Source organism: Oncorhynchus tshawytscha, linkage group LG26 (assembly GCF_018296145.1).
Source record: "Oncorhynchus tshawytscha isolate Ot180627B linkage group LG26, Otsh_v2.0, whole genome shotgun sequence".
Lineage (NCBI taxonomy): Eukaryota > Metazoa > Chordata > Actinopteri > Salmoniformes > Salmonidae > Oncorhynchus > Oncorhynchus tshawytscha.
Window position 1 is genome coordinate 25,942,273 of NC_056454.1, and position 144,179 is coordinate 26,086,451.

The window sequence follows — 144,179 nt, forward strand, 5'->3', positions numbered from 1 at the left end:
CTGAGCAAGAGGTCAGTGTCTAGTTTGAGAAACAGACGCCTCACAAGTCCTCAACTGGCAGCTTCATTAAATAGTACGCGCAAAACACCAGTCTCAACGTCAACAGTGAAGAGGCGACTGGAATGCTGGCCTTCTAGGCAGTTGCAAAGAAAAAACATATCTCAGATTGGCCAATAAAAAGAAAAGATTAAGCTGGGCAAAATAACACAGACACTGGACAGAGGAACTCTCTCTCAAAAGTTGGGTGAAAAAAATACTAAATGCCCTTAAATTGAGGAGTTTTTGTAAATCCAATCCATTTTCCACATTGAGTCATTGCATAGATTGTTTTCCCAGTGGCTGTTGTGGTTGTTATCAGGAGGTCTGGAAACTATTGCTAGCCTAGGGCTGATCCCAGCTATCAGAGGGAGCATCGGGCCTATTCAAACTGATAGTATGTGTGTGCGTGTGTGTGTGAACCCGGCTCTCACTGGTGGACTTACCATTAGGCAGAAGAGGAAATTGCTCTACGAGTGTCACGGGACTCGTCTGAAGGTACCAGTCCGAAAAAAGGTATACAGGTCATTAATTCCACTGAAAAAAAACATGATACTTTTTTCCTGAGCTTTCTTATATCTCTCAGATATAGGACAGACACTTCAAAACATACTTCCATTTGATTACATTTGAGTTTTTCCATGTATGAATCTGTTATTCAATCAGTTTTTATGGGGTAATAGAAGTAAGACCAAATTAAATGTTTTTTTTTTATATACAGTACCAGTCAAAAGTTGACACACCTACTCCTTCCAGGGTTTTCTTAATTTTTTTTGGTACTATTTTCTACATTGTAGAACTATCAAAACTATGAAATAACACATATGGTATCATGTAGTAACCAAAAAAGTGTTAAACAAATCTAACTATATTTTATATTTTTGATTCTTGAAAGTAGGCACCCTTTGCCTTGATGACAGCTTTGCACACTCTTGGCATTCTCTCAACCAGCTTCATGAGGAATGCTTTTCAAACAGTCTTGAAGGAGTTCCCACATATGCTGAGCACTTGTTGGCTGCTTTTCCTTCACTCTGCAGACCAAATCATCTCAAACCATCTCAATTTGGTTTGAGGTCAGGTGATTGTGGAAGCCAGGTCATCTGAAGCAGCACCATCAGTCTCATTCCTGGAGGTGTGTTCTGGGTCATTGTCCTGTTGAAAAACAAATGATAGTCCCACTAACCAGGTGGGATGGTGTTTTGCTATAGAATGCTGTGGTAGCCATGCTGGTTAATGGTGCCTTGAATTCTAAATATATCACTGACAGTGTCACCAGCAAAGCATCTCCACACCATCATACCTCCTCCATGCTTCACAGTGGGAACCACACATGCGGAGATCATCAGTTCACCTACTCTGAGTCTCACAAAGACACGGCGGTTGGAACCAAAAATCTCACATTTGGCCTCATCAGACCAAAGGCCAGAGTCTGGCAAGAAAGATTTTGGCCAGACAGCATCAGATACATGGGCTACGTATCGTAAGATAGAGGGGAGCTATATTGCTAGCTTGAATGCTTTCTCTGGTGAGACAGTTTCAGCCACTTGCGAATTGAAGGAAAGTTGACGGGTGCACAGTGTACTTTTTGTATTCTGGAATTATTTTGGATGAACGTGCGTGCGAAGGTAACCTACTTTTTCAAGTGATTTGTTTGAAAACATAATGACTGGTTGTTGTCATGGCACATTAGAAGGTAATACATTTTTACAGTTAAATTGCATCTTTACTATAAAAGCCTCTGTATGGGGCCTACAAATCACAAAGTCTGTCCCTGCCAGCTCTAAGAGGAGGTGGTACCGGTGACATCTGGTCAGAACATCCTGTGTTCCTATCATCCTGTGTCTCTCCACTGAAGGGACAGCAGGTGGCGCTGTTCCCTGACATCAATGACTACTTACTGCCACCTCAGTTTTCAGGGAAATGTCTTTATACTGTACATGCTGACCTAGCCATCGATCATATGACATGGCACTCTTAAGGGGTCTACACAGTCTACACAAACGGAGCTGACTAAGGTCCCTATGTGTCGCGTTTCAAAATTTCAGCCGCACAAAAGTACGTATAACTAAGTAGAGAGAGCGACGTTCCTCCATCGGCTCCATTTCCATAGACCGTTTAGACCCCTTTAATGCCAGTGGACCAGTACTGTCTCAGAGTAACACCGCTAATGATGGACGGTCATATGGTTGCAGGTTATGATGCACTTAACACACAATCTGCAATATGATCTCAACAACTCACTGCATTACTGTAATGCATTACCAAGTTATCCAACATATTTCTAAAGGTGGACAATTCCTCATTTGGAAACAAAATGATGAAATGTGGACATGCGGTAGACGAATCCTAGCACAAACAGAACGTCTTGACCTCAGATCAACTGTCACAACGTTAGTCCCTACTGAAGCTCTAAAGCCATGGAATTGTAGTCTCGGTTTCAGTCACTGTGTGGAGATCACTTACGGATTCCCCCAAGATCAGGTTCAAAGTGGGTTGGCCATAAAAACAGGCGGATGGCGCAAACTTGGGTTACCAGGAGCTTAAATATTTGATCGAGAAATAACAGCGGAGCATTTGGAACAGCTTGAGTTAAGGAGGAGAGGGTGTATGGGAGTGGGTAGGAGGGAGGGGAGGAGAGGGGAGATGGGAGTGGGTAGGGGGAGGATGAGAGGGACGCATATTCCTCAGGATAAGGTTGGAGATATGAAATTTTACGAAATACATCATGAAAAAAAACAGCTAACTGTTATGTCTAACGGGCACCATCATTGTTCAAGACACTTTGTTCACCCTGTGCTTGGGCTGTCTCTGTAACTAACAAAGGCACAATAACTTCTTACAGTGAATGTAAACCAGCAGTGAAGTTCTGTATATGAGTGGAACAAAGACCAAAAAAGTTACAAATAAATTGCCTCTTGGTTAAATCTTTTGTTTTTGTGATTTGAATGCCTGAGGCCCATTTCCTGCCATAGCTGAAACCATTTCCTGTGCTGCAAATCCAGCTCTGGAACACTGAAACCCTTCCATGATTTCCCAGGGTCCTGGATTACCGGTACTATATTTTTATTTGATGCTGCAACCGAATTGTCTCTACTAAAGGGGCAATTGAGGTCTCCCTCGCCTTGTGCTGCTGGCCACATGAGGAAAGGGGTTTAACAGTCAAACAGAATCTGAGACAGATCTAGTAATCACAGGTGATGGCAGAAAAGTTATGAGAAATGAGGACAGCAAGTTTGAGAGGTAATGGAATAGATGTTAGAAGATATAAAAGATGGGTGAGAGGAGTAGAACAAGAAGTTTGCAGGCAGAAGCAACACAAGAGAAAGAGCTGAGGATAATGTAGCAAAGAGAAGTAAGATGAAAGGGGTTGAGGATAGAGAGGGGTGTGATCAGAGTTTTTGTTCTATGATTTGTTCTTCACCATGGTGATCTAACATGGTTACATAAGTGGACAATCATGCCCCTCCCCTCTTGTTCCCTCCGTGCCTCCATCACCACCCCCCTTCCCCCAGAGAAACCATATAAGCGGCAGTAAGGAGGCCGATTAGCAGTCCCCCCTCCCCTAATCCCAGGACAAGGTCCGATTGTCAGGGTCCGGAGTGTGTGACTCTCGTGTGTTGAACGATGCGTGTGTGTGAGTATGTGCGGAGTTCATCATGTGTGAGGTCTGGAATGTACATCAGTGGAGGCACACGCAGCCAAGTAGAAGTGTTGAGGGGAGCTGATTTGAATTAATGGTCCAGTGAAGGTGATAAGAGGCTTATAGTATCAAAATCCCCCATTTCAAACAACTCTGTTCTTTTAGCAACTGATCCCCTATACTGTGCATTGTACTCTATACTATGATCTATAGGGCATCGCAAAAACCTAATGCCAGACATGAATCAGATGGAATTAGCCTGCATACATACACCACACACACACACTATAGTCTTTACCAATAGCAGGCAGTTCTGTTGGCCTTGGGTCAGTATCCTTGGGTCGTTATCTTCCATTCACTGCTGACAGTCAAGAAGTTAGTTCTTAGTTATGTTCCGAATTCTTGAGTACAAGATTTTGACTTCCTGTTCTATATTCCAAATGTCTGAGTTGTGATCTGTGAGTGTGAACTCCTGAGCTGTGTTGACTGGTGACAGAGGGCTCCTCTCCTCAACTGTCTGTTTAATTCACTCTGGCTCAGTTTCATCATGGCCGCTTCAGTGTGCGTCTCGGTCTCGGGTTGCAGCACGCACACACACACACACCTGGCTTATGTAACAGAGTAGGGGGCTCAAGACACCTGCTGTTGGGAGAAGGAATCATCATGGCAGTGGAAAATATCAATAAACATTCAACTCAAATACATATCATACTACTATACAGAAGATAGTGAGAGCACAACCCTGTAAGCATATCAGCTTCTCACAGTGATGAGTTTGTATGTGTGTGTCAAAGAGAAAGATGGAAGAGGGGGGAAAAAAGGCCAGTGAGGTGTCTGACGTAAGCCACCCCAGGCCTGAATGACGAGGGCTGGACAGAGCCTGTCTGTTAGTGAGCCAGACAGACAGAGACAGAACTTTGAGCTCTCTTAAGAGACTGTTTAAAATGTGGGCAAACAGATGACACAAAACATCTGTCCCTCAAAGCCATCAAAGAACCAGTCAGCCTGCTCAGAGGAGAGAAAGATAATGAAAGAGGAGAGGCTGAGAGAGTAGGAGATGTTTACATCACTAGGTCTTGGCAGGGTAAATAAAGGGATCTGTTGATTGAGGAGGCAGAATGGCATTCCCCTGGCATCTCTTAGTGCTTGGTTAAAGAAGAGGTCCCTCTGCATTTGCCTCAGTAATGCAATCACGTTCATATGCAAATGAAACAGACCGGTCCTGAACGCAACTCATTCAAGCTACCAATGACTCAAAACAAAACAGTCAGTCACGCTCATGCACAAGCACACTCACAGACGGCCTAGCAATCTAGCATAGTTCCAACTGTCAACTGTTTGGCAGTTAAGTCCTGGAGAAAGATACAGTGGAAATGCATTGTAGTCATTTTCACAACAGGCAGGCAAACAAATGGACAGTGTTTGGTGACAGGCCCACTGATTCTTCCTCATAGAACAGTCTACATAGCAAACAATGATGACAGAAGCTAAGAAGTCATCATAGCTTCAGCAGATATGAGATGTGGACTATGAACTCAGAGCTAACTAGACAGATAGGAAATGGTAGTGCAGTCAGCTAATGTTGCACGATCGTAGAAAACAAGTTTCACAGATATCCCACACACATTTTTTAGACACTCAAATTAAACTTTATTAGGGATGTTATTATATACTATGTACAGTCTATATTATAGGGGAAAAGTGCACATACTTTAGTACAGATCGTCGACCTGTATGAGTACTATATTATATTCAGTAAGTCATATTCAATGAAAGCACTGTATTAGTGTGTGAACCATTGAGTGTCATTGACAGTAGAACGTTGGATTTGTATAAAAGCAGTACGTTACACAAATTGAACAATTGCTTCAATTTCACAACATTGTGGTTAAGATCATGGGTAACACTACGACGCCTAAAGTCATAACAATGTCATAATAGCTGACATAACACTGTCATGACCCATATATTTACACCTATTGTGACATATATTGCGTTATTTTATGGCTGGTTATGACACCTACATAAGCTCAAAACCCTAATTTTTTCAAATGTTTATTTTTCCTGCCAAGTTTGATTTCGTTGGAAAGTTAAGAAACTAAATGATTTGTTAAAATTGATTCTAAAAGATTCATGTTTCCCCCCTATCATAAAAAAACATGTAGAAAATACACTTTATGACTGTCAAGAAGCATTATGACCATCCTATGTCACTTTACTTGGACTAAGAAAATACACTTCGACACTGTCAAGAAGCACTATGACCATCCTATGTCACTTTACTTGGACTAAGAAAATACACTTCGACACTGTCAAGAAGCATTATGACCATCCTATGTCACTTTACTTGGACTAAGAAAATACACTTCGATACTGTCAAGAAGCATTATGACCATCCTATGTCACTTTACTTGGACTAAGAAAATACACTTCGACACTGTCAAGAAGCACTATGACCATCCTATGTCACTTTACTTGGACTAAGAAAATACACTTCGACACTGTCAAGAAGCACTATGACCATCCTATGCCACTTTACTTGGACTAAGAAAATACACTTCGACACTGTCAAGAAGCATTATGACCATCAGTATCATATATGCCAGATAAGGGCATGTACATGATAGGCCTATGTTAGTCATCAGCCCTGCTCCTGAAATCTGATCCCAGTCAGCTGTGGTAGCTGCATGTCTGACATCAATGTGTGCACAATTACAATGATAATTTAATAGGGTACATTTCAGAAAATGTTATATAAACATAAAAATACAGTTGATGTAGGTTATGGTGTAATGGATGTTTTGCCTTTTGTGGTAGGTTTTATGTAGGGGTCATAACCAGCAATAAAATAACGCAATATGTCACAAGAGATCTAAATATGTGTCATGACAGTGTTACGACAGGTTATGTCAGCTGTTATGAATGTTTCATAACATGTTATGACACTAGGTGTCAAGTAAAGTTTTAATGGATCATAAATAGAAAATGTAAAAAAGTGAATTGTTACATATTTCAGGGTACAAGAAAAATGTTTGTTTTGTTCTTTTCTCACTTTGTTTTCTTTCTAGAATTCCTTCTCTCTTCAATAAAGCATATACACATACAGTATCATGTAGAAGTGCTTTTGAATGTAACAATAGACCAGCATTATTGAAAGGCCAGCTACTGTATTATTCTTCCGGTAACCTTAAACATGTACCTTCTGGAGAAGTTGTCTAAATGTTCCCACATACAAAGTGTTAATACATATATCTATATCTGTCAAATTTAGAGAAAACCAAGAGCTGGAAATACAAACATTCATTGCATCTTGTCAGATACGTTTGATTTTCTCCTTTCAGGAGTCCATTCACACTCTGCCTGGCCTAGATCGACTTCCTGTGTGTGAGAGAAAAACAAAGCTTTTACAAAGAACCGGGGCACACACTTCCTGTTTTCAGGCAATTAGAAATCTTAAATTGTTCATAACCTGACTCTAAGGAATGGTGTGATAGTGTTCTAAAATCATTAAAAACCTTTCAATAGCTCACATAGCGAGTTGGCAAAGTTATGGTTTCTACTGCCCTCCTATGTTTACCCATGAAACCATCAGGAATGGAGTGAAATGCTTCATCTGTTAAAAGGCACTGCTCAAAGTGTGAAGGCATCAGTGATCTGTAGTGTTACTGAGAAATAGAGGTAAGATCCCTCCCATCATTTGTCCCCCAGTTTTAGATGGTCTAAAGTGACAGAGTCAATGGGTTCCAGGGACATACCCACCTAAAGACATTTGTCCTGGTTTAGGTCCACATTGACAACCGGATATCTCTCACATGTGAGTGTGTTTGTGTGTGAGGGTATGTCTTTGTGCATCTAGCGTCTTGCATCAAACACACACGAGACCAGAGGGGTCAGATTTCATCCCTACAGTACCGTCCAGTCACAGAGAGAAAGACGGGTTCTGAGGCTATTGATATGGTTAGGACTGGAGGCCCTTCCACTTCCTGCTATCCCAGCAGCACCCTCTGCAGGCGGTAGGCGGGCACGCTGATCTCATCCTCTGACTCTGCGTCGCTCTGGGGGTTGGAGCTGCAGGGTGAAGTGCACTCTGGGGAGCACAGGTAGTGCATGAGGGGCAGCCGGTACTTCCCACAGAAGTCCACAAACTTGATGTGACGCACGCACGAGTCAAAGTACACGCCTGGTGAGAGAGCGGAGAAACAGACAGAACAAGCCCACTTAAATAAATCGACACATATACATAATCAACTGTATACAGACAAGCAAAAAAAGAAATACAGACACACAGTCCAATGAGAAATGAATGTGTAGTAGACATACCGGCACACTTAGGATTGGGACACTTGCTGGCCAGGTCTAGGTAGTGCAACAGGTGAGAGGGCATGTCGCAGGACGAGTATGGAACGTTCCGGCTCTTGATGGTACGACCCGCCAGCTCCAGCAGTGATGGGGGGTCGTAGGTCATCTCCTTGACAAAGCGCACCACTAGGGGGTTGCCACGGAGACTGAGCTCCTGCAGGCGCACCAGGCTGAGGATCTCCCGGGGCAGGTAGGTCAGCAGGTTGTTATGGAGACTCAGGGAGCGCAGGGAGTGGAGCCTGAGGGGGGAGAGAGAGAGATTGACACGGTCATGGTTATCGTTTTGACTATTATGAACAGAAATCTAGACCGTGGTTAGGTTATGATTAAGTTGTAGTAGTCCACTATGGATGTATTGTAGTAACCAGTTGAGCTGTGGTGCTGGTGGGTTATGACCGTCTTAGCAGTATTATTATTATTGAGTTGTAGTTGTATTAGTATGTAAGGGATATGCAAGGTATACATTGCCTAATGAAATGCTTACTTGCAGTTTCATGTGGTTATATTATGGGTGTGTAGGTGCTTACCTGGTGAGCTGTGGCAGTATGCTCTAGATGGGGTTGAGGCTGTGTTATGGTTGTGTTGTGGATACCTCGTGAGCTGTGGCAGTATGCTCTAGATGGGGTTGAGGCTGTGTTATTATTGTGTTGTGGTTACCTGGTGAGCTGCGGGGGTACACCTTGTATGCGGTTGTCACACAGGACCAGATAGCTGAGGTAGGGCAGGTTGGCTAGCTCAGGAGGAATAGAGGTGATCAGGTTACCACCCAAATACAGCATCTCCAGACTGACAGAGAGAGAGGTGTAATATGTTTAGCATCATATTGAGTGGTAATTAACATTACGGTAACAAGTAAAGCATGCCTGAAGGGGTTTAGGACTTTAAAAACACCATACTATATACTTGACAGTTCCAAGTGGACACATGACTAGCCATGTCGACACATCAGTACCACAATGGGGTTCCCACTTGTTGATATTGATAATGTATGTGACAGCAATGCATTACCAGAGTGAGCGCAAGGCATCAAAGATTGAGCAGCCGGGTCCATAGTAAAAAGGAGTATAACAGGTGTGTGTAGATGTGACTATGAGGAATGGGCTGGAGCAGTGGAAATGCTAAACAAACTGTTTCAAAGAGGAGACACACTATGGACAAAGAGGTGCTGGAATTTCGATAGCTTTTTAGCCTACCTGCCTGCGTGTGTGTGCGTGTTTACTCTGACTTTGGGACAGCAGAGGTAGAGAGGCATTGCTAGAGAGTCCCAATTCTTTTTTATTCAGAAAGACGTTTAGATCTAGTGAAGACTGGCATTTAGGTTTGGAGAAATCAAATGCAGTGTAGGCTAAATACACAGTTCTAAGCAGCATAGTCATATACACTGTTGGGGCGTGGATCAGAAAACCAGTCAGTATCTGGAGTGACCACCATTTTCCACATGAAGCACGGCACATATCCTTGACCAGGCTGTTGATTGTGGCCCGTGGAATGTGGTCTCGCAGGTGAAGGAGCCGGAGGTGAAGGTCCTCGGCTGGTGTGGTTACTCGTGATCTTTCATTTCAGATCATGAAACATTGGACCAACACTTTACATGTTGGGTTTATATTTTTGTTCAGTTTACAAAACCGATGACTGAGGCAAAGAGGAAAAGATTACTATTGTCCAATGCCCACAAATCACCAATGGAAATATACACATACACAAGCATTCTGCTTTATCCCATTCCCTCTGAACAGATGAAAAAGTGAAAAGACAGAGGAACACTGGGGAAATAGAGAGAAGAACAGAGTGAGCAGCAGGGACAGAGAGACAGGGAGTGAAAGGGAGATGTAATGGCCTGACACTAAAAGTGAGCAGTCAGCCCATCTGCCCCATGGTCTGGTCTGCCTGTGGAACTGATGACACAGCAGAGACTGGGAGAGACCATTATGTGTCCTTGGGGCCTGAGCCCTGAGCCAGGCCCTCTGTCCCCGAGGGTCTAAAGAAGCCATTCAGGGCCATCTCAACAACTCACTCTACAGTTACACCACTAACACACACAGAGGCCTAGTCCCATACAACCTCCATCATTCATGACTGTAGATCTGAGACAGTGTATATGTTCAGCTGCTCTGAAGTTGTCGGTGAGAGGCTCTCTTTACATGTAGTTTGTGTTGGTTAGTATGTTTACAAGACAGGGTTACTGTCAGTCACTCACTGTAACCCTATCTTTGAATTTTACTCTGGCTTTGCGCTATTGGGATGGTTGAGCTAACTTGTGCTAATGTGATTAGCATGACGTAAGTAACAGCAAACTTTCCAGGACATAAACATGCCTTATATGGGCAGAAATGTTAAATTATTGTTAATCTAACTGCACTATTGTTGCTAATCCCATATAAACTAGCTAGCTCATTGTTAACTGTCTAATTTACAGTAGCTATTACAATGAAAAAAATAACATGCTATTGTTTGAGGAGAATACACAACAAAAACATTTAAAATCACGGCAACTGGTTTGATACATTCACCTCTGAAAGTAAATAATGCACTAACATTCAGTAAACTTGCTCTGATTTGTCATCCTAAGGGTCCCAGAGATAAAATGTAGCAGTTGTGTTTGATAAAATAAACGTTTATATTCAAATGTGGGAACTGGGTTCTACAACCCCTGCGATCTCTGGCTCCACACCCACCTTGCCCGGCCATGTAGATGTGTGAAAGTTAGTGTATAAGCTAATGATCCATCATGCATTACATTCCTGGGAGTGTGTAAACTTAAATTTTGTATTACCATATACTTCTTGTATGTTCTCTATAGTTATGTACTTGAAAATGTATGAATTTGGCACATTTGGGCAGATTTGATACAAAATATTGTCCAGTACTGCAATGCTTCACTGGATCAGCTAGTGGCCAAAATATAAATTGCGCCTAAACTGCAAAATTATTTTACGGTCTTTCACTTGCATTTCAAAGATGATGGAACAAAAAAATTAATAAACACATTTTTATTTTACCAGATCTAAATGTGTTATATATAGTGATCCACCGATATGCCATTTTTGGCCGATACCGATATTTTCCTTGCCAAAAAACCCGATACCGATATTGAACATTTTTGCATTCTTAAGCATTCTAGTACAGTTAAATAGTTAACACACACACACACAGCGGTCTAAGGCACTACATCTCAGTGCAAGAGGCGTCACTACGGTTTCTGGTTTGAATCCAGGCTGTATCACATCCGGCCGTGATTGGGAGTCCCATAGGGCGGTGCACAATTGGCCCAGCGTCGTCCGGGTTTGGCCGGGGTTGGTCCGCCATTTTAAATTAGAATTTGTTCTTAACAGAATTGCCTAGTTAAATAAAAATCACACACACGCCTATTTCTTTCACTTACTTGCTGTTAAGTTGTTTATGTGTTCAGTCATTTCATTCTCAACCAGGATTTCTTTGGAACGCTGTTTAGGTCTCCGCGTGTCAACAAAGATATAAGTCTAATAACACTATTTGACGTGTCAAATAAGCTTGTTGACCAATCAGGACCTGAATATGACTGCACGTCACAATTTAACTCCCTCATTATTTATTTTTTACATAGTGTAATAACTATCACTCGAATTTCATATGCACAACGATTCATCGATACGTATGCTATGATGCCGGCAAATTTGTCTCGTGCACCAAAAGTTCTGGACTTAAAAAAAGCTAACTAGCTCATGGATGCAAACAAATGTTCTTCCCCAAAAACATAGCAAAACAATAATCTGTCTCAGTAGTGGTCGTTAGCTAGCGAGTCCCTTCTTCAAGACCCTGTCTTTCAAAAATAATTTGTAAAAATCCAAATAACTTCACAGATCTTCATTGTAAAGGGTTTAAACACTGTTTCCCATGCTTTATGGTTCATGAACCATAAACAATGAATGAACATGCACCTGTAGAACAGTCCTTAAGACACTAACAGATTACAGACGGTAGGCAACTAAGGTCACAGTTATGAAAACTTAGGACACGAAAGAGACCTTTCTACTGACTCTGAAAAACACACAACAAAAATATGCCCAGGGTCCCTGCGTAAACGTGCCTTAGGCATGCTGCAAGGAGGAATGAGGACTGCAGATGTGGCCAATAAATTGCAATGTCCGTACTGTGAGACGCCTAAGACAGCGCTACAGGGAGACGGGACGGACAGCTGATCATCCTCGCAGTGGCAGACCACGTGTAACACCTGTACAGGATCGGTACATTCAAACATCACACCTGCGGGACAGGTACAAGATGGCAAAAACAACTGCCCGAGTCATACCAGGAATGCACAATCCCTCCATCAGTGCTCAAACTGTCCGCAACAGTGGAGGGTCCGTCTGGGGAGGTGTGTCACAATCTTCGGACTGAGCTTGTTGTCATTGCAGGCAATCTCAACACTGTGCATAGAGGGAAGACATCCTCCTCCCTCATGTGGTACCCTTCCTGCAGGCTCATCCTGACATGACCCTCCAGCATGACAATACTGCTCATTCTGTGCGCGATTTCCTGCAAGACAGGAATGTCAGTGTTCTGCCATGGCCAGCGAAGAGCCCGGATCTCAATCCCATTGAGCATGTCTGGGACATTTTGGATCGGAGGGCGAGGGCTAGGGCTCTTCCCCCCCAGGAATGTCCGGGAACTTGCAGGTGCCTTGGTGGAAAAGTGGGGTAACAGGTTAAATGTTGTTCTGCCCCTGAACAAGGCAGTTAACCCACTGTTCCTAGGCCATCATTGAAATTAAGAATTTGTTCTTAACTGACTTGCCTAGTTAAATAAAGGTTAATGAATTTTTTTAAACAGCTCAGAGCAAGAACTGGCAAATCTGATGCAGTCCATGAGGAGGAGATGCACTGCAGTACTTAATGCAGCTGGTGGCCACACCAGTTATTTTAGATTTTGACCTCCCCTTTGTTCAGGGACACGTTATTCCATTTCTGTTAGTGGACTTTGCAGTTAGCCTTCAAAATAAAATGTCATTGACAGTGATGCAAATGAATACAAATAATATAATTATGCCATAATTGAATAGATACTGCTAAACGAGGTTGGAATGTTATATAGAGACAATTTGTTAATTCGACAAAAACATCTGTTGAAATCACACTGGATGTATTATACCTTAGAATTGCATTGGGGGCATAATTATTTTACTGTACAGCCTTACTTACGGATTGTGGCTCAATGACATGGGGTATCAGTCTACTCAGTGACACTCAGAGAACATTAGCATCGTAGCTCTTATTGTGAGACTCTGAAACAACTGAATTGAGACACATTTATCGTCAGCCTATATGTATTGAACACTATTCCCGAGGAAAAACAATACTGTGTGAATGTTTTGGAGTCTGATAACTGAGGAGAACAATAGGAAAAAAATATATTGGGTATTGAGTAGACTATTACCCTATTTCATTGATCCCCAATCCTTTAGGTAAAGCTGTACAGTACAATATGAATGTCAATAAACACAATAGGCTGACTGGGGAGGTGATTTCACACAGTCTGCGATGAGAGCTACAACGCTAATATTTGTGTAAACTCTTCAGTTGTGTTCTGTGGGTGTCACCGATTAGACTGATAGCCAACTTCATTGCTTCACATTCCACTCATTTAACATTATCTAGTCTAAATATGGCATGATTCCACCAATGGTAACCTTCTGCATCACTTTCAAAGAGATACTTTGTTACCAATTACCAACGCGATATTGTAAACACATCGTTAGTGGCTGGTGTTTGCTGACTTTTTGTACAGCTTTGACAGTGCTACTGATAGTAGTGGTGGTGCTTGGCTTGCACGTGCAAATTCAGAACACACAGTATTCTATAATAGAACTGTGTACTTTGACGGTCAAATAGTGTTATTTGATGTGCATCTTTTATGACACGCAAAGACTCAAACGGCGTTCCACAGTATGTTGTGACGCTAATAGCAGTGATGCTATTACTGTAACTCCGGCAGGGCAACATCTGAAGAATAGCGCACTTGGTAACGTTAGTGTGTACCGGTGCTCGACCATTTGCGAAAGCCAACATCACCCACGACAGAGAACGGTTGATGGTCAAAGGCAATGATTTCCATTATCTTGGCGTTAATGGATTTCACCTTCGAGTTGTCTCGCTGAAATGTTCTTACTCTTTCATATGACTGCTTGATCTACATAGCAGACTGTAGGTAGCCTAGTGGTTAGTGTGTTGGACTAGTAACCGAAAGGTTGCAAGATTGAATCCCCAAGCTGACGAGGTAAAAATGTGTTGTACTGCCCCTGAAAAAGGCAGATAAATCACTGTTCCGAGGCCGTCATTGAAAATAAGAATTTGTTCTTAACCGACTTGCCTAGTTAAATAAAAGGTAAAATATACAAATAAAATCAAAAAACATTGTGGGTTAGGAATGCCATGTTGCATGTTTAGTGTCATATAGGAATCCATGTCAGCTTTGACATAGTTTCTTCACATCGGCGTTAAACTAGACAAACATCAGGCCGATACCGATGTTGGGAGTTTTAGCTAATGTCAGCCGATTCCGATATCTATATCGTGCTTCCTTATAGAGATATATATATTTAAAAAACTATAGATATATACACATACATTCATTTCACATTTCCACACACTTCAAAGTGTTTCCTTTCAAATGGTATCAAGAATATACATATCCTTGCTTCAAGTCCTGAGCTACAGGCAGTTAGATTTACTTTTCATTTTAGGCGAAAATTGGGGGAAAAAAGGGTCCGATCCTTAAGAGGTTTTTAACAACATTGTAGTTACTCCACAATACTAACCTAATTGACAGAGGAAAAAGAAGCCCGTACAGAATACAAATATTCCAAATCATGCATCATGTTTGCAACAGGGCACTAAAGTAATACTGCAAAGAATGTAGCAAAGCAATTACCTTTTTGTCCTGAATACAAAGTGTTGTGTTGCATTGGATTTGCCCCAAACATTACTGAGTACCACTCTCCATATTTTCAAGAATAGGGGCATCATGTTATGGGTATGCTTGTAATAGTTTAAGACTGGGGAGTTTACGATTTAAAAAAAATAGATTGGGAGCTAAACACAGGCAAAAACCTAGAGGATCCCTAGTTATAATAATAATAATTCCTAGTCATTTTGTTGAAGAACAGTGCAGATGCAAATTTTGGTAACAGAATGTCAGAACAAACACAAACCATAGTTCTGTTACCATGCATTTCTATAAAATGTTTGTAATCATTGGTTTTTGTTTGAAATACATTTTAAAGTGAAAAACGTGGAATTTGCCAAAAGTAATTTCTGAAGAACATTTATTTTGTGAGAAAAACTAAAATATCTCACTTTAATATGGTTCAACTATGATTTAAAAAAATTTTTTTAAAGAAACATTGAACATTAATTGTCAAAAGCAGGTGAGCTGGTTCTACTTTTTTTTGCTGTTTTGTGGTGGAAAACGAGCATAACATCAACCCTGTTACCCATAGAAATGTTAACAATTACTAAAAAATAATAATTCAAATGAAGCTTGCATTAAAAATGTCCCCTGCTGTTGCACACAACAAGCTTCCCTGTCACAAGGGGTTTTATAGCTGATTGAAGATTAAATCATCAACCCCTGTTACTTAAATTTCGCATATGAGAGAATGTTAAAATGAGGTGAAATCAAACCCCCCCCCTCAAGTTACTCACCTCAAATGGCACAGAATGGGTGGAACAACAACTATTAAAGCCAATGTGGGTCTGTTCCAGATGAAGTCAAAAGTATTTACACATTTATCTTTGGTATATAAATGGGCTACTGTTTAACCGCATGACCCACATCTCGGTTGCACTCACTGATCTTTGTGACTTTATGAGTTCTCTCTTTTATGATAGTAACTATATAGTCAGATCAGTGGCGGTCGGTGCCGTTTAAGATGATGGAGCATGACATTAAGGTATTTCTATTACAGCATGCTGGCTGACTGTCATTCATATTCCATTTCACCCAGCTCAATGTAACATTGAATAGTTTAGGTTACGACACAACACTCAAATTTTCCCTGTACCCATCATGAGGTTGCTACAATTTAGCCTATGAATTAAAGTTTATAATGTAGGTGCACCAGTCAAGCAATTTTTTTGTAATCAAGGTGACAGACACTGATACATTCAATACTGCCTCGCATACACTTGCCTGCATCTAGCTGACCAAAAAAATATATATATAAAAATATAACCCTTATTTAACTAGGCAAGTCAGTTGAACAAATTCTTATTTAAAAATGACAGCCTACACCAGCCAATGCTGGGCCAAATGTGCGCAGCCCAATGGGACTCCCAATCACGGCCTGTTGTGATAAAGCCTGGATTCGAACCAGGGTGTCTGTAGTGATGCCTATAGCACTGAGACCAGTGCCTTAGACCACTGCGCCCTTCGGGAGCCTGCCTCTAGGGTTTAATCATTAGTGCAGTTGCAAATTAAGAGTTTCTACATACCAATTCAGGTATGTTAATCCCCGTTTCGTCCCATTTGTTTCCGTTTAAGGAACGTTTTTGAACACAGAGGAATGAATACACCCCTGACCGCACGCAAACACAGTTTGCTTTCATAGCAGCCACATAAAAACAGCATGATCACGTTAATTCCTTCTTGCAAATACAGTTGAAGTTGGAAGTTTACATACACTTAGGTTGGAGTCATTAAAACTCGTTTTTCAACCTCTCCACAAATTTCTTGTTAACAAACTATATTTTGGCAAGTGGGTTAGGACATCTACTTTGTGCATGACAAGTAATTTTTCCAACAATTGTTTGTTTACAGTATTTTACAGTATCACAATTCCAGTGGGTCAGAAGTTTAAATACACTAATTTGACATCCTTGGGAGCAATTTCCAGATGCCTGAAGGTACAACGTTCATCTGTACAAACAATAGTACGCAAGTAAACACCACGGGACCACGCAGCCGTCATACCGCTCAGGAAGGAGGCGTTCTGTCTCCTAGAGATGAACATACTTTGGTGCGAAAAGTGCAAATCAATCCCAGAACAGCAAAGGACCTTGTGAAAATGCTGGAGGAAACGGGTACAAAAGTATCTATATCCACAGTAAAAACGAGTCCTATATCGACATAACCTGAAAGGCCGCTCAGCAAGGAAGAAGCCACTGCTCCAAAACATCCATAAAAAAAGCCAGACTACGGTTTGCTACTGCACACTACTGCACATGGGGACAAAGATCGCCCTTTTTGGAGAAATGTCCTCTGGTCTGATGAAACAAAAATAGAACTGTTTGGCCAGTGACCATTGTTATGTTTGGAGAAAAAAGAGGGAGGCTTGCAAGCCAAAGAACACCATCACCATGGGTCTTCCAAATGGACAATGACCCCAAGCATACTTCCAAAGTGGTGAGTCAAAATGGCTTAAGGACAGCAAGGTCAAGGTATTGGAGTGGCCATCACAAAGCCCTGACCTCAATCCTATAGATTTCTTTTGGACAGAACTGAAAAAGCATGTGCGAGCAAGGAGGCCTACAAACCTGACTCAGTTACACCACCTCTGTCAGGAGGAATGGGCCAAAATTCACCCAACTTTTGACCCAAGTTAAACAATTTAAAGGCAATGCTACCAAATACTAATTGAGTGTATGTAAACTTCTGACCCACTGGGAATGTGATGAAAGAAATAAAAGCTGAAATAAATTATTCTCTCTACTATTATTCTGACATTTCACATTCCTAAAATAAAGTGGTGGTCCTAAACTGACCTAAGACAGGGATTTTTTACTATGATTAAATATCAAGAATTGTGAAAAACTGCGTTTAAATGGATTTGGCTAAGGTGTATGTAAGCGTCCGACTTCAACTGAATCTACACGCTCTCAGTCTCACACCTTTTCCCTTCTCTTGTGGACTTCGGTGCACAACACATCAGTGGTCTGTGACCAGGCAAACCTTCATTTCATGAACACTAACCGCTACACATGCCTACATCATTGTCACCCCATAGTCAATATAGCTATTAGAACTATTGTGTCAATAAAACCAAAGTCTTACCTTGACTTGGAAGAGTTCCAGTGTTGGATAGCCATAGCCAGCTAGCTAAAATGGCATTTTTTTCTGTTTGAGCCGGTTGTTTGAGTAGGCTAAACTAGCTAAGTGAAAGTAAAACCCCCCACCCCCCACCCCAAAAACATTTATTTGTTAAACTATTGTCTTTCTCTCCCTTTGAGTCAACTACTCACCACATGTTATGCAACGCATTGCCAGCTAGCTGTAGCTTATGCTTTCAGTACTAGATTCATTATCTGATCCTTGGATTGAGTGGACAATGTCAGTTCATGCTGAAAGAACTCAGGTTGGTGGACGTCCTCCGGAAGTTGTCATAATTAGAGGTCGACCAACTATGATTTTTCAACGCTGATACCTATACCGATTATTGGAGGACCAAAAAAGCCGATACCGATTAATCGGACGTTTTTTTTAGTTATTTAATGTATTTGTAAATAATGACAATTACAACAATACTGAATGAACACTTATTTTAACTTAATAGAATCCATCAATAAAATAAATTTAGCCTCAAGTAAATAATGAAACATGTTCAATTTGGTTTAAATAATGCAAAAACAAAGTGTTGGAGAAGAAAGTAAAAGTGCAATATGTTCCATGTAAAATATGTGCCATGTAAGAAAGCTAACGTTTCAGTTCCTTGCTCAGAAAATGAGAACATATGAAAGCTGGTGGTTCCTTTTAACATGAGTTTGTGCTGGCAAAACGCAAGAGAGTGCTGTTTGAATGAATGTTTACGCGCCTGCTTCTGCCTACCACCGCTCAGTCAGATACTTAGATACTTGTATGCTTAGTCAGATTATATGCAATGCAGGACACGCTAGATAATATCTAGTAATATCAACCATGTGTAGTTAACTAGTGATTATCATTGATTGTTTTTTATAAGATAAGTTTAATGCAAGCTAGCAACTTACCTTGGCTTACTGCATTTGCGTAACAGGCAGTCTCCTTGTGGAGTGCAACGAGAGAGAGGCAGGTCGTTATTGCGTTGGACTAGTTAACTGTAAGGTTGCAAGTTGGATCCCCCGAGCTGACAAGGTGAAAATCTGTCGTTCTGCCCCTGAACGAGGCAGTTAACCCACCGTTTCTAGGCCATCATTGAAAATAAGAATGTGTTCTTAACTGACTTGCCAAGAAGTTAAAGATTAAATAAAAGGGGAAATAAAAATAAATGTAAAAAAAATTTTTTTAAATCGGCGGCCAAAAATAGCGATTTCCGATTGTTATGAAAGCTTGAAATCGGCCCTAATTAATCGGCCATTCCAATTAATCGGTCGACCTATAGTCATAATTACTGTGTAAGTCTATTCAAGGGGGTGAGAACTATGAGCCTCCTAGATTGTCTTGAAGTCAATGTACCCAAAGGTGGAATATATTTAGTACAGTTTTATCTAAAAAGAATAACTTTGTTTCACTATTTTTGAAATTCACTGAGGAACCTCCCCTGAGGAGGATTCTAAACTGTTCTCGCTGATATTAACCTACCACTTACACAGTGTAAACATGATATAAGGAGAGTTGTAAACAATTATTCCAGATGACCTTGTTTTTTAGTACCATTGGAACACACTGCCCCTGCACTTTATACAAACTTGGCATCCTTCACATATTGACCACGAGGCTTGAATTTCTCTACGTGCTCGTGTGTGTGTGATGACTATGTACAAGTGTGTATGCGTACGTGTGTGTCTTGACCATGTGCAAGTGAGTGTTTGTGTGTGTCATTTATCAATAGTAGTTAGTCATCCCAAAAGGTTGTTTACATGTATACTGCGCAGTGTGTACCCCACCATATGAACCACACATTTCCTGCTCTGAATAACTTTGTGAGTGTGGCAATGGCAGTCTGTCATGCCCCTGCCCAAGAACATATACGATTCTTGGATATCTCACACACCAGTCAGGGTTGCTAAAGGCCTGATTAGCTGGATGTTGTAATGGTATAAATTTCCTGAAAAACATACAGGTTAGGTTTCGATATAAAGTCCACTTTAGTTTAGGCTCAGGGAGTGAGGATCTGTTGAAATCCATTTAACCATTATCCTGGCAATCAAATAAGTGCATTACGTTTGTAAAGGCAAGCTACCATGGTAGTGGGCTACAAGACAGCATAGTATCAAATAAATGTATTTATAAAGCCCATTTTACAATCAGCCGATGTCACAAAGTGCTATACAGAAACCCAGCCTAAAACCCCAAACAGCAAGCAATGCAGAAGTAGAAGCACGGTGGCTAGGAAAAACTCCCTAGAAAGGCAGGAACCTAGGAAGAAACCTAGAGAGGAACCAGGCTCTGAGCGGTGGCTGGTCCTCTTCAGGCTGTGCCGGCTGGAGATTAAAACAGAACATGGCCAAGATGTACAAACATTCATAGACGACCAACAGGGTCAAATAATAATAATAATCACAGTGGTTGTAGTTGTATAGCTTGCTCCCTCATCTCTGCCTCTGACAAGTCACTGATGTAAGGGCATCAGTTCAGCCTTTACAAGCCTAACCCCCAACAGCATTGGCAGTTGAACTATCCTGTACCCGCTGAACTGAGAAGGGTGCAATTGCGGCCTGCAAGTCGGGGCATTCCTGCATCTCTTTATGCTTCTATTGGTCAATTTAAGCTAGGACAGGCGGGATTCCAGTACAGTAGGTGTACTCCAGTACAATAGAAGGCATTAACGCACAATAACATTGGATGCCAGCCAGCGATAAAACCCACAGAAGAAGGGGCAGGTGTGACAATGGTAGCTAGCTAGTCTCACACCGGTAGACAGTGTCCCTCTTCCCTGCCTGTCAGGCACTGTTTTCCTGCAGTTCTGTTAACGATGGCGAGAGCAGGTGTTCGGCAGGCGGGAGCTAAGGACACAGTGTGCTAGCTTAGCCAGCTAGTCCGGTACACAGCAGGTTGGAGACGGGTGAAGAAATGTTTGCTAGCTAGCATCCTAACTCGCAAGCTAGCCAACACATGGCGTTTCCCCAGCATCCCGCCTGCTGTTCTAGCGGGAGGAGGGGGTGACCGGTAGACCCAGCTAGCACAGTGGATCTGGGCTGATTCCGGCTGAGAGTCGGGACACTCGACTGAAAGCCAGACTCGGCCAACGTCATGTGGCCGGAGTCTGGGCCGCCTTTAGCAGTATTACTTATGGCTAGGATGCGGGGATTGAGCTCGAGTTATCGGGCCCAAATGTATTACTTGGGGCTCGGGCCGATTGGGGCTACTCTCTGGCAGAAGATTACACTGGCTGCTTTATGGAATTAACATTTCATTATTTATTTGTACATATTTTCTCATTGTTTGAAATTCTTTAAAGAGTCCTGTGTAGTATTTTGATACGATTTAAAAGCATTATGGATGGCGCCTCCCAAGTGGCGCAGCGGTCTAAGACACTGCATCGCAGTGCAAACTGCAGTGCTACAGAAGCTGATTCAAGAGCCGTGCCGGGATGTCCTTGTCTAGTTGTAGCGAGGGGCATGCACGCTGACACGGTCAAAAACATTTTGTGTCGGATGAGTATAATTTGTATGTATACAATGTATAATAGTAATATTTAAAATGACTAAATTGGGTAATTTTGTATACATTTATTTCGATTTGCATCGGGCCACTTCTGGGGCCGATTCTGGTAAGATGCCGGCAAAGTAGGCTGAATTCCGGTAGACGGAAACGGCCTGATGTTTTATTATTTTATATATATAATTTTTTATTAACAACAAATCAATACATAAAGCACATGAGGGAACACAAGCATACATAGATTACAAACAATAGACAATCGAGCTAGGGGGTACAATATCACATTACACAAGGACCTTAAGGGACATGCATATATTTACAATTCTAACAGCTTTTTTTGTTAGTAGAGCATTTAACCGTCTTAAAACACAGTTCAATTTATTTTTGTAGGGTACAAAAATGTGGTTTTCTGTTTGCAAATTTACATTTGTGTATATGAAATTTGGCCAAAAGAATAATGAAATGAATGACATTAAAATGTTTCAGCTTATTTCCATTGCAAATAAATAATCCAAACAGTACATCTCTCCACAATAGTGTAAAATCTAAATAAATGTGTTCAATTATAAACCTACTGATGTCTTGCCAGTTTTCTTACATGCATACAATGCCAAAAAAGATGCAACACTGTTTCTGGGTGGTCATTACAAAAGGAGCAATTTGAGTTGATGTTTACCTTAAACTTCTTCATATAGTGGTTGGCAGGATAATATTTATGAATAATTTTAAAAGAAACTTCCTTAATTTTGTTAACAAGTAGGTATGTGTGTGGCAACATCCAAACTTTTTTCCAACAGATATTATCAATAAATCCATTCCAATAAGGCATGACATCCTGCTGAAACAAGGTTTGTATCGCTCTGTTGTTGAATGGACCAAAAGAGAAACAAATCTTTCCTATTGATGAGTCAACAGGGTCAATAGAAGGTAAGCTCTGAGGGTCAGGTCTTGACACGTTCCTGAATAACATAGCAACACCTGAGGGAATGGCATCTAAAACAATTGCAAAATCTTTAGGTGTTACAGGGACCTTGTAAAGTGATAAGAATTGTTTATAAATGAGTAAAAGACACTCTGCATTTACCAGTTGGCTCACCAATAGGATATTATTTCGGAACCAATATTCTAAAAACAAAGAGGTATTTTTATACAATATATCCCGATTATTCCATATATAATATCTGTGTGGAGAAAAATTGTGTTTATAAATTAAGGACCGTGACAAGAAAACCTGCCGATGAAAAGCAGAAAGTGCCACTGGAACTTTGTCAATATTATAATTGCAAAACAACATGAAGTTAAGGCCACCAAAAGTAGAGAAGACATGATGAGGAATACAATTCCAGATAGAAGTGGGTCTTCTTAGGAATTGTTTTATCCAATTGATCTTAAAAGTATTATTTAAAGTAGTAAAGTAGTAAAGATAATTCAGTCCGCCATTCTCATAAGTGTTCATTACAACAGTTTTCCTAATGTAATGGGTACAGTTTCTCCAAAGAAAGTTGAAAAGCATCTGGTCTATCTCCTTGCTTATTTTACTGTCATGATATAAAGATAGAGCACCATATGTTTGGGGCCTGATGTACTTGCGCCGATTCTGGGCAATCATTCATTTTGATTCCGGGGCGATTCAATCAGTTCCGGACCCCCGGAAAAAGGGCCACTTCCGGGCCGATTCCTCATTGCTAGCTGGGGAGTGTCCCTAGCCCCTGCCTGTCGGGCACGGTTTTCTCCGGTACAGGGGAGCGACATAGTGTGCAAGCTAACTAGCAAGCTAGCATGCAGTGTCACTAACAAGCTACGGTAGATAGTTAGCTAGTACATGGTGTCGTCCCAGCCTCCCGCCTGCTGTGCTAGCGGGAGGCGGGGACGACCGGTAGACAGCGTCCTTCGCCCCACCCGGCACTGTTTTTCCGCAATGACGGTGAAGGCAGGTGTTCGGCAAGCGGGAGTGAGGGACACCGTCTACCGGTGTTGCTCCCGCTAGTTAGCAAGAACGACTCCATGAGGCGGGGGCATAAAAAAAATCCTCATAATATTGATTTCCCTTTGACCAACATTGAAAAGTGTCACAAGCATTAAGATGTCATGTTCGAGGGGATGCGGCGCTCATGAAGGAACCAATGTAGGGGGATTATAAAGGAACCAATGGGATGGGATGGAGGGGACGTTCCAATTGGAATACCCACATGCTGGAACACCCAGGATTTCAGGCTGCAGTTAAACGCTATTGGCTGAACTCGCTGTTCGTACAGGAAACTGACTACAGTTCGCCTAAACTGGTCATTGTGACAGGCCGTTTGTTGCAAATTATATGAAAGTTTGATGTAATTACTGGTGACTGCAACAAGCTAATTACTGTGGTAGCAGCTGGTGAGGCCGCGGGCATCGTTATGTACTCTACATACCTGGTTAAATTCTCAATTTCTGCAGGAATACTTTGGAGTCTGTTTCCCCCCAGGGAAAGTGATTGTAGCCGCTGCAACTTTAGGAACTGCGCTGGCATCTCCTCAAACCTATTGCCACTTAGATTCAACACCTCCAACGGCAAAGACCCGAACTCCTTGGGAAGCGAGAATTCGTCCAGACGGTTGTTCTTGGCTATTAGTGTTCTGAGCTTCGTTAACCAAGTAATGCCTTCACAGATTACCGATAGTCCGTTGTTGCTAATGTCAAGAAATTCGAGGTTGGAGAACATGCAAACCGATCCGGGAAGCGAGGGCAGTCGGTTGAAGCTTAGATACAATTGCTTGGTGCCCATCTTTCGCTCCTCGCTGATCTCGACCAAGCTCAAAGTGTTCAAATTCAGACGCGACAAGTCTAAAACACCCTCACCATGTCCGTGTGCGGCTCCTTCATGCAAATCCATTTCGCAGCGTAGGCTACTCTTCAATATTGTGGACAAACTGGTGATTGCACTCTTTGTGGTTCTCCAAATAAAGAGAGGAGTCCAATGCCAATGGCCCGAGTTGCATGTGGGTGTCATGAACAACATTACCGTGAGCGACAGTAGTGGAATTGCCTTCAAAGTAAAAGTCCCCGTTGAAACTGATGCAAACGGAGGAAAAAAGTGGAATCACGCCACAATTGCACTAGATCATGTCAAACAAGGTTGTAATGTTATATAAAGACATGTGTTAGTTAATTTTACAAAAATACAAACTGTGGATGTATTAGACCTTATAATTGCATTGGGGATACTATATTGCACTCTACAGCCAAACCTATGGATTGTGCACCCTTGAACTGGCGTATCAGTCTACTTGGAGAGACCCATAGAACACTACTGTAGAGTTCATACAAATATTAGAGCTTATATCTGTTCGCATCAGTTTCAATTGAGACCTTTATTTTGAAGGGGAAACGTCGAGTCCACTATTGTTGCTCACTCACTCATGCTCATGTTGTTCATGCAACGTTGCAGTTGACAAAATGCTCTGAGACCAGGTTGCAACACGACACACTGTATTTTCAGGAAAATAATATGGGTCGGTCATTTACATTTGGCAAGATTATTGTGTGGAATAGAGAGAAAATTGCCAGAACCTGGCTGGTACAGACAAAGCAACTATTCAGCAGTGAGTATTTGTAGTACATGTTTCGGGGTTGGCTTGTTCCAGTAGCTCCGCCCTAACTGTTGAAGCCGTTCATTGGCCTACATGCATTTATATCAGTTGGATCTGATCTGATAGAGTATCATCACAACGTTTATTGTCTCCCGTTTGCTGTTAAAACAGGTTTGTCGTGCTTCAATCTCTAATGGGTCAATAATAAACTAAAACTGGGAGAAAGTTGAAGGTGCTGATGAACCCCTGGATATTATCCATTCATCCACTATGTAGCCTACATTATGTAAAACATCATGCGAGATTATATAATTATATACAACACGTGTATAACCTGATGTAGGTTTAAAAAGCAACATCAATTCACCTATATCCCACTTAAACCACAATTCCTCCTAGCAGAATTTTAAAAATGCACACTGTTTGCAATGTTAAGTGACTTTTAAAAAGGATTATCATATTACAGCCACAATATGGTCCAGATGGCATTGGAACACTGCCTCTTGGACCAATACAAATGGAATGTAGGCTAGATTTTCTGTAGAAAACCACACCAGCAACATTTCTCAGATAGACAGCTCTGATGCAAAAATGTGATTATTTTCTATTTTTTGTGTCTTAAGATTTATATTTATTACAGTTTGAACATAAAATATAAACACACAGGTTGAGACATTTGTAGTACTGTATGGGTTGTCTTTTATTGGCATATATATTCCTTATACACTCTGCATTCCTTTTAGAATAAAAAGTTATTAACCAAACTAGTTATGGAACTTTTACACAAACATTTAACAAGGACTAAACCACATAGCTCTAAGGTTACTATAAAAATTCTGCCAATTATAGTCTTGCCCATTGCAATTGTGGTTTAAAGCTTGCTGGACACAAGACCTCGACAGTGTGTGTCTGCAGGCCTATGTTTGGGTGTTAAAGGCACTGATTTAACCACAAATAATTCTCAGGATGAGTGGGATTTTGACAAATAAAACATAAAACAAATATGACACTCACCGCCACACACTAGTAGCTCACACTCTCTCAAAAAACACTCCCTCATCACACACACACATTATCGGACAGGTGCATTCCCTCTGAGTTAGAGATGCATCTAAGTTATGTTAGCTGACAGCAAGGCTAATCCTTATAACTGATCTTTGATAAGCACAGGTATAGTGTTGTTGCTGGGTCCAGAGTAATGCTTTACCTGGAGGGGTTCGTACATAATTTCATCATCATAGTCATCATCAGGCTTTGGTTTCAGTTCTCTCCCTGCTGTACTCAGTTCAGCTCTGTGCTTGGTGCTTTCATTCTATATTCTACTTGGGGTTTCACATCTAGATGACTATTGCTTTGATGTTTCTGAAACAAGCACCAGAGAGCGCTGATTGAATACAGCACAGGAGCCATTGTGACCACATGATCTCCAACTCAAGCATATAACAAATTGTACATAGGAGCAAGTGTATTTGTCAAAAAGCAGGGCATACTAACTAAACGGGATGATTCACTAAGGCCTGAAACTATGCTGCTAGTCACAGAGGGGGAAGTGCATTGGTCAAGTAGTATCATGGCAGTTCTGTAAGCAAATAAGCTTAAAGTCAAGTGTATGACATCCCACTACCTTCCCCTACAATAGGTCACTGTCATCATCTTGCTCTACACTTCTAACACATCTTGAAGTACCTTCAAGATTATTTTTTTTCCTTGATGAAGAAAGTTGTCCCAACAACTCACTCCTAACATCTCTCATCTTTCTCATTCCAAACAATTACTGCTTGCTATTTTACTAACAAGAGCCATACTGTATCTATATTGTATACATAGGAAGAAGAAGAAAACTGTAACAGTAAAAAATGGCCCCATTCCTAGTGCAGGGTGCAGTAATACAATCACAAATAAAGACAGTACTTAACACAAGGAACTCCTAAAATAATACTCTAGACTGCCCTTGCATCTAACAAACATCAACAAAAAGACAGTAAAAAAGCTATAATATTTAACATATGAGTAAATTCAGCAACAGCACAGGGCCTCAAGGTACATCAAGTATAGAGGAAGAGTGACTCTCTTGCACTCTCTCTCAAGCCCTTCTTCTTTGGGCCTCTTAGGCCTCCTTTGTGCTGACCTTCATCTTCTCCACTGTTTCCTGTGTTTAAAAGAGGGAGGGGGGGGTAGAGGGAGAGAGAGAGATGGTGTGAGAGGAGAATATTATACATTGTCATGAGAAGAGCAATATACTGTATGCCATGTAGCTCTGATTAGATAGTAACAGATTCAATACCCAAAATTCCTCTACCCAGTGTTGTAGATATTTGGTAGTAGAGTAGTGGCCTGAGGGCACACACTTAATGTGCGGTGAAATCGATTGTTAAATGTACTGTAATGTTTTTTAAATTATGTAACTGCCTTAATGTTGCTGGACCCCAGGAAAAGTAGTTGCTGCCTTGGCAGCCGATAATGGGTCGCATGATCTGTACAAGGTTAATCACCAATAAAGAACAACTCTGCCACTGTTTCTTTCTCAGGACAACTAAACATGCTGTATTGGCATGACAAAGCATATATCCCACTCCTGATGGTCTAGGTTAGGGTTCCAACCCTAATCTAGTGCACCTGATTCTAATAATTAACTGGTTGATAAGCTATATTAGATGAGTTACAACTGGAAATGGAGCAAAAACCTACTGGAGGGTAGCTCTCCAAGAACAGGTTTGGAGAGCCCTGGTCTAGGTACACTATTTGCATAGTCATGACTGTTCAAACCACCCTTAATGTTGTGAGATATGCAGAATAGTTACTCATGGGCTGTAGTGCACATCTTTCAAGGGGTGAAACAGGTGTGATAAACTCATTTGTTCTAAACTTTCAATAATATTGCAGCTAGTTGATAACTCTGTCTAGACAAATTCCAGAGCTACCCATCTGTCTGGGGAGATTGGAGAGCGGCCTGGTCTGTCCGTTGAACTTTGACCAACTGTTTCCTTTGGTGACAGGCTGACCTGGTGCTTGTTAAGCTCGGTCACACGGAGACTCCATTCCTCCTCAGTCATCTCCTGCCCCGCCTCCCCGGTCTCCTTGACAACCGCTGTCTTGTCTGAGAAAGAGATGCAAAGGATGAAAGAATTACAGGAACAATTGAGAGAGAGAAGAACAGGTGTTGAGTCCTTATCTGTTGTGCTATATGTGGTTCAGATGACTTGTAGAGGAGTCAGTGTGTCTATACAGGTGTGCTGGTGTGTCTTTCCTCACCAGTGCAGGTCATGGCAGTGCAGACCCAGTTGCCACAGGCACACACACAGCGGTTACACTCCACCTGTGTCTCGGCCCCATCTTCATAGGTCTCATCCTCCAGGGCACACTCTGCAGGGGGGCACATAGAATTCAGATTAAAAATAGATAAGAGTACAGCAGATATGGTGCCTCTCATACACCCCACATCTAACAAAGAGATATAAAATTCTGTGTTTTCAAGTTAAATCAATTTATTCTGTCTAAATAAGACCATGGCAATGCAGTTGAGTAGTGATGAGTTTATACATAGTCCACAGCAGAAAGAGAGCAACAGAGCCCTGATGCCCTCTGTTAAAAACACTGTACTGGGCCATTTGAAATAGCATACTGTCACGGTCGTGGTATGGAGGAGACCAAGGCGCAGCGTGGTAAGCATACATCCAGAAAGAACACTGAAACTATCAAAACGAACCGTGAAGCTAATATGCATAGTGCAGACAGGCAACTAAACATAGACCAAGAACCCACAAAATACCCAAGGAATATGGCTACCTAAATATGGTCCCCAATCAGAGACAACGATAAACAGCTGCCTCTGATTGAGAACCAATCTAGGCAACCATATACATAAACACCTAGACTTACAAAAAACCCTAGACATACAAAAAACCCTAGACAATACAAAAACTAACAAACCACCGTCGTCACACCCTGACCTAACCAAAAATAAAGAAAACAAAGATAATTAAAGGTCAGGGCATGACACATACAGTGGATTTGGAAAGTATTCAGACCCTTTAATTTTATCCACATTATGTTACGTTACAGCCTTATTCTAAAATGGATAAAATAGTTTTTCCCCCTCATCAATCTACTCACAATACCCCATAATGACAAAGCAAAAACAGTTTAGAAATTTTTGCAAATGTACTAAAGATAAAAACGGAAATATCAGATTTACATAAGTATTCAGACACCTTTTACTCAGTGTTGAAGCACATTTGGCAGCGATTACAGCCTCGAGTCTTCTTGAGTATGACGCTACAAGCGTGGCACAGCTGTATTTGGGGAGTTTCTTCCATTCTTCTCTGCAGATCCTCTCAAGCGGTCAGGTTGGATGGAGAGAGTCGCTGCACAGCTATTTTCAGGTCTCTCCAGAGAGGTTCGATCGGGTTCAAGTCTGGGCTCTGGCTGGGCCACAAGAACATTCAGAGACTTGTCCCGAAGCCACTCCTGCGTTGTCTTGTGTGCTCAGGGTCGTTGTCCTGTTGGAAGGTGAACCTTCGCCCCAGTCTGAGGTCCTGAGCGCTCTGGAGCAGGTTTCATCAAGGATCTCTGTACTTTGCTCCGTTCTTCTTTCCCTCGATCCTGACTAGTCTCCCAGTCCCTGCCGCTGAAAAACATCCCCAAGGTATGATGCTGCCACCACCATGCTTCACCGTAGGGATGGTGCCAGGTTTCCTCCAGACATAACACTTGGTATTCAGGCCAAAGAATTCAATCTTGGTTTCATCAGACCAGAGAATATTGTTTCTCATGGTCTGAGGGTCTTTAGGCGCCTTTTTCCAAGCGGACTGTTCCATGCAGACTGTTGTGTGCCTTTTACTGAAGAATGGCATGCGTCTGGCCACTCTACCATAAAGGCCTGATTGGTGGAGTACTGCAGAGATGGTTGTCCTTCTGGAAGGTTCTCCCATCTCCACAGAGGAACTCTGGAGCACTGTCAGAGTGACCGTCAAGTTCTTGGTCACCTCCCTGACCAAGGCCCTTCTGAATGCTCATTCCCCTGAATGCTCATTTTGGCCAGGCGGCCAGCTCTAGGAAGAGTCTTGGTGGTTCCAAACTTCTTCCATTTAAGAATGATGGAGGCCACTGTGTTGTTGGGGACCTTCAATGCTGCAGAAATGTTTTGGTACCCTTCCCCAGATCTGTGCCTTGACCGACGCCTGTCCCGGAGCTCTACGGACAATTCCTTCAACCTCATGGCTTGGTTTTTGCTCTGACATCCACTGTCAACTGTGGGACCTTACATAGACAGGTGTGTGCCTTTCCAAATCATGTCCAATCAATTTAATTTACCACATGTGGAGTCCAATCAAGTTCTAGAAACATCTCAAGGATGATGAATGGAAACAGGATGCACCTGAGCTCAATTTCAAGTCTTATAGCAAAGGCTCTGAATACTTACATAAATAAGGTATTCCTGTTATATAATTTTTATCAATTTGCCAAAATGTCATTAAGGGATATTGTGTGTAGATTGATGAGATTTTTTAAGTCTGTTACGTAACAACATGTGGAATAAGTCAAGGGGTCTGAATACTTTCCAAATGCACTGTACTTGTTAAATTAAATATACGTCTTTCAAACTTTCTTAGGTCCATCCTACACACAAAATAATGTACACTTATACGTAGAAAAAAGGAAATATATACAGTAATTGTAAGCCAAAATTAATGTTTCCTTCATAGACATCCAAATTAATTTCAAACCGAGCTATTCTTTCTCGTTCCTCAATAGACCGCCAAAGTGTCAGGGAGGCCCAACACCACCAAATATGTTCATGATTGGATGAATACTAAAAACATTTACATTACTTTTGGTGAACAGTGTGCAGGTCGCTATTATGGGTTATGCTAGCTTCCTTATTATGCTAGCTTCCTTTCTAGTAGCTATAGCTAGCTAGCTAAAATATTTATGAAAATTATGAAAAATAATATTTGATTGTCCTTGCGGGACAGGGTGTTATAACAGGTTGCACAGCCTCTGCTCAACTCAGTACAGTACAACAGACTGAGGAAAAATTATCTTGTCTGTAAATAAATCATATTTAGCTGTTTTTGCTTCAATGAATTTCAAGTATGTTAGGGTGAGTTACAGTAGATATGCTTGTGGTTGTGGTGAATAAGTTTGCTATTTTGATTAACATAATGTAAATCCCATGCACTTTAAATGCATACTGCAATTTACTGCATGTATTGGAGAGGTTGATATAGAGGTATTTGTGTAATGAACTGAGAAAAAAACATGTGATGTCAGCAGTAGTGTGCAATGTTGTCATCATAGAGTAATGGGGTCATAGGTCATGTGTCTATGAGCTCACTCTTCTCAGGTGGGTTGAAGCCGGGCTTCAGGCAGTTGAGGAACTCATCGAAGCTAAGCTTCCAGTCAGCGTTCTCATCTGACAGCTCGATCAGGGCGTCCACACACAGGCTTCTGGGAACCAGACAAAGAAACACACACACAAGTTTACATCCATTGCCTGTACTCATAGTTATATATAGCTGTTGAGATGGTTATTGGGCATAGCTCCTGACTGATAAAAAAGTTAGTGGTTGATTTTGCATAGAGAATCTTCCTACACTGTAAACAAATCTGTTGTTACAACTTATTATTATTAAGTAACTGGTTCCACAACTTTTTTTTTTGTTTACTCAAATGTTCAGTCCAAGTGTTACCTGAACCATCTCAAAAAGTTGCCTCAAATTTAGCTCCAATTTAAAAAAAAAAAATCTACTTAAGATGTGTCACACAGGCTTTTATTCTCTATTTTGGTTAGGCCAGGGTGTGACTAGGGTGGGCATTCTATGTTCTTTTTTCTATGTTTTTGTATTTCTTTGTTTTTGGCCATGTATGGTTCTCAATCAGGGACAGCTGTCTATCGTTGTCTCTGATTGGGAACCATACTTAGGTAGCTCTTGCCCACATGGGTTTTGTGGGTAGTTAGTTTCTGTTTTGTGTGTCTGCACCAGACAGAACTGTTTAGTTTGTGCCACTTTGTTCTTTTTTGTTTTAGTGTTCAGTTTTATTAAAAATCATGAACACATACCATGCTGCACCTCGGTCCTCTTCTTCAAACAGCCGTTACGAAATGATGTGTTTGCTCAGAAATGGTCTCATAATTTATGTTCATTCAAATAAAAATTATTATTTGGGCATCTTAACTAAAAAAGGCTGTGCAACTGGTCACACACACAATGCTTTTAACATACAATATTTGACACACATTAACATTGTGCATATTCTCTTATACAGTAATTATGATTCAACATGTCCTCACCTGAGATTTGAATTCACAACCTCTTGGTTTCATGGCATTCCAGTCTTCCTGGTAGGCCACCATGTCTGTGTCAAAGACTGATTTTACCTGTATTGCTACACTTTGCACTTCAAAGTAAATCTCAGCTTTGTTAAAAGTACACTCAATAAAAACTATTTTATTTATCGTAGTGATTCAGGACTAACATTAAAACAGAATAATATGCGCCAACAACAGACAACTACACAGAAAAAACTACAATTGCTGAAATAAGTAAATCAAATCAATGATGAGAGAATAATCAGATTAACTTATAAATGACCCAGACGTGTGGAGACATAGCAGGAAGATCAGAATGCCATGAACCAAGAGGTTGCGAATTCAAATCCCAGGTGAAGACATGTTGAATAATAATCACTGTATCAATGCACAATGTAATCACAAATGTCAAATATGTCAGTTAAAAGCATTGTTTGTGTGTGTAACCAGTTGCACAAACTTTTTTAGTTAGAAAAATAAGAATTTATAGTTGAATGAACATATGAGACAACTTGAAAAAACACATAATTTTAAATTGACTGGATTTTGCCTACGTTTTCTCAAGTTGGAGCTAAGTTTGGGCCAACAATTTATTTTTCTTCCAGGTAGCATTTGGACCAAAAAAGTTGAGTAAACTAAAAAGATGTGACACCAGTTACTTAACAATAATTAGTTGAAACAAATACATTTGTTTTTACAGTGTATCCATCTTTCATTTGCAAGGCCAAGAGTTTTCCCTAGTCAAGTCACATGCCCAGGAATTACTCAGGGGCCTACTCATGTGTGGGCAATATAAGCGGCTTATTTAATCAGTTTATTTTCTCCAAACCTGAAGAAGCATTGCAGCACTGCTCCAGTGAGCAGCGCAGTGGAAACCCAGGCTCTGATAATGCACAGAACAGATGTCTGTGAGGGTAATAGCCACAGGAGGCCCCCGGTGCAGTTTAGACTGGGTCACACAGGGTTTAAGGCTTAGAGAGAGGGAAAGTAGGGCTTAATATAGCACCAGCTCCTCAGAAGCCCTCTACTGTACAGCTGAGGATAAGATATAGATACTGTAGAGGTTTTCATAAACACTACACCAGAAATAGATAAGCTTTTTAAAGATGAAATAGCACACAAGCACACACTCACTCACACACGCACACTAACCTGAGCAGCCTGTTGCTCTCCTGGTCTGCGTATGACTGCATGTCCACGTTGGAGTCATTATGTTGGATGAACTTGAGGAGCTCTGAGGAGTCCAGCGTGGAGTCACCATTGTCGTAGTTCTGTGTACACACGCACACGCGCACGCACGCACACACACACACACACACACACACACACACACACACACACACACACACACACACACACACACACACACACACACACACACACACACACACAGAGTTAGTAGGAGGAGAGAAGAGTTTCTCTATCAATCACTCTCTAACAATATCTCCCTTTAACTGATAAAACACCTGCTTCTAGTCTGCTAATCCAGGGAGAGGGGGGACAAATGGAAATGGAACTCTATAACAGCTATAGAGTTCTATTCTATAAAGATTGACAGACAGACATGGTGAATAGGGAGAGGAAGTGAGACAGTCTCCAGAAAGAGAGGGGGGAGGGGTGCGATGGCCCTGCCAGATAAGGGGATTGAGGGGTTTGGATGCAGGGACATGTTGCCTTGGAAATAGATATGGTCTTTAATCCCTTTCCCCACGGGGGTCCCCCAGGTTGAACCTCTATATTGGGGTGGAGGGAAACTTAAAGTCTCCATTATATCTTTAGTGCGTAGATGTGGTGGTATGTGGGACTATACTAAAGCCTCCATTTTACGTGTGGCTGTGCGTTTTGTTGCCAACCTTACTTTGCTAACTTTGCCAACTTTACGGTTTTTACTTTTTAATTACTGTTTATATTTTTAGTTTTTCCCTCACTCAACTTTTTTCATTCAACTTTTTCACTCCGGACGCTTTATCTGGACGTGGTTCGTCAGGACCTCCAACTTCTAATTGCAGTCGCTGTACTCATAATATACAGGAGAATGATTGCCTTACGGCAGGGTAGCTGTGCTGCAAGCCCAGCTTCAGACGCAATCGTTAGGCAAGGGTAATTTCAGTGTAGGCAAGGATGAAACAGCGTCTGTGCCACCAGTAAGGACAGATAGTAAAGTTAGTATAAATCCCCTCGCACGGTCCCCGCGGCCGGACAACTTTCTCATGGCTTCTGGAGGGAAATGCTGTAGGAATGCTCAATCGGTGTCGCTCATTCAGCCGGCAGAAACTTTCAACCTGTTTTCCCCATTAAGCAGCGAGTCGGAGTCTGAGGCCGAGCCTTCTCTTGTCTCTACTCCTCCCGTTACGGGGTCTGAGACGCCGAAGCTTCCCACCATTAGCTCTGACAAATTGAAAACCCTAGTCATTGGTGACTCCATTACCCGCAGTATTAGACTTAAAACTAATCATCCAGCGATCATACACTGTTTACCAGGGGGCAGGGCTACCGACGTTAAGGCTAATCTGAAGATGGTGCTGGCTAAAGCTAAAACTGGCGAGTGTAGAGAGTATAGAGATATTGTTATCCACGTCGGCACCAACGATGTTAGGATGAAACAGTCAGAGGTCACCAAGCGCAACATATCTTCAGCGTGTAAATCAGCTAGAAAGATGTGTCGGCATCGAGTAATTGTCTCTGGCCCCCTCCCAGTTAGGGGGAGTGATGAGCTCTACAGCAGAGTTTCACAACTCAATCGCTGGTTGAAAACTGTTTTCTACCCCTCCCAAAAGATAGAATTTGTAGATAATTGGCCCTCTTTCTGGGACCAAGCCTGGCCTGCCGAGGAGTGACGGACTCCATCCTAGCTGGAGGGGTGCTCTCATCTTATCTACCAGGGCTCTAACTCCTCTAGCTCCACAATGAAATAGAGTGCAGGCCAGGCAGCAGGCTGTTAGCCAGCCTGTCAGCTTAGTGGAGTCTGCCACTAGCACAGTCAGTGTAGTCAGCTCAGCTATCCCCATTGAGACTGTGTCTGTGCCTCGACCTAGGTTGGGCAAAACTAAACATGGCGGTGTTCGCCTAAGCAATCCCACTAGGATAAAGACCTCCTCCATTCCTGCCATTATTGAAAGAGATTGTGATACCTCACATCTCAAAATAGGACTACTTAAAATTAGATCCCTCACTTCAAAGGCAGTTATAGTCAATGAACTAATCACTGATCATAATCTTGATGTGATTGGCCTGACTGAAACATGGTTTAAGCCTGATGGATTTACTGTGTTAAATGAGGCCTCACCTCCTGGTTACACTAGTGACCATATCCCCCGTGCATCCCGCAAAGGCGGAGGTGTTGCTAACATTTACAATAGCACATTTCAATTTACAAAAGAAATATGACGTTTTCGTCTTTTGAGCTTCTAGTCATGAAATCTATGCAGCCTACTCAATCACTTTTTATAGCTACTGTTTACAGGCCTCCTGGGCCATATACAGCGTTCCTCATTGAGTTCCCTGAATTCCTATCGGACCTTGTAGTCATAGCAGATAATATTATAATTTTTGGTGACTTTAATATTCACATGGAAAAGTCCACAGACCCACTCCAAAAGGCTTTCGGAGCCATCATCGACTAAGTGGGTTTTGTCCAAGATGTCTCTGGACCCACTCACTGTCACAGTCATACTCTGGACCGAGTTTTGTCCCATGGAATAAATGTTGCGGATCTTAATGTTTTTCCTCATAATCTTGGACTATCGGACCACCATTTTATTACGTTTGCAATTGCAACAAATAATCTGCTCAGACCCCAACCAAGGAACATCAAAAGTCGTGCTATAAATTCACAGACAACACAAAGATTCCTTGATGCCCTTCCAGACTCCCTCTGCCTACCCAAGGACGTCAGTGGACAAAAATCAGTTAACCACCTAACTGAGGAACTCAATTGAACCTTGCGCAATACCCTAGATGCAGTTGCACCCCTAAAAACTAAAAACATTTCTCATAAGAAACAAGCTCCCTGGTATACAGAAAATACCCAAGCTCTGAAGCAAGGTTCCAGAAAATTGGAACGGAAATGGAGCCACACCAAACTGGAAGTCTTCCGACTAGCTTGGAAAGACAGTACCGTGCAGTATTGAAGAGTCCTCACTGCTGCTCGATCATCCTATTTTTCCAATTTAATTGAGGAAAATAAGAACAATCCAAAATGTCTTTTTGATACTGTCGCAAAGCTAATTAAAAAGCAGCATTCCCCAAGTGAGGATGGCTTTCACTTCAGCAGTAATAAATTCATTAACTTCTTTGAGGAAAAGATCATGATTATTAGAAAGCAAATTACGGACTCCTCTTTAAATCTGCGTATTCCTTCAAAGCTCAAGAGAGACACTCAAGTGTTTTAGTACTATATCTCTTGACACAATGATGAAAATAATCATGGCCTCTAAACCTTCAAGCTGCATACTGGACCCTATTCCAACTAAACTACTGAAAGAGCTGCTTCCTGTGCTTGTTCCTCCTATGTGGAACATAATAAACGGCTCTCTATCCACTGAATGTGTACCAAACTCACTAAAAGTGGCATTAATAAAGCCTCTCTTGAAAAAGCCAAACCTTGACCCAGAAAATATAAAAAACTGTCGGCCTATATCGAATCTTCCATTCCTCTCAAATTTTTAGAGAAGGCTGTTGCGCAGCAACTCACTGCCTTCTTGAAGACAAACAATATATACGAAATGCTTCAGTCTGGTTTTAGACCCCATCATAGCACTGAGACTGCACTTGTGAAAGTGGTAAATTACTTTTTAATGGCATCAGACTGAGGCTCTGAATCTGTTCTCGTGCTCCTAGACCTTAGTGCTGCATTTGATACCATCGATCACCACATTCTTTTGGAGATATTGGAAACCCAAATTGGTTTACACGGACAAGTTCTGGCCTGGTTTAGATCTTATCTGTCGGAAAGATATCAGTTTGTCTCTATGAATGGTTTGTCCTCTGACAAATCAACTGTAAATTTCGGTGTTCCTCAAGATTCGTTTTAGGACCACTATTGTTTTCCCTATATATTTTACCTCTTGGGGATGTCATTCGAAAACATAATGTTAACTTTCACTGCTATGCAGATGACACACAGCTTTACATTTCAATGAAACATGGTGAAGCCCCAAAATTGCCCTCGATAGAAGTCTGTGTTTCAGACATAAGGCAGTGGATGGCTGCAAACGTTCTACTTTTAAATTCAGACAAAACCTAGATGCTTGTTCTAGGTCCCAAGAAACAAAGAGATCTTCTGTTGAATCTGACAATTAATCGTAATGTTTGTACAGTCGACTCAAATAAAACTGTGAAGGACCTTGGCGTTACTCTGGACCCTGATCTGTCTTTTGACGAACATATCAAGACTGTTTCAAGGACAGCTTTTTTCAATCTACGTAACATTGTAAAAATCAGAAACTTTCTGTCCAAAGATTATGCAGAAAAATGAATCCATGCTTTTGTTACTTCTAGGTTAGACTACTGCAATGCTCTACTTTCCGGCTACCTGGATAAAGCACTAAATAAACTTCAGTTAGTGCTAAATACGGCTGCTAGAGTCCTGACTAGAACCAAAACAATTGATCATACTACTCCAGTGCTAGCTTCCCTACACTGGCTTCCTGTTAAGGCAAGGGCTGATTTCAAGGTTTTACTGCTAACCTACAAAGCATTACATGGGCTTGCTCCTACCTATCTCTCTGATTTGGTCCTGCCGTACATACCTACTCTTACGCTACGGCCATAAGGCGCAGGCCTTCTAATTGTCCCTAGAATTTCTAAGCAAACAGCTGGAGGCAGGGCTTTCTCCTATTTTTCTCAATTTTTATGGAATGGTCTGCCTACCCATGTGAGAGACGCAGACTCGGTCTCAACCTTTAAGTCTTTACTGAAGACTCATCTCTTCAGTGGGTCATATGATTGAGTGTAGTCTGGCCCAGGAGCTTGAAGGTGAACGGAAAGGCTCTGGAGCAACGAACTGCCCTTGCTGTCTCTGCATGGCTGGTTCCCCTCTCTCCACTGGGATTCTCTGCCTCTAACCCTATTACAGGGGCTGAGTCACTGGCTTACTGGTCTTCTTCCATGCCGTCCCTGGGAGGGGTGTGTCACTTGAGTGGGTTGAGTCACTGATGTGATCTTCCTGTCCGGGTTGGCACCTCACCTTGGGTTGTGCCGTGGTGGAGATCTTTGTGGGCTATACTCGGACTTGTCTCAGGATGGTAAGTTAGTGGTTGAAGATATCCCTCTAGTGGTGTGGGGGCTGTGCTTTGGCAAAGTGGGTGGGGTTATATCCTGCCTGTTTGGCCCTGTCCGGGGGTATCATCGGATGGGGCCACAGTGTCTCCTGACCCCTCCTGTCTTAGCCTCCAGAATTTATGCTTCAGTAGTTTGTGTTGGGGGGCTAGGGTCAGTTTGTTATATCTGGAGTACTTCTCTTGTCTTATCCGGTGTCCTGTGTGAATTTAAGTATGCTCTCTCTAATTCTCTCTTTCTTTCTTTCTTTCTCTCTCTCGGAGGACCTGAGCCCTAGGACCATGCCTCAGGACTACCTGGCATGAGGACTCCTTGCTGTCCCCAGTCCACCTGACCGTGCTTCTGCTCCAGTTTCAACTGTTCTGCCTGCGGCTATGGTATCCTGACCTGTTCACCGGACGTGCTACCTGTCCCAGACGTGCTGTTTTCAACTCTCTAGAGACAGCAGGAGTGGTAGAGATACTCTTAACTTGTCATAGCCTGGTTCCTCTCTAGGTTTCTTCCTAGGTTTTGGCCTTCTAGGGAGTTTTTCCTAGCCACCGTGCTTCTACACCTGCATTGCTTGCTGTTTGGGGTTTTAGGCTGGGTTTCTGTACAGCACTTTGAGTTAATGAAACTCTCAGACACAAGGCACATAGAGGAGATTGGAAGAGACACGAGAATAATGGTCTTTTGATTTCAAATGAATCTCTCTCGTGTTTTCATGTGTGTGGAAGAAACTGTAACCAGTGGGGGAATAAATCACAGAGTTATATAGAGATCGCAACGTTGAATCTGTCCTATGATGGCGTCTGTGAGAGCACGGACAGCGCCATTGAGGCCATCTCCATATTCTTATTCTACTACTTCTGGTTGGTAAACAAACTGTAAGGGTGCATACTGCCACCTGGAGTGTGTTGTTTGAACAGGTATAAAGCCAAGGTTGGTGATTTACTGCCACGTAAAGTTATGGAATGTTTACTCATGAGTATAATTAATTGGCTAATTCCTCCTATGTGATCCTTCCTTAACCCATAGGAAGTCCCATCAAGTTGACTACTTAAAAAAAGTATTCAATGGCGTTGTCCATGCTAAAACAGACTTCTGGGCCCTAAAGTCCTCCAAACAACTCTCAGTCCATGTCGCTGAAAAAATCCCCACAGCATGATGCTGCCACCACCATGCTTAACCGTAGGGATGGTGCCAGGTTTCCTCCTGACGTGAAGCTTGGCATTCAGGCCAAAGGATTCAACCTTGGTTTCATCAGACCAGAGAATCTCGTTTCTCATGGTCTGAGAGTCCTTTAGGTGCCTTTTGGCAAACTCCAAGTGGGCTGTCATGTGCCTTTTACTGAGGAGTGGCTTCCGTCTGGTTACTGTACCATAAAGGCCTGATTGGTGGAGTGCTGCAGAGATGGTTGTCCTTCTGGAGGGTTCTCCCATCTCCACAGAGGAACTCTGGAGCTCTGTCAGAGTGACCATCGAGTTCTTGGTTACCTCCTTGACTAAGGCCCTACTCCCCCTATTGCTCAGTTTGGCCGGGCGGCCAGCTCTAGGAAGAGTCTCGGTTGTTCCAAACTTCTTCCATTTAAGAAGGATGGAGTAAACTGTGTTCTTGGGGACATTCAATGCAGCAGAAATGTTTTGGTACCCTTCCCCAGATCTGTGCCTTAACACAATCCTGTCTCAGCGCTCTATGGACAATTCCTTCGACCTCATGGCTTGGTTTTTGCTCTGACATGCACTGTCAAACTGTGGAACCTTATATAGACAGACGTGCCTTTCCAAATCATGTTCAATCAATTTCATTTACCACAGGTGGACTCCAATCAAGTTGTAGAAACATCTCAAGGATGATCAATGGAAACAGGACTCACCTGAGCTCATATTCGAGTCTCATAGCAAAGGGTCTGAATACTTATGTAAATTAGGTATTTCTGTTTTTTTTTTTACATTTATATATGGGGTATTGTGTGTAGATTGATGAGGAAATTGTTTTTTATTTAATCAATTTCTGAATGTAACGTAACAAAATGTGTGAAAAGTCAAGGGGTACTTTCTGAATGCACTGTATGTGAGAGGTAAAAACTGCTTACATTTTCTTTTTTACATGTGGTCCATAGTTTTGGACTTCATAGAACCAATATCACAACTGGAACACACACAAAGACACACACACAGACACACACACCTTGAAGTATTTGAGCAGGATGTCGGTAAAGTTGGAGCCCTTGACAAACCAGCCGTCTGGGACCACCTCAGTCTGCAGCCACTGGATCACACGATGCCTCAACTCATTACGGTCTGCTACATAACACACCACTGGAGAGAGGAATGACAGAGAGGGAGAGCGAGAGAGAGAATGTGACACAGTCAAAACCCACAATCTAGCAGGTAGTCTAGCCTTTCTGACACTCTCTAGGATGATCAAGAGAATCCACATAATCCCTGTTCTGCCCAGAGCACACCAGTACCTCCCTGCTCAGTATGAGGTCAAATGTACTGGCCTAACCCCTAACACCTGGCACTCCCTTTCAGTTAAGTCTAGTGATAGGGAGTGGATAAGGTTAGAACACCATTAAAGAAGTGTGCTTGTTACTAGAGCACTGAGAGATCAGTAGAGCACTGAAGGGGCACTACGAGAGGTGTACTCTGTCTGATAAAGCCCCATTAGGACTAGAGGAGATAAGAGCAGAGAGATACAGAGCTCTGATTGGCCCAAAGCCCACAGATTCACTGTGTCACAATCACTCACCTGGGCTGGCAGCTGCTTGCTCTGCTTTCTTCTCTGCAGATGACAAAGAGAGAGAGAGCAACTGTAATTCATTGTGCTTTACAGTATCTAGCGTTTCTCCCTATCTAGTGTTTTTCACCATGTCATTGTCACATTGCCACAATAACCATTAATGCCCAAGGACACTGTGACATGATGGCCTCTTTGTGACACTCATACAATAACAGAGGAGTAACCAATTTATCATCAACCTGATCAATGTCCAGGCCAACAGACAGACACGAAGAGGTCATTGGGTGTACAGGTTCAAAGTTCAACACTAGGAGATAATCAGTCAGGTAAATTAAAGATGAGTATGGGACCATATGTGTCGCCTGTCGGTTCGCACATAGACTGACTGTCATGCCAACCAGAGTATATAGGCATCAGATAGAAATAGAGGTCAGTCGTGTGCTATACACCAGACCTGGGATAACTATAGTTTTAAATACGCTTGTTGGAAAGTAACCAATAGCTACGTTTGAGGTGACTACAACTATTTGAATACAGATCTGAAAAGCAACTACTTAAAAAATGACATATATTTGAATACAGATCTCAGAAAGCGACTACATTAAAAACATATTTGAATACAGATCTTAAGAAGTGACTACAATTCAGAAACAATTGGATTTGCTGCCTTCAACTAATGGCAGGCCTGTATCTGGAACAGCATGTTGCAGATAGAAATGTGATGAATAAAGCACACATTATGTCCTATACTATTCCAATCTATCTGACAGTCACATTTGATCTACACAATACACTTCTATCTGAACATTCTGTAAATGTCCATTCTCCTGAACAGGTCCCAGGTGTAGATAATAAAGTCAAACCAATCAACCAATGATATTGTGTACAGATAAGTATAAATACGTTGTGACAATATACTGCACAGCAAATTCTCCAGTGTAATTTAAAAACAATTATTAACACTGACAGTGTTGAGTCTGTGGACCCAAAAAAACACTGGAATATTGTTACATTAACACACTGCTTAGTGTAAAGCCTTATTCCATTATTTTAGAGAGTGCTTTTCTAGTAAATTGTAGAGTTACCACCCATGACTGTATTTGTTAAGGACAGAGGCTGTTGCATTCATCCATTTTTGGTCCTATGGACTTCACCAAGTGAGATCCGAAGCAAATATTTTATCATTATTTTTTTAAATTATTAACAAAATACCATACATGCAGTATTTTATAAGGCCCATGAAATATTTGGCAGCCATCAAATAAATATATATTTTTTGTTTCAAATAACTTGCATATATTCAAATAGCTTCAAATATTATTTGTTTTTCTGAGAGGTATTCAAAATAAATTCAAATAGTATTAGTTTCTCTGAGACTTTAAAGGAAATACACTGAACAAAAATATAAACACAGTATGCAAGAATTTCAAAGTTTTCCTTAGTTACTGTTCATATAAGGAAATCAGTCAATTAAAATAAATGAATTAGGCCCTAATCTATGGATTTCACATGATTGGGAATATCACAATGGGGTGGCAGGGTAGCCTAGTGGTTAGAGCGTTGAACTAGTAACTGGAAGGTTGCAAGTTCAAACCCCCGAGCTGATAAGGTACAAATCTGTTGTTCTTCCCCTGAACAGGCAGTTGACCCACTGTACCTAGGTCATCACTGAAAATAAGAATTTGTTCTTAACTGACTTGCCTAGTTAAATAAAGGTAAAAAATACAGATATGAATCTGTTAGTAGCAGACACCTTTAAAAAAAGTTAGGGGAATGGATCAGAAAACCAGTCAGTATCTGGTATGACTACCATTTGCCTCATGCAGCCTGACATATCTCCTTTGCATAGAGTTGATCAGACTGTTGATTTTGGCCTGTGGAATGTTGTCCCACTCCTCTTCAATGGCTGTGCGAAGTTGCTGGGTATTGGCGGGAACTGGCACATGCCGTTGTACATGTTGATCCAGAGCATCCCAAACATGCTCAATGGGTGACATGTCTGGTGAGTATCCAGGCCATGGAAGAACTGGGACATTTTCAGCCTCCTGGAATTGTGTACAGATCCTTGCGACATGGAGCCGTGCATTATCATGCTGAAACATGAGGTGATGGAGGCGGATGAATGGCACGACAATCGGGCTCTGGATCTCATCACGGTATCTCTGTGCATTCAAATTGTCTGTAGCTTATGCCTTCCCATATCATAACCCCACTGCCATCATGGGGCACTTTGTTCACAACTTTGATATAAGCAAGGTGATAATTTGCCCGCTGAAGTGGGTTACAATGCCGAACTGCAGTCAGGTGTAGACCCTGGTGAGGACGACGAGCACGCAGATGAGCTTCCCTGAGACAGTTTCTAGCAGTTTGTGCAGAAATTATTCGGTTGTCAGCTGTCTGGGTGTATCGTATCAGACGAGGTGAAGAAGCCAGATGTGGAGGTCCTGGGCTGGCATGGTTACATGTGGTCTGCAGTTGTGAGGCTGGTTGGACGTACTGCCAAATTCTCTAAAACGACGTTGAGGCGGCTTATGGCAGAGAAATGAACATTCAATTATCTGGCAACAGCACTGGTGAACATTCCTGCAGTCAGTATACAAATTGCACGCTCCCTAAAAACTTGAGACATCTATGGCCTTGTATGACAAAACTTCACATTTTAGAGTGGCCTTTTATTGTCCTCAGCACAATGTGAACCTGTGTAATGATCATGCTGTTTAATCAACTTCTTCATATGCCACATCTGTCAGGTGGATGGATTATCTTGGCAAAGGTGAAATGCTCACTAACAGTGAACAGATTCGTTCACAACATTTGAGAAACAAGCTTTTTTGTGTGTATGGAAAATTCCTGGGATCTTTTATTTCAGCTCATGAAACATGGGTCCAACACTTTACATGTTGCTTTTATATTTTTGTTCAGTGTAGTCGCCAATAGTTTCCTTTACTGTATTCTCTATATTCGACTACCTTGAGTATTTGAAAAGTTGGTATTTTCAAATAAACAACAAAAGACAACTATTTTATGCCCAGGTCTGCTATACACACACAAAGTAAACAAGAAAGTGTGTGTGTGTGTGTGTGTTTTCCACACCCTGGCAGTGTCCATCATGAGCCACCTGGATCTTGAGGCCGGTGAGACAGGCATCTCGGTGGAGCTCACAGTGGTTGCGGTACGTCTTACTGTTACTGCCACACACTGAACGCTTGTGGGGCTTACAGCTCTGGAAAAGGAGAGGGAGAGATGTTATAGCTACATAAATATATCATTTTGACTCTCTTAAAGCAGCAATCAGCAATAGAAAGAATAACAAAGTACTTTCCCCACCCTTGTTCTGTAAAAAGCTGATTGTTGGGTCTGGAGATGTACTACTCTAAAATTCATAGACAGAGCTATGGATGCAAGGACTGAGCATCCATGATATAAAAATTATCGTTTTAACCATGTTTGAGGCTATATAGTGTTTGTTTACATTTACTTTGGTTACAAACATTGCAGTAAAACAAACTTATATTTTGGGTTTCGATTAGGTATGGCAATTGAAAAAAGCTTATGAGGCATAAGGTGTATTCTTCAAGAATCAATGGGTACATTTCATTCCCTTATAAGTCAAAAAAAGTATAAAGCAACTGCTGATTGCCCCTTTAACGGTCACACTAACCATGTTTCTATCCACAGTTTTTATGCAAGTAAAGTTATACCATATGAAAAAAATCATGACAGCTGTGATGAAAACAGGAAGTTAAGGAACAATTTTATCAATGCAGACAGATCATTTGTTGGTTCGACATGGTGGGATCTTTTTGTGTTTGTAAAATGTATTATGTGAGAAATGGCAATGGAAACGCCTTTATGTGTAAATATTTATATAATAACCATTATATCAAAGTAAACTTGGAATCCCACTACGACTCAGGAAACAATGCAGTTTAAATTAGGCTACAAAATAACGAAGTTATGATGAACTTCACAGGGTGGTGAAAGTGCAAGGTGATGATCTTGATGCTCCTTTCCAATAAATGTTGAGGGTCTTAATCTGGTGACATGATGATCGATGCTTGACTGCAGTTTTGACAAATAAAACATTCTCACTCTTATCCATAATCTCATCATGTAGACTAGCCTACCCGCACTGTCTCTGCGAGCAATTGGCTGGAGCGCTGATGCCAAAACAAGAGTGGGCACATTTGCTATTTAACGCAACAGTTTTTGTGACAAAACTATCAGTAGAGTTGAACATTAGATGGCAATAGATTGAACACTAGATTTGTATTCCGTATATGAAAATGTAAGCAAAAAAGTGGATCTTGTGTGCACTATCACTCAATGATTTTTATCTGCATCAAGTCCACTGATTGGGAAAATGCGCATATTTTCTTTATGCAGATTTTTGAATATTTGCATGAAAAGCTGTCATTTGAAATACACTGGGCTGATCTAGACTCCAATGTATTTTCAAAATACTGTAATTTGTATTATCAAAATACCTATACCATTGTTTACAGCAGTTCAAATTTTGTGGCTCCACTTTCACCCTGCATTGATATCAGAAGTCTGATAGCACTATGGTGTGGTAAGAGGGTCTGCTAAATGTACTAAATATAAATGTTTTTGTAAAAATGTTTATAAATACTTTGTTGAGGGAAAATGTACTTAATATGATTGTGATATGTTGTCTCACCTACCTATATTATTAAGATGAATGCAGTAATTATACGTCGCTCGGGATAAGAGCATCTGCTAAATGACTAAAATGTAAATGTAAAAATGAACAATTGCAAAGCATGCAGAGTATTATTCTAATAATCTATGCCCTGAAACAAGGCCAATAATAATATCCAGCGTGCGTTGCAGTTCATTTTGGTGTGTTCATTTTCACATATACATTTACATTTTGGTGATTTAGCAGACACTCTTATCCAGAGTGACTTGCTCAACATATCACAGTCATAGTATTTTGTAGTTTATTTCAATATATTGATTATTATGGTATTTTGCCCATCCCTGCCTATGGGGCTAGTTAGAAACCATCAATAAATTACACATTGTATAGTGGCTTGCAAAAGTATTCATCACCCTTGGCATTTTTCCTATTTTGTTGCCTTATAACCTGGAATTAAAATTAGATTTGGGGGGGTTGTATAATTTGATTTACACAACATGCCTACCACTTTGAAGATGCAAAATATTTTTAATTGTGAAACAAACAAAACATTTGAATAAACTTGGCACATCGAGCCACTTGGATTTTTGCCCATTCTTCAAGGCAAAACTGCCCCAGCTCCTTCAAGTTGGATGGGTTCCGCTGGTGTACAGCAATCTTTAAGTGTACAGTGTACAGCAATCTGTCACAGTCATGCTCTGGACCTAGTTTTGTCCCATGGAATACATTTTGTGGCTCTTAATGTTTTTCCTCATAATCCTGGACTATCCGACCACCAATTTATTACGTTTGCAATCACAACAAATAATCTACTCAGACCCCAACCAAGGAGCATCAAAAGTCGTGCTATAAATTCAAAAATCAGTTAACCATCTAACTGAGGAAATCCATTGAACCTTGTGCAATACCCTAGATGCAGTTGCACCCCTAAAAACTAAAAACATGTATCATAAGAAACTAGCTCCCTGGTATACAGAAAATACCCGAGCTCTGAAGCAAGCTTCCAGAAAATTGGAACGGAAATGGCGCCACACCAAACTGGAAGTCTTCTGACTAGCTTGGAAAGACAGTACTGTGCAGTATCGAAGAGACCTCACTGCTGCTCGATCATCCTATTTTTCCAACTTAATTGAGAAAAATAAGAACAATCCGAAATTTCTTTTTGATACTGTCGCAAAGCTAACTAAAAAGCAGCATTCCCCAAGAGAGGATGGCTTTCACTTCAGCAGTAATACATTCATGAACTTCTTTGAGGAAAAGATCATGATTATTAGAAATCAAATTACGGACTCCTCTTTAAGTCTGCGTATTCCTCCAAAGCTCAGTTGTCCTGAGTCTGCACAACTCTGCCAGGACCTAGGATCAAGAGAGACACTCAAGTGTTTTGGTACTATATCTTTTGACACAATGGTGAAAATAATCATGGCCTCTAAACCTTCAAGCTGCATACTGGACCCTATTCCAACTAAACTACTGAAAGAGCTGCTTCCTGTGCTTGTTCCTCCTATGTTGAACATAATAAACGGCTCTCTATCCCCCGGATGTGTACCAAACTCACTAAAAGTGGCAGTAATAAAAACCTCTCTTGAAAAAGCCAAACCTTGACCAAGAAAATATAAAAACTATCGGCCTAAATCGAATCTTCCATTCCTCTCAAAAATGTTAGAAAAAGCTGTCGCGCAGCAACTCACTGCCTCCCTGAAGACAAACAATGTATACGAAATACTTCAGTCTGGTTTTAGACCACATCATAGCACTGAGACTGCACTTGTGAAGGTGGTAAATGACCTTTTAATGGTGTCAGACCGAGGCTCTGCATCTGTCCTCGTGCTCCTAGACCTTAGTGCTGCTTTTGATACCATCAATCACCACATTCTTTTGGAGAGATTGGAAACCTAAATTGGTCTACACGGACAAGTTCTGGCCTGGTTTAGATCTTATCTGTCGGAAAGATATCAGTTTGTCTCGATGAATGGTTTGTCCTCTGACAAATCAACTGTAAATTTCGGTGTTCCTCAAGGTTCCGTTTTAGGACCACTATCGCATTCACTATATATTTTACCTCTTGGGGATGTCATTCGAAAATATAATGTTAAATTTCACTGCTATGCGGATGACACACAGCTGTACATTTCAATGAAACATGGTGAAGCCCCAAAATTGCCCTCGCTAGAAGCCTGTGTTTCAGACAGACATAAGGAAGTGGATGGCTGCAAACTTTCTAATTTTAAACTTGGACAAAACAGAGATGCTTGTTCTAGGTCCCAAGAAACAAAGAGATCTTCTGTTGAATCTGACAATTAACCTTGATGGTTGTACAGACATCTCAAATAAAACTGTGAAGGACCTCAGCGTTACTCTGAGTTTGAGTTTGAGTTTATTTTTATTTTTACAGGGACAGTGCACATTAATCAACGTTTCAGTGAAAGTGCCGGTTTTAGCCAGCCGGCTAATTTTCAACCGCAGTCCCTGGGCAGGTTATTAAAAACAATTACAATATAGACAATAGCAACATAGAACAAGCAAGACATAGCAACATAGGACAAGCAAGACATAGCATACAGACAGAGCAACATAGGACAAGCAAGACATAGCATACAGACAGAGCAACATAGGACAAGCAAGACATAGCATACAGACAGAGCAACATAGAACAAGCAAGACATAGCAACATAGGACAAGCAAGACATAGCATACAGACAGAGCAACATAGAACAAGCAAGACATAGCATACAGACAGAGCAACATAGGACAAGCAAGACATAGCATACAGACAGAGCAACATAGGACAAGCAAGACATAGCATACAGACAGAGCAACATAGGACAAGCAAGACATAGCATACAGACATAGCAACATAGGACAAGCAAGACATAGCATACAGACAGAGCAACATAGAACAAGCAAGACATAGCATACAGACATAGCAACATAGGATAAGCAAGACATAGCATACAGACAGAGCAACATAGGACAAGCAAGACATAGCATACAGACAGAGCAACATAGGACAAGCAAGACATAGCATACAGACAGAGCAACATAGGACAAGCAAGACATAGCATACAGACAGAGCAACATAGGACAAGCAAGACGTAGCATACAGACAGAACAACATAGAACAAAAAGCAGCAAGACAAAATTCATAAAAGCAACAGTGTTTCCACACCTCACAAGCTACAGACAACAGACAACATGGAGAGCGGCAACACACAGCTAGGGACCATGTTCACAAATCTGATTGACCTTTAGCCATGTCTTCAAGCATTTTGTGAAAGTGTGATATGTGGTGCAGTTATGTGTGTCTGATGGCAGTGTATTCCAGACATGGGAAGCTCTCACAGAGAATGCAGATTTACTAAAGGTGCTTTTCCTTAGGGGAACTATACAGTCACCTCTCATGGCAGACCTTGTGGATCTGCTGCCATATGTCTGGGTTTTCTGTTTAACAAAAATATTGAGTGGAGAGGGAGCCAGGCCATTAATGATCTTGAATACAAGACATGCGTCGGTGTATTGCACAAGATTTTCCCAACTCAAGAGCTCATGCTTTCTAAGGATGTGACAATGATGATGGCTATTGGGCTTCCTATCAAGCACTTTGAGAGCCTGTTTGTAGACAGACTGAATAGGTTTTAATGTTGTACAGCAAGCTTGGGCCCAACTAGTCAAGCAGTATGTTAAGTGGGGAGTATCATAGATTTGAAGTACAGTTTTGCTACCTCTGTAGTCAAACAATTTCGTATAAATCGGAAATTAGCTAGGTTGAATTTGGTTATTTGAATTACCTTTTTCACATGCTTTTTAAAAGAGAGGTTGGAATCAAGTATGATGCCAAGGTACTTAAAATCGGATACCACCTGGAGCTTCTCCCCTGACACATAGACATCTGGCTCAGTAGCATCTGTTGCCCTCTTTGTGAAGAACATGCAAACAGTTTTTTTCACATTGAGATGCAGACACGAGTCACTGAGCCACTTTGTAACCTGGACCATTACAGTAGTGAGTTCTTGTGCAGCTTGTTGTTTGCTCTTTGCATGCACATATATCACTGTATCATCTGCATACATTTGAACTTCAGACCCAGTACAGACAGAAGGCAGATCATTAATGTACAGGCTGAACAGGAGGGGCCCCAGTATTGACCCTTGGGGCACGCCCACATCATAGCTACGAGTGGGCGACAGCTCATTGCTCACTCTGACACACTGAGTTCTGCCTTCAAGGTATGATTTCATCCATCTCAAGGCATCAGGGGAAAAGTTGAACTTGGACAATTTTGTGATGAGAATCTCATGGTTAACAGTATCAAAAGCCTTCCTTAGGTCCAGAAACACAGCCCCAACAGCACCCCCTTTGTCCATCTTGGACTTCACATTTTCCAGAAGAAAGCAGTTGGCCGTTTCTGTGGAGTGTTTCGCTCTGAAGCCAAACTGCATGGAGTGTAATGTGAAGGGGCTGTTGTTGAGGTGGGCAATCAGTTGTTCTGCTACACACTTTTCAACAACCTTTGACACCACAGGTAGTATACTAATGGGCCTGTAGTTACTCACGTTAGCAGGGTCGCCTGATTTAAAGATGGCCGTTATTATGGCCAACTTCCATACCCTTGGAAACACACCGAGACCAATAGATGTGTTGGTGACCTTAGTAATGGGGCCAATGAGTGACTCTTTGTAGTTTTTAAGAAAGGTAGAGTCCATCCCAAACACATCTTTGGCTTTAGAGTTCTTTAGTGAGCTAATCACCTTGTTCACCTTTGACTCAGAAACCTCCCTTATGATGAAGACAGGTTGAGTGTCATTCACTAGCACTGAGCCCAAGAAACCAGTGGAGGGGTTCTGTGTCAGTACCCTGACAGAGTCAATAAAGTAGGAATTGAAGGCTATTGCTATTTCGACTGCATCCTGTGTTAGATTGTTATTCACCATGATTTCTAGTCTTTTGCAGTGTTACTATGGTCTTTCCCTGTTAACTTTTTTAGATTCTCCCATATCAATTTAGAATTTCCCTTTGCTTCACCAATTATGTTAATAAAAAGTTTGCCTTGGCCTGTCTGATTTCTTTCATCACCTTATTTCTCAACATGGTAAACCTACGTCTGTCATGCTCTAATTTAGATTTTAAGGCTATTTTTAGAGCATAATCTCGTTCTTTCATCAATTTCCAGATTTCTCCATTTAGCCAAGGAAGAGTGCTCTTTTGGCCAGGTTTGGATTTGATTTTCTTTAGGAAGCCATTTATTGTAGTCTGGATTGTGGATAGAAAAACCTGACTATCAGCTTCCATGTCTGTATAGGACAAGAGATCATTCCAGTTTATTCCCTTAATTGCTTTTTCAAAATAGTTTAATTCACTCTTAGGTATTCTGAGTTGATCCGGCTTTCTAACAGTAGAGAGGTTAAACCTGATCTTAGACAGCTTTCTGGCTATAAGTGTCAGATTATGATCAGACAGCCCAGTAACCATATTGAATGATTTAGTCACTCTCTCTGGTTTATTACTGAACACCAAATCAATCTGTGTTTTAGAGCAACAAGTCACCCTGGTTGGCCCTTTAACTAGCTGTGTAAGGTCAAAGGTATTAGTGATCCGTTTGAGGGTTTTCCTACAACACTTGTCTTCATAATTAATGTTAAAATCTCCCATTAAGATGACCTCTTTCCCAAAATCACATTCCCTAAGCATGGTATTAAACTGATCAAAAAACACACTTTTGGTGGAAGGTGGCCTATACATTCCAATGAGGGTAAAAGACATTTGGGGAGACAGTGTAACGTTCAGGCCGATACATTCTAGTTCATTATCACATGACCACTCAATTTTTTTACATCGGATATGTTCTTTAATGTAAATCACCACACCCCCTCCTCTCCCTTCAATCCTGTCTCTCCTGAAAACATTGTAGCCAGGCACAAACAAGGCAGCATATGGAGAGTGTTTATGGAGCCATGTCTCTGAGAGGCAGAGAAAGTCAAGGTTGGAGTCTGTGAGTAGATGTTGAATTTGATCACTTTTTGGAATGACACTACGAATGTTCAAGTGCCCCCCTAGTAGTCCCTTGGGCTTAGCTCGTGGGTCCCAGATGACTCGAGAGTGATTGACACACTCTGGACCTTGATCTCTCTTTTGACAAACATATCAAGACTGTTTCAAGGACAGCTTTTCCCATCTACATAACATTGCAAAAATCAGAAACTCTCTGTCCAAAAATGATGCAGAAAAATGAATCCATGCTTTTGTTACTTCTAAGTTAGACTACTGCAATGCTCTACTTTCCGGATACCCGGATAAAGCACTAAATAAACTTCAGTTAGTGCTAAATACGGCTGCTAGAACCCTGACTAGAACCCCAAAATTTGATCATATTACTCCAGTGCTAGCCTCCCTACACTGGCTTCATGTTAAGGCAAGGGCTGATTTCAAGGTTTTACTGCTAACCTACAAAGCATTACATGGGCTTGCTCCTACCTATCTTTCTGATTTGGTCCTGCCGTACATACCTACACGTACGCTACGGTCACAAGATGCAGGCCTCCTAATTGTCCTTAGAATTTCTAAGCAAACAGCTGGAGGCAGGGCTTTCTCCTATAGAGCTCCATTTTTATGGAATGGTCTGCCTACCCATGTGCGAGACGCAGACTCGGTCTCAACCTTTAAGTCTTTACTGAAGACTCATCTCTTCAGTGGGTCATATGATTGAGTGTAGTCTGGCCCAGGAGCTTGAAGGTGAACGGAAAGGCTCTGGAGCAACGACCCGCCCTTGCTGTCTCTGCATGGCCGGTTCCCCTCTCTCCCCTGGGATTCTCTGCCTCTAACCCTATTACAGGGGCTGAGTCACTGGCTTACTGGTGCTCTTCCATGCCGTCCCTAGGAGGGGTGTGTCACTTGAGTGGGTTGAGTCACTGACGTGAACTTCCTGTCTGGGTTGGTGCCCTCACCCCTCCTTGGGTTGTGCTGTGGCGGAGATCTTTGTGGGCTATACTTGGCCTTGTCTCAGGATGGTAAGTTGGTGGTTGAAGATATCCCTCTAGTGGTGTGGGGACTGTGCTTTGGCAAAGTGGGTGGTGTTATATCCTGCCTGTTTGGCCCTGTCCGGGGGTATCATCGGATGGGGCCACAGTGTCTCCTGACCCCTCCTGTCTCAGCCTCTAGTATTTATGCTGCAGTAGTTTATGTGTCGGGGGGCTAGGGTCAGTCTGTTATATCTGGAGTACCTCTCCTGTCTTATCCGGTGTCCCGTGTGAATTTAAGTATGCTCTCTCTAATTCTCTCTTTCTCTCTCTTGGAGGACCTGAGCTCTAGGACCATGCCTCAGGACTACCTGGCATGATGACTCCTTGCTGTCCCCAGCCCACCTGGCCGTGTTCCTGCTCCAGTTTCAACTGTTCTGCCTGCGGCTATGGAACCCTGCCTGTTAATCGGACGTGCTACCTGTCCCAGACCTGCTGTTTTCAACTCTCTAGAGACAGCAGGAGCGGTAGAGATACTCTTAATGATCGGCTATGAAAAGCCAACTGACATTTACTCCTGAGGTGCTGACTTGCTGCACCTTCGACAACTACTGTGATTATTATTATTTGACCATGCTGGTCATTTATGAACATTTGAACATCTTGGCCATGTTCTGTTATCATCTCCACCTGGCACAGCCAGAAGAGGACTGGCCACCCCTCATCGCCTGGTTCCTCTCTAGGTTTCTTCCTAGGTTTTGGCCTTTCTAGAGAGTTTTTCCTAGCCACGTGCTTCTACACCTGCATTGCTTGCTGTTTGGGGTTTCTGTACAGCACTTTGAGATATCAGCTGATGTAAGAAGGGCTATATAAATAATTTTGATTTGATTTAAGTCATACCACAGATTCTAAATTGGATTTAGGTCCGGCCTTTGACTAGGCCATTACAAGACATTTAACCCGTTAGGGAAAGGGGGCAGCATTTTCACTTTGGATGAATTTCGAATGAATACGAATTATTTCGTATTTCTGTTTACTCCAACATGGGGGAGAAATATTGTTACTTCTTAGCGCCGTTTTAGATTATTGCATGGTATGCTTTTTTCGTAACGTTTAAAAAAAATCTGACACAGCGTTTGCATTAAGAACCAGTCTACCTTTAATTATATGTAAAACATGTATCTTTCGTCAAAATTTATGATGAGTATTTATGTTATCTGGCGTAGCTCGCTGTAATTACTCTGGATATTTTGGAGGCATTTCTGAACATGGCGTCAATGTAATCCGAGATTTGTGGATATAAATATGCATATTATCGAACAAAACATAAATGTATTGTGTAACATGATGTCATATGAGTGTCATCGGATGAAGATTATCAAAGGTTAGTGATTCATTTTATCTCAAATTCTGCTTTTGTGACTATCTTAGGCTGGGAAAAATGGCTGTGTGTTCTTTTGGATTTGGTGGTGATCTAACATAAATATATGTTGTAAAACATTTTAAAAATCGGACACGATGTGTAGATTAACAAGATGTTTATCTTTCATTTGCTGTATTGGACTTGTCAATGTGTGAAAGTTAAATATTTCTAAAAAATATTTTTGAATATCCCGTGCTGCCTTTTCAGCAGAATGTTGGGGGGGGGGGTTACACTAGTGGAGTACATGCAGTATAGAGAGAGGGTTTCACAGTAGAACAAATTAACTTCTTTTACATCACAGAACTTGAAAGCTATCCATGTTTTGGAGAATGTGTAAACAGTCGGTGGAGTAGCCAGCTACGACCCGGTCCGTTTTGTTTCATTTTGTGACATCATGAAAGACAATACAGCCACATAACCATAACTAATAAGGTTTGAAATTATTGTATAAAATGAAGGAGTAAAGATGAAACTATTTGTGAAATTATGTAAGGTGATGTTGAACCATTAATGTGACAGAATTGTATTCCCTTCAAAGTGATGTTGAACAGACATGATTGAGACAATGAACAAAACCCCCACCTGAAACAGAATTGTATTAGAGACCACAAAACCCTATCAGGTTGTAAGTTTAACCAAAACTTAGTCACGGGAAATGGTTAAATGAGACTTCAGAATAAGAGCAAATCTTCGATACTAATTACTAGTCTGCAGCTAGGAATTATGTTGACCTGAAATGCGAAGACCAACAACTGCCGAAACAACTATTCTATAAGAACATTTCTGAATGGGACTCTGACGTATCCATTCTAACCACGAGAGACTTCTTGGAAGCAGATGGAGAGACGAGCCAATGAACTTTCCAACAGAAAGCCATTCTGCCACAACTTTGGAAGTATGCTTGGGGTCATTGTGCATTTGGAAGACCCATTTTGTAACTTCCTGATGTCTTGAGATGTTGCTTCAAAGCAGCAAAGCAGCTTTGTGGGGGTGCAGCAAAGCACCCCCACAACATGATGCTGCCACCCCCGTGCTTAACGGTTGGGGCGGTGTTCTTCAGCTTGCAAGCCTCACCCTTTTTCCTCCAAACATAATGATGGTCATTATGGCCAAACAGTTCTATTTTTGTTTCATCAGACCAGAGGACATTTCTCCAAAAAGTACAATATTTTCCCCATGTGCAGTTGTAAACTGTAGTCTTGCTTTTTTATGGCGATTTTAGAGCAGTGATTTTAGAGCAGTGGCTTCTTCCTTGCTTCTTCTCTAGAATACAGAATGTGTCTCCTTCTGGAGTGGTATGACAGATGCGTGGTCACATGGTGTTTATACTTGTATACTATTGTTTGTACAGATGAACATGGTACCTTCAGGCATTTGGAAGTTGCTCCCAAGGATTAACCAGATTTGTGGAGGTCTACAATTTATTTTCTGAGGTCTTGGCTGATTTCTTTTGATTTTCCCATGATGTCAAGCAAAGAGGCACTGAGTTTGAAGGTAGGCCTTGAAATACATCCACAGGTACACCTCCAATTGACTCAAATGATGTCAATTAGCCTAACAGAAGCTTCTAAAGCCATGACATAATTTTCTGGAATTTTCCAAGCTGTTTAAAGGCACAGCCAACTTAGTGTATGTAAACTTCTGACTAACTGGAATTGTGATACATTTATTTGTAAGTGAAATAATCTGTCTGTAGACAATTGTTGGAAAAATTACTTGTGTCATGCACAAAGTAGATGTCCTAACAAACTTGCCAAAATTATAGTTTGTTTACAAGAAATTTGTGGAGTGGTTGAAAAACAAGTTTTAATGACTCCCACCTAAGCGTATGTAAACTTCAACTGTATAAAAGGTTCCACAGTTGACAGTGAATGTCAGCGCAAAACCCAAGCCATGAGGTCGAAGAAATTGTCAGTGGAGCTCTGATACAGGATTGTGTCGAGGCACAGATCTGGGGAAGCGTACCAAAACATTTCTGCAGCGTTGATGGTCCCCAAAAACAGTTTGTAACCACCAAGACTTAGACAGGGCTCTAGTGTTCCTCTGTGAAGACAACAAAGGAGTGGCAGGTAGTTTGCCCCTGGTGATGCGTTGTGCAGCCCGCACCACCCTCTGCGGTTGTGGGTGGTGCAGTTGCCATACCAGGCAGTGATACATCCTGACAGGATGCTCCCAATTGTGCATCTGTAAAAGTTTGTGAGGGTTTTAGGTGACAAGTCACATTTCTTCAGCATTCTGAGGTTGAAGAGCGCTGTTGAGTTTTCTTCACCACGCTGTCTGAGTGGTTGGACCATTTCAGTTTGTCTGTGATGTGTACGCCAAGAAACTTAAAACTTTCCACATTCTCCACTGCGGTCCATCAATGTGGATAGGGGGGGTGCTCCCTCTGCTGTTTCCTGAAGTCCACAATCATTGTCTTAGTTTTGTTGACTTTGAGTGAGAAGTTATTTTCCTGCACCACACTCCCAGAGCCCTCACCTCCTACCTGTAAGCTGTCTCATCGTTGTTGGTAATGAAGCATACTACTGTTGTGTTGTCTGCAAACTTGATGATCGAGTTGGAGGCGTGCATGGCCACACAGTCATGGGTGAACAGGGAGTACAGGAGGCGGCTGAGCGCACACACTTTTGGCCCCCTGTGTTGAGATTCAGCAAAGGGGAGATGTTGTTTCCTACCTTCACCACCTGGGGGCGGCCCGTCAGGAAGTCCAGGACCCAATTGCACAGGGCGAGGTTGAGACCCAGGGCCTCAAGCTTAATGATGAGCTTGGAGGGTACTATGGTGTTAAATGCTGAGCTGTCGTCAATGAACAGCATTCTTACATAAGTATTTCTCTTGTCCAGATGGGATAGGGCAGTGTGCATTGTGAAGGCGATTGCATGATCTGTGGACCCATTGCGGTGGTATGCAAATTGAAGTGGGTTTAGGGTGACAGGTAAGGTGGAGATGATATGATGCTTGACTAGTCTCTCAAAGTACTTCACGATGACAGAAGTGAGTGCTACGTCACGATAGTCATTAAGTTCAGTTACCTTTGCCTTCTTGGGTACAGCAACAATGGTGGCCATCATGAAACATGTGGGGACAGCAGACTGAGATAGGGAGAGACTGAATATGTATGTAAACACACCAGACAGCTGGTCTGCGCATGCTCTGAGGACGCGGCTAGGGATGCCGTCTGGGCCGGCAGCCCTGCGAGGGTTAACACGTTTAAGCGTCTTACTCACGCCGGCCACGGAAAAGGAGAGCCCACAGTCGGTGGCACTGTATTATCCTCAAAGAGGGCAAAGAAGGTGTTTAGTTTGTCTGGAAGCAAGACGTCGGTGTCCGTGACATGGCTGGTTTTCTTTTTGTAGTCCGTGATGGTCTGTAGACTCTACCACATACGTCTTGTGTCTGAGCCGTTGAATTGCGACTCCACTTTGTCTCTATACTGACATTTTGCTTGTTTGATTGACTTGCAGGGGGGAATAACTACACTGTTTGTATTCGGTCATATTCCCAGTCACCTCTCCATGGTTAAATGCGGTGGTTCGCACTTTCAGTTTTGCTCGAATGCCACCATCTATCCACAGTTTCTGGTTAGGGTAGGTTTTAATAGTCACAGTGGGTACATCTCCTGTGCACTTCCTTATAAACTCACTCACCGAATCAGCATATAAATCAATATTATTCTCTGAGGCTACGCATAAACATGTCCCAGTCCGCGTGATCAAAACAATCTTGAAGCGTGGATTCCGATTGGTCAGACCAGCGTTGAATAGTCCTCATCACGGGTACATCCTGTTTGAGTTTCTGCCAATAGGAAGGGAGAAGCAAAATGGAGTCGTGGTCAGATTTGCTGAAAGGAGAGCAAGTGAGGGCCTTGTATGCATCGTGGAAGTAGCAGAGTAGCAGTGATCCAGTGTTTTGCCAGCGCGAGTACTCCAATCAATATGCTGATAGAATTTAAGTAGCCTTGTTCTCAAATTTGCTTTGTTAAAATCCCCAGCTACAATACATGCAGCCTCAGGATATATGGTTTCCATTTTGCATAAAGTCCATTGAAATACCTTGAGGGCCATCGTGGTATTGGCTTGAGGTGGGATATACACGGCTGTGACAATAACCAACGAGAATTCTCTTGGGAGATAATACAGTCGGCATTTGATTGTGAGGAATTCTAGGTAAGGTGAACAAAAAAACGTAGAATACCTTTTTTGTTGTTACAATTACACCATGAGTTGTTAATCATGAAACATACACCTCCGCCCTTCTTCTTCCCGGAGAGATGTTTATTTCTGTCGGCGAGACACACAAAAAAATCACAGGGTCTGTACTGACTCCGACAGCATATCCCGAGAGAGCCATGTTTACATGAAACAGAGTATGTTATAATCCCTGATGTCTCTCTGGAAAGCAACCCTTGCCCTAATTTCGTCTACCTTGTTATCTAGAGACTGGACATTAGCGAATAATATACTCCTAAGCAGTGGGTGGTGTGGCGCCTCCGAAGTCTGACCAGAAGGTCACTGTGCCTGTACATAGCTCATCTGTAAACAGCCCAACCAATCTACCTCATCCCCCATACTGTATTTATTTATTTATCTTGCTCCTTTGCACCCCAGTATCTCAACTTGCACATTCATCTTCTGCACATCCTACCATTCCAGTGTTTAATTGCTATATAGTAATTACTTTGCCACCATGGCCTAGTTATTGCCTTACCTCTCTTATCTCATTTGCACATGCTGTATATAGATTTTTCTACTGTATTATTGATTGTATGTTTGTTTATTCCATGTGTAACTCTGTGTTGTTGTATGTGTCGAACTGCTTTGCTTTATCTTGGCCAGGTCGCAGTTGCAAATGAGAACTTATTCTCAACTAGCCTACCTGGTTAAATAAAGGTGAAATAAAAAAATAAAAAAATAAAGAAGGCCACTCCATCCTCCTCTTCTGCGGCGACGTTCTTTTGGGTCAGCCTCTGGAATCAGTTCAAATGCCCTGGGTGGTTTGATCAAAGGATCCGCTTCGGGAAAGTCGTATTCCTGGTCGTAGTGCTGGTAAGTTGGCATCGCTTTGATATCCAATAGTTCTTCCCGGCTGTATGTAATAACACTTAAGATTTTATAGGCTAACAATGTAAGAAATAATTCATTAAAAAAACTCAATACTGCAAAGTTTCCTAAGGTTTAGAAGTGAGGAGGCCCTCTCTGTCGCCGCCATCTTGCCTTTTGTTTATTTTCAGTAATAAGGACTGAACTTATCCTCTGTAGCAGAGGTAACTCTGGGTCTTCCATTCCTGTGGCGGTCCTCATGAGAGCCAGTTTCATCATAGCGCTTTATGGTATTTGCCACTGCACTTGTAGAAACATTAAAAGTTCTTGAAATTTTCTGGATTGACTGACCTTCATGTCTTAAAGTAATGATGGACTGTCGTTTCTCTTTGCTTATTTGAGCTGTTCTTGCCATAATAGGGCTATCTTCTGTATTCCTTTCCTACCTTGTAACAACACAACTGATTGGCTCAAACACATTAAGAAAGAAAATAATTCCACAAACAAACTTTTAAGAAGGCAGGCACACCTGTAATTGAAATGCATTCCAGTTGAATACCACATGAAACTGGTTGAGAGAATGCCAAGAGTGTGCAAAGCTGTCAAGGCAAAAGGTGGCTACTTTGAAGAATCTCAAATATAAAATATATTTGGATTTATTTAACACTTTTTTGGTTACTACATGATTCCATATGTGTTATTTCATTGTTTTGATGTCTTCACTATTATTATACAATGTAGAAAATAGTAAAATAAAGAAAAACCCTTGAATGAGTAGGTGTGTCCAAACTTTTGACTGCTACTGTTTATATTTAAAATAATATATGGGGGATTGGAAAATATGCAGACAATTACACTGATAGAAGCCACAATCTATCTGCAATATTAAAACTGATCTAACCCTTTAAAAAAAATGTTGAGCTGAGTGCCACTGTTGATGAGAGTCACATGAAAAAGGTCCTGACTTTTCAAACATTTTCTTGGTTTCCTACCTTGCCGGGACATTCTGGTGACTTGTGGTCCTGATAATGAACACACACACACTCACACACACACACCTCACCTCTATACACAAGCAGCTGGGCTCTCCCTTCTCAGTGACGACACACTCTCTTCCTGCTCCACAAAACACATTGGCACACACTTTACTCTTACTCTGCACCTCCTGAGGAAAGAGAAAACACACATTGTTAGTGCTGAAAACAAACACACAGCTTTGGCACATGAGCACACTGTCAGCACAAACACACAGATGGGTAGTACTTCTGTTACATGTATTTTAAATAGGTATTATAATTACTTCTGAGTATTCTGTATGTTGTATTGCACTGGGCTGAACTTACATTCCAATGTATTTTATAAGAAGATACATTGGAAAGCTGTAATTTGTATCCTATTTCTTTATAGCTAACTAAATATAAATATATTTGTAAAAATGTATAATTTCAAAGAATGCTGTGTATTACTCGAATGATCTCCACCCCAAAACAAGGCCAATGACAATACCCAGTGTGCTTTGTAATTTTCACATATACATTTTGGTAATTTAGCAGATGCTCTTATCCAGAGTGAAAACTCATTCAACTAAGGTATATAAATAACAACATATCACAGTCATAGAAAGTAAGAAGTTTCTGAAACCGTTAATGAGAATGTTGTTGCTGTTCTACAAAATACATGTATAGTAATTAAGTACAATACTTTGCAAAAGTATATTATATTTAATTTTGATACATTGGTCTTTAGGGGTATTTGCAGTTGTATTTTGTTGTATATGCACGCACACACCCCCACAAACACACACACAGGAAAAAATATAGCATTTACATGTCTCAGACACAAGGCGTCACTGTTGCCCCATTCTCAGAAGAGCCAGTGCTGTTCAGAATAGAATGAGTGGTTTCACATGTAGGGTTTGTAGGAGTTTCAGTGGGCTCCTATCACACTCCCTATCAGAATACTATCAGTTTCGCTGACGCAATCACATGAAAGAGACAGCATAACTCAGAACCCCTCAGGAACCACAACAAAACATTCAGCAAACACACACACACGCACACAAACACGTACAAAAACAAGCACACAAACATGCACACACACACGCACACACTGTAACCAATTGCTTGTGAATTTACAGCAAAAAATGTACAGCTATCTACTGTAATTATATATTAACGTACAGTACTGTAAAGAGCAACACATTATGGGAGCTCAACGGCATTCCACTACACTGCTATACAATTTTACAGTAACAGTATTACCTGTTCTGCTGTATATTCACAGCAACACACTGTGAATGATGGTGTATTATGGTAAAATGTTGTTGGAAGGGAAAGAATCGCTGGCTCCTTAACATATTTAGAGCCATGCCTTGTAAGGGGCTATATTTGTTGCACCTGTTAGTGAGAATACTGTACTATACTAATCTGATATGATCTATATTGATCTGATATGTGGTATTACTGGCCTAATAGTGGCAAACAAATATACAAACATGCATGCTGATAACTGCCTTACTAGAGGGGCACAATTTTTGTTACAAACTCCCAGAAGACATGGTGGCTATCTCATTGCCATGACAATGGGTAATTGTCCTTAAATGGGGCCAAAGCAGTTCCCTTCCAACAGAGCACAGACAGGTTCTCTCTATCTCTACCTGAGTGAAGGTCTCTCACATTAATTCCTGTTTGTGGCAGCTGTTAGTTACCATGTCAACTACGTTATGCTCACCTCAAGAAACGACATACTGTAAACAGGAAGTGGCCTGTAGTAAAAGCCTTAGCCAACACAATGTGGCGATAGGGACAATTCTTATATGAGTAATAAGTCAGTTAAGAACAAATTGTTATTTACAATGACAGCCTACAAGAGCCAAAACTGGACCAATTGTTTGCCACCCTATGGGACTCCCAATCACAGCTGGTTGTGATACAGCCTGGATTTGAACCAGGGTGTCTGTAGTGACGCCTCTAGCACTGAGATGCAGTACCTAAGACCGCTGCGCTATTCGGGAACTTGAGTGTAGTGTACTGATTCGTGATGGCATCGCTGTGGGGACCGAAATTCTCCAAAAGTCCCTACAAGGATAGTTAAACAAGGAAAATGTCTCCCTCGTGGGGCCATTTCCCACATCCCCATGAGGACAAAGGCAATTTTAAGCTGATGGGTTAGGCTTAGGTTTACAATTAGGGTTAGAAATAACATAAGGGTAAGGGGTTAGTGGTTAGGTTTGGGTTACGGTTAGTAAATACATTCTAGGTCACCACAAGGATAGAAGAGCTGTGTGTGTGTGTGTGAATAGTAGGAAAATACTAACTGTATATGTATTCTGTGGAGAAGATATGACCTCATACAGAACACACACTAACAGTCTTTGGTTTTGTTCATTCTCTTTATACTTGTAAATGTTTCTATTGCTCTTTCTTTCCGTTGTTTCTCTATTTCTGTGCCTTTGTCTCTCCTGAAACAAGGGCAGTATACTTGCCAAGTCCAGTTCATTATGAGCAACAGGCCAGCCAATCACCAGCTGCCAAGCACAGCTCTGGGAGTAGCCTTACAGCCCTCCCAACTACCCTCTCCCTCCCCATTTTCACTGTGTGTGTGTGAGTGTGTGTGTGTGTTTAAAACAGGGTGTATCCACATCTGGAGTCTGAGCTGTGTTTTCCTTTGGGTCCGTTCCCATGGTCTATGTAATTCTTACCCCACCCCCTCCTCGGTTACCCTGTTCTTCGCTCTCCTCCCTCCCCTGTGTGTTGTGTTAGCGCGTGTGTGTGAGTCATGGAATGTGGGAGAAATCCCTGAAGGCTCCTGTGACCTGCCATCTCTCCAATCAGCCTTTAGGAAGCTAATGACAGGCTAACATGGAGGTCATATGGGGGCAATACAGCCTGTTGTAGTGTACCAACTACTGACCCTTACCTGAGAGAGAGAGGAGGGGGCTAAACAGCCTATTGTAATGTACTAACTACTGACCCTTACCTGAGAGACAACCAGTCTGTTCATTTGGTGGAAAGGCATACACACACACACACACAACCCTATTTGGTGTAAAAGTTAAAACACACTCACACATCCCCCTTCCACACAAACCACAGCCGAGGTCATACTATAATACTTCTTCAAATGCCTCCCTGAGGGTTGGTGGAGTAGTGGTCCATTCAGACAGTTAGCTACAGATGGCCAGAGACCAGAGAGAGGAGCCTGTTGAAACCTGCAGTCTCTCTCTCTGATAACCCTAGCAGAGTAATGGATGTGCTGATGTTGCTTAGTTTAGTCTAGCTCCAGCTACACCTCTCCAAATATCGCCTGCAGGACCACCTTTCATTTTAGCTAAGAGAGAGCAGTTTTTGTTCCACCAGCTCTGAATGGGGAGTTTCTATGGTGACAGGGGATGTGAGGCTCAGAGAGACGCATGTCTTACTGTCCTATTGACAGGGAGAAGGTCAAGCATCACCTAGGATTACAGTCATACCAGAAAGATATACATTCATATACACAACTAGCATACACATACATGCATGCATGCACACACACACTGAGGCTCTTAAAATATTGAGTTAAGTAATGGCCTTTGTTTATTTGAACTGATAACGTAAAACACAATCTGTCCAATCTGAGCCAATAGCAGCCAAGAGCTGTCTGGGTGATTAATGATTGGCCAATAATAAACCCCAACTGAGCCAATCGGAAATCAGAGCTGTCTGAGTGTGATTAATGATTTGCTTATGAATGTATATTGATCAGCCTTTAAACATTTTGAGGCACTACAATCTCACTAGTCCCTTCCTTCATATCTCTCTCTATCTCCAGGTGAGGGAAGTGTATTCAGACATCACAGCTCTTCTCTACCATTCTCCGTCACTCTATAAGCCATGTAATACATTTTTATTAGAAATGAAAAGCTGAAATGTCTGGAGTCAGTAAGTATTCAACCCATTTGTTATGATAAGCCTAAAACAAATCAGGACTAAATATTTGCTTAACAAGTCAAATAATAACTCACACCTATTTATCCTGATTTTTGAATGACTACCTCATCTTTGTACCCAACATGTACATTTATTTACACATAAATATTGACACGGTCCCTCAGTCGAGCAGTGGATTTTTAAATATATCTTTCTCCCCAATTTCGTGATATCCAATTACGATCTTTTCTCATTGCTGCAACTCCCCAACGGGCTCAGGAGAGGCGAAGGTTGAGTCAAGCATTCCTCGAAATACCAAACCGCTCTTTTGAACACCCGCCCGCTTAACCCGGAAGCCAGCCGCACCAATGTGTCGGAGGAAACACTGTTCAACTGACGACCGGAATCAGCCTGTAGGCGTCCGGCCCGCCACAAGGAGTCGCTAGAGCGCGATGAGCCAAGTAAAGCCCCCACAGCCAAACCCTAACCCGGACGGTGCTGGGACAATTGTGTGCCGCCCTATGGGACTCTCGGTCATGACCGATTGTGACACTGCCCGGGATCGGACAAAGTTTCAACCACGAAGAACATGGAGGTTTTCCAATGCCTCACAAAGAAGGGCACCTATTGGTGGATGGGTAAAAATAAAACAATATCAGACAAGGAATATTCCTTTGAACATGGTGAAGTTATTAATTACAATACACCCAGTCACTACAAAGATACAGGCATCCTTCCTAACTAAGTTGCCAGAGAGGAAGAAAACCTCTCAGGGATTTCACCATGAGACCAATGGTGACTTAAAAATATAATGCCTGTGATAGGCAAAAACTGAGGATGGATCAACAACATTGTAGTTACTTCACAATACTAATCTAATTGACAGAGAGAAAAAAATGACGACTGTACAGAATAAGAATATTACAAAACATGCATCCTGTTTGCAATTAACACCAAAGTAAAACTATAAAAAATGTAGCAAAGAAATGTACTTTATGTCTTGAATACAGAATACAAAGTGTTATGTTTAGGACAAATCCAACACAACACATCACTGAGTGCCACTCTTCATAGGAAGAAAAATACTGATGGGAGAAGGAGAGGACAGAGAGGGAGAAATGATAGGAATTGAGCCGTAGAAAAAGAGTCAGAAACTGGAAGAAAAAGTGGGGATGGGTGAGAGGTCTGAACTTTACTTTATGTCCTGAACACAAAGAGTTATGTTTGGGGCAAATCCAATATGTCACAGAGTACCACTCTTCATATTTTCAAGCATGGTGGTGGCTGCATCATGTTATGGGTATTTTTTTAAATTAACTAGGCAAGTCAGTTAAGAATAAATTCTTATTTTCAATGACAGCCTAGGAACAGTGGGTTAACTGTCTTGTTCAGGGGCAGAATGACAGATTTTTACCTTGTCAACTCAGGGATTCGATAGTGCAACCTTTCGGTTACTAGTCCAAAACTCTAACCACTAGGCTACCTGCCACCCCATGCTTGTCATCGGCAAGGACTAGGGAGTTTTTTTTTAGGATAAAAAGAAACAGAATAGAGCTAAGCACAGGTAAAATCCTAGAGGAAAACCTGGTACAGTTGGCTTTTCAACAGACATTGAGAGACAAATTCACCTTTCAGCAGGGCAATAACCTAAAACACAAGGCTAAATATACACTGGAGTTACTTACCAAGACAAAATTGAATGTTCCTGAGTGGCCTAGTTACGGTTTTGACTTATACTGAAACTCTATGGCAAGACTTGAAAAAAAATAAAAAATAATATGCTAATATTGTACAATCCAGGTGTGGAAAGCTCTTGGAGACTTATCCAGAAAGACTCACAGCTGTATTCACTGCCAAAGCCCATTCTAACATGTAAGTACTCAGGGGTGTGAAAACTTATGTAAATTCATTTTGCTGTATTTCATTTTCAATACATTTGCAGAAATGTCTAAAAACATGTTTTCACTTCGTCACTATGGGTTATTGTGTGTAGATGTGTGAGAAAAAAAATATTGAATACATTTTGAATTCAGGTTGTCATGTAATAAAATGTGGAATACGTTGAGGGGTATGAATACTTTCTGAAGGCACCGTATGCCCATATAAAACATATAAGTAATATACATACAGTACCAGTCAAAGTTTGGAAACGCCTACTCATTCCAGAGTTTTTCTTTAGTTTGACTATTTTCTACATTGTAGAATAATAGTGAAGACATCAAAACTATGAAATAACACATATGGAATCATGCAGTAACCCAAAAAGTGTTAAACAAATCTAAATATATTTTATATTTGAGATTCTTCAAAGGAGCCACCCTTTGTGGGGCATCAGTCTTCATAATAATGTTCATTGATGAAATGTGCAACCAATGAATAGCAAGTGTTGATGTGTGAAGAGGTCATCTCTGTAGTAATGTTAATGCATGTATGAATTAATAATGAATATTAACATTTACTCTTCTCATTCCAGTTGTGAATTTTCTTCTTTTTTTGCAGAGTTCACAACCTACTACACTTGTGAGAAACAAGTTTTGGTTTATTTAATAAATAAATAAATAAATAAATGTTAATTGTCTTATATTTGGAGTGCTCAGTGTGAGCAATGAGACTGGTTTCTCTGATAATGTTGAGGAGCACGCTCAAGAGCATGTGTCTGATTTCTCTGTCCTGATAAAGTTGAGGGAGCGCGCTCCTGAGCACGCATAGCAGTACCTGGCAAACTGCTCGGAAAATGTTTGTTTTTTAACATCCATAGCGAATTATAATATATTATAATTAGACTTCCTCACAGTAAGCTATTTAAAAATAATATGAAAAAAACAACCATTCAGTTTTCAAACAATGAAGTATGTTTTCAAAATGCATTTGGCTTCAAGCTCACATTGTAAAGTGGTGGGTAATGCGCTGATAGTCTGTTGCCTGCACTTGAATGGTGAACGAGCCAGGCTTCAATTACCAGTTGAGAAATAACAATAGTAGGCCTAGCTTTTTTTAACCGTGTACCAAAACAGTTTTCTAACACAATTGCATTCAGAATTGTTGCCAATGAATGGGCTTATAAAAGCACATGTTTTATTCCAGCAGCAACAAGCTGTAGAGCTGCAGGAGAAATCCAGCTCAAAATAGGCTCTGTATGCTGTGCACATGTGATAGTTGTGTTGGATCAATGATACATGATGACTAACGAAAATACACACAGGCCAATTTTATTCCAATATATTATGCAAATTGACCTATAGATCGATAAGCATGATGGTCAAATGTATTTACATCGACTGGTATTTACATCGATGAATAAAAAGCATTATTTTGCATTGGGATTTATTTTTCACCCGGTCATTTTTTGGCCGGCAACAGTTTTATTTATCGGCTTAAAAATGTTTTTCTCTAAAAGCCAGCAATTGCCGGCTAACGGAAACCCTGGCGGCCTGCGAGCCTGCAAACACAGATCATTAGAGCAGGAAGTATGATATAACGTAGCACCATATATGGAATGGGAGGTGACATAGTTAGAAGAAACCAGTGTACACCCACACTTCACAGTGGGGGTTTAATTTCATAAAATGGGATTACTTCTGCGACTGGTTTACTTTCTCGTTGGACGCGTGCTTCCACGTGTGCACATTTGTGTGTAATGATCCACTGAGTCAGCAGTTGGATTGATGCTTCCTGTTGTGGGATCACTTTCCCACCTCCATTAGTCCCTTCCCAGGATGCACCACTGCACTCATTAGCATACAGAACATTGATAGCCAGTTTAAAGCAAGGATAAAACCCATCCCCCAACTCCTTCTCTGCTCTCTCTCTTTTCTCCTGCAACAGAATCTGTAACTACCTTTAAAACAACAGTATTGCTAACCGCAACCACAGTAAAAGGCCAGTGAGATTAGTGTTAATCAATGCTATACTTAAGCAATAAGGCATGACGGGGTGTGGTATATATGGCCAATATACCACGGCTAAAGGCTGTTCTTACGAACAATGCAACACGGAGTGCCTGGATACAGCAGTTAGTCGTGGTACTGTACATTGGCCATATACCACAAACCCCCAAGGTGCCTTATTGCTATTATAAACTGGTTACCATTGTAATTAGAGCAGTAAAAATAAATGTTTTGTCATACCCATGGTATACGGTCTGATATACCACGGCTGTCAGCCTATCAGCATTCAGTACTCGAACCACCCAGTTTATAATTTGAATAAACAAACCAATGTCCATACACATACACCCCTTTACAGAAATGTGTAAGGGGAGTTTAAACATAATGGCTCACAGACTCTCTGCAGCTCACCATGGATGACATCATGCCTATACACCCCTCCCAATGAAACATTCATAGCTCTCAGACACATGTTTCTTATTAAACTCCAACAGGAGGGAGGGGGGTGGAAAGGAGAGCGAGGGAAAAAAGAGCATGAAGGAAAGGTACTGTACATACTGTAGGGAACAAGAGAGGGTAAGAATATGAATAAAAGGGAGCATGGCAAAATAATCTGAAGAGAGAGGGAGAAAGAGGAAGGGAGGGAGGAAAAGTGTCAGTCCAAGAGGGGAAGAGAGAACAAGTAGAGATTGGTTGGGTGCTCAACTGTGCCTCTGTCAATGTCTATTGGGGTTTCTCCGGAGCCAAAATCTCATAAATATCTGGGTAAGAGGGACGTCCCCCAAACTCCCTCCTCCGTCCCCGTTTCCTATATCCCTCCCCTCCCTGCTTCTCTACACAACTCCCAGCCTCCCCAGGGTTGTCCTAGCCTATGCACACAACTCAGACCCAGTCCAAACCAGGCCAGAGAGAGAGAGAGAGAGAGAGGAGAGAGAGGAGAGGAGAGGAGAGGAGAGGAGAGGAGAGGAGAGGAGGAGAGGAGAGGAGAGGAGAGGAGAGGAGAGGAGAGGAGAGGAGAGGAGAGGAGAGGAGAGGAGAGGAGAGGAGAGGAGAGGACCTCTCTGCTCGGCTAAGGGACACATTGGAGGATAGCCCAGAGGAAAAAATACTTTACAGCAGTTTTAACTAGAACGTTTTATAATAATTTGGAGGAATATTTTTTTTTCAACGACAGCTCCTTAATTTCTAAATGTCTACTTTTAATTATCCTGAAACAGACCTGTATCCTACAAAGACTGCATATGGATCTTCACACTTTTGAGCCTAAGTTCCAACTAATCAGGCTTTCATCACACCTTTACTCCACTGAGTTCAATTTAAAGGAGTTATGGAGGGAACCCCTGCTGAGCGACCAGTAGTGAACTGAAATGACTTGCAGTGCATTAGACACCACACTACAGCAGGACAGGGATTTCTCATCCTCCTCTGAGATGAAACGCCTGGTTCCTATTCCATGCATTTATATTGGAGTGAGAGAGGAGTGACCAGTATGTAGCTGTGATGAGGAAACAGGGTAATATAGGAAACAGTTACAGAGAGAAATGACATCCATACACACAGGCTCTCTGGTCGTCTTTGTTCCATACACATTGGCCGTGTCTGAATACTTGTACTTGCGTTCTAAATAGCAGGCATTTTGGGTATCTGAAATAAAACATTTGAAATGAAATGCATATATTTTCAGTATGTGTCACATCTACTCCCGCTCCTCCCCTCTGGTAGTCGATCTCCATTGGTACTGGCATCCATCATTACGCGCACCTGCACGTCATCATGAGGCACACCTGGACTCCATTACCTCACTTATTAACGTCCCTATATCTGGCACACCCTTAGGTTCTCTCCCCATTCAGTATTGTGTCTGTGTCTAGGTTAAGACGCCACTACGATGTTGTTTTGGTCCATGTTTGTTGTTTTATCAAACCTGCTTCTCGACTCTTAGCGTCTTCTTTACAATACGCTTTAAATACCAGGATGTCATACTCATTTAGGCTTTTCAGCTAGTAGAATTCACTGGACATTATTGAGGAAGGGAATTGTCTTTCCAGACCCACATGTTTTACAACAGCTGATTATCTGATTATCTTTTTAAAAAACAGAATGCCAGGAATCAACGCAATTGCACAATTGACTACACATCTCAGTATGTATGAGACAGTATGTTGACATTTTTTTGCTTACTGCATTCGTTTTTACTAAAGAATACATTCTAAATAGTATGCAGTACGATTAGTACATAGTATGTCATTTTAGGAAGTAGTAGGCGAGACATACTTCGGACATGGCCACAGACCGGTGTTTGTGTCTGGTTCTCTGGCCAAATGGAGGGAGAGAAAATACCATCGTGTGTTGATCTGTATTTGTTTCTTGGAGATGTTGTTTTCTTATGCACGTATCTGGAATGGAATCCTGTGTGATGTCATTATAAAGCTGCACATTCCATATCCCTTAAGTCCATGAGATTCAAGATCGTGTCAAAAAGGAACAGAAAACAAAGACAAATGGAGAGAGAGGGTGAGAAGGGGGAAAGAGAGAAAGAAATAGGTTGAAAGAGAGAAAGGGTGAGAGAGGTAGGGTGAGAGAGCAAGAGGGAGGGAGAGAGAGAAAGAGGGAGGGAGAGAGAATGTGAGAGAGATGAAAGCAGGGAGAGAGAGCTGTAGAAAGGGATAGAGAAAAAGAAATAGGTTGAAAGAGAAAGGATGAGAGAGGTAGGGTGAGAGAGCAAGAGGGAGGGAGAGAGAGCAAGAGGGAGGGAGAGAGAGAAACAGAGCAAGGGTGAACGAGAGAAAGGGTGAGAGAGCAAGAGGGAGGGAGAGAGAATGCGAGAGAGATGAAAGCAGGGAGAGAGAGCTGTAGAAAGGGATAGAGAAAAAGAAATAGCAAACAAAATACTGAGAAGAAAAGAGTGAAAGAAAAAAAATAATGAAAGCTGTTAGTCAGGAAGTTGTCATGGCCTGAGCTTATAGGCACATCTGCTGGCTGTTACAATGTCACCAAGAAAAGAAAGTCCCTAAAACAGAGTACCACCAATTGGCCCATCGTCGTCCGGGTTAGGGGAGGGTTTGGCCGGCAGGGATGTCCTTGTCCCATCTCGCACCAGCGACTCCTGTGGCAGACCAGGCGCAGTGCATGCTGACACGGTTGCCAGCTGTATGGTGTTTCCTCCGACACATTGGTGCGGCTGGCTTCCGGGTTAAGTGGGCATTGTGTCCAGAAGCAGTGTGGCTTGGTTGGGTTGTGTTTCGGAGGACGCAAGGCTCTTGACCTTCGCCTCTCCCGAGTCCGTACGGGAGTTGCAGCGATGAGACAAGACTGTAATTACCAATTGAATACCACGAAATTGAGTAGAAAAACAAAATCAGAGTGCCACCACTGCCCAACCTAACCCAGTGGGCACATGGCACAGTCAGGACAATGACACCTCTGTCCTGTTGCCTCCATTTCCATTGATAAATCCAAGGAGGAGGCTTCTCTTTCTTTCTCTGTCCATCTCTCTTGTGCTGATTTTGTGTCAAACTTTCATTATCCATACCCTCACCTTTCCTTCTTTCTTGTCTCCCTCTTTATGTGAAAATCTCTTCTTTTTGTTGTAAATTATCCTTTCTCTCCTTCCCAGCTCCCCACCTTGCCCCTCTCTCCCTTATCCTCCCTTCTCAATCCCTCTTTCTCTCCCCCTCTCTCTACCACACTTCTCTCCCTGCCTGTTCTTGGCAGCCCTCCAGTCTGTCTGGGTGGGAGGGCTCAGACCCAGGCCCAGACCAGAGGAATTGGTAGTTTCCCTGCCCCAGACACTACTCCCTCCATGGGGCCACAGTCAGGGCCAGTGGCTGAAAGTGTGTTTGGCAAAGGAAGTGGGCCTGTTTGCAGACCTCTACAGTATAGGTTGGAATATGTAGAATGGACAGCCATTTTGGGGACTGGAATGTTCAGATGCATTTTGGAGACCACGGTTATCATCAAAGTTCAATACACTGTGTCAATTCAAGTGTTCCACCGAGTCGGATAGGTCCGTGTTCATTTTCTACATTGAAGTATTGTGTCATAAACCATTTCATATTGAAGCTGCACTGAAATTAGGCTGTGTGTGGCTCCCAGGGCTCTGCTTGGTATTAATTGCCCGCCAATTTGGGCCCGATGTTTGGGCATGCTGCCAAGTGCTATCTTTGTGCCTGGTCCTATCCCACGACACACACACACACACGAGATGGAGCTAGCTACAGAAAAGAGAGGCTAGAGAGAGAGAGAGAGAGGATGGTGTTATAAAGCAACCATAGGAGGCAGTGAGGCATGACGTCTTTGTACCGCGTGTGCGTGTGTTTCTGTGTCTCTGATGAGGATAAGAGAGCAGTACAGCTGGTTAATGAGGATTCCTTTCATGACTAGACAAGAGTGAGGAGATCACACAACATGGCCATAAAACACTGGCACACACTCTGTCTCTCTCAATTCAAAGGGCTTTATTGGCATGGGAAACATACGTTTACATTGCCAAAGCAAGTGAAATAGATATCAAACGAAAGAGAAATAAACAATAAAAATGAACAGTAAACATTACACTTACAAAAGTTTCAAAGGAATAGAGACATTTCAAATGTCATATTATGTCTATGTACAGTGTTGTAACGATGTGCTAACATGACCCGATTCAGGAAACTAGGCATATGTCGCAAGTCATGACTTCACAGGAGAGCTGTTTGAACATAAAACATTTATTTTTATCAAAATGTGTTTCTTGGCAGAAATGCCTTCTCGAACATGTGAACTTCATGTGCCTTAATGTCAAACTTGTATTCCATCTGTAAATACAAATACAATTGTTAAATTACGAGCCTAGTTTGTTTAGTTTCAGATATGACACATTTCTAATTTTGACAGAACGTGGCCTAATTTCAAGTGTACTGTTAGGTAGCTAACGTTAGCTGGCTGGGTCGCTAGGTAACATTGTGTATGATCTTATTCTTCGTATCTCAGACACATTTGCTTGACTAGTTATAGCCATAGAACCTAACTGCAGATTCAGGTAGGGTAGTAACATCAAAGGGTAGTAACGTCAAGAGTTGTGATCATGGTCCATTGTTTAGCTAGCTAGCTACATGTCTTAACAAAAGACATGAACGCTCAACACCAGTTGAATATTTATTTTTACTTATTTATTTCACCTTTATTTAACCAGGTAGGCAAGTTGAGAACAAGTTCTCATTTACAATTGCGACCTGGCCAAGATAAAGCAAAGCAGTTCGACACATTGGAATGTAAAACACTGGAATGGTAGATTTGCAGTGGAAGAATGTGCAAAGTAGAGATAGAAATAATGGGGTGCAAAGGAGCAAAATAAATAAATACCGTAGGGAAAGAGGTAGCTGTTTGGGCTAAATCATAGATGGGCTATGTACAGGTGCAGTAATCTGTCAGCTGCACTGACAGCTGGTGCTTAAAGCTAGTGAGGGAGATAAGTGTTTCCAGTTTCAGAGATTTTTGTAGTTCATTCCAGTCATTGGCAGCAGAGAACTGGAAGGAGAGGCGGCAAAAGGAAGAATTGGTTTTGGGGGTGACCAGAGAGATATACCTGCTGGAGCGCGTGCTACAGGTGGGTGCTGCTATGGGGACCAGCGAGCTGAGATAAGGGGGGACTTTACCTAGCAGGATCTTGTAGATGCGCTGGAGCCAGTGGGTTTGGCGACGAGTATGAAGCGAGGGCCAGCCAACGAGAGCGTACAGGTCGCAGTGGTGGGTAGTATATGGGGCATTTTGGTGACAAAATGGATGGCACTGTGATAGACTGCATCCAATTTATTGAGTAGGGTATTGGAGGTTATTTTGTAAATGACATCGCCGAAGTCGAGGATCAGTAGGATGGTCAGTTTTACAAGGGTATGTTTGGCAGCATGAGTGAAGGATGCTTTGTTGCGACATAGGAAGCCTATTCTAGATTTAACGTTGGATTGGAGATGTTTGATGTGAGTCTGGAAGGAGAGTTTACAGTCTAAAAGACACCTAGGTATTTGTAGTTGTCCACATATTCTAAGTCAGAGCCGTCCAGAGTAGTGATGTTGGACAGGCGGGCAGGTGCAGGCAGTGATCAGTTGAAGAGCATGCATTTAGTTTTACTTGTATTCAAAAGCAATTGGAGGCCACAGAAGGAGAGTTGTATGGCATTGAAGCTCGCCAGGAGGGTTGTTAACACAGTGTCCAAAGAAGGGCCAGAAGTATACAGAATAGTGTCGTCTGCGTAGAGGTGGATCAGAGACTCACCAGCAGCAAGAGCAACATCATTAATGTATACCGAGAAGAGAGTCGGTCCAAGAATTGAACCCTGTGGCACACCCATAGAGACTGCCAGAGGCCCAGACAACAGACCCTCCGATTTGACACACTGAACTCTATCAGAGAAGTAGTTGGTGAACCAGGCGAGGCAATCATTTGAGAAACCAAGGCTGTCGAGTCTGCCGATGAAGATGTGGTGATTGACAGAGTCCAAAGCCTTGGCCAGGTCAATGAATGTGGCTGCACAGTACTGTTTCTTATCGATGGCGGTTAAGATATCGTTTAGGACCTTGAGCGTGGCTGAGGTGCACCCATGACCAGCTCTGAAACTAGAAGGTATGGTGGGATTAGAAATGGTCGGTAATCTGTTTGTTGATTTGGCTTTCGAGGAACTTAGAAAGGCAGGGTAGGATAGATATAGGTATGTAGCAGTTTGGGTCAAGAGTGTCCCCCCCTTGAAGAGGGGGATGACCGCAGCTGCTTTCCAATCTTTGGGAATCTCAGATTACACGAAAGAGAGAACCAAGGGCTATATCTGTTCCTGGTTCTAAATTTCTTGAATGGGGCATGCTTATTTAACAAAAGGCTAAACTGTGTTTCACTATACTTCACTTGTGATTTCATGAATATGAATATTTTCTAGTAATATTTTTTGACCCTTTGCTCTATGCTAATTAGTGTAGTTGATGACAATTCTCCCGGATCCGGGATGGGTAGTTCTAAGAGGTTTTAAGCATGTTCCAGTTTAGGTCGCCTAGCAGCATGAGCTCTGAAGATAGATGGGGGGCAATTAGTTCACATATGGTGTCCAGAGCACAGCTGGGGGCAGAGGGTGGTCTATAGCAGGCGGCAACGGTGAGAGACTTGTTTTTAGAGAGGTGGATTTTTAAAAGCAGAAGTTCAAATTGTTTGGGTACAGACCTGGATAGTAGGACAGAACTCTGCAGGCTATCTTTGCAGTAGAGTGCAACACCATCCCCTTTGGCTGTTCTATCTTGTCTGAAAATGTTTTTGTTAGGGATGAACATTTCAGAGCCAGGATTCAGACACGGCTAGAACATCTGGGTTGGCAGAGTGTGCTAAAGCAGTGAATAAAACAAACGTAGGGAGGAGGCTTCTAATGTTAACATGCATGAAACCAAGGCTATTACGGTTACAGAAGTCATCAAAAGAGAGCGCCTGGGGAATAGGAGTGGAACTAGGCACTGCAGGTCCTGGATTCACCTCTATATCACCAGAGGAATAGAGGGGGGGTAGGATAAGGGTACGGCTAAAAGCTATGAGAATTGGTTGTCTAGAAAGTCTGGAACAGAGAGTAAAAGGAGGTTTATGGGGGCAATAAAATAGCTTCAAGGTATAATGTACAGACAAAGGTATGGTAAGATTTGAATACAGTGGAGGTAAACCTAGGTATTGAGTGATGATGAGAGAGAGATTGTCTCTAGAAACATCATAATCAAATATTTCCTGTGTCAGTAAACATCTTCAACAAAGTATAATTAAATTGTTTCCAGCAGCTCTGTTACAGTCATCAATGCTCTGGATAACATGAAAACTGCTTAACCAGCTCTGCTAGGGTGACTAAAATGGTCAGAGTGGGGTGTTCACTCATTATGTGTCTGGATGTAGCTAGCCAATGTTAGCCAGTTAGCTTGGTTCATTGACTGTGGTTGTGAGGTCAGAGCTTTCAGAAACAACCCTACTTATTGGCCAGAGCGTCCAGCGTGGGCTCTGAACGTGAAACGCTCTGAATTTACGAACGGACAATCTGACAGCACAGTTGCAGGTAACTATGCTCTGGATAACATACCGTAACAGCCTACATTTGTTAATAATAGCCACAGTGGTCTATATCCCCCCTCAAGCCAATACCACAACGGCCCTCAAAGATCTTCACTGGACTTTTTGCAAATTGGAAACCACATATCCTGAGGCTGCATTTACTGTACCTGGGGATTTAAACAAAGCAAATTGGAGGAAAAGGCTCCTGAAATTCTATCAACAAAAATTGTAGACCTCCACAAGTCTGGTTCATCCTTGGGAGCAATTTCGAAATGCCTGAAGGTACCACGATCATCTGTACAAACAGTAGTCTGCAAGCTGTCATACCGCTCAGGAGGAAGATGCATTCTGTCTCCTAGAGATGAATGTACTTTGGTAGGAGAAGTGCAAATCAATCCCAGAACAACAACAAAGGACCTTGTGAAGATGCTGGAGGAAACAGGTACAAAAGTATCCATATCCAGAGTAAAACGAGTCCTACATCAACCACTAAGCAATAAAGAAGCCCCTGCTCCAAAACCACCATATAAAAGCCAGACTACGGTTTGTAACTGCACATGGGGATAAAGATCATACTTTTTGGAGAAATGTCCTCTGGTCTGATGAAACAAAATTAGAACCGTTTGGCCGTAATGACCATCGTTTTGTTTGGAGGAAAAAGGGGGAGGCTTGCAAGCTGAAGAACACCATCCCAACCGTGAAGCACGGGGGTGGCAGCATCATGTTGTCGGGGGGCTTTGCTGCAGGAGGGACTGGTGCACTTCACAAAATAGATGGTATAATGAGGGAGGAAAATGACGTGGATATATTGAAGAAACATCTCAAGACATCTGTCAGGAAGTTAAAGCTTGGTCGCAAATGGGTCTTCCAAATGGACAAGGACCCCAAGCATACTTCCAAATGATACCAAATACTAATTGAGTGTATGTAAACTTCTGAACCACTGGGAATGTGATGAAAGAAACAAAAGCTAAAATAAATCATTCTCTACTATTATTCTGACATTTCACATGGTTAAAATAAAGTGGTGATCCTAACTGACCGAAGACGGGGAATTTTAGGATTACATTTCAGGAATTGTGAAAAACTGAGTTTAAATGAATTTGGCTAAGGTGTATGTAAACTTTCGACTTCAACTGAATATACTGTACTCTATACTATGCCACTGTATCTTAGCCCAATGCCGCTCTGACATATGTATACGTGGGGCAAAAAAGTATTTAGTCAGCCACCAATTGTGCAAGTTCCCCCACTTAAAAAGATGAGAGAGGCCTGTATTTTTCATTATAGGTACACTTCAACTATGACAGACAAAATGAGAAAAAAAATCCAGAAAATCACATTGTAGGATTTTTAATTAATTTATTTGCAAATTATGGTGGAAAATAAGTATTTGGTCAATAACAAAAGTTTCTCAATACTTTGTTATATACCCTTTGTTGGCAATGACAGAGGTCAAACGTTTTCTGTAAGTCTTCACAAGGTTTTCACACACTGTTGCTGGTATTTTGGCCCATTCCTCCATGCAGATCTCCTCTAGAGCAGTGATATTTTGGGGCTGTTTGCTGGGCAACACGGACTTTCAACTCCCTCCAAAGATTTTCTATGGGGTTGAGATCTGGAGACTGGCTAGGCCACTTCAGGACCTTGAAATGCTTCTTACGAAGCCACTCCTTCGTTGCCCGGGCGGTGTGTTTGGGATCATTGTCATGCTGAAAGACCCAGCCATGTTTCATCTTCAATGCCCTTGCTGATGGAAGGAGGTTTTCTCTCAACATCTCACGATACATGGCCCCATTCATTCTTTCCTTTACACGGATCAGTCGTCCTGGTCCCTTTGCAGAAAAACAGCCCCAAAGCATGATGTTTCCACCCCCATGCTTCACAGTAGGTATGGTGTTCTTTGGATGCAACTCAGCATTCTTTGTCCTCCAAACACAACGAGTTGAGTTTTTACCAAAAAGTTATATTTTGGTTTCATCTGACCATATGACATTCTCCCAATCTTCTTCTGGATCATCCAAATGCTGTCTAGCAAACTTCAGACGGGCCTGGACATGTACTGGCTTAAGCAGGGGGACACGTCTGGCACTGCAGGATTTGAGTCCCTGGCGGCGTAGTGTGTTACTGATGGTATGCTTTGTTACTTTGGTCCCAGCTCTCTGCAGGTCATTCACTAGGTCCCCCCGTGTGGTTCTGGGATTTTTGCTCACCGTTCTTGTGAGCATTTTGACCCCACGGGGTGAGATCTTGCGTGGAGCCCCAGATCGAGGGAGATCATCAGTGGTCTTGTATGTCTTCCATTTCCTAATAATTGCTCCCACAGTTGATTTCTTCAAACCAAGCTGCTTACCTATTGCAGATTCAGTCTTCCCAGCCTGGTGCAGGTCTACAATTTTGTTTCTGGTGTCCTTTGACAGCTCTTTGGTCTTGGCCATAGTGGAGTTTGGAGTGTGACTGTTTGAGGCTGTGGACAGGTCTCTTTTATACTGATAACAAGTTCAAATAGGTGCCATTAATACAGGTAACGAGTGGATGACAGAGGAGCCTCTTAAAGAAGAAGTTACAGGTCTGTGAGAGCCAGAAATCTTGCTTGTTTGTGGGTGACCAAATACTTATTTTCCACCATAATTTGCAAATAAATTAATTAAAAATCCTACAATGTGATTTTCTGGATTTTTTTTCTCATTTTGTCTGTCATAGTTGAAGTGTACCTATGATGAAAATTACAGGCTTCTCTCATCTTTTTAAGTGGGAGAACTTGCACAATTGGTGGCTTACTAAATACTTTTTTGCCCCACTGTATATTCTTAATGCATTCCTTACTTAGATTTACGTGTATTTTGGGTATATGTTGTGAAACTGTTAGATATTACTTGTTAGATATTACTGCACTGTCAGAGCTTGAAGCACAAGCATTTCACTACACCCACAATAACATCTGCTAAACATGTGTATGTGACCAATACATTTGATTTGGCAGGAGGTTAGGAAGTGCAGCTCTCTCTCCATGTGTGTGTCTTTGCGTGCATGCCTTCCTGCGTGTGTTTGTGTGTGTGTGTGTGTGTGTGTGTGGGTGTGTGTGTGAATGTAGAACTAGAACAATTAGAGCATTCCTGAGTAAAAATGACAGAGGACAGGCTGTACTGTACCCCATGTTCCAGCTCTGTTCACTCCTCCTTGGCATGGTATTTATAGCCCAGGCAGCACCTTCCAATGAGAGAACAGTCATCAACAGCTACACAGCATGGTGACATGGAGGCAGCGACTCTGTCACTGTCAGCTCTAGTAAGGATATTACAGCTTGGGAGGCAGTTCCTCTACTTCGACTATGAAGTAGCCTGCTAAATGTAGTTTTGCACATTGCTAGTCGCTAACATTAGTTAAGTGATTCTATGACCAATAAACACAAGAACATGTATTTGTTTGTACAGTAGATCAAGTGAAAAACTAATTGCAAACCATCAGTATTCTAACATTTTGATCCTATGTCCTACATCATGTCCTTCAACTTTGAGAGTACACACTAAGAAAAGAGGATTCCTCAAGGGTTCTTTGGGAATTTGAGCCCTTCAATGGTTCTTTGCAGTTCACAAAAGGGTTCTTTGCTCTTTTAGTGATAATTAAAATATAGGGACGGCTGCTCATTGGAATAATTTGGGCCGTGTTTAGCACAAAGCTAAAAAAGCTTTTTGTGCAACCGTGATTGCGAGTGTCATTCCAGTTTATCTAATCTGTTATGTTATGTGATTGCATGCTATATATGACAATATATAGAGATGGTGTCTTGGGTAATACTCATGTATGGCATTGTGTTAATTGAGAATGGTTGACAATATCAATGGTTCTCAATTCTCTCCTCGGGAATCTCCAGCAGTTCAAGATTTAGCACACCTGATTGAACTTGTACATTGCCATAACAATACCTATGGAATTTTAACAACATAATATGGATAACCAGCCCAAAAAAACGTGGGATCTTCAAAAGGATCTATAAAGAACCTTTGATATTGAGAATGGTTCTATAAAGAACCTTTGATATAGAGAATGGTTCTATAAAGAACGTTTCTTGCTAAAGAACCCAAAAGGGGTTGTAACCATAGTGGAACCCTTATTGGTGCTATTTAAACTCAGCAAATAAAGAACCGTCCCTTTTTCAGGACCCTGTCTTTCAAAGATAATTGGTAAAAATCCAAATAACTTCACAGCTCTTCATTGTAAAGGGTTTAAACACTGTTTCCCATGCTTGTTCAATGAACCATAAACAATGAATGAACATGCACCTGTGGAACGGTCATTAAGACACTAACAGCTTACAAATGGTAGGCAATTAAGGTCACAGTTATGAAAACTTAGGACACTAAAGAGGCCTTTCTACTGACTCTGAAAAACACCAAAAGAAAGATGCCCAGGATCCCTGATCATCTGAGTGAATGTGCCTTAGGCGCTAAAGGGAGACAGGACGGACAGCTGATCATCCTCGCAGTGGCAGACCACGTGTAACAACACCTGCACAGGATCGGTACATCCGAACATCACACCTGCGTGACAGGTACAGGATGGCAACAATAACTGCCCGAGCTACACCAGAAATGCACAATCCCTCCATCAGTGCTCTGACTGTCCACAATAGGCTGAGAGAGGCTGGACTGAGGGCTTGTAGACTGTTGTAAGGCAGGTCCTCACCAGTCATTACTGGCAAAAACATTGCCTATGGGCACAAACCCACCATCGCTGGACCAGACAGGATTGGCAAAAAGTGCTCTTCGCTGACGAGTCGCGGCTTTGTCTCACCAGGGGTGATGGTCGGATTCGCATTTATCGTCAAAGGAATGAGCGTTACACCGAGGCCTGTATTCTGGAGCGGGATCGATTTGGAGCTGGAGGGCCCATCATGGTCTGGGGAGGTGTGTCACAGCATCATCGGTCTGAGCTTGTTGTCATTGCAGGCAATCTCAACGCTGTGCGTTACAGGGAAAATATCCTCCTCCCTCATGTAGTACCCTTCCTGCAGGCTCATCCTGACATGACCCTCCAGCATGACAATGCCACCAACCATACTGCTCGTTCTGTGTGTGATTTCCTACAAGACAGGAATGTCAGTGTTCTGCCATGGCCAGCGAAGAGCCCGGATCTCAATCCCATTGAGCACGTCTGGGACCTGCTGAATTGAAGGGTGAGAGCTAGGGCCATTCAGAAATGTCCGGGAACTTGCAGGTGCCTTGGTGGAAGAGTGGGGTAACATCTCACAGAAAGAAATGGAAAATCTGGTGCAGTCCATGAGGAGGAGATGCACTGCAGTACTTAATGCAGCTGGTGGCCACACCAGATACTGACTGTTACTTTTGATTTTGACCCCCCATTTGTTCAGGGACACATTATTCAATTTCTGTTAGTCACATGTCTGTGGAACTTGTTCAGTTTATGTCTCAGTTGTTGAATCTTGTTATGTTCATACAAATATTTACACATGCTACGTTTGCTGAAAATAAACACAGTTGACAGTGAGAGGACGTTTCATTTTTTAGGACTTTTTTTAATGGTTCTTTATAGCACCATACCTGTTCCATTTAGAACCTTATGAGCGTGGTTCTTTATATAACCTTCAAAAACATGTTATATATATATAGCACCAAAAAGGGATTCACTGTGGTTACCAGTCAAATAGCCCTTATTTGGCATTATACAGAACCATTTATTTTTTCCACTTTGTTGGGTTACAGCCTTATTCTAAAAATGGATTAAATTGTTTTTCCCCTCATCAATCTACACACAATACCCCATAATGACAAAGCAAAAACTGTTTTGAAATGGTTGCAAATGTAAAAAAAATAAAAAAACTGAAATATCACATTTACATAAGTATTCAGACCCTTTCCTCAGTTGTTGGAGCACCTTTAGCAGCCTCAAGTATTTTTGGGTATAACGCTACAAGCTCGGCACACCAGTATTTGGGGAGTTTCTTCCATTTTTCTCTGCAGATCCTTTCAAGCTCTGTCAGGTTGGATGGGAAGCATTGTTGCACAACTGTTTTCAGGTCTCTACAGGTTCAAGTCCGGGCTCTGGCTGGGCCACTCAAGGACATCCAGAAACTTGTCCCAAAGCCACTCCTGCGTTGTCTTGTCTGTGTGCTTAGGGTCGTTGTCCTGTTGGAAGGTGAATCTTCGCCCCAGTCTGAGGTCCTGAGCACTCTGGAGCAGGTTTTCATCAAGGATCTCTCTACACTTTGCTCCGTTCATCTTTCCCTCATTTCAATCTTGGTTTCATCAGACCAGAGAATCTTTTTTCTCATGCTCTGAGAGTCCTTAGGTGCCTTTTGGCAAACTCCAAGCGGGCTGTCATGTGCCTTTTACTGAGGAGTGGCTTCCGTCTGGCCACTCTGCCATAAAGGCCTGATTGGTGGAGTGCTGCAAAGATGGGTGTCCTTCTCCACAGAGGAAATCTGGAGCTCTGTCAGTGTACATCAGGTTCTTGGTCACCTCCCTGACCAAGGCCATTCTCCCCCGATTGCTCAGTTTGGCCGGTCGGCCAGCTCTAGGAAGAGTCTTGGTGGTTCTAAACTTCTTTCCATTTAAGAATGATGGAGGCCACTATGTTCTTGGGGACATTCAATGCTGCAGAATTTATTATAGTATCCTTCCCCAGATCTGTGCCTCAACACAATCCGGTCTCTGAGCTCTACGGACAAGACAATTCCTTTGACCTCATGGCTTGGTTTTTGCTCTGACAGCACTGTCAACTTATATAGACAGGTGTGTGCCTTTCCAAATCATGTCCAATCAATTGAATTTACCACAGGTAGACTCCAATCAAGTTGTAGAAACATCTCAAGGATGATCAATGGAAACAGGATGCATTTGAGCTCAATTTCGAGTCTTATAGCAAAGGGTCTGAATACGTATGTAAATAAGTTATATCTGTTTGTTATTTTTAGAAATACATTTGCAAACATTTCTAAACACTTGTTTTCGCTTTGTCATTATGGGTTATTGTGTGTAGATTGATGAGGAAAACTTTTATTTCATACATTTTAGATAAAGCCTGTAATGTGGAAAAAGTCACGGGGTCTGAATACTTTCCGAATGCACTGTATATCGACTGTGTGTGAGTACAGAGGTTGTCTATCCACTGTGTGTGTATAGGGAGGCAGTATATCCACTGTGTGGGTATAGGGAGGTAGTATATCCACTGTGTGGGTATAGGGAGGTAGTATATCCACTGTGTGTGAGTAGAGAGGTTGTCTATCCACTGTGTGTGAGTAGAGAGGTTGTATACTGTGTGTGGCGTTGAGCGCCATTGTTCGGTTTCTTTCCTGTATTTTCAAAGCCAGATCCAGCCGTGTTTCTAATAACTGAATGATCTACTGTGTTATTACACCGGCCACCATGGGTAATGCAATAACACAGGATGCCTGGAGAACAGAAAAGTGTGAGCGTGTGTGTGCCCCCACACACAGCCTTCGCATCTCACTCTCACAGTGTGTGTGTGTGTGGGAAACGTCCACATCATATTCACCAGATGCATCTCTCTACTCAGTCTTCACATAGCCAGAGAGAATAGCCGTGAGCCCAGCCGTACTATATGCAAACACAGCCATTTCTTGCCTTAGGAAGTACCCAGAGGCATTCTCTCCTTCATAATAAATCTGGAGCCAGCTTTCACATTTTAATATCTTAGCATTCATATGTCAGCAATATATACAGCCATCAAACAGCAACACACACACACTCTCACACTCGCACACACAAAACACATACACCTGAGGTACAGTATCCGCAGCTAAACTAACTAAACAATAGGGATTGAGACTTGAAATAATCACTGAAGACCGCCATGCAGTGCAACATTTTAGTCTGCCTTCAAGGCACTGCATGGTCAATCTGACATCTGCATTCATACTAATTGCGCTTCACGGAGCAGCGTATAGCTGTTGAGGAGAGCTGTTGTGAAGGAAGTTGTCAAGGAAATGAATGTGTTTATACAAACCGCCCCCACCTACCAACAACCAATCATGTCAATGCGGAGCTATGCGGAGCCCTCTGCATTGTTAAAACATTTGGGAGGCGCAAGGCAATGCGGTACAGAGCTCAATTTGGCCTCTGCATGCCCCCGGAGGCACTTCCATTGTGTCACACCCTCTATACAGAGCCTCCGATCACATTTTCGGATCAAGCATAAATTGGTCTATAGTAAACTTTAAACTATATACAATACCAACACATTGTATAACTAAACAATCCCAAAGACCGCCTTAAGACGGTGTCCTAGCAGGCCACTTTAACATTCCTACTGGGTCTGTCAATAGGCTGTATATTAGCAGGGTAATTACCCTTAAATTATATATGTCTTTATAATGCCTCTCCCACATATTCCACAGCCACATTCCACAAACTCTGGCCTGTACTCAGTCTTCTCAGTGCCAGATGTCACCAATGAGAGAGGTCACAGATCCAATAAAGACCCACACAAAGGGCCTTTTTTCAGGAGGCAATGACAGGGGCAGCACTCGGAGGTCAGCAGAGGGCCTGGAGGTAGTAGCGCTGGTACTGATAGTGATGACTTTCTGGACATGTAATGCCAATGAGTAGGGGCTGACTTAGTTCACCCTGCAATCTCCCGCAAGTCTAGAGACAGAACTACAACCATGCTAAACCTCAACCCAAAAGCTAACCTCTCCCAAACCTTGACCTATAATCTTAATCCAGAAATTAGGGTAATCCTGAAAAGCAAAGTAATTCCAAAGTAGCCTAATTCCTGAAAATCCTTGGAATTCCACAGTAATTCCTGAACATATTTGGAAATTCCAAAGTATTTTCCACAATCTAACCCCGAAGCCCACAAGTGTTTGTCAGGGTTGGTGACAATTCTAATTGGTGTCAACTCAGGAAGATTTTTTTGTTATTTTTTTACATAAATAAATATATTTTGAATTTATTGAGAAGTCATTGAAAATAGACAACCTGTGTGTATGTGTGTGACAGTTCTAACTGTGTGGTTTCAAGAGACCTCACCTCCAACCACTTTAGGTTCAGTGTTTACTCAGGCATTACTTAGCACCACAGTGTGTGAGACCCACCGGGTGAGTGACACACACACACACACACACACACACACACACACACACACACACACACACACACACACACACACACACACACACACACACACACACACACACACACACACACACAACCACACTGACCACCCAAACACAACCCCAGCACAGCAAAAAGTCTTCCTGATCCCTGTATAGTTAGCTCAGCTGTCTATTAACCCTCTACACTCATACCCATATACGGTTGAAAGTTGCAGATTTGGACACTGATAAGTGCCTAAATTGGAATGAGGTGGCTGTATAGTAACATGCTAAGGGTGTCCGCTTCACAGGTGTGTATAAGTTTTGACTGATAGACATTCCGAACTTGAGCCCCTCACGCGACAAGAAGTTGCACCATCCCTCCCAATAATTGTGCAACTTTTTTGTTTTCTGAGTTAGGGAATTGCTGTAAATTACGAGGACTAGATATATTTTGAAAGATGAGACATTGAGGATTATAATAAATACCGCTTTGATGTCATACAAGCAAGTCAAACACCCGAGAGTCCAAAAGTGCACCGCACATTTCCATATCATCAAACTCATGTAATATACCGTGTCAATGTTTATGATCACTATGCTGGATGTCCAGTTACAAGACGACATGGTGTCATACCCTCGGTTGTCCTGTATTATGAAGAAAATTTGCCATGGACCACACATCTGAATGCACTCATGACTCCATTCTATGCACACCAAAATTACGATCTGCTTCTCCGAATTGCCTTGGGAATATTCGTATCATGTTACTGAATGCATAGTCAATGTAAATGCACATAACTTTTCTCCAAACTGTTCCCCTTTTTACTGAATAAAAATATAAACACAACGTGTAAATTGTTGGTCCCATGTTTCATGAGCTGAAATAAAAGATCCCAGAAATGTTTCATATGCACAAAAAGCATATTTCTCTCATATTCTATGGAATATAGAATATCCCTGTTAGTAAGCATTTCTCTTTTGAAAAGATTATCCATCCACCTGACAGGTGTGGCACATCAAGAAGCTGATTAAACATGTGCAGTATTGTCACACAACACAATACCACAGATGTTTTGAGGAGCGTGCATTTGGCATGCAGACTCCAGGACTGTCCACCAAAGCTGTTGCCAGAGAATTTAATGTTAATTTCTCTACCATAAGCCACCTCCAATGTTGTTTTAGAGAATTTGGAAGTACGTCCAACCGGCCTCACAATCGCAGACCACATGTAACCACGCCAGCCCAGGACCTCCACATCCAGCTGATCGACGCCCCCACCGTTTTTTTAAGGTATCTGTGACAAACCGACGCATATCTGTATTCCCAGTCATGTGAAATCAATAGATTAGGGTCTAATGAATGTATTTCAATTGACTGATTCCCTTATATGAACTGTAACTCAGTAAAATATTTTAAATTGTTGCATGTTGCGTTTATATTTTTGTTCAGTGTAATTTCTACCATTGTTATGCATTTCCATATCTCTTCCATATCTGTCTCTCTCTCTGGAAAATATATTTAAATGTAGCCCTATCCATTTAGGCCAATTCCCACGAGTGTAAAGAGTTAACTCTGTTTGATACCCATGGAGCCAAAGATAATAAAGAGTATCCTCGTTTGCTTGCAACAATATCACTTCATCAACTTAACAAACACTGAAAGAGGAAATTCACAGGATAGTGTGTGTTTGTGTTTGAGTGTGTGTTGTGTGTGTGTGTGTGTGTGTGTGTGTGTGTGTGTGTTTTTCTGTTCCATCTGTGTGGTCCAAAACACTGTCAAAAATACCAATCCTTGCCCTATTTCCATCAGAGATATAGAGGACACATTCACATCTGTGCTGTTTTAGTATAGTCCTACAAACAATGATGATAAAATAATATGCTGTGTGGCCATGATCATCTACAAACAGATTTGGAAGAAGATCTTCCAATTAAAATGCAATTTTCGAATTGTCTCCATAATGAAGTCTAGTGCGCAATGTCCCTTGGATAATGCCATGTTAATCGTTTCTCCCTTGAAAAGAAAACCTTCCGTCCATCATGAAAAATAAAAATCTAGAATAAATCCAGGCTTTTAATTATTAGGCCCAATGTTTGTCACAAATATAACTAGACTAGTCTACATTCTAAGCGCTCCAGCTGTGCCACGAAAAGCAGGGCTGCATTAAAAAAATCATAGGCCCCGGGGCTTAGATATTTTATAGGGGCTTAGATATTTTTTGATGAGCCTAATATTAAACACGTAATTTAACTGTGAAAATGTTTTGTCTGCTTCAAGGGCCCCCTTACTGGTTTAGGCCCTGGGGCTTCAGCCCCTGTAAGCCCCTGCAATAATCAGGTCCTGCCTAAAAGCACCAAAAAACCATACAGCCAGTAAAGGGAGCAGAGCCTTTCACGTTTAATATTGAAGTAACCTATGTCAATCATAATATGTTGTTTGGCTTTGCATTGATTACCATTTAACAAAACAATCTGAAGTCCAACTTACCTCGGTTTGACAGAGCGCTATGGCCAGCAATAGGAGGAAGGGGACACTTTGCAACATCTGGGAAGACAGAGGCAAGGAAGAGAAAAATATGAAAATATACGAAAGTTGAAAAACGCATGTTATTGGTTAATGTCAAGTAAAATAGTCAAATAAATAATGAGCAATATTAGACAATTACCATTTTGAAAAGCGGCTCTGTTCAGACGTCTGTTGCGAGGAGGAGGTGGGCGCAGAATGTATCGGTAACCGAGGCGAGCGAGAGGTCTGTGATTTCAGGAAATTTGAGGAGCGCTGAGGAATTCCTGGTCTCGAGTCTTGCCCCCGATATGGCGTGACCAATGAAAATCTCCGGAGCGCAGGAACGTTAAGGAGCGTTCACTTGCTAGTCGGAACTACGAAACTCAGAAATGTCCTACTTGCTAAATGGTTGTACCCAGTGGACATACAACGTGATGAAGACGTATTTTATTGGTTTAAATATGGTCGCGACTTCTTAAAACCAGATTAAGATGTATTTTTCATGATTTTTATTTCCCCTGTCTTATTTCGGCTGATATCTAGTTGTTACTGAGTAGTTATCTAAATGCTACTCAATTAATAGACGTAAATCTATATAATCATTATACAAATTGGAGTAATGTTATTTTTTAGCAGGGTTTGCATGATACAGCTTAGCACACTTGACAAACTACAGCTGGCAGAGTGCACCAAAGCAGGTTATGGTCTCATGGCTTACTGTACCCACACTGAAACAAATTGCTGTACATTTACAGCAAAACACTTACCTTCTATATTACAGTACAGTACTGTGAAGAGGAGTGCATTATCAGGGCTACATGGTATTCCACTACAATTCCTCTACAATGCTGTAAAATTGCAATTTCTGTAATTTTACAATGTAAATGTACAATAAAACATTGTATTACCTGTTTTGCTGTATATTTATGGCAGCATACTATGAATTAGGTTGCATTGTGGGAAATGTTGTGGGCGAGGAACAAATCTGTAGCTCATTAACACATTTTGAGGCGTGCAGTGTAAGAGGCACTATTTGTTGCATCTGTTAGTGAGAATGCTGCACCCCAAAGAAAATAGTACCATACTGTAAGTTTGGAATCTAAAAACCTTGTCCTGTAAAACTAAAGTAACTTACTGACTACTGTGCAGCCAGTAATTTACTGTAATGCAATAACATACTGTGTTTTTGGAATCTAAAAACATTTTCCTGTAAATCTACAGTAATTTACTAGCTACTGTGCTGCCAGTACTTCACTGTAATTCCATACCAACCCCACAGAATACAGTAACATACTGTTTTTTTGGAGTGCCAAAAAACTTTTGAACACTAATGGGTCCATGGTAGTGTTGTTCTGTCTCATTTATATACTGTATTTTGAGGCATGCCTTGTAAGAGGTTATATTTGTTGCATCGGTAACTGAAATGTGGAAGTAGTTCACAAACAACTGAATGTGTTTAGGGGACTGATCAGAGTGGCAGCTAGCCTCAAACGTTTAATGGTTGAGTGTTCAGCCATGTTTTGAACCTTTTGAACTGTTTTGCCCTCTAGCCACTGCCAGTTGAGAAGCCTTTGTTAAGGCCTCTACAACTGCAAGTGATATAAATCCCCAAATATTCAATGGTATAATGTAATATCTAATTACATACTCACTGTTAGCAATTGCTGTAATTTTATTACCATACAATTTAACAATAAAGTACTGTATTACTGTTTTTCTGTTTATTTACTGCAGTGTTCTATAAATTACGGTCAAATGTTGTGGGATGGGAAATAATCGCTGGCTCATTAATATATTTAGAGGTGTGCCTTTATTGTGACTATATTTACTACATTAAATAAACACCAAATACAGTATTTGTAATACTGCAACATACAAATAACTAGCAGCCAACCTGCTTGCACCAATCACATGTACTGTACGTACAGTGAAATGCAAATATTTAAATGACAGTAGCATTTACTTTCTCACAGTAGAGTAGGTACATTTTACAGTATTGTGCTGTGTCATTGCTCTGATATTACAGTCACAGGAAACTGGTAGCAATTTACTGAATATTACAGTAACGTACTTGGCACCAACCAGAGATGGGCAAAGATACAGCAAAAGGTATCTCCTAACAAATACAATATACCTTGAAGACCAGTGTATCTTTAACTACAACAACATGCTCAGGAACAGTTACAGAAACATTTGACCTGATATGACATGATTATTTAGCAGACAATCTTATCCAGAGTGACTTACAGTCAGTTCACTAAACTAAGGTATATAAAGAAGGACATATCAAGGCAACAGGTGAATACTTTGAAGAATCTAAACTATAAAATATAGTTTGACTTGTTTAACACTTTTTTGGTTACTACATGATTCCATACCATATGTGTTATTTCATCGTTTTCATGCCTTCACTATTATTCTACAATGTAGAAAATTGTAAAAATAAAGAAAAACTCTTGACTGAGTAGGTGTGTCCAAACCTTTGACTGGTACTGTAAATATAATATTTCAGTAAATGTGAAATTCCTCTTTGGAGTCAACGTCTTTATACAGCATATTGATCATTGAGAGAGGGATAGACAGCCCTTACAACACAAGATGGCTCCGCATGTAGTATACTTCAGGAAAAATGTCTGCCATCGAGCTTTATTGTCTGGAAAAAAAGGATAATACATTAGACTTCCCTGCACAGGCATTTGTTGAAATATATCAGCACAATGTTCATGGGACTCATTTCACTTTGATTATTTGTCCCTTTCCTTTATTAGCCATGGATGGAGATAGGGATTTGGACTTGCGGTTTTAAGTAATTCTCCATACTGGCCAATGATTAGAACAGTGATTCGGATCCAACCATAAATTCATACATCAAATCAAATCAAATCAAATTTATTTATATAGCCCTTCGTACATCAGCTGATATCTCAAAGTGCTGTACAGAAACCCAGCCCAAAACCCCAAACAGCAAGCAATGCAGGTGTAGAAGCACGGTGGCTAGGAAAAACTCCCTAGAAAGGCCAAAACCTAGGAAGAAACCTAGAGAGGAACCAGGCTATGTGGGGTGGCCAGTCCTCTTCTGGCTGTGCCGGGGAGATTATAACAGAACATGGCCAAGATGTTCAAATGTTCATAAATGACCAGCATGGTCGAATAATAATAAGGCAGAACAGTTGAAACTGGAGCAGCAGCACAGTCAGGTGGAAGTTGAAACTGGAGCAGCAGCATGGCCAGGTGGACTGGGGACAGCAAGGAGTCATCATGTCAGGTAGTCCTGGGGCATGGTCCTAGGGCTCAGGTCAGTTGAAACTGGAACAGCAGCATGGCCAGGTGGACTGGGGACAGCAAGGAGTCATCATGTCAGGTAGTCCTGGAGCTCAGGTCCTAGGGCTCAGGTCCTCCGAGAGAGAGAAAGAAAGAGAGAAGGAGAGAATTAGAGAACGCACACTTAGATTCACACAGGACACCGAATAGGACAGGAGAAGTACTCCAGATATAACAAACTGACCCCAGCCCCCAACACATAAACTACTGCAGCATAAATACTGGAGGCTGAGACAGGAGGGGTCAGGAGACACTGTGGCCCCATCCGAGGTCACCCCGGACAGGGCCAAACAGGAAGGATATAACCCCACCCACTTTGCCAAAGCACAGCCCCCACACCACTAGAGGGATATCTTCAACCACCAACTTACCATCCTGAGACAAGGCTGAGTATAGCCCACAAAGATCTCCGCCACGGCACAACCCAAGGGGGGCGCCAACCCAGACAGGATGACCACAACAGTGAATCAACCCACTCAGGTGACGCACCCCCTCCAGGGACGGCATGAGAGAGCCCCAGTAAGCCAGTGACCCAGCCCCTGTAATAGGGTTAGAGGCAGAGAATCCCAGTGGAAAGAGGGGAACCGGCCAGGCAGAGACAGCAAGGGCGGTTCATCGGTTCATCGATACATTGTGCCCCTGGCCTGAAAGTATGGACGTTCAAGATCAAATCAAATCAAATTTAATTTGTCACATACACATGGTTAGCAGATGTTAATGTGAGTGTAGCGAAATACTTGACCGTGATGTGTACGCCGAGGAACTTAAAACTTACTACCCTCTCCACTACTGTCTCGTCGATGTGGATAGGGGGCTGCTCCCTCTGCTGTTTCCTGAAGTCCACAATCATTTGTTTTGCTGACGTTGAGTGTGAGGTTATTTTCCTGACACCACACTCCGAGGGCCCTCACCTCCTCCCTGTAGGCCGTCTCGTCGTTGTTGGTAATCAAGCCTACTACTGTAGTGTCGTCCGCAAACTTGATGATTGAGTTGGAGGCGTGCATGGCCACGCAGTCGTGGGTGAACAGGGAGTACAGGAGAGGGCTCAGAACATACCCTTGTGGGGCCCCAGTGTTGAGGATAAGCGGGGTGGAGATGTTGTTACCTACCCTCACCACCTGGGGACGGCCCGTCAGGAAGTCCAGTACCCAGTTGCACAGGGCGGGGTCGAGACCCAGAGTTTCGAGCTTGATGACGAGTTTGGAGGGTACAATGGTGTTAAATGCTGAGCTGTAGTCGATGAAAAGTCGTAGTAGTAGTCGTTTATCTCAGTTACCTTAGCTTTCTTGGGAACAGAAACAATGGTGGCCCTCTTGAAGCATGTGGGAACAGCAGACTGGGATAAAGATTGATTGAATATGTCCGTAAACGGCCTCCTGGGTGGCCCAGAGGTTAAGGGCGCTGTACTGCACCGCTGTCGTAACCGGCCAAGACCGGGAGGTCCGCGACGCGCAATTGGCCTAGCGTCGTCCGGGCTAGGGAGGGCTTGGCCGGTAGGAATATCCTTGTCTCATTGCGCACCAGCGACTCCCGTGGCAGGCCGGGCGCAGTGCGCGCCATCCAAGGTTGCCAGGTGCACGGTATTTCCTCCGACACATTGGTGTGGCTGGCTTCCGGGTTGGATATGCGCTGTGTTAAGAAGCAGTGCTGCTTGGTTGGGTTGTGTATCAGAGGACGCATGACTTTCAACCTTCGTCTCTCCCGAGCCCGTTTGGGAGTTGCAGCGATGAGACAAGATATGCATGGTCTGCGCATGCTACTAACAATTGGATACCACGAAATTGGGGAGAAAAAGGGGTTAAATAAAATTTTAAAAATAATATGTCCCTAAACACACCAGCCAGCTGGTCTGCGCATGCTCTGAGGACGCGAGGGTTAACACGTTTAAATGTTTTACTGACATCGGCTGCAGTGAAGGAGAGTCCGCAGGTTTTGGTTGTGGGCTGTGTCAGTGGCACTGTATTGTCCTCAAAGCGAGCAAAAAAGTTATATAGTCTGTCTGGGAGCAAGACATCCTGGTCCGCGACGGGGCTGGTTTTCTTTTTGTAATCCGTGATTGACTGTAGACCCTGCCACATACCTCTTGTGTCTGAGCCATTGAATTGCGACTACTTTGTCTCTATACTGACGCTTAGCTTGTTTGATTGCCTTGCGGAGGGAATAGCTACACTGTTTGTATTTGGTCATGTTTCCGGTCACCTTGCCCTGGTTAAAAGCAGCAGTTCGCAGCTTTCAGTTTCACACGAATGCTGCCATCAATCCATGGTTTCTGGTTTGGGAATGTTTTAATCATTGCTGTGGGTATAACATCGCTGATGCACTTTCTAATGAACTCGCTCACCGAATCAGCGTATTAGTCAATGTTGTTGTTGGACTAGATGTAGGCTAGATGTAGTAGTCTAATGTTAATTTTAGCCATTAGCTTAGGACAACAAAAACTAAAAGCACGTATTGTATCATGACAAAATCATAGACCGTTTAGACAACAAAGAAAGAGAAAGCTGGCATTGGTGTTTCAGGAGCCTGAAAACATTTTGCATTGGCCCTCAGATCCTCAAAAAGTTATACAGCTACACCATTGAGAGCATCTTGACTGGCTGCATAACCGCTTGGTATAGCAATTGCTTGGTAAGACGCGATAGAAAGTAGTGTGCATGGTCCAGTACATCACTGGGGCAAAGCTAACTGCCACCTAGGGCCTCTATACCAAATGGGGTCAGAGGAAGGCCCTAAAAATGTTAAAAGACTCCAGCCACCCACTTCATAGACTGTTCTCTCTGCTATCGCACAACAAGGTGCCAAATCTGGAACCAATAGGCGCTTGAACAGCTTCTACCCACAAACCATAAGACTGCTGAAAAGTTAATCAAATGTCTACCCAGGTTATTTGCATTGACCCCTTTTTTATTTGCTCTGACTCTCTTGCACCGTTTCAATGCACACTCACTGGATACTACCCACACACTCACACATACTACACTGACACTCACACATACTACCCACACACTCACTGGATACTACCCACACACTCACACATACTACACTGACACTTCAACACACACAATACATATGCTCACACACACAAAACACACACACTCACACATACTACACTGACACTCCAACACACACAATACATATGCTCACACACACAAAACACACACACTCACACATACTACACTGACACTCCAACACACACAATACATATGCTCACACACACAAAACACACACACACTCACACATACTACACTAACACTCCAACACACACAATACATATGCTCACACACACAAAACACACACACACACACACATATTGACACATAGTAAACTGCCTGCTACTCAGGCCCAGAAGCTAGGATATGCATATAATTGGTAGAAAACACTCTAAAGTTTCTAAAACTGTTACAATAATGTCTGTGAGTATTACAGAACTGAAATGGCACGTGAAACCCTGAGGACAAACCATAAAAAAAGATAATTCAGCATACCACTGATTTCAATGGCTGGCACTTTTATAATAGGGCGAAATTGTCCTCAATTGCAGTTCCTAGGGCTTCCACTAGATGTGAACAGTCTTTAGAACGAGTTTCAGGCTGGTTTTTGGATAAATGAGGGAGAAGAAGTCATTTTTCTAAGGGCTCCCATTTTGGCTGTAGTGTTTCCAAGCGCATGGCCGAGAGTGCATTCGTTTATCTCTGGTAAAGACAATAATATTCGCCATCTTAAATGTTATTTTTAGGGTACCTAATGTTTGATTATAAACGTTGATTGACTTGTTTATAAGTTTATTGGTAACGTTTGGGATTCATTTTGTATGCATTTTGACGGAGTGAAAATGAGTGGTGTATTGACAGAAGCGCGCCAGCTAAACTGAGTTTTTATGGATATAACATTAAAAAAAGAAGAAGAAGAATAAGAAGAACATTATCGAACAAAAGGACCATTTGTAATGTAACTGGGACATTTTGGAGTGCCAACAGAAGAAGATCTTCAAAGGTAAGGCATATAATATATTGCTATTTCTGACTTTCGTGTCGCAACTCCCTGGTTGAAAATGATTTGTTATGCATTTGTGTGCTGGACGCTGTCCTCAGATAATCGCATAGTTTGCTTTCGCCGTAAAGCCTTTTTGAAATCTGACACCTTGGCTGGATTTACAACAAGTTAAGCTTTATTTTGAGGTATTGCACTTGTGATTTCATGAAAGTTTAATATTTATAGTAATTTAATTTGAATTTGGCGCTCTGCAATTTCACCGGATGTTGGCCAGGTGGGACGCTACCGTCCCACCTATCCTTAAGAAGTTTTAAGCTGAGGAGTATTTCTGTGTGTAATAAAGCCCTTTTGTGGGGAAAAATGAATTATGTTTGGCTGGGCTTTGCTCACCAGTGGGTTGGCCAGTCTCCCATGGGTGCCCTCCCAGGCTCCCCCATGACTGTGCAACTGCCCAGTCATGTGAAATCCAAAGATTAGGGCCTAATGAATGTATTTCAATGGACTGATTTCCATATATGAACCGTAACTCAGTAAAATTGTTTAAATTGTTGCATTTATATTTTTGTTCAGTACATATAGTCTCGTTATTGTTATTTTGTGTTACACATTCCTTTTTTATTTTTAGCAAAGTTTTCTTAGTTTTCAACTCTGCATTGTTGGGTAAGTGCTCATAAGTAAGCATTTCACAGTAAAGTCTGTTGTATCAATCACGTGACAAAATGTTATTTGATTTGGATGTAGCTAGCTATTATTGTGTCTCACAGAATTAGCTATTCAAGTTAGCTATCTAACATTAGCTAGTTAGAGTTGTGAGCTAGCTAGTTAGCCCACATGTTTTTCAAATATTCCAAGATAACTAAGCCTCAATGTGTCCTACACCCTTAAACGAATTAACCCTACCAGTCCTGATACCCCAGCAATAATTGGCTATTTATTTCTCTGACTTTCATTAATCTGCATGTCAAGCCCTTATATTTAGGTTCCCAATGAAGTGTTTCCCCATTTTCTTTTCAGGACAACCAGGGCTAAAAGTAGAACACACAACTTGACATAAATAGTTGCATTCATGAGTTTTATTGACAAATGTTAAAAATGAATTTATATGAATGCTGGAAGTACAGAAATGGTTTACTCACTGGGAAATTAATATCAAACTAGTCAATGACAACTGTATGGAGTTTGTGACAGAAACTATGTGAGCTTATTACAGTATCATAGGATTTCCTATGATCTATGTAGAAGAACTCCTTACGTTTTAACGACGCTTGTGGGCATCATAGAGCAAAACATGAACATGTTCGTGAGAGTCTCAGCTTTTCATAAATAGCTCAAACTATTCAGACTCTACAGACATTTGTGACTCATTTAAGGAAACTAGGCGTATGTCGCGGGTCACTACTTCACAGGGGAGCAATTTTAATCAAAATTCGTTTTTTTGGCAGAAATGCCTTCTGGAACATGTGAACTTTCACATGCCTTAATAACAATCTTATTATTCGTATCACAGAGCCATTTGCTTTGCTAGTTATAGCCTAATGTTAGCTAGCTAACATTGAACCAGGTTGGTTAGCTACCTGCAGATTCATGCAGGGTAGTAATGTCATGAGTTGTGATTATGGTTAATTGTTTAGCTAGCTAGCTAGCTACATGTCTTAACAAAAGACTCCACTATGGTAGTATCCATTTCAATTGAATGTCACTGCGACAACTGTTGATAGACGTAGCTGGTAAATTCGCTCTGGCTATCTACTCCAATTTCAGAACACTTTAATCTGTGTGTGCCAGAGCGCAGAATAACTGACGAATTTACGAACACTCAACACCCATTGAATATGTCAAGTGTCAGTAAACTTTGCCAAAAAAGTGGAAATTGTTGCCAGCAGCACAGTTGCAGTCACCAACGCTCTGGATAACATAAAACAGCCTAACCAGCTCTGCTAGGGCGAGTAAGATGGTCAGTGAGCTGTTCTCTCATTTGTGTCTGGAAGTAGCTAGCAAGGTAGCCAACGTTAGCCAGTTAGCTTTGGTGCTTGACTGCAGTTGTTAGGGCAGAACGTTTGGAACAACAAAAAGAGATGGGTGGGGCTAAAGCTTAAGAGTGTGTGAACGATGCTGAATGGGTGTAGACAAAGAAGAACTCTTCAGTAGTGATAAGAGAATTATGTTCTCCAGGTACATCACCCAATTGAATTTATATTACTCTGTCTGCCAACCAGAATTTGTAAGATCCTGGTCGAATGAAACAGATGGAGGCCCAGCTAAATAGACAAAAAGGTTTATTCACAGAACGTTCTAAAATCAAGAATACAAAACAATTCATTTTATACTGACTTCTCACGCCCACACATTCACACAGCCATACACACACACACACACACAAACAGACACACATACACACATACCCACACACACATGCACACAAACAGAAGCACACACATGTCCTGCTACGCACACACTGTCTGTCTCACTACCCAGCCGACAGAGATAGTGACCTTGTCCTTGAGACGTACTCCCCGTTCTCTCCCAAATCTCTAGTCAGGTCGGCACCAAGCTCAGACAGTCTGTGTTTAAAATACCATAAAGACATATTGTTTTACCCTAATTCTGACTAGGACTACACATTTATTGATTATGATTTTATACATTCTAATAAATTCCATACAATTATATGTTTCAGGGCGGAATATTCTAATCATTCAAATAACAGACAATTCTCACCTATCAAGTAGGTACCAAAACATTCAAAGGCCATTTTCTCAAAAGTGATAGAACATTTTGTAGCTCTGTGTCTCTGCTTTTATCCAATGTAAAAAAAAAACACAATTTCAAATTTTGCTACATAAGACCGAATCTAGGTGGTCTGTCACATTTTTGTAAAAATACCTTTTGGGATCCGTCTTTGTCTCACAAAGACCGCTCTAGCTTAGCCCCTGTTAATCACACAGACTAATGTATGGTATCTACGGCTGCAGAAGAAATAGACAAATCCAATGGTACAACCCAGAAGTCAATGTTTGAAAGGGGTGCTTAAAGGGGGTTAGAGGTCCACATCACACCTGCTACTAATGGTACTCATTGGGTTAAATAGTGATAAGGATGGTCTTCTCTGCCTTCTCTTCTCTGCCTAATACAAGCACCGTATTATCAGACAAAATCCAAGCATTTTCACCTTTTCATAGTACCATTTCCATGTTTCACCGTTACTAAATCACACTTCCCCCAACTGGATGTGTGTATTTGTTTTTCATTCCCCCCCCATCTCCTGTACTCAGAGAGTGACCTTTCACTGGCATGCAGGGATATGAAACCAAAACAAGGGAGAGCTTTTCCCTCCAAATGGATGTGAGATTAAAATCAGATGTAGACTTACAGCACATAATGGCTTAGAATGTCTTGGTATCCAAGAGGGATACACAAACAGTGACAAATCATTGGAAAATGCAACTGTGAAATGAATCAACAATGTACCCTGCTAGCTAGTACACAACAAGGCTTGTTTTGTTGGATAGGTCTAATGACTGAGAGATGGCTGGCTTTTCGTCACAAACATTGATTTTCCCTTACTTTAAGCCTCAGCCAGGGGCTGGTGGTGAGATATAATTTTAATGAGCAGCTTGAAAAGGAACAACTGTAAAATGTAGGCAAGCGGAACAGATCCAGCATGCAGTTCAGCAATTAATTAATGCTCCACTCCACTGAGCCTGCCACAAGGTGAGGACCTCCCTCCAGCTACAGTGGGGAAGAGAACAGTAAATATGCACACACATACACACATGGCCGTCTCCCGTCATAAGCAACATAAGCGGTCGGGTAACATTTTTTAAAATTTACTATTGAGAGTAAGAATAGTAGAACATACCAGGTGCAATTTAGAAATTTTGTTGTGCATCGTCAGTTTTTCCCTTGTTATGTCAGTCACTCAATTAGCTGACAATTAGCCATGTACATTTTTAGAGTAGTAGTTAGTCTAGCCAGCTATCTAAACTTAAATTAATCATGGCCGAATACCGACCGGGCAAAATATGGCACGTGCCCAGGGGCCCTGATCTCCAAGGGGTCCACATTGAGTTTGTTAGTCATTCTCACTCAGATATTATATGAAGATGGCATAAATCATGGCAAAATGTGTAGAATAAATAAATGAACATAGAACAAAACAAGAGTAGTGTACAGACATGGAACACAAACAGAGTTAATAACACCTAGAGAAAGAACCAAAGGGAGTGACATATATAGGGAAGGTAATCAGGCAGGTGATTGAGTCCAGGTGAGTCTGATGAGGCGCTGATGCGCGTAACAATGATGAGGGGTGTGCGTAATAATGAGCAGCCTGACGAACTTGAGCGACAGAGAGGTAGTATAGGTGACAGCTATTAGCCCAAAGAAACGCATTGAATAAGAGATGCATACATGGAAAACAGATACTAAAATGTTTTATCAAAAGGAAGTTTGTGTTATATCTGAGAGATGTATCTTTTTTTATATAGTTATTCTCAATGGAATAACTATAAAATAACAGGTTATTGGTTTGGGATGGGGCAGTGTAACAATTACCTAGAAGGAGGCAGAGGCTGAAGTAGAGTACACAATTATAACTTTTATTCAAAAAAAATGTATGTGCCCTTAAAAACACTGTCTACAGAAAAAATCTATAGAAAATTTAGAAAAACAATTCCACAAGAAAAATAGTAACTTTCAAAAGACAGTTTTACTCCACCAGATGGTGCCACAGTCAAGTCCAAATTCACAGAACCGGATTAGCCATCTAAACACAAGAGAATATAGTGTCAGTGCCTTGTTCCGCACAGCACTCCAAACGTACACTAAGAAAACGTTCTCTCTATAGCTTGGCCGTGTTTGAAAACTACAACTGGACTAAAAATAATCACAAATGTTTGAAAGGTTAACTGTGCAAACAATGCTAAACAAAACACTCCACATAACTCTTTGTGCGTCTCTAACTCTAAATCAGACCAGGTTACATACGATTTTCCCATGTCGCAGTCTACAGCCTACTGGACCAGTGTGTGATGTGAGTCACCTTTAGAAACACAATGCTGTTGCGCTTCAGGCTCTCCGAAATCTGGCTCGTTCCAGCAGTTTCAGCGGCCAAAGGAAGTGTTGGCTTTGGAGATGACCAGTGAAACACACCTGCTACAGGGGGGTATTGCAATGGTGACCAGTGAGCTGAGATAAGGCATGGCTTTACCTAGCAAAGACTTATAGATGACCTGGAGCCAGTGGGTTTGGCGCCGAATAGGTAGCGAGGGCCAGCCAACGAGAGCATACAGTTCACAGTGGTGGGTAGGATATGGGGCTTTGGTGACAAACAAATGGCACTGTGATAGACTGCATCCAATTTGCTGAGTAGACTGTTGGAGGCTATTTTGTAAATGACATCGTCGAAGTCAAGGATCGGTAGGATAGTCAGTTTTACGAGGGAATGTTTGGCAGCATGAGTGAATGAGGCTTTGTTGCGAAATAGATGCTTAATGTGAGTCTGGAAGGAGAGTTTACAGTCTAACCAGACACTTAGGTATTTGTAGTTGTCCACGTATTCCAAAACAGAACCGTCCAGCGTAGTGATGCTAGTCGGGCGGGCAGGTGCGGGCAGCAATCGGTTGAAGAGCAAACATTTAGTTTTACTAGCATTTAAAAGCAGTTGGAGGCCACGGAAGGAGTGTTGTATGGCATTGAAGCTCATTTGGAGGTTTGTTGTCCAAAGAAGGGCCAGATGTATGCAGAATGGTGTTGTCTGCGTAGAGGCGGATCAGAGAATCACCAGCAGCAAGAGCGACATCATTGATATATACAGAGAAAAGAGTCGGACAAGAATTGAACCCTGTGACACCCCCATAGAGACTGCCAGAGGTCCGGATAACAGATCCTCCGATTTGACACACTGAACTCTATCTGAAAAGTAGTTGGTGAACGAGGCGAGGCAGTCATTTGAGAAACCAAGGCTATTGAGTCTGCTGATAAGAATGCGGTGGATGACAGAGTTGAAAGCCTTGGCCAGGTCGATGAAGACGGCTACACAGTACTGTCTTTTATCGATGGCGGTTGTGATATCATTTAGGACCTTGAGTGTGGCTGAGGTGCACCCTTGACCAGCTCAGAAACCAGATTGCACAGTGGAGAAGGTACGGCGGGATTCAAAATAGTTGGTGATCTGTTTGTTAACTTGGCGTTGAAAGATTTTAGAAAGGCAGGGCAGGATGGATATGTCTATAACAGTTTGGGTCTAGAGTGTCTCCCCCTTTGAAGAGGGGGATGACCGAAGCAGCCTTCCAATCTTTGGGGATCTCAGACGATATGAAAGAGAGGTTGAACAGGCTAGTAGTAGGGGTTGCAACAATTTTAGCTGATCATTTTAGAAAGAGAGGGTTAATCCAGTGGGAAGCCCAGGAAGTAAATTCAGAGGTCGTCATCTGCATGGGAGTATCCCAACAACAGAAGCATGCAAAAATACAAACTTGATAGAATACTCAAATCTAACTCAAGTCTAAAACAAATGTAAGGAATAAATACCCTTTAAAAGGTCAGTCTTTCAATTCCACTGCAAATCATAATGTCTTCATGCAAAAATTAAGTGATCAGCAAACAGTCCACAGCAAACGTAAGAAAAGGTCAAAGTTATCATGCAACATTCCAGCACCATGGCAAATGTACATGCAAAAACAGATTTGAAAAACAATTCTAAAAAATTCACCTTCAGTAGAGCTGGGAAACATGATAATGATGGGCGTGGTTTTGATGGGACTGTTTGATAGGACTGGTTATTTTACACCACTGAGTGTTCATTTTATTCTTACAGGGTGAATTTAACTCCTGAATCAGCACTGGAAATGCAACACTGAACATTTTTGCTGTGCAATAGAATGTTTTGCCGCGAGGTAGGGGGCCCCCCAACCAAATCTCACTTAGAGCCTCCAAAAGACTTGAGCCGGCCGTACACACACACACAAACACGAACACACACACACACACACACTTACACACAGAAAAAGGAACCTACATTTGTATTCACCATAAGGGGAGGGGGTCCTCTCTCTACCCAGTATGAGGTGAGGGACCTGGGGTAGAGGAGCAGGACAGATGGGCAGAAGTTATCTCATTCCCCTTCATCATTATTTAAACAGTACCTGCACCACTCACCTAACACCCAGGGACAGAAATGTTAATCAAGCATGCCTGTTTGTATGTTTTTATTCCATTGAGAAATTAAGAAAGAAAGATAGAGAGAGCAAAAGTGAGAGTGTGTATGTGTGTTTGTGAGAGAAGAGTGAAAGGTGGGGAGACAGAGGAAGAGAGCTTGTTTGACAGGGTGTCTGCTTTTCTCCTGTGAAGTGGGTGTAGGAAGACCATAACTCTATAAGGCTATGATACAGAATCATCATCAACACCTTTCCGATCTGCTCTATCAGAGTGGGTGACAGTCTGGCAAATATAACCTGCCAGGTTGACAGTGGCAGCAGAGAATATCTGATTAAATATACAGATGTAGGATCTTAATTTAAGACAGTTTGCTACAGCTGGAAAATAATCCTGCAGCAACAGGAAATGTAAATTACTATGTAGATTTAGATTAGATTATAATGAATGGACATTTTTTTAGGGCTTGAAACATTTTTCATTAGGGAAAATGAAGTCTGAAATTTCTAAGTGGAAATGGCACATTTCAGAAGCCTTTTTAAACCTCAAATACACATGTTTAAAATGTCAAACACTGCAGGAAAGTTCTCCTGCAAAAGGGTGATGCTACATACAGTTGTAGTCGGACGTTTACATACACTTTACTCAACTACATTTAAACTCAGTTTTTCACAATTCCTGACATTTAATCAGAGTAAAAATTCCCTGACTTAGGTCAGTTAGGATCACCACTTTATTTTAAGAATGTGAAATGTCAGAATAATAGTAGAGAGTGATTTATTTCAGCTTTTATTTCTTTCATCACATTCCCAGTGGGTCAGAAGTTTACATACACTCAATTAGTATTTGGTAGCATTGCCTTTAAATTGTTTAACTTGGGTCAAACGTTTCTGGTAGCCTTCCACAAGCTTCCCACAATAAGTTGGGTGAATTTTGGCCAATTCCTCCTGACAGAGCTGGTGTAACTGAGTCAGGTTTGTAGGCCTCCTTGCTCGCACACACTTTTCAGTTCTGCCCACAAATGTCTATTGGATTAAGGTCAGGGCTTTGTGATGGCCACTCTAATACCTTGACCTTGTTGTCCTTAAGTCATTTTGCCACAACTTTGGAAGTATGCTTGGGGTCATTGTCCATTTAGAAGACCCATTTGTGACCAAGCTTTAACTTCCTGACGGACGTCTTGAGATGTTGCTTCAATATATCCACATAATTTTCCATCGTCATGATGCCATCTATTTTGTGAAGCGCACCAGTCCCTCCTGCAGCAAAGCACCCCCACAACATGATGTTGCCACCCCTGTGCTTCATGGTTAGGATGGTGTTATTCCGGTTACAAGCCTCCCCCTTTTCCCTCCAAACATAACAATGGTCATTATGGCCAAACAGTTCTATTTTTGTTTCATCAGACCAGAGGACATTTCTCCAAAAGGTATGTCCCCATGTCCCCATGCAAACCGTAGTCTGGCTGTTTTATGGTGGTTTTGGAGCAGTGGCTTCTTCCTTGCTGAGCAACTTTTTAGGTTATGTCAATATAGGACTCGTTTTACTGTGGATATAGATACTTTTGTACCTGTTTCCTCCAGCATCTTCACAAGGTCTTTTGCTGTTGTTCTGGGATTGATTTGCACTTTTCGCACCAAAGTACGTTAATCTCTAGGAGACAGAACGCATCTCCTTCCTGAGCGGTATGATGGCTGCATGGTCCCATGGTATATATACTTGCGTACTATTGTTTGTACAGATGAACGTGGTACCTTCAGGCGTTTAGAAATTGCTCCCAAGGATGAACCAGACTTGTGGAGGTCTACAATTTATTTTCTGAGGTCTTAGCTGATTTCTTTTGATTTTCCCATGATGTCAAACGAAGAGGCACTGCATTTGAAGTTAGGCCTTGAAATACATCCACAGGTACACCTCCAATTGACTCAAATGATGTCAATTAGCCTATCAGAAGCTTCTAAAGCCATGACATAATTTTCTGGAATTTTCCAAGTTGTTTAAAGGAACAGTCAACTTAGTGTATGTCAACTTCGGACCCAGTGGAATTGTGATACAGTGAATTATAAGTGAAATAATCTGTCTGTAAACAATTGTTTGAAAAATTATTTATGTTATGCACAAAGTAAGTCCTATCCGACTTGCCAAAACTATAGTTTGTTAACAAGAACTTTGTGGAGTGGTTGATAAACGGGTTTTAATGACTCCAATCTAAGTGTATATAAACTTCCGATTTCAATTGTGGTTGAATTATTATTCATAGAATTATTTATATATACACAACGAGCAAAGTGATCATGCTGTTTTTATGTAGCTGCTATGAAAGTAAACTGTGTTTGCGTGCGATCAGGGGTGTATTCATTCCGACTTTAACTGTATATACAGAGCTGCTGCCTGTGTCACGAATACCACTGAAGGTGGCTCCCCTTCCTGTTCGGGTGACGCTCGGCGGTCGTCGCAGGTCTACTAGCTGCCACCGATCCCTTTTTCCTTTTTGTTTGTTTTGGTCTAATTGTTTTCACCTGTTCCTTGTTGGGGTTTTGGGATGGGTGTTATTTAAGCTCCTTTAGCCCTCTGGTGTTTGTGCGGGCTTGTTGTTATTTTACGTTAGTGGTGTATTGTTGACTTTTGGGTTTTCGCTGTCAGGTATTTTTGTAACAGTGGTTTTGGGTTTGTTTGCGCCTGTGTTTTGGGCTTCACCCATGTTTGTACCTGTTACTGTGATAGAGGACATTAAAGTGTTTTTCCCCCGTCTACCTTCTGCTCTGTGCGTCTGACTCCACACCCATCACTCTCCCGACGTTACAGCCTGTTACAGTCTATACTTGTCACGCCCTGACCTGAGTATTCTTTGTTTTCTTTATATATTTTGGTTAGGCCAGGATGTGACATGGGTGATGTGTGTTTTTGTACTGTCTAGGGGTTTTGTAGGTTTATGGGGTTGTTTACCATCTAGGTGTTTATGTATGTCTATGGTTGCCTAGATTAGTTCTCAAATAGAGGCAGCTGTTTATCGTTGTCTCTGATTGGGAACCATATTTAGGCAGCCATCCTCTTTGGGTATTTGGTGGGTTATTGTCTATGTGATGTTGCATGTTTGTACTCAGTTTTGACAGCGGTCACGTTCGTCTTGTTGGTTTGGTTAGTGTACTTCATGTTTTTCGTCTTTCATTAAAAAGATGTATTCACATCACGCTGCGCTTTGGTGTCCTCACTACGACGACCGTGACAATACTGGAGAGAAATAAGAAACATGTCTCCAATGTGAAAATATCATATTATGTTTACGTAATGTATGTGTTATGTGTGTTAACTAATGGAAGAAAACAGAGATATTGTCAAAAAAATTACACCACATTCTATTCAAGCATGAAAATACATGCTAACAGGAGCAAGATACGTTTTCAGATCTGTGTGTATTCTCTCTTTGAGGTTTGTGCTACATAAAGACTCTCTCTGCTTGGCTTGATATATGTGAACATTTGGAATACTATTAATCTCCAAGCTGTCAATGTAAAGCAATCTGTTCTTATATTGATTGAAAACCGCACATCAGGCAGGGATGGACAAAAATGACAAACCACAATGACAAAATACAGATACAAGATACCATAAAGATCAATGTATCAAAATAAACAACAAAGGTGTAATTTGTCATGTATTTAATTGAGTGTGATATGTTATTTAACTTCATTAGTTGAGCAAGTCACTCTGGATAAGTGTCTGCTAAATTACCAAAATGTAAATGAATATTTGAAAATGAACATGCCAAAATGAACTGCACACTGGGTATTGTTTCGGGGTGGAGCTCATTAGAATAATACTCAGCATACTTTGCAATTGTTAAGTTGTACATTTGCATTTATATTTAGTTCCTTTTGCAGACGCTTTTACCGCTTTTATTATTCCTGAGAGCTCCTCATGCAGTGTTCAGATTGTAGAGGAGAGCAGCAGCGGTATTACTTTCCTCTTTCCTGTTGTTGAGCCAGTGGTTCCCTAGGAAAACATCTAAAATATTCACAAACAACCATCAGTGTCTGACAGGACCATAGACGTGCCATGATCTGAGCAACATTGAATTGCACACGCATGCACACTAGAGGATATAAAGTAACAGCACAACCAGGAAAAGGCTTACTCATTCCTTTTGCATACAGTATGTGTATTTTGAGCATGCAGTTTTAAAATATGTTTTCTGCAGTTCTACACATTTTGCAATGGGGTAGAGAGAAAAATTAGCAATTTTATAACAAATTACATGCGATTCTACTCATTCTGCCATTGGACAGAGATACATTTTTTGCCATTTTAAAGCCCATTTACTGCAATTCTACACATTTGGCTATGACTTATGCCGTTTTTATGATACTGTGTCTGATTGAGAGTGACTAACAAAATCAATGGGGGGCCCCTGGAAGTCAGGGCCCCTGGGCATGTGGGTATGTGCCCGGTCGGTATTCGGCCATGATTACTACAAGTTTAGATAACTGCCTGGGCTAACTAACGGTACCAATCTAAAAATTGTTAGCTGACATGGCTAATTGAGTGACTGTCAGTGACTGACAAAACAAGAGAACAACAGCTGATGCGCAACCAAATTTCAAACTTATTCTACTATTCTTTATTTTTTTTCTCCCCACAATTGTTTTATTCTCCCCTTTTGCTCCCCACTGCAATGCAGTGTCTTAGACCGCTGCGCCACTCAGGTAGCACTATTCTAACACTCAACAGTAAGTTGAGACTCTGACTGAGTTCCTAAAAATATATTATTGTTGTTAAGCAGCCGGGGGCCCTAAGCGACCCCTTATGGTTCTTATGCCTGGAGACGAGCCTTGGAGTGTCACTGTGAATTTAATATGAGCACTTGCCTGCAAAACACTGGAGTGAAACTAAGGAGGGAAAACAATCGCTAGAGCAAAATGGGACAAGAACATCCCAGCCGGTCGATATATATATAAAACTGCTGATAATGGTTTTCATACACATATCTTGTCCATAATGTAGAGGCCTATGGCATATTCATTGATGAGGAAAGAGGTAAATGTAATCTGCACACCAATACCAATTGACATATCTTTGAATGCCTCCTTGTCTGTATATCGGCAGACACAGACACATGTGAGCAGCTCAGTCTTCTGCACCCAAGCTTTCAACACATTCTTAGCCTACATATTCTTACCTCTGTTGATTTATATCCATTGAATTGTATCTATTTTCTGTTTTAGAAAGATTTGCACAAATATGGAAAGATAGATGGTTTCATCATGAAACAATATCAATTTAGATCATTGTTGTGACTTGACTTTAACATTAATCTGAAGACTGTTATTGATCTAATTACCTAAATACGTTAAATTGTTACCCAATTAAATTAATCATGTAACAATGAACTCTTTCATGACAATCAAAATAACACACAATATGAGATTAGTGTTCTATAGATCACCTCTGACCATTCCTCGCGTTCTATGTTAGAAATATTGTTCCAGTAGTTACTTTTGAACGAGTTAGAGTTTCGGTGGGAAAAAGTATTCTTGAAACAAAGAACATTTGTTGAGTGAATTTGGAGAGGGAGAGCTGAATGTTCTGTCCTTCATTTACAACAGGGTGTGAGTTATTAACCCCCACCAGTTCCCTCCTTCCCCCTCTGCAGGTGAGAGGGGGTCTGGTTGAAGTCATTCATTGCAAATCTGATCTGACCTATTTGGATCCTCACAGGACACTCACGACAGCGACAGTCCCCCTCTGGTGGGTTCAATCTTGGAAGGAGTCTGCAAGTTGCAACCCACCACATGAATGACCACAGGGTGTCCTGGTTTGTGAATCATCATGACAGTCGCCCCTCTGATGGTTAAACCTGGTAGGATTTCTGCAAGCTGCAGACCCCCACAAGAATGGACATGGTTGTGGATCGTCAATCCAGACCCGTTGTCCAGGCTGGTGGATCTACGCAGTAACTTAGACAGACGTTAATAACGGACAACACTCATGCAATACATCATTACATTTCTTCCCCAAATTAGCGGTGTTTTGGTACTAACTGGTGGTTGTAGTGGTGTGTTGCTTAGGGCCTAAGTTGATAAATATATGATGAGTCTACAGCTGTAGTATAAATCCTCATTAAAGGTTCCATTGTGCACATGTGTTTATGCTTGCACAAGTGTACATGCCAAGGGCAAGAAAATCAAGTATCCTGGTAGGCTGCAACCTGGGCAGAATGAGTCTGACATCATCAGATAATTTCCATGTCAATGACCGTGTGTCAGTAAGAATGGGTGCTGACCTCAAGCCATATGCCAAGGGGACCTGTAGTGGTTTTACTACAAGTCAATGTGTCTTACACAGAAGTACTCTATAAGGACTGAACCAGTCGTATGCGGTGAGATCATGGTTCATGACTTCTAAAAACTTTACTCCTGAATGGAGGGTTCTATTTATTAGCGGCATGTGTGTTAACCATCAGAAGAGTGTTTTGGAGATTCCCTTCCACTTGTTGCAATCTGAGTGACTACCATCTTCTCTGTCGCTGTTATCAAAGACAATTTGACTTGTTAGGTCTCTAACCTTCTTGCTGACTGTCGCTGGACTGACAGTTGCTGGCATTGATACTGTTACCCAAGGAGACCAGCTACCCTACCAATTTATGCCGAAATGTTATCCTACTGGAACACATGATTAGAGCATTTTACTAGTTGCAGTGTAGTTGAGACTACACATGGCAATAAATTATTATTGTTACTATTTTTGGGGGGGTAGGCGGAAAGTCCACTGGATGTCTTTTACGACCAGTGTGGGACACCTCAAGATTTATTCTAAGGTTATCCCCATCGAGGGGCTTGTCCTCTCTGTTCTCGTGGGGAGGTTTACAAATGTATTTGTTTCCTGATCGGGCGGCCTCATACAGTGTTGCACGTAGCCTTGACCCCCGCACTGGCCTCGACAAGGCTGTCATGGGTCTTGGCTAGGATTCCCCCCCTTTTTGTCTTGGGACCCCCCTCCCAGCGCGGTTGATGTTTGTGTCCAAGGCTCAAACTAAAAGATTGTGCCCTTTGTACGAGTTATCAGCAGCCGTGTTGTTAGTAGATTGGTTGTAACCTTTCAAACAAATCTAAAGCTGGACGTGCTTCAAAACGCTCAGTGGCTGTTGTGGCCTGCCATACACCACAACGTGCGCGTGTGGCAACCGTTCCTGTACTTGCAAACTGAGATGAGGATATGTTTCTGCGATATCGCACAGTGTTTCACCAGTTGGAGTCACCGGGTCAGTGGCGGGACTGACTCCGTTAGTTCCATTTCAAGGTGTTTCAGTCCCCCTCAAAGCGTAAAATGTATCATCAGAGGCAGAGTCCACTCTGAACTTTGATGCTTTGTTTCCTGATACGGCCGGGGTGCTAGTGGAAGTGTCTGAAGGACAAGATAAGTTAATCTTAGCTACAGTATTGCATGACTCCAAGGAGGAGGAAGTTGCTCACTCACAGAGACTGTGGACTCAAAATCATGAAAATAATAATCTACCATGTTTGTTGATTGTATGTGCCGAGATATCGTAAGATCTGCTTGAGTCAGATTCTGTACGAAGAGGTATCGAAAAGTATTTATCCCAAAGGGTCCTGTCGACAGATACGCCTTGTGGATGACTTTGTTGCAGCCAGCGTTAGGAGAAGACAGTGAGGTCAGTGGAGACAGCATGGTTACTTGTGACAAAAATGGGTTGTTTATCCAATCCATCAGTGGGACCAAACGATCCATCAAGTCTGCTCCGAGTAGCGGGTATGAAGTTTTGAGGCTCGTAACCATACACAGGGTGAACAAGCGATATGTTTTGGAAGTGTAGTTTCAGCATGAGTCTCAATGTGAGAGGCGAGGTAGTTTGAGTGAAATCTCAGTTTAGTGTTACATCGTTCTGTTCACAGCCCTTTAGAGATCATTGAACAATGTTTGAGAGATGAGCGATATTGTCGAGCCTGAATCAATTAGCGCATCACGGTTTAAGCAGTCCTCCAGGATTGTTTCCAGGTAGCGACATTCAGAGTTACGTTTTGTGGTCATATTCCCCAAAAAGTGGAGTGGTTGTTCGCAATAATGTGATGTGTCATTTGTGTTCATGGTGAAAACAGATCAACTTATCGGAGTTTGAGTGGAATTGGCTATTGTGATGTGGTTTACCTTCAGCGTCGCAACTTTTGTATCTGAGTCTATAGTCGAAGCCTGTGGGCTTGTTTCTTGATCGAGCAGGCCAGCATTGGGTTTTGAGTGAGAGCGGGGGTCATTTGAATGTTTACGTCCTCGCTAATTGTATTCATTTCGGCAGACTTGTTCTCCGGAAAATCCACGCCTAGTCATGGAAAATCATATTTTTCCTCTCTGTCAAATTTATGGCGCTTTTGTACTTCTCTTAGCAGAACTTCTAGAGAACATCGGTCTATGCTTTGGTCGTCATTGAACCCTTTGTCTCTCTTGTGCCCTGACCCTTTGTGTGGGTTGGGTGCAGGAACGTAGCGATCAGATTGATTGTAGCAGTAGTCGTTTTTGCCGGCAACGTTCTTTGTAGTTATTTTGACCGCGGTGGTTATTCGTATCGTGGTTTTGTGGTAGATGCCCTTGTTGAGCATCATCTCTCACCGCTACTATCCCTGATTATGCTCCCTCTAACTGGAGTGGGTGCTCCTGTTAAGTATTGAAAACCGAGATGTCAGGGCTCTTTGCGTGGCTCACTCTTGATGCCTCAGAAGCTGTGCACGCAAGCTCTCTTAGTTCTGAGATTGGCAAACCAATGTGGGCTGTAGTGCCCAAGTAGATAATGAAGTTGGGATACATGTTCGCCAGAAACATTTGTTTGAATGGTAATTCCATTCCTGTTTCAGTGAGTAGGCCAAAGTAAGCTAAACGAAGCCTATAAAAGTATGCTTGTGAGTGTTCATTCTGTACTTGTTTGACAGTGTTAGCCAGCGAACTGTTGTGTTTGCGAGTTGCAGAACCACTGAATTCCATTTTCAAAGCCGTGGCGAGTTTTGCGTAGTCGTTTTGCACGTTGCTGTTGTAGATGGATGAACCTTGTCAGGTGTCTATTCGACGTTCACTTCAACAGGTAAAGCCTGTCAGAACCCGTAGCGTTCAGGTAGCCATCCAAGGTGTCCTCGATGTCTGCTAAGAACGTCTCAGTGTCGTTTGTCTTCCCTGGAATGGGGTCAAATGTCCGGAAGTTCTTGATCATTTTGTCAAGGCGTTCTGTGCCAAGTGCGCGGAGAAGGTTGGCTTCATCCTGTGGGGAATTTTGGGCCGAAATGCAAAGAGGAGAGGCCAAGCTTTGGCGGCGAGGAGAGGCCATTATTTTTTTACATTTTCTTTCACCTTTATTTAATCAGGTAGGCTAGTTGAGAACATGTTCTCATTTGCAACTGCGACCTGGCCAAGATAAAGCATAGCAATTTGGCACATACAACAACACAGAGTTACATGTGGAATAAACAAAACATACAGCAGTACATAATACAGCAGAACAAAAGAAAACAATAAGTATATGTACAGTGAGTGCAAATAAGGTAGGATAAGGGAGTTAAGGCAATAAATAGGCCATGGTGGCGGAGTAATTACAATATAGCAATTTAAACACTGGAATGGTAGATGTGCAGAAGATGAATGTGCAAGTAGAGATACTGGGGTGCAAAGGGGCAAGATAAATAAATACTGTATGGGGATGATGTAGGTAGATAGATGGGCTGTTTATAGATGGGCTATGTACAGGTCCAGTGATCTGTGAGCTGCTCTGAAAGCTGGTGCTTAAAGCTAGTGAGGGAGATAGGAGTCTCCAGCTTCAGAGATTTTTGCAGTTCGTTCCAGTCATTGGCAGCAGAGAACTGGAAGGAAAGACGACCAAAAGAGGAATTGGCTTTGGGGGTGACCCGTGAGATACACCTGCTGGAGCGCGTGCTACGAGTGGGTGCTGCTATGGTGACCAGTGAGCTGAGTTAAGGTGAGGCTTTACCTAGCAGAGACTTGTAGATAACCTGTAGCCAGTGGGTTTGGCGACGAGTATGAAGCGAGGGCCAACCAACGAGAGCGTACAGGACGCAATGGTGGGTAGTGTATGGGGCTTGGTGACAAAACGGATGGCACTGTGATAGACTGCATCCAGTTTGTTGAGTAGAGTGTTGGAGGCTATTTTATAGATGACATCACCGAAGTCGAGGATCGGTAGGATGGTCAGTTTTACGAGGTTATGTTTGGCAGTATGAGTGAAGTATGCTTTGTTGCGATATAGGAAGCCAATTCTAGATTTAATTTTGGATTGGAGATGCTTAATGTGAGTCTGGAAGGAGAGTTTACAGTCTAACCAGACACCTAGGTATTTGTAGTTGTCCACGTATTCTAAGTCAGAGCCGTCCAGAGTAGTGATGCTGGACGGGCGAGCAGATGCAGGCAGGGATCGGTTGAATAGCATGCATTTAGTTTTCCCTGCGTTTAAGAGCAGTTGGAGGCCACGGAAGGAGAGTTGTATGGCATTGAAGCTCGTCTGGAGGTTAGTTAACACAGTGTCCAAAGAGGGGCCAGAAGTATACAGAATGGTGTCGTCTGCGTAGAGGTGTACCAGAAAATCACCAGCAGCAAGAGCAACATCATTGATGTATACAAAGAAGATATAACTCTGTCCTGAATGGCCAAGAGGAAAAGACCGAGGGACACAGAGAGAGGCAACGTCTGAAACCTTCTGTCATCTTTACTCATTTTTGTACCGAGCTACGGTTGCGAGCTTGGTTGCTTTGTTGGGTAGTCACGCTGTAGCTCGTGACTTTTCTGGAGTTCCTCCAGATGGTACCTAAGGGTGGTTTTCACTTATTAGCGGGGGAATGATGGCCACCCCCTCTGATAGCTTGCTCATGATTATATTTATTATTTAAGTTTGGGTTTTGACTCATTGGGAGCTGAAAAAAGATTTTAATAAATTTATTGGCATTAATGAATCATCAATCCTGGATCAGTAATTGATGCAGTAGTAGCTAAGATGGGGAGAAGACTGTCTCTAACAAAGCGATGCTCTGCCTTCTTAACAACACTATCAACAAGGCAGGTCCTACAGGCCCTAGTTTTGTCACACCTTGACTACTGTTCAGTCGTGTGGTCTGGTGCCACAAGAAAGGACTTGCAATTGGCTAAGAACAGAGCAGCATGGCTGGCCCTTGGATGTACACAGTGAGCTAATTTTTATAATATGCACGTCAATCTCTACTGGCTGAAAGTGGAGAGATTGACGTCATCACTACTTCATTTATGAGAGGTTGAATGCACCGAACTGCCTGTCTCAACTACTGGCACACAGCTTGGATACACATGCATACGCCACAAGACATGCCACAAGAGGTCTCTTCACAGTCCCCAAGTCCAGAAAAGACTATGGGAGGCACACAGTACTAAACTCAGCAAAAAAAGAAACGTCCTCTCACCGTCAACTGCGTTTATTTTCAGCAAACTTAACATGTGTAAATATTTGTATGACCATAACAAGATTCAATAATTGAGACATAAACTAAACAAGTTCTACAGACATGTGACTAACAGAAATTGAATAATGTGTCTCTGAACAAAAGGGGGGTCAAAATCACAAGTAACAGTCAGTATCTGGTGTGGCCACCAGCTGCATTAAGTACTGCAGTGCATCTCCTCCTCATAGACTGCACCAGATTTGCCATTTCTTGCTGTGAGATGTTACCCCACTCTTCCACCAAGGCTCCTGCAAGTTGCCGGACATTTCTGGAGGGAATGGCCTTAGCCCTCACCCTCCAATCCAACAGTTCCCAGACGTGCTCAATGGGACTGAGATCCGGGCTCTTCGCTGACCATGGCAGAACACTGACATTCCTATCTTGCAGCACAGAACGAGCAGAATGGCTGGTGGCATTGTCATGCAGGAGGGTCATGTCAGGATGAGCCTGCAGGAAGGGTACTACATGAGGGAGGAGGATGTCTTCCCTGTAACGCACAGCATTGAGATTGCCTGCAATGACAACAAACTCAGTCCAATGATGCTGTGACACACCACCCCAGACCATGACGGACCCTCCACCTCCAAATCGATCCCGCTCCAGAGTACAGGCCTCGGTGTAACACTCATTCCTTCGATGATAAACGCAAATCCGACCATCATCCTACCGCTTCCCCGAGGACTAACTGTTCAGAATTTTATTTTTTTGCCTCTCTCTGTTTTGCCTGCTACATAAGTTCTGTTATACTCACAGACATGATTCAAACAGTTTCAGAAACTTCAGAGTGTTTTCTATCCAAATCTAATAATATGCATATCTTATATTCTTGGCATGAGTAGCAGGAAGTTGAAATTGGGCACGCTATTTATCCAAAAGTGAAAATTCTGCCCCCTAGCCCCAAGAGGTTTTAAGTGGGATAATTGTCATCAGCAACCGTTGAATAGCATAGCGCCACGGTCAAATAATTTTACTAAAAAGTATTCATATTCATGAAATCACAAGTGCAGTATTGCAAAACACAGTTTAGCCTTTTGTTAATCCACCTGTCGTCTCAGATTTTGAAATTATGCTCTACAGCGAAAGCAATCCAAGCGTTTGTGTAAGTTTATCGATAGCATAACAAAACATTATGCACACTAAGCATTAAGTAGCTAGGTCACGAAAATCAGAAAAGCAATCAATTAATCGTTTACCTTTGATGATCTTCGGATGTTTTCACTCACAAGACTCCCAGTTACACAACAAATGTTCCTTTTGTTCCATAAAGATTATTTTTATATCCAAATACCTCCATTTGTTTGTCGCGTTATGTTCAGAAATCCACAGAAAAGAGCGGTCATGACAACGCAGACAAAAATTCCAAATAATATCCATAATTTCCACAGAAACATGTCAAACGTTTTTATAATCAAACCTCAGGTTGTTTTTAAAATATATATTATATATTAAATATATATTAGATAATATATCAACCGTGAGCGTAGGTTTTTCAATAGGATCGGGAGAAACAATGGCCGCTTTACTCTGTTACGCAAAACTCACTCTGAGAGCCCCAACCTATCCACTTACGCAATGTGATCTTTCTCGCTCATTTATCAAAATAAAAGCCTGAAACTATGTCTAAAGACTGTTGACACCTTAGGGAAGCCATAGAAAAAAGGAATCTGGTTATCCCTTGAAATTGAGGATAGGCATGCATAGGAACTGCAATCGGGGACGATTTCGCCCTATTATAAAAGTGCCAGGCATTGAAATCAGTGGTATGCGGAATTTTCTTTTTTTAATGGTTTGTCCTTGGGGTTTCGCCTGCCAATTCAGTTCTGTTATACTCACAGACATTATTTTAACAGATTTAGTGTTTTCTATCCAAATCTACCAATTATATGCATATCCTAGCTTCTTGGCCTGAGTAGCAGATAGTTTACTTTGGGCACGCTTTTCATCCGGACATAAAAATACCACCCCTATCCCAAAGAAGTTAACGACCTTTCTGCAGGTGCATGTTCATTAATTGTTTATGGTTAATTGAACAAGCATGGAAAACAGTGTTTAAACCCTTTACAATGAAGATCTGTTGAAGTTATTTGGATTTTTACGAATTATCTTTGAAAGACAGGGTCCCGAAAAAGGGATGTTTCTTTTCCATAAAGCCATGACTAAATGGAACTCTATTCCACATCAAGTAACTGATGCAAGCAGTAAAATTAGATTTGTGTCACACCCTGACCATAGTTTGCTTTGTATGTTTCTATGTTTTGGTTGGTCAGGGTGTGATCTGAGTGGGCATTCTATGTTGGAGGTCTTGTTTGTCTATTTCTATGTCTGGCCTGATATGGTTCTCAATCAGAGGCAGGTGTTAGTCATTGTCTCTGATTGGGAACCATATTTAGGTAGCCTGGGTTTCACTGTGTGTTTGTGGGTGATTGTTCCTGTCTCTGTGTTTTGCACCAGATAGGGCTGTTTTTGGTTTTCCATGTTTATTGTTTTGTAGTGTTCGTGTTTATCTTTTTGTTATTAAACATGAATCAAAGAAACCACGCTGCATTTTGGTCCGCTTCTCCTTCAGATGAAGAAAACCGTTACAATTAGATTTAAAAACATCTTATGGAACAGCGGGGACTGTGAAGCAACACAAACATTGTCAGAGACACATGCATACACAGGCACACTATAACATACGCACTATACATACACATGGATTTAGTACTGTAGATATGTTCATAGTGGTGGAACAGGGGCCTGAAGGCACACAGTGTGTTGCAATATCTGTGAATGTATTGTAATGTTTTAAAATTGCATAAACTGCCTTATTTTTGCATTGGCAGCAGCTAATTGGGATCCATAATAAATACAAATACAAATCATATGGGATTCGAGCAAAGGCGGCTTCTCTCGGTTTGCTAGCTTAGCTAATACAAAGCAAGTTGTTCTTGTACAAGAATGTTCGCTTCAAGCACAAAACGGTCCTCTTCAATTGGGGAACGGTGGTTTACTAACGACGTCTCACGTTCAACCCAATCAGTCTTTCTTGCTATAATGTTACAGGAATACACGGTAACATAAATATATACTCGCCGTGTCTACTCACGCTCCTGAAGCGCGCAAGAGAGAGGTAATACTTTGCTTCGGCCAAACAAATATATCTTCTCAAATTTCTTTAAATCGGCTGACCCTTATGTCGTAGCTCTCGAAACTTAATAATTCCCCCTACACACTCTGCCCTTTTGTCAGGTATTCAACAACAGAGTCAATTTCTCCCTGCTATTTGGTTGAAAGGAAACACACACACACACTCAACGACAATCCTGCCTATTGCTCTTTCTGGGTATAATGTAATTTGCTCCACCATTCATGTAGAGGACTAATTCAGCATTAAGGCCTAATTCTGTTTTAGATGCCTTGCATAGGGCACCAATTTGTCGTGATTTGACTTTAACATTAATCTGAAGATTTATCTAATTACCTAAATATGTTTAATTGTTACCCGATTAAATTAATCATGTAACAATTATCTCATTGGGATCTGGGGCACCACGAGAGCGGTTCTTTAAAGAGTTACCATCTCCCGAATTAAACTCTAAAGGTCTTTACTTATCACATCTATAAACAGTCAATTTATCATATCATGATTCTGAACAGTCGTAACCTACTTGCATCTGCAAAAACACAAGCCTTACTTATGATTCAGTATGACACAAATTAGTTTAATTATTTATTTACTTGCTAATTAAATGGTAACACAGGATAAACATACACAGTCCCTAGCGGACTGACAACAATATGGCTGCTTGTTACAAAAGACATGGAGATAGTGAGAGAGAGGGACAGAGACAATTAACATTGACACATGTAGAAACTACTCTCACTTATAGTACTCTTATACTTTGCACATGAATCGCCACCCACTTGAAGTAAGAAATCATGAATGTATTTACGTGAAATGCCTTGGTTTCTCTCAGTGGACAGGGCCTTGGAAAGGGGGTTGGGCCTTTTTGCGGCAAGCTTGTAAGGCTCTAATTGTCCCAAAATGGTTCCAACAAGTCTTCTAAAGTTGTTCTTCTCTGTACTTGTCTGGTATCCGGTGACTTGTCGTGTAGTCCTGAACAGAACTACAGAGTCGATTTTCCTTCCATTCGCTCCTGAAGCTGCCTCTTTGAAGATATGCTAGCCAGACGTGTCGATGGTTCCCAGTAGTGTGATGAGAGTAGCGTAATACGATGGTTTGAGCAGAGTAGTAGAATGGTCCCACTTCAATTCCCTTTTCTAGATACTTAGGACAGCTAATCAGCCGTACCAGTGATTGTACCAGTGATTGTTCAGGAGATGAGTTTGTAGGGGGTGAGTTTATCATCTCTACCTCGTGTTGAGATTCAGAGTTCAAACCACTTTAAACGTAAAGCTGCAGCTCAACGTCTCTCTGGTCTGGTATGTTAATTCTTAACCCATCGTTATATACAGTTTGTTCAAAAGATGTGGTTCCGTCAGGCTGACACACACTCCACATCCTATCGCCATACACACACATATCAATACAACTTATATCATGTTATGTAATTGCCGTGTTGTTCTCTATGATCAATCTTTTGTTTAATCTCTTTTTTCGTTGCAGGTCTCCATTAGAGGAGTGAGAGGCAGATTCAGAGATAAAGAAACTGAGCAGAGCAGTCAGTCTGGGTCTGCACCACAGGCTCACACCAACATCTGTCAGATGTGTGTAGCGTTTACCAACTGGGTCTCACTGCATGCTTTGTTTGTGTTTGTGTGTGTTTGTGTGTGTACTCATATCTATGTTCGCAGTGATCACAGAACTTTAAAGTATTATGGAGTCCTATTTGCAAATGAGTATGTGTGTGTGGGAAAGGGGATGCCTAATCAGTTGCACAACTGAATTAATTCAACCAAAATGTATCTTCAGCATTTAACCCGTACTCCAGCACTCCATACAGAGGGAGGACACGCTGGGCCAGGCAAGGCGAGGTTTGCTCGCCATCCGGCTCTACTCTGTGTTTAATGTAGCTGGAACTCTCCTCTCTCTTCTCTAGGTGTGTGTGCTGGTGAACATGCCAAAGGAGTCTGTGACTGTAGCACACATTCATTCATTTAACATGAGAGAGAGAGGGGGATAGAGAGAGATAGGGAGAGCATGATTAGAGTGACCATAATCAAGGTCATGTATTACTGTAAGACATACATCAGAGGCCTGATATCTACAAAGCTGGCTCAATCACGCATGCATGCATGCACAATCGCACACCTATCCCAACACCATAATATCCTTGGCAGCACATTAAGCACATCCAAAAAGAATGTCAAAAAGAGAATCAGAATGAGAGAAAGATAATTACAATAAGAGAGACAGACAGACCTACACCACAGACCTACACCACATCACCATGGAGACACAACTTGGCAACGGTACACCCAAGCAACATTTTCTCTAGGGGAGAAAAGACTGACGCTTTGCTAATTAACTTTATTCCCTGCATGTCAAAGCTGAACGCTTCCCAATCCAAATAATTCCATTAGACACCCCCCCACACAGACACACGCACACAGTAGACACACCATAGAGAATGATAGGCCCCTCTAGTGGCCAAAAGTGTATTTAGCATGGGCAGCACCATTGAGGGCTTCCACCATTTTAGTGTAGTCACTGGGTGGGACTTCCAACTTCTTTGGCTTATCCTTCCTGGTGACCCTGTTGGAGTCATGTCTAGGGTTGCACATTTTGGGGAATATTCAGAGGTGTAAACGTTCCGTGGGAATTAACGGGAATATATGGGAATTAATGGAAATATATGCTAATTAATATTAATACCATTTAAAATGTAGATGTTTTTTGCATTGGATACATTTACCATATCATATGGAGACAGAAACATTAACCTTGTCATAAGTAGACATAATTGCAAATGTTTTTTTTTAAATTGTTACAAATTGAACTTTCATTAAATGAGTTGACTCTTCTCGTGGGATGATTTCACTGAACAACAAAAGAAAGGGAATATTGAATGATCCCCAATGATCCATCACATCTCCCAAAAACGTTTTCAACATACAGTACATCTGTAAAATGATAATCTTGAAACTAAAGCTTTGTTTGTCTTCCTCTCAGGCTTCCATGTCTTCTCCCTGGACCTTCTCAATGTCCACCTCTTGAACATCAGACTCTGATCCCTCATCTTCACTGTCACTTTCCAACCTTTTTGAGGATGGCTCATTGTCAGGCTCAAAAAGCCTCAAATTTGCCCGGATGGCCACCAATTGTTCAACCCTTGTATTGGTCAGCCTGTTGCGTGCTTTAATGTGTGTATTCCCAAACAAGGACCAGTTGCGCTCTGAGGCGGCTGATGTTGGTGGGATTTGGAGGATGATGGAGGCAACAGGGGAAAGAGCCTCAGATCCAACAAGTCCCTTCCACCAGGTGGCTGATGAGATATGTTGGCACGACTGCCATATTGCATCTCCATCCCAAAGCCCTTGCTTGGAAGTGTCCTTCGCCAGACTGCCAAGAACCTTGCTCTCATCCAGGCCAAGGTGGCGAGACACGGTAATGATGACACAATAGGCATTGTTGAAATCTGCATCAGACAGGATGCTCTTTGTAGCATACTTTGGGTTCAACATGTACGCTGTGGCGTGTATGGGCTTCAGGCAGAAGTCTTCACGCTTTTTGATGCATTTCAGAACTGCAGTTTCCTCTGCTTGGAGCAGCAGTGTTATAGGTTTCAGGAGTTTCAGGCTGCTTACCACTCTCTCCCAAATTACATCATCCAGAAGGATCTTCTTAATGGGGCTGTCCATATTGGCAGACTCTGATATGGCCATTTATTCGAGAGACTCCTTCCCCTCCAGGAGACTGTCAAACATGATGACAACACCACCCCAGTGGGTGTTGCTGGGCAGCTTCAATGTGGTGCTCTTTTCTTCTCACTTTGCTTGGTGAGGTAGATTGCTGCTATATCTTGATGAACCTTCACATACCTAACCATTTCCTTGGCTCTCTTGTAGGGTGTATACATTGTTTTCAGTGCCATGATGTCCTTGAGGAGCAGATTCAATGCATGAGCAGCACAGCCAGCTTTAGATCAAGCAGCCTTCATGTTTGCAGCATTGTCTATCACCAGTGCAAATACCTTCTGTGGTCCAAGTTCATTGATGACTGCATTCAGCTCATCTGCAATGTAAAGACCAGTGTGTGTGTTGTCCCTTGTGTCTGTGCTCTTGTAGAATACTGGATGAGGGGTGGAGATGATGTCGTTAAATAATTCCTTGCCCACAAACATTCGACCACCCATCAGAGATGATTGCAATACAGTCTGCTTTCTCTGATTTCCTTGCCCTTCACTTGAACTCTGTTGAACTCTGCATCCAGCAAATTAATAGATAAAGCATGTCTGGTTAGAGGGGTGTATGCTGGGTGAAGAACGTTCAGAAATCTCTGCAATACACATTGTCTGTGAGCATCAGAGGTGAACCACTTGCATACACAGCTCGAGCAAGACATTCATCAGCATTTCTCCTCCATTGAGTTAAAAAAACTTCTGATTCCAGGAGGACCATGGGCTGTTGCTATCGATAAGGTGTCTGATTCATCCTTTTCACCTTGAATAGAAGTAGAGGGACTTTTGTCTGAGGTTGCTTGTTTAGAGTGCTGAGGGAACTTTATGCACTTGGCCAGATGATTCTGCATCTTTGTTGCATTCTTCACATATGATTCGGCGTATTAGTTGTAAATATACACAGCTTTTCCTCCTACATTAGCTGCAGTGAAATGTCTCCACACATCAGTTTAAAACTTTGCCAAAATATTTCAAACTACTTTTGTAATACAACTTTAGGTATTTTTAAACATTAATAATCAATCAAATTGAAGACGGGTCTATCTGTGTTCAATACAGGAACACAACAAACCAAGCTACTTTTCAAGTCTTGCGCAATTCTCAACAGTGTTACGCAATTCCTAGTTGGCCCTACTTCTTCATTGCACAAATTAATAACCTCAACCAAATTCCAAAGACTGGTGACATCCAGTGGTAGCGGTAGGAACTGGAAACAAGTTCCTAAGAAATATTGTTTGCCAATGAGAACTGAGTGAACAGACAGAGACCTAAAAAAAAAATGAACGGTTAGTCCTCGGGGTTTTGCCTGCTACATAAGTTCTGTTATACTCACAGACATGATTCAAACAGCTTTAGTAACTTCAGAGTGTTTTCCATCCAAATCTACTAATAATATGCATATCTTATATTCTTGGCATGAGTAGCAGGAAGTTGAAATTGGGCACGCTATTTATCCAAAAGTGAAAATGCTGCCCCCTATACCTTAAGAAGTTAAGGCTTGGGGGTAGAAGCTGTTTAGAAGCCTCTTGGACGTAGACTTGGCACTCCGGCATCGCTTGCCATGTGGTAGCAGAGAAAACAGTCTATGACTAGGGTGGCTGGAGTCTTTGACAATTTTTAGGGCCTTCCTCTGACAACGCAGTCCTGGATGGAAGGAAGCTTGACCCCAGTGATGTACTGGTCTGTTCGCACTACCCTCTGTAGTGCCTTGTGGTCGGAGGCTGAGCAGTTGCCATACCAGGCAGATATGCAACCAGTCAGGATACTCTCGATGGTGCAGCTGTAGGACCCATGCCAAATCTTTTCAGTCTCCTGAGGGGGAATAGGTTTTGTCGTGCCCTCTTCACGACTGTCATGGTGTGCTTGGACCATGTTAGTTTGTTGGTGATGTGGATGCCAAGGAACTTGAAGCTCTCAACCTGCTCCACTGCAATTCCGTCAATGAGAATAGAGGCGTGCTCTGTCCTCTTTTTCCTGTAGTCCACAATCATCTCCTTTATCTTGATCACTTTGAGGGAGAGGTTGTTGTCCTGGCAGCACATGGACAGGTCTCTGACCTCCTCCCTATAGGCTGTCTCGTCGTTGTCAGTGATCAGCTTACCACTGTTGGGTCATCGCACCCCTGATGGTTCCCTGTGTTGAGGATCAGCATGGCGGATGTGTTGTTACCTACCCTTACCACCTGGAGGCGGCCCATCAGGAAGTGCAGGATCCAGTTGCAGAGGGAGGTGTTTAGTCCCAGGGTCCTTAGCTTATTGACGAGCTTTGATGGCACTATGGTGTTGAATGCTAAGCTGTAGTCAATGAATAGCATTCTCACATAGGTGTTCCTTTTGTCCAGGTGGGAACAGGGAGTGTGGAGTGCAATGGAGATTGCATCATCTGTGGATCTGTTAGGGCGGTATGCAAATTGGAGTGGGTCTAGGGTTTCTGGGATAATGGTGTTGATGTGAGCCATGATCAGCCTTTCGAAGCACTTCATGGCTACAGACGTGAGTGCAACGGGTCTGTAGTCATTTGGGCAGGTTACCTTAGTGTTCTTGGGCACAGGCACTATGGTAGTCCGCTTAAAACATGTTGGTATTACAGACCTGGACAGGGAGAGGTTGAAAATATCAGTGAAGACACTTGCCAGTTGGTCAGTGCATGCTCGCAGTACACGTCCTGGTAATCCGTCTGGCCCTGCGGCCTTGTGAATGTTGACCTGTTTAAAGGTCTTATTCACATCGGCTGCAGATTGTGATCACACAGTCTTCCAGAACAATGGGTAATGGGTTGCAAGCTCTGTCACATCCAATGAGTATCAGAGCTGGTGTAGTATGATTCAATCTTAGTCCTGTATTGATACTTTGCATGTTTGATGGTTCATTGGAGGGCATAGCGGGATTTCTTATAAGCTTCCGGGTTAGAGTCCTGCTCCTTGAAAGTGGCAGCTCTAGCCTTTATTTTAGTGCGGATGTTGCCTGTAATCTATGGCTTCTGGTTGGGGTATGTACATACGGTCACTGTGGGGACAACGCCATCAATGCACTTATTGATGAAGCCCATGACTGATGTGGCGTACTCCTCATTGCCATCGGAGGAGTCCCGGAACATATTCCAGTCTGTGCTAGCAAAACAGTCCTGTAGCTTAGCATCCGTTTCATCTAGTCACTGGTGCTTCCTGCTTTAATTTTTGCATGTAATCAGGAATCAGGAGAATAGAAGTATGGTCAGATTTGCCAAATGGAGGTCAAGGTAGAGCTTTGTATGCGTCTCTGTGTGTGGAGTAAATGTGGTCCAGAGTTATTTTCCTCTGGTTGCACATTTAACATGCTGATGGAAATGGATTTAAGGTTCCCTGCATTAAAGTCCCCGGCTACTAGGAGCACTGCCTCTGGGTGAGCATTTTCTTGTTTGCTTATGGCAGAATACAACTCATTCAATCCTGTCTTAGTGCCAGGCTCTGACTGTGGTGGTATGTAAGACCTCATAGTGGCCTGATGGACTGTCATCGAAGACAGGTTCGTAAGGCATTCATAACCCACATAGGCTTCAGGTTGACTTTAGAGGAGCAGGCAATGTGTTCCTATGGGGAGAGAAGTCATTGTAATCTGTGAGATCAAAAACCCCTGATTTACTGTTAAGTGTTAATGCCACACGGTCAAGGTTAGGCTTGCACAGATCGGGAGGACCTCAGGAACGTACCTGAGGTCGAATTGTGCTTCTCACCCTAACGGAATTGTGCTTCTCGAATTGTGCTTCTCACCCACTGTCACCCAAAAGCAAATTACATTTAGGGCCAGGCTTCATTTTGGGCCTTCTTTTTTCAAGGTCGCTGCACCCAGAGCGAGCTACGGTCAAGCGGGGCATCTTGTTGAACTCGGCACGGCCTTGAGAATATGGAAATGCCATTGTAGGCTCTGTGTGTCTTTGAGCACCCACTTTGTCACTCCCTCCTTGCTGTGTGTGTGTGTGTGTGTGTGTGTGTGTGTGTGTGTGTGTGTGTGTGTGTGTGTGTGTGTGTGTGTGTGTGTGTGTGTGTGTGTGTGTGTGTGTGTGTGTGTGTGTGAGAGAGAGAGAGCTTTTCTTTGACATCTGTTGGGAGAAATGACTGACTTACAGTTCATGAGGGTTGCCTAATCACACATATGAAGTTTTGAAAAGATCTGACCTTTTTAACCCTTTGAAACAGCACCTATGACACCATTTTAAGGCACTTCCGGTTTACACAGAAAGCTGAAAGTTAACATATATCCTCCTTGGGGTAGGCAATTATAGAATCTTGAGTTTTAAGTCTTTATGTTAAGAACTGACTTATTTACGGAGGGTTTAGTGAGTGTGTGTTATTTCAGAAAATCACAGAAATCTCGCAGAGCTCCAAAGCACACTTTAAAAAGATTCTTATGAACACGCTGCAACTGGATCTGTAACGTTTTTTAAATTTTTTTAACTATTTTTGAACATCACCAAATCGACATTGTACAATTTCTCTTAAATGACGGTAGATAAATGGCTGGTTATTTTTTTATTGACATCGTAGGTTCCTTTACTTTGACGTGAAGCGGAAAAATTATTGCTCTATTTTCATTTTGGACCTTTAATCCCAGAAAAATGGCCATAACTCAAAAAACGTTGAGGCCTAGACACCATCTTGTTCGGGGCCAACTGTCCATTATGCCAAACCTATGCTCACCAAGTTTCGGCTTCGAAATATTTTCCGTTTAGGATTCGTGATGTTTTGTACATTTGCAATATGATTCCATTCGCCCTCTTGTGGGATTTACCGGGACAGCGGAAAAATGACCAAAATTTGATTATTTTATCAAACGGAAACCGAATGTCCGAGAGAGTTCGTTTGATGACTTCCTGGAAGATCCGGCCCTGCCGCACGGCCTGACACCGTCTGCGAATTTTACAAACGTTTTCGGACGTCTAGTAAGGGACTGTACATTTACAATGTGGACTTTCTCACTAACCATATGGCAAATGTCAAAATGTTCCCTTATGTATGGAAGGAGTGGGGATTTATTCGATCGATTACGATTTCTCAGAAGGCAGCCCCTACCTCCGGACCCTTTTTCTACACCTCCTCTTCACGCAAATCACAGGGATCTGGGCCTGTTCCCTAGAAAGCAGTGTATCGTTCACGTCAGCCTTGTCAGGCTTGTTAAAGGGGAAAAAAAGGATTCTGTCAGTCCGTAGTGAGTAGTCACAGTCTTGATGTCCAGAAGTTATTTTCGGTCATAATAAATTGTAGCGGCAACATTATGTACAAAATAAGTCTAAAAATAAGTTACAAACAACACAAATATACAAACAAAAAAACACAATCGGTTTAATGTCTGCCTTCTCCGGCACCATCTGATTGTCTTTTTTTCAGGAGTCATGATTGCCAGTGATTGCCAGTGCAAATAATGTGCAAATAATTAATAGACTTATAGAAAGGTTTAACCTTACAATGGTTTTATAACTTTAAACCAGTCAAATATATGTGTGTATGTGCCTATTACCTCCCTTGTGGCATTGTCACACCTCCATGCTTATATTTGTCTCCCCCTCTGGCTCCCCCGTTTCCCCCCTCATATCTTTCTCCATCCTACCTTTCTTTCTACCCCACCTGCATGAAAAAATGCTAAAGTACTTCAAATATAATTCTGTAGTAGACTGTAGTATACAGTAGAATATTATACTACAAATTGTAGTATCCCTTGAGCATGTTTCGTAAATACTATAGAATATTGTAGTGTACTGTAGAATAATGTACACTCAGCAAAAAAAGAAACGTCCCTTTTTCAGGACCCTGTCTTTCAATGAATTCGTAAAAATCCAAATAACTTCACAGATATTCATTGTAAAGGGTTTAAACACTGTTTCCCATGCTTGTTCAATGAACCATAAACAATTAATGAACATGCAACTGTGGAATTGTCGTTAAGACACAAACAGCTTACAGACGGTAGGCAATTAAGATCACAGTTATGAAAACTTAGGACACTAAAGAGGCCTTTCGACTGACTCTGAAAAACACCAAAATAAATATGCCCAGGGTCCTTGCTCATGTGCGTGAACATGGCTTAGGCATGCTGCAAGGAGGCATGAGGACTGCAGATGTGGCCATGTCCGTACTGTGAGACGCCTAAGACAGCACTACAGGGAGAAATGATGGACAGCTGATCTTCCTTGCAGTGGCAGACCACGTGTAACAACACCTGTACAGGACCGGTACACATGAACATCAGACCGGGACAGGTACAGGATGGCAACAACAACTGCCTGATTTACACCAAGAACGCACAATCCCTCCATCAGTGCTCAGACTGTCCGCAATAGGCTGAGAGAGGCTGGACTGAGGGCTTGTAGGCCTGTTGTAAGGCAGGTCCTCACCAGGCATCACCGGCAACAACGTCGCCTATGGGCACAAACCCACCGTCGCTGGACCAGACAGGAATGGCAAAAGTGCTCTTCATTGACGAGTCGCGGACATCCTCCTCCCTCATGTGGTACCCTTCCTGCAGACTCATCCTGACATGACCCTCCAGCATTACCATGCCACCAGCCATACTGCTCGTTCTGTGCGTGATTTCCTGCACGACAGGAATGTCAGTGTTCTGCCATGGCCAGCGAAGGAAGTGGCAGTTACTTCCTCTGACCTGAACTCAAGGCCTTTCTACAAAATGAATTTAATGTCTATCTCTGTTTCCAATCCAGGGCAGCACCTGAAAAGTACCCAATGCGAGATAGCAAGTGAAAGAGGAAAAGATACAGGGAGAAAGACAGGGATGGAGATGAAGTATGACCATATTTTTATGTATCATGGAAATTAAAATAATATGAAGTTTACATATAGAGCTTTCGCAGCCTTTAAAAAAGTTGACTTTCCCAAATTACAAACAGTATCTGACCCATTCCACATTACATAAAGAGCAGAAGACAAACAGATCTTATCAGCATGAGCTGAACTATCTGAACTCTTGATTGCGTAATGGAATGGAATTGATGAGTGCATGTTCCAAAATAGCACCTCAGAGTCACACCATTAACACTGTGGTATTTCCTCTGAACACAATACAGGATATATATATATATGTGTGTACAGTGCCTTCGGAAAGTATTCAGACCCCTTGACTTTTTCCACATTTTGTTACATTACAGCCTTATTCTAAAATGGATTAAATTTAAAAAATCTGTAGCAATCTGCACACAATAAGCCATAATGATAAAGCAAAAACAGGTTGAAATTTTTGCTAATTTATTACAAATACAAAACAGAGTACATAAGATTTCAGACCCTTTGTTACGTGACTCGAAATTGAGCTCAGGTGCATCCTTTTTCCATTGATCATAATTTAGATGTTTCTACAACTTGATTGGAGTCCACTTCTGCTAAATTCAATTGATTGGACATCATTTTGAAAGGCACACACCTGTAAATATTAGGTCCCACAGTTGACAGTGCATGTTAGAGCAAAAACCAAGCCATGAAGTCGAATGAATTGTCCTTAGAGATCCGAGACAGGATTGTGTCGAGGCACAGATCTAGGGAAGGGAACCAAAAAAATGTCTGCAGCATTGAATGTCCCCAATAACACAGTGGCCTCCATCATTCTTAAATGGAAGAAGTTTGGAACCACCAAGACTCTTCCTAGAGCTGGCCGCCTGGCCAAACTGAGCAATGGGAGGAGAAGGGCCTACATCAGGGAGGTGACCAAGAACCCGATAGTCACTCTTACAAACCTCTACAGTTCCTCTGTGGAAATGGGAGAACCTTGCAGAATGGCAAACATCTCTACAGCACTCCACCAATCAGGCCTTATGGTAGATTGGCCAGACAGAAGCCACTCCTCAGTAAAAGGTACATGACAGCCCACTTGGAGTTTGCCAAAAGGCACCTAAAGACTCTCAGACTATGAGAAACAGGATTCTCTGGTCTGATGAAACCAAGATTGAAATCTTTGGCCTGAATGCCAAGCGTCACGTCTGAAGGAAACCTGGCACCATCCCTACGGTGAAGCATGGTAAGGGCAGAATCATACTGTGGGGATGTTTTTCAGTGGCAGGGACTGGGAGACTCGTCAGGATTGAGGGAAAGATGAACGGAGCAAAGTACAGATAGATCCTTGATGAGTGCTCAGGACCTCAGACTGGGGCGAAGGTTCACCTTCCAACAGGACAACGTCCCTAAGAACACAACCAAGACAAAGCAGGAGTGGCTTTGAGTGGCCCAGCCAGAGCCCGGACTTGAACCCGATTGAACATCTCTGGTGATTCCTGAAAATAGCTGTGCAGCAACGCTCCCCATCCAACCTGACAGAGCTTGAGAGGATCTGCAGAAAAGAAGGGGAGTAACTCCACAAATAGACGTGTACCAAGCTTGTAGCGTCATACCCAAGAAGACGCGAGGCTGTAAACGCTGCCAAAAGTGCTTCAAAAAATAACTGAGTAAAGGGTCTGAATACTTATGTAAACATGATATTTCAGTTTAATTTATTTTATACATTTGCTAAATTTTCTAAAAAAACGATTTCAGCTTTGTGTAGATTAATGGGGAGGAAACTAATTTAAGCCATTTTAGAAAAAGGCTGTAAATTAACAAAATGTGGAAAAAGTCAAGGGTTCTGAATACTTTCTGAATGCACTGCTATATATATGAGAATATCTGCTATTCCTTCACACTGCAGTCCAACTCATCCCAAACCATCTCAATTGGGTTGAGGTCAGGTGATTGTGGAGGCCAGGTCATCTAATGCAGCACTACATCACTCTACTTCTTGGTCAAATAGCCCTTTAACAGCCTGGAGGTGTGTTGGGTCATTGCCCTGTTGAAAAACAAATGTTAGTCCCACTTAGCGCAAACCAGATGGGATGGCATATCGTTGCAGAATTCTGTGGTAGCCATGCTGGTTAAGTGTGCTTTGAATTCTAAATAAAGCACTGACTGTTTCACTAGCAAAGCATCCCCACACCATTACACCTCCTCCTCCATGCTTCACGGTGGGAACCACACATGCGGAGATCATCCGTTCACCTACTCTGCGTCTCACAAAGACACAGCGGTTGGAACCAAAAACCTCAAATTTGGACTCATCAGACCAAAGGACAGATTTCCACCGTTTCTAACGTTACGCTAGCCTACATGATACACTAGTAAAGTAATAAAATACATACCTTCCACCTTATTAGCCACGACTTACCATTCTTTGTGCAGCTTCAAATGTCGAACAAAGTTGAAAATTGTTGTTCCTCCGTCTGTAATTTTCTTCCCGCATGTTTTGCAAGTTGCAATCCATTTTTTGTTGATTCAGCGTTGTCTTTATATCCGAAAATAATAATTTTGGGTATCATCTTTCCAAGGGCTCCTTCTGAATTCACCCGCCGACGTTCCTCTGCACTGCCACCCACAACTTTTTCTCAGCTGACACAATTTTATTGGCTGCTGTCCGATTCAAACTGTAATCCATTAAATGAAGAGTTGATGTGCTGCACACTTTTTTTAATAGCATCTTTTTAAATATTTGGGCTTGGGGAGGGTATCAAGTCAGGTCGAGTCATAAGGCTCACGTCCAAGTCAAGTCATTGGTGTTAAAGTCAAAGTCTTTGGTGTTAAAGTCTTTGTGACTCGAGTCTGACTCTAGTGCAAGTCATGTGACTCGAGTCCACACCTCTGCTGAATGGCCCCGCAGCAATGTTCCAACATCTAGTGGAAAGCCTTCCCAAAAGATTGGAGGTTGTTATAACAGCAAAGGGGGGACCAACTCTGTATTAATGCCCATGATTTTGGAATGAGATGTTCGACGAACAGGTGTCCACACACAGGGTATTTGCATATGTCATACACTAACAAAATAACCAGAAATTGAAAGAAATGGTCATTCCTGGGTCAACTCATGAGTTGATCATGTGGTACGAATTCGACCAGTTACACCACTTCTTAACATACATTGATGGGGGATTAAATTAATTTGGATGTTTTGCATGTTTTGGATGTTAATTCCACTTTGAAATCAAACTCTGAGCACACAGTCAATCACTCAGTAATCACTGCCGAATGGGTATGTGTGATGTCTTTGAGCTCCATGGTTGTGAGGTTTTAAACATCTCTGTGCTTCTCTCTAAGACGACCACTTCCTTGTTTCTCCGTCCTCCTCAGCCTGAACAGTGGTATGGTTCCTGGTTAGCTAGCTGTGGCACTGATCACTAACTCTAAAGTTCCACTCCACTCTGTCCGTCTCTCTCTGTCAGTCACGTCCAGGGTCTTCATGGCGACTCTCCTGTCCTGGGATTTGGTTTCTGTGGTCATCACGCTGTTCCTTGTCTACACAGGTAAGCTACAGTACTATGTGTGTGTTTGTGAGTGTGTGTGTGTGCGTGTGTGCAATCCTGCCTATCTGCCTACTTTTTTAGGGGGTAGATCAGCTTTAATATTGCAGATAGATTGTAGCCTCCATCAATGTAATTGCCTGCATCATTTCCAATTCCTTTATTATTTTCCCTTAACGCTGCCATCCCTCCCCTAATTGGAATAAACTAATGGACAACAACAATTAGGCTTCTACTTCCAGTTTATACATACTATATTAATTTTATGTACACAGTATATTTTACAATAGTTATCTTTTGTTTGTTTTCATCCTATCATTCAGCTCCACTCAGCCCCTCCCATCTATTGCTGAACACCATCCAGTTTTTATTTATATTTTCCATATATTTTTCAATTGTGCTGTGATGTTTCACAAAAGTTCTGAACCTTTCTATTCTCATTGATTCTACATATTGTAAGTTAAAGATAAACAATTTTGCTAAGAGTTTTACTATATTATTTATTGATTGACTAAAACTTTTTAAATCACCCAGCAGTGTAATTTGCAGAGTTAACTCCAGGTAAATGCTGCAATTCTTCAGCCACTCCTGAACCTGCGACCAAAAACAAGCTACATATGGACAGTACCAAAATCTTCTAATGACTAACTATTCACAGAAAAATCTGCAGAGCTGGGATGGTTGTATCCTCCATATACAGTACCAGTCAAAAGTTTGGACACACCTACTCATTCAAAGGTTTTTATTTATTTTTAAATTGTAGAAAAATAGTGAAGACACCAAAAATATGAAATAACACAAATGGAATCATGTAGTAACCAAAAAAGTGTTAAACAAATCCAAATATATTTTATATTTTTGATTCTTGAAAGTAGCCACCCTTTGCCTTGATGACAGCTTGCACACTCTTGGCATTCTCTCAACCAGCTTCACCTGGAATGCTTTTCCAACAGTCTTGAAGGAGTTCCCACATATACTGAGCACTTGTTGGCTGCTTTTCCTTCATTCTGCGGTCTAACTCATCCCAAACCATCTCAATTGGGTTGAGGTCGGGTGATTGTGGAGGCCAGGTCATCTGATGCAGCATTCCATCACACTCCTTCTTGGTCAAATAGCCCTTACATAGCCTGGAGGTTGTCCTGTTGAAAAACAAATGTTGCTGTGGTAGCCATGCTGGTTAAGTGTGCCTTGAAATCTAAATAAATCACTGACAGTGTCACCAGCAAAGCACCCCAACACCATCACACCTCCTCTTCCATGCTTCATGGTGGGAACCTCACATGCGGAGATCAACTGTTCACCTACTCTGTGTCTCACAAAGACACGGCGGTTGGAACCAAAAACCTCAAATTTGGACTACTCAGACCAAAGGACAGATTTCCACCAGTCTAATGTCCATTGATCGTGTTTCTTGGTCCAAGCAAGTCTCTTCTTATTATCCGTGTCCTTTAGTAGTGGTTTTTTCATGCTACCATGAACGCCTGATTCACTCAGTCTCCTCTGAACAGTTGATTTTGAGATGTGTCTGTTAGTTGAACTCTGTGAACCATTTATTTGGGCTGCAATTTCTGAGGCTGGTATATTTAACATGAAACTACACAGTTAGTCATTGATGTTAATTTAGTGATTTTCTGTCATTTTACAGTACATTTACGGTAATAGGATACTGTATTAGTTTTGCTATATATTTACTGTCAATTGCAATGCACTTGAGTAGGCTACTTTTTGGCCTGCAAATTAACTTGGCATGCCTCACTTGCATTTGCATTTAAACTTATATGATACTTTAGATGCGCATATTATGTTATAGTAGGTTACCAACTACTGAGTTGAAGTGAAAATAGTGGAACTAACCTTTTATGTATTTATACACCTGAACTGCATTTTGTCATAAAAACAAATTATATTCAGGAAGTACACAGAAATTCTAATTCTAATTCCAATTCATTTCAATACCTGAAAGTTAGGAGTTGGATTTCGGTTTACTTTCTGAGTTGAATGAAACATAAATGGAATTGACCTCAACATTGGTTAGCACACTTGGGACGCAACCACACCTGGGATTTGAATCACAACCTTTGAGATATAAGAAACCAGAATTTCCAGCTTCGCCACCAGGTCTGTGGCCAAAACAGATATCGGCCAAAGATTTATTGGCAAGAACACATTTCTGCACTTTGCTAAAAGTTGCCCGAAATCAAGTCAATAATTATGTGATTATCTGACCAAACCAAACTGAAAAGTAGCAGTACTCAGGGACACTTGACATTAAGGCATAGATTCAATCAGGTGTAACTGCATTAGAGCGGTCAAATCGGTGAGCAGCTGCTCGTGTGGTCATTGTCACGAAGCCACACCCATCCTTTCACACTTTAGAAGGTCAGGGGGCTGGAACATAATAATACATTATTTGTAGACTGCAAATTCACTGCAAGAATCCCAAACAGATATAATATTTTACAAAAACATAATCATTTTAAACCATGCTTACATGTGTATACAACCACATACACGGCCTCAGAAAGTATTCACACCCCTTCACTTTTTCCACATGTTGTTGTGTTACAAAGTATCAAATCAAATTTTATTTGTCACATACACATGGTTAGCAGATGTTAATGGGAGTGTAGCGAAATGCTTGTGCTTCTAGTTCCGACCATGCAGTAATATCTAACAATTAATATAACCTAACAATTTCACAACAACTACCTTATAAACACAAGTGTAAAGGAATGAATAAGAATATGTACGTAACAATATATGAATGAGCGATGGCCGAATGGCATAGGCAAGATGCAGTAGATGGTATAGAGTACAGTATATACATATGAGATGAGTAATGTAGGGTATGTAAACATTATATAAAGTAGCATTGTTTAAAGTGGCTAGAGATACATTTATTACATCCATTTTTCATTATTAAAGTGGCTAGAGATGAGTCAGTATGTTGGCAGCAGCCACTCAATGTTGGTGATGGGTGTTTAACAGTCTGATGGCCTTGAGATAGAAGCTGTATTTCAGTATCTCGGTTCCTGCTTTGAAGCACCTGTACTGACCTCGCCTTCTGGATGATAGCGGGGTGAACAGGCAATGGCTCGGGTGGTTGTTGTCTTTGATGATCATTTTTACCTTCCTGTGACATCGGGTGGTGTAGGTGTCTTGGAGGGCAGGTAGTTTGCCCCCAGTGATGCATTGTGCAGACCTCACTACCCTCTGGAGAGCCTTACGGTTGTGGGCGGAGCAGTTGCCGTACCAGGCGGCCCAACAGGATGCTCTCGATTGTGCATCTGTAAAAGTTTGTGAGTGTTTTTGGTGACAAGCCAAATTTCTTCAGCCTCCTGAGGTTGAAGAGGCGCTGCTGCGCCTTCTTCACTATGCTGTCTGTGTGAGTGGACCATTTCAGTTTGTCCGTGATGTGTACGCTGAGGAACTTAAAACTTCCCACCTTCTCCACTACTGTCCCATCGGTGTGGATAGGGGGCTGCTCCCTCTGCTGTTTCCTGAAGTCAACGATAATCTCCTTTGTTTTGTTGACATTGAGTGTGAGGTCATTTTCCTGACACCACACTCCAAGGGTCCTCACCTCCTCCCTGTAGGCCATCTCGCCGTTGTTGGTAATCAAGCCTACCACTGTAGTGTCGTCTGCAAACTTGATGATTGAGTTGAAGGCGTGCATGGCCATGCAGTCATGGGTGAACAGGGAGTACAGGAGAGGGCTGAGAACGCACCCTTGTGGGGCCCCAGTGTTGTGGATCAGCGGGGTGGAGATGTTGTTACCTACCCTCACCACCTGGGAGCGGCCCGTCAGGAAGTCCGGGACCCAGTTGCACAGGGCGGGATCGAGACAGAGGGTCTCGAGCTTAATGACGAGTTTGGAGGGTAGTATTGTGTTAAATTCTGAGCTGTAGTCGATGAACAGCATTCTTACATAGGTATTCCTCTTGCCAGATGGGTTAGGGCTGTGTACAGTGTGCAGTGTGCGGTGTGATTGCGATTGCGTCATCTGTGGACCTATTGGGTCGGTAAGCAAATTGGAGTGGGTCTAGGGTGTCAGGTAGGGTGGAGGTGATATGGTCCTTGACTAGTCTCTCAAAGCACTTCATGATGACGGAAGTGAGTGCTACAGGGCGATAGTCATTTAGCTCAGTTACCTTCGCTTTCCTAGGAACAGGAACAATGATGGCCCTCTTGAAGCATGTGGGAACAGCAGACTGGGATAAGGATTGATTGAATATGTCCGTAAACATACCAGCCAGCTGGTCTGCGCATGCTCTGAGGACGCGGCCGGGATGCCGTCTGGGCCGGCAGCCTTGCGAGGGTTAAAACGTTTAAATGTTTTACTCACATTGACTGCAGTGAAGGAGAGGCCGCAGGTTTTGGTAGCGGGCCGTGTCAGTGGCACTGTGTTGTCCTCAAAGCGAGCAAAAAAGTTGTTTAGTTTGTCTGGGAGCAAGACATCGTGGTCCGCGACGGGGCTGGTTTTCCTTTTGTAGCCCGTTATTGACTGTAGACCCTGCCACATACCTCTCGTGTCTGAGCCGTTGAATTGCGACTCTACTTTGTCGCTATACTTTACGCTTAGCTTGATTGATTGCCTTGCGGAGGGAATAGCTACACTGTTTGTATTCAGTCATGTTTCCAGTCACCTTACCCTGATTAAAAGCAGTGGTTAACGCTTTCAGTTTTGCTCGAATACTGCCATCAATCCACGGTTTCTGGTTGGGGAATGTTTAAATAGACGCTGTGGGTACAACATCACCAATGCACTTGCTAATAAACTTGCTCACCGAATCAGTGTGACGCTATGCGGACCATATCCCAGTCCATGTGATCTAAGCGATTTTGAAGCGTGGATTCCGATTGGTCGGGCCAGCGTTGAACAGACCTGAGCACAGGCGCTTCCTGTTTTAGTTTCTGTCTATAGGCTGGGTGCAAAAAAATGTTGTGGTCAGATTTTCCGAAGGGAAGGGGGGGTGGCTTTACAGTATATGCGTCGCGGAGGTTAGAAAAACAATAGTCCAGGGTTTTGCCAGTCCGGGTCGCGCATTCGATATGCTGATAAAATTTAGGGTGCCTTGTTTTCATATTAGCCTTGTTAAAATCCCCAGCTACAATAAATGCAGCCTCACTATGTAAATTGTGGTTTCCAGTTTACATAGTGTCAAATGAAGTTCTTTCAGGGCCCTCGATGTGTCTGATAGGGGCGGGATATACATGACTGTGATTATGATCGAAAAGAATTCTCTTGGTAGATAATGTGTTCAAGTGAACAGAAGGACTTGCGTTCCTGTATGTTATGATCACACCACGTCTCGTTAAACATAAGGCATACACCCCCGCCCTTCTTCTTACCAGAGAGATGTTTGTTTCCTTCGGCGCGATGCGTGAAGAAGCCAGGTGGCTGTACTGACTCTGATGACATATCCCGAGTGAGCCATGTTTCCGTGAAACAAAGAACATTACAATCTCTGATGTCTCTCTGGAAGGCAACCCTTGCTCCAATTTCGTCTACCTTGTTGTCAAGAGACTGGACATTGGCGAGTAGTATGCTCGGGAGCGATGCGCGATGCGCCCGTCTATGGAGCCTGACCAGAAGACCGCTCCGTCTGCCCCTTCTGCGGTGCCGTTGTTTTGGGTCGCCGGCTGGGATCCGATCTATTGTCCTGGATGGTGGACCAAACAGAGGATCTGATTCGGGAAAGTCGTATTCCTGGTCGTAGTGTTGGTGAGTTGATGTTGCTCTTATATCCAATAGTTCCTCCCGACTGTATGTAATAAAAACCTAATATTTCCTGAGGTAACAATGTAATAAATAAATCATTAAAAAAAACAAAATACTGTATAGTTTCCTAGGAACGCGAAGCGAGGCGGCCATCTCTGTCGGCCGGAAGTTTGTATGTAATTGTATTTTTCTCAACAATCTGCACAAAATACTCTAATGACAAGGTGGAAGAAAAAATCTAACATTTGAAAATAAAAATGTTTTATATACAGTACCAGTCAAATGTTTGGACACACCTAGTCATTACAGGGTTTTTCTTTATTTGTACTATTTTCTAAATTGTAGAATAACAGTGAAGACATCAAAACTATGTAATAACACATATGCAATCATGTAGTAACCAAAAAGGGTTAAACAAATCATTTATTTTATATTTGAGATTCTTCAAAGTAGCCACCCTTTGCCAGCTTTGCACACTCCTGGCATTCTCTCAACCAGCTTCATGAGGTAGTCACATGGAAGGCATTTCAATTAACAGGTGTATGTTACGGTTTTCTTCCGTCGAAGGAGAGTCGGACCAAAATGCAGCGTGGTAATTTTCATACATGTTTAATAAACAAATAAACACGATAATATAAAAACAACAAACGGAACATGAAAACCTATACAGCCTATCTGGTGACAACAAACACAGAGACAGGAACAATCACCCACGAAACACTCAAAGAATATGGCTGCTTAAATATGGTTCCCAATCAGAGACAACGATAATCACCTGCCTCTGATTGAGAACCAATTCAGACAGCCATAAACTATGCTAGAAAACCCCACTAAGCCACAATCCCAAATCTCACGAAAAACCCCAATACTAAACACACCACATAATAAACCCATGTCACACCCTGGCCTGACCGAAATAATAAAGAAAACACAAAATACTAAGACCAGGGCGTGACAGAACCCCCCAAGGTGCGGACTCCTGGCCGCACACCTAAACCCATAGGGGAGGGTCCGGGTGGGCGTCTGTCCACGGTGGCGACTCCGGCTCGGGACGTGGACCCCACTCCAACCAAGTCTTAGTCCCCTTGTAACGAGTCCTTTGATTGGCAACCATCGCCGCCGACCTTGGCCTAATAACCCTCACCAAGGACCTCACTGGACTGAGGGGCAGCTCGGGACTGAGGTAGCTCGGGACTGAGGGGTAGCTCGGGACTGAGGGGTAGCTCAGTACTGAGAGGAAGCTCAGCACTGAGGGGAAGCCCAGTACCGAGAGGAAGCCCAGTACTGAGAGGAAGCTCAGGCAGGTAGTTGGCTCTGGCAGATCCTGGCTAGCTGGTGGTTCTGGCAGATCCTGGCTGACTGGCGGTTCCGGCAGATCCTGGCTGACTGGCGGATCCTGGCTGAATGGCGGATCCTGGCTGACTGGCAGATCTGGAAGATCCTGGCTGACTGGCGGATCCTGGCTGACTGGCGGATCTGGAAGATCCTGGCTGACTGGCGGATCCTGGCTGACTGGCGGATCTGGAAGATCATGGCTGACTGGCGGATCCTGGCTGACTGGCGGATCTGGAAGATCATGGCTGACTGGCGGATCCTGGCTGACTGGCGGATCTGGAAGATCATGGCTGACTGGCGGATCCTGGCTGACTGGCGGATCCTGGCTGACTGGCGGCTCTAGCTGCTCTGGCTGCTCCATGCAGACTGGCAGCTCTGGCTGCTCCATGCAGACTGGCTGCTTCATGCAGGCTCTGGCAGCGCTCTGGCAGCGCTAAACAGGCGGGAGACTCCGGCAGCGCTGGAGAGGAGAAAGGCTCTGACAGCGCTAAACAGGCGGGAGACTCCGACAGCGCTAAACAGGCGGGAGACTCCGACAGCGCTGGAGAGGAGGAAGGCTCTGGCAGCGCTAAACAGGCGGGAGACTCCGGCAGCGCTGGAGAGGAGAAAGGCTCTGACAGCACTAAACAGGCGGGAGACTCCGACAGCGCTAAACAGGCGGGAGACTCCGACAGCGCTAGAGAGGAGGAAGGCTTTGACAGCGCTAGACAGGCGGGAGACTCCGGCAGCGCTGGAGAGGAGAAAGGCTCTGACAGCGCTGAACAGGCGAGGCGCACTGAAGGCCTGGTGCGTGGTGCTGGCACTGGTGGTACTGGGCCGAGAACACGCACAGGAAGCCTGGTGCGGGGAGCTGCCACCGGAGGACTGGTGTGTGGAGGTGGCACTGGATAGACCGGACCGTGCAGGCGCACTGGAGCTCTTGAGCACCGAGCCTGCCCAACCTTACCTGGCTCGATGCCCACTCTAGCCCGGCCAATACGAGGAGCTGGTATGTACCGCACCGGGCTATGCACCCGCACTGGAGACACCGTGCACTCCACAGCATAACACGGTGCCTGCCCGGTCTCTTTAGCCCCCCGGTAAGTACAGGAAGTTTGCGCAGGTCTCCTACCTGGCGTAGCCATACTCCCTGTGAGCCCCCCCCCAAGAAATTTTTGGGGCTGACTCTCGGGCTTCCATCCACGTCGCAGTGCTGCCTCCTCATACCAGCGCCTCTCCGCTTTCGCCGCTTCCAGTTATTCTTTGGGGCGGCGATATTCTCCAGGCTGTGCCCAGCGTCCTTTTCCGTCCAATATCTCCTCCCAAGTCCAGAAGTCCTGTGATCGCTGCTCCTCACGATAAACAGGGGCAGTTGGCTCAGATCTGAACCCTGACTCTGCCACACTCTCCCTGAGCCCCCCCACAAGAAATTTTTGGGGCTGACTATCTGGCTTCCTTGCCAACCGTGTTCCCTCGTATCGCCGGCTCCTCTCTCCGACTGCCTCTGCTCTCCTAAGTGCCTCCACCTGTTCCCATGGGAGGCGATCTCTTCCAGCCAGTATCTCCTCCCAAGTGTAACAACCCTTGTAGATGGAAACTAGCGTTCCTCCGGCTACACCATGATATTCTTCTTGGTATTGACCAAGAAGTTAAGTCCCAATTTTCATCACAGTTCAAGATTTTACAGTATTTTGAATCAGAATACAGTAGCATACTGTTAATTTAAAGGAATAACACCTTCATGTTTTTGTATATATCTACTTTATTTTTACTGCAACATTAGGAAAAGCGCAGAAATGTATTGTTGCCAATAAATATATACTCTATCACCATTATGACCACAGACCTGGTGGCACAGCTGGAACTTCAGGTAGTTAGCAACCAAGAACTTGCTGGTTCAAATCCTGGTCGAGTCCCAAGTAAACATTATATAGCAGCATACTGTCCTTCAGTATTAACACCTTAGTTTAGCTGTAAAAATAGTGTCTAACTCATGGGATCATATGTTAAAATTTTGCCTCCCATTTTGTAATGTTTATTTCACATGAGATCATGCACTAAAATGTTGTCATGTGTAGTTTTGTTATCACATGTTGCTTTATATGTCGTCACGTTTCTTCACGTTGTCACATTAACTTCTCTTTTTGTCTTACATCTTTTAACTCCCTCCTTTCATCCCCCCTTTTCACCTCTCATCTAACTCTTATCTTCTCTCCTTCTTTCCTTCATTCCTCTCTTCTGCTCACCTCTCTTCTCTCCCCTATAGGAGAGCAATGCCCCATCTCAAGGTCACACTGCCCGAAGAGCACAACGCCAGCGGAGTCAGTACTTCGAAAGATTCAACTCAGTCTACGGACATTACTGAACACATCAGAAGTTGAATCAATAACAAATCACTCCCCACCTGTTTTGGTAAAAATCTGAGGGATGGGACTGGAGAAATGTAACCACTCTCAAATTCCCGGACAGAGCTATGGATGCAAGAACTGATTATATAACAATTATAGTTTTCGCCATGTTTTGAGGCACCATGTTTGTTTACATTTAGTTTGTTTGCAAACATTGGAGTAAAACATGCTTATATATCGGGCTCTGACAGGGTGAAACAGCTGAACTAAGTTCATGAGGAATTTATAAGTTATATTCTTCAAGAATCAATGGGTACATATCACAAATTTATAAATTGACAAGGCTACTTCAGATTTTCCTTATAAAGTGAATTCACCTATACCTCATAAAGACCTTACTTCATGTAAATAAATTAGGAATGGGTGTAAACCTACTCTCTCCTCTGGCTATGGAATTACACTCAAATGTACAGTAAGTGTCACATGAAAGTGGACCAAGGTGCAGCGTGGTGAGCATTCATTTTCCTTTTTATTTAAAATGTCACCAACAAAACAACAAACGAAAGCCACAACCATGCCGCTTTAGTGCCACAAACAAAGTTAACTACCCACACTGAAGGAGGGGAAAAAGGGCTACATAAGTATGATTCCCAATCACAGACAACGATAGACAGCTGTCCCTGATTGAGAACCATACCCAGCCAAAACATAGAAAACAAAACAGAATGCCCACCCCACATCACACCCTGACCTAACCAAATAGAAAAATAAAACGTCTCTCTAAGGTCAGGGAGTGACAGTAACAATAAGAGTAAAACAATTCAACTTTTTATTTTATTTTTTATTTTTTTATTTCACCTTTATTTAACCAGGTAGGCTAGTTGAGAACAAGTTCTCATTTACAACTGCGACCTGGCCAAGATAAAGCATAGCAGTGTGAGCAGACAACACAGAGTTACACATGGAATAAACAATTAACAAGTCAATAACACAGTAGAAAACAAAGGGGGAGTCTATATACAATGTGTGCAAAAGGCATGAGGAGGTAGACGAATAGTTACAATTTTGCAGATTAACACTGGAGTGATAAATGATCAGATGGTCATGTACAGGTAGAGATATTGGTGTGCAAAAGAGCAGAAAAGTAAATAGATAAAAACAGTATGGGGATGAGGTAGGTGAAAATGGGTGGGCTATTTACCAATAGACTATGTACAGCTGCAGCGATCGGTTAGCTGCTCAGATAGCTGATGTTTGAAGTTGGTGAGGGAGATAAAAGTCTCCAACTTCAGCGATTTTTGCAATTCGTTCCAGTCACAGGCAGCAGAGTACTGGAACGAAAGGCGGCCAAATGAGGTGTTGGCTTTAGGGATGATCAGTGAGATACAACTGCTGGAGCGCGTGCTACGGATGGGTGTTGCCATCGTGACCAGTGAACTGAGATAAGGCGGAGCTTTACCTAGCATGGACTTGTAGATGACCTGGAGCCAGTGGGTCTGGCGACGAATATGTAGCGAGGGCCAGCCGACTAGAGCATACAAGTCGCAGTGGTGGGTGGTATAAGGTGCTTTAGTGACAAAACGGATGGCACTGTGATATACTGCATCCAGTTTGCTGAGTAGAGTGTTGGAAGCCATTTTGTAGATGACATCGCCGAAGTCGAGGATTGGTAGGATAGTCAGTTTTACTAGGGTAAGCTTGGCGGCGTGAGTGAAGGAGGCTTTGTTGCGGAATAGAAAGCCGACTCTTGATTTGATTTTTGATTGGAGATGTTTGATATGGGTCTGGAAGGAGAGTTTGCAGTCTAGCCAGACACCTAGGTACTTATAGATGTCCACATATTCAAGGTCGGAACCATCCAGGGTGGTGATGCTAGTCGGGCATGCGGGTGCAGGCAGCGATCGGTTGAAAAGCATGCATTTGGTTTTACTAGCGTTTAAGAGCAGTTGGAGGCCACGGAAGGAGTGTTGTATGGCATTGAAGCTTGTTTGGAGGTTAGATAGCACAGTGTCCAATGACGGGCCGAAAGTATATAGAATGAGGTCGTCTGCGTATAGGTGGATCAGGGAATCGCCCGCAGCAAGAGCAACATCATTGATATACACAGAGAAAAGAGTCGGCCCGAGAATTGAACCCTGTGGCACCCCCATAGAGACTGCCAGAGGACCGGACAGCATGCCCTCCGATTTGACACACTGAACTCTGTCTGCAAAGTAATTGGTGAACCAGGCAAGGCAGTCATCCGGAAAAAAAACTAAAAACATTGTCTTTCTTATTAGGTAATATACTTTCATACATTAAAGGAGCAATATGCAGAAATCACTGCCATTTCCTGGTTGCTAAAATTCTAATAGTTTGCCTAATTTCAGTTTATGTGACAAAACAAGCAGTAATTGTGTAGAGAATCATTGCACTGAAATTGGCAAGGACACTGAACTGCAGTCAGGTCAAGACCCCGGTGAGGACAACGAACACGCAGATGAGCTTCCCTGAAACGGTTTCTGACAGTTTGTGCAGAAATTATTCGATTGTGCAAACCCAGTTTCATCAGCTGTCCAGTTGGCTGCCCTCAGATGTTCCAGCAGGTGAAGGTGCAGGATGTTGAGGTCCTGGGCTTTCATGGTTACACGTGGTCTGCGGTTGTGAGGCCAGTTGGACATACAATACTGCAAAATTCTCTAAAACGACGTAGGTAGAAAAATGAACATTCAATTATCTGGCAACAGCTTTGGTGTATGTTCCTGCAGTTAGCATGCCAATTGCACGCTCCCTCAAAACTTGAGACATTTGTAGCATTGTGTTATGGAACAAAACTGCACATTTTAGAGAGGCCTTTTATTGTCCCCAGCACAAGGTACACCTGTGTAATGATCATGCTGTTTAATCAGCGTCTTTAAATGCCACACCTGTCAGGTGGATGGATTATCTTGGTAAAGGAGAAATGCTCACTAATTGGGATGTAAACAAATTTGTGCCAACACTGTACATGTTGCGTTTATATTTTTGTTCAGTATACACCTCACATTTTTATGTGAACTTGGTCAGGTTGCCCAAAAGTTACATATTGCAGCTTTAAAACATTGTCACACTTATTTTTAGATGTGCATGGCAAGAAAGTGTTGCAGACAGTGCCACCCTGTGTTATATTGTGTTGTAGGGTTAATGATGAAATGCAAACAGTCATTCATCTCTCACCACAAGATGTATTCTACCCTTGTCAACAATGGGTATGGTTAATGCATTGGTTTGAAACTCTCTAAAATCAAATCACATCAAATTTTATTTGTCACATGCGCCAAATACAAAAGGTGTAGACCTTACAGTGAAATGATTACTTACAAGTCTTTAACTAAAAATGCAGTTTTTACGAAAAATTGCCCAAAAGAAAAAAGAAAGAAAAGTAGCAAATAAATAAAGAGCAGCAGTAAAATAACAACACAGAGGCTATATACAGGGGGTACAGAGTCAATGTGAAGGGGCACATGTTAGCCGAGGTAATTGAGGTAATATGTACATAGAATAGGTAGAGTTATTAAAGTGACTATGCATAGATAATAAACAGAGAGTAGCAGCAGCGTAAAATAGGGGGGAAGGAGGTGGTCAATGCAAATAGTCTGGGTAGCCATTTGATTAGATGTTCAGGAGTCTTATGGCTTGAGTGTAGAAGCTGTTTACAAGCCTCTTGGACCTAGACTTGGTGTGCCGGTACCGCTTGCCATGCGGTAGCAGAGTGTATAGT

At 42.3% G+C, this 144,179-nt stretch overlaps 2 protein-coding genes across 2 annotated transcripts; both read right to left on the bottom strand.

Annotated features, from left to right (window-relative positions):
• Nucleotides 1-6,155: 6,155 nt before the first annotated feature.
• LOC112225431 (leucine-rich repeat-containing protein 58) lies at nucleotides 6,156-24,578 on the bottom strand. Its single transcript, XM_024389398.2, has 4 exons — nucleotides 23,995-24,578; nucleotides 8,693-8,821; nucleotides 7,997-8,274; nucleotides 6,156-7,856 (listed from the first exon to the last, which is right to left on the bottom strand). The coding sequence occupies exons 1-4, from the start codon at nucleotides 24,570-24,572 to the stop codon at nucleotides 7,663-7,665; spliced, it is 1,179 nt and encodes a 392-aa protein (XP_024245166.2). The 5' UTR covers nucleotides 24,573-24,578; the 3' UTR covers nucleotides 6,156-7,662.
• A 1,253-nt stretch (nucleotides 24,579-25,831) lies between these two features.
• fstl1b (follistatin-like 1b) lies at nucleotides 25,832-88,338 on the bottom strand. The gene is made up of 11 exons (XM_024389399.2): nucleotides 88,130-88,338; nucleotides 87,952-88,008; nucleotides 60,609-60,710; nucleotides 44,561-44,690; nucleotides 41,477-41,509; nucleotides 40,913-41,043; nucleotides 33,617-33,735; nucleotides 31,490-31,602; nucleotides 28,405-28,515; nucleotides 28,155-28,249; nucleotides 25,832-27,301 (listed from the first exon to the last, which is right to left on the bottom strand). Exons 1-11 carry the CDS (start codon nucleotides 88,130-88,132, stop codon nucleotides 27,260-27,262), a joined length of 936 nt encoding a protein of 311 aa, XP_024245167.1. The 5' UTR covers nucleotides 88,133-88,338; the 3' UTR covers nucleotides 25,832-27,259.
• Between the last annotated feature and the right edge of the window lie 55,841 nt (nucleotides 88,339-144,179).

What these genes read in the sequence shown, in the direction of transcription:
- fstl1b (XM_024389399.2), bottom strand. An exon ending in TCCTGCTCAAATACTTCAAG is followed by an intron (nt 33,736 to 40,912) that starts GTGTGTGTGTCT and finishes GTGTGTACACAG; the next exon opens with AACTACGACAATGGTGACTC. An exon ending in GAGAGCAACAGGCTGCTCAG is followed by an intron (nt 31,603 to 33,616) that starts GTTAGTGTGCGT and finishes TCTGGTTCCCAG; the next exon opens with AAGCCTGTGTGTGGACGCCC.
- LOC112225431 (XM_024389398.2), bottom strand. Translation starts at nt 24,572, where the DNA reads ATGACACCCACATGCAACTCGGGCCATTGGCATTGGACTCCTCTCTTT. An exon ending in GTACCCCCGCAGCTCACCAG is followed by an intron (nt 8,275 to 8,692) that starts GTAACCACAACA and finishes CTCCCCCCTCAG; the next exon opens with GCTCCACTCCCTGCGCTCCC. An exon ending in TCCCAATCCTAAGTGTGCCG is followed by an intron (nt 7,857 to 7,996) that starts GTATGTCTACTA and finishes CTCTCTCACCAG; the next exon opens with GCGTGTACTTTGACTCGTGC.